This window comes from Chelonia mydas, chromosome 10 (genome assembly GCF_015237465.2).
Source record: "Chelonia mydas isolate rCheMyd1 chromosome 10, rCheMyd1.pri.v2, whole genome shotgun sequence".
In the NCBI taxonomy this organism is placed as follows: Eukaryota; Metazoa; Chordata; order Testudines; family Cheloniidae; genus Chelonia; species Chelonia mydas.
In genome coordinates this window covers 14,010,315-14,154,493 of record NC_051250.2, presented here as the reverse complement: position 1 = coordinate 14,154,493, position 144,179 = coordinate 14,010,315, and the positions used below count along the sequence as shown (strand labels likewise).

Below are 144,179 nucleotides of genomic sequence, written 5' to 3'. Positions count from 1 at the left end.
TGCCTGCCATACCCCTTTCACAGGTGCTGCAACAGTAGTTAGCTAATAAGGGAAGCTCTTATTGGACAATCCCACAGACTGTTTGCACTAAAATATGCCAACTCTAATAGTGGTGTAGGATATCTGAAAAATTTCCAAGTGTCACTGCTTGAGGGATTCTGGCAATATTTTGCGTGAGGGCTTCTGGTCATTTTATTGTGAGGCTCACTATATTTGGTATCTTTCTTAAAACCCTAGCTCCCAAAGGCAAGTGTTTTAAGACAATTTCATGATTTTGGGGGAGCCAGACATGATTTCTGAATGTGTGGGGTTGGCAACACAATACTGCAGTTGCATGCTGCCTTTGAGACGAAATATCATTTCATAAATATATCTCTGGACTGTAACACAATGTGAAAATGGTACAGACAAATGTGCTTTGCATAAGCATTCATTGCTGTCTCAAGTTCTACTTATTTAAGAACAACTTGTGAATGAAGTCAGAATAAATCCAGTCTAATTGGATAGGTCTACACCGCAAAGAAAAAGCCATGGTGCCAAGTCTCAGGGCCCAGGTCAATTGACTCAGGCATGCAAGGCTGAGTTGGCAGGGCTAAAAATAGCAGTGTAGACATTCCTCCCAGGCTCCAAGATCTTCACCACCACCCCGGCTGAGTTTCAGAGCCCCGGCTAGAGCCTGAGCAGGAATGTCTACACTGCTATTTTTAGCCCTGCAACATGAGCCCTTTGAGTTCGAGTCAATTGACCTAGGCTCTGAGACTTAGTCCTGCAGGTCTTTCTTTGCAGTGTAGACGCAGCAGCTATTAAAGCCTGCACATATGCTTAGCGGATAACAAATTCATTTCTCTGATGCTCTGAACCAGATCCTAAATTCCCATATAATAAACTCTAATGGATGGATTCTAATGCCATTATTCATGCAGAACAGTACCTTACTCCAAGGCAATAGGACTATTAGTGAAGTTACATACTACTCAAGGTAACTAAAGGTATCAGAATTCACCTCTAAATTCACCTCTAAATGCAATTGAAATCTGAGAGTCCTTTCTGCATGTTACTCAGGCAATGAAAATGAAGACTATCAGGAAATGAGGACTATTGGTGACCAATAGTATTTACACTTTACAAGGACAGATGTCTGTCTTCATGCACAGATGTGGATTTCTAGGTGTACTGAATATTGTGAGCCTTTGGAAATTAGGCCCTTTATAAGTGAAATCTTCAGGATTTGGTGTGTGGTACAGTGAGACCCGACTCAACAGTGGAAGAACTTCTCCCAGGACCACAAGACAAACTGTACTTTTTTACTCCTGTGAGCAACGAACAGTGGAATTTCCTCCAATCCGTAATAGAAAAGAATTTTAATTTCTTCCAGGCACACATTGTTATGAAGCTAGGGGGCGGGAATCTGACCTTGAAACATAGTCATACTGATAGTATTAAATTACCGAAATGTGTACATTTCAGTTTATCACCATGACTCACCGTAATAAGATTAGATATAATCATGTAACCTAATTTCCAAACATCTCGGCACTACTATTTTTGTGCGTGTAGCTGTGGCAGTCAAGCCTCAAGAGAATGGTGAAAGTGGTGTTTAAGGATTTATCTACATTTTCTTTAGACATCAGTGGTATTAAATCATGGATGTACATTTTAACCACCTCTCAAGTGCCCTATAGATAGTGCGCTGCTTACCCTGAAAACTTGAACACTGATTTATTTATTTAACAAAGTGGGGGCAGGTATTTCTGGTGTTCTTTTGGGGCCTGATTCAAAGTCTGTTACCGTCAGTGGAAAAACTCCCATGGACTTCAGTGGGCTTTGGACTAGGCCCCTTACATTTTGATAAGTACCTTCTCCAGTGTCAGCAGTCACGCTGGAGAAATGGAGCCCTTGTAGTTCCACCTTATAATCAGTGTCCACGTCTCATGATCATTAATTACATTTACATTTTTAAAACCCGTTTGCATAGGTAAAGGGGTTAAGCCAACCTCCCTTAAAAACAGACATTTATTCTTATAGTCATATCATGATAACAATACCCAGGTCTTTCGCAGTAGATTGCAAAGTATCATGATTCCCATTTTACCAATGGGTGCACCAATACCTGCTCAAAGTCACCCCACAGGCTAATAACCAAGCCAGGACTAAAACCCAGGTCTCCTGCAGCCCAGGCCAGCATGCTAACCACTCAACCACACTGCCTATTCTACAGCCAACTCTCCCACGAATTCGTGATTATGAAAAATTGACATTTCTAGTTGCCTCAACTAACAATCTGCTTTTCATTCAATGTATACTCCCCTTTACACGTTATCACAGTCAACTGCTAAGGAATTATGTGTTACCTTTTCCCCTAATAAGGACTATCAAGGCATCAGCTTCAACCTCTGAGTTTTTAATACTAAGGGCCTGATCCTGATTTCACTTACACTTCTGTACATCAGGAGGAACTCCACTGAACGCAACAGAAACACTGCAGTGCAAAACAGGCATAAGTGAGAGGAACACCGAGTCCCCATGAGCCCAGTCTGCCAAACTCCCACTGAACTCACTGGGAATCTACAAGGATTGCATGATCAGAACCTGAATTCCTGCCTCCAAGTGGAGAGAGAAAAATTAAAGACTTAGAACAAACAAGGTCATTCAGCAGCAGCTTCAATCCTCTCTTTATTTTAATTTTAAAAAACCAAGAAATAAGAACTGGAAAGACCTGTAAAGTCACTCTATTCATGGCTGCCAATGGAGGAACACACCTTTCAGTACATTCCTTTGTCCATTTTAAATATAAATGATTAAAGTAATGGGGATTCCACAATCCACCAGACCTCACTGTTCAAAAAAAATATCCTGACAGCCAGATTAAATTGCCTTTTGTTCACTTCCACGCCATATCTCCTTGCTGTGCCTCCTTGGACTGACCCAAGCAATTCTTCCTGCATTTTCAGTCCACATTCTCCATTCTGACCAACCTGCATTCAGCGCAGGACTGGCATGAGGGGATGTCAAAGAGGTGATAAGCCCTCCATTGTGACTCACACATCCTGGGGTCACCTGTGCGCTGGTGTAAATAGAAGAGTTCCCAGGGCTGCTCTGTTTTATGACAGCTGCCTATAGTCCATAACGGCAGCTGGGAATTGCTGGAGTATGGACACATGCCTTAACGGGAGCAAGTGGCATGAGAGCTGTTGTACTGGTTCTACACCCCAGGAGATCCTCCATGCCAAGGAATTCAGGGGTAATGGAACTAAGGGTGCTGGGGGTGCAGCAGCACCCCCTGACTTGAAATAGTTTCCATCATATACAAGATTTACAGTTTGGTTCAATGGCTTTCAGCACCCCCACTATACAAATTGTTCCAGCACCCCTGGAGGAACTCACCACTGACCAGTTAACCTGGCTTTAAAGCTGCTTTGCACTCCAGGAGAATCAACCAGCGGCCTTAATGGACCAGATAGCCTGGCCTCTCGTGTTTCTACCATTTAGTCATTGGCAGTTGATCTTCATATTCCTCCCTAGGTCTTTCATCCAAGCAAAGTGTATTTCTTTTACTCTTCCCTCCTAAATAAACCCCTGCTCAACTCTAAATCCCATCCTTCCAGTTTTTCCCATTGATTCTTTGTTTAGTTTGGCCCACTTGATCGTCTTTCAAGAGAAGCAAGTAATCGCTGGCAATTTGCAAGACCGCCTTCCAATTATATTCCTACAGTAAAGCTGGAGCATTAGTTTCACTTATCTTTGGTTAATATTTCAGCTCATATTCAAACATCCATTAACATAAAATCAACATAGCAATTTTGCATGAATCCTCTTATCATTAACCCATTTCAAGTGTATACACAGTTCACACTCTAAATTCACTTAATTATTGACTTAATAACATTAAAAGGCGGTGGTCTTTGACTCCTCTGAAGTAATCATTTTGTTTCATGTACCCCCAGGGTTTTACAGACTTTGTGTAGAAGTTAACCCCTCAGATCATGATCAGCGTCAATATTTTATTTCTCTGCAGCAGCAGAAGTGTCCATATGAGAGCATGGTATCTAGCGTGAGTCATTTTTATAGAGCACTAAACCTTTGTTTTTTGAATCTGTGCCTGTACCGTTTAATGTCACTATTTTGTTTTAGGGGTAAACAAACCCTTCAGCTTTGTACCATATAAACTGGACCCTGTCTGTTCACAGAGGCTGGCACTGGACTCTTTCCTGCATGTTTGTGTAGAGGGTGGGATCTCCCCATCTTCATCCTCCAGCTTCCCCGGATCCAATACTTACCTCTGCTGACTTCAGGTGGGGCCTGTAGAGTCAGCCTCCTTCTGCTACCTCTTGCAACCTTCCCACAGATTCTTCAGTGGATATCAGGTGGTCACGCTCATGTCAGGCTCTTCAGGAGAATCCACCAGGAATCAGCCTCTGTGCCATCTCCTTTCGGTTAGAGTCTGCAGGTGCAAGAAGTGCCTGCTTTCCCTCTCAGACCTCTATTAGTGCAGTGGGAGAAGAGAAACACTCCTTGTTCTGCAGCTACAGTGTCTAATGAGTTGACTGCAGCTATTATTATATAAATTCTGAATATGATAGATAGATAGATAGATAGATAGATAGATAGATAATCTATCTCTACCATACATAGTGTGCACATACATGTAATTTCTAGATGTTACATATGAAATTAATAGTCGCGTCAAAATTGTCTACAAAGGGGTCTGCTTTCCTCCATACATTGATTCTCCACCCCCTTCATCATATTCTCTCTTCTCCCCTTTTCTTCCTCTCCTTGTCTTCTAACCATGGGGAATGATACTGTTTGTGTTTCAAGATCTGTTATTGAGAAAAGGCAATTGACAAGCAGGGAGACTTGTGTTTTGCTTTGAAAATGATCAGGTTCGGACTCTTTCTGAGTCCACCTGCAATTTGTGACAGTCAGGGGCCTTTCACTGAGCATGAGCTTCCTCCCACTTGTTCAGGAGCAATCTGGAAGTCCTGCTGCAAGGACGCAGGGAGGAGAAGAGAAACATCATATAGCTATCGGGAAATGTGTGTGCAGCTGGCACAGAGGGACCTGCTCTTGCCCCTTCTCTGTGCTGAGATCTCCAAGGCTGCCATTTACAAACATGGCCTGGTTCTGCAAATTGCTCTGGTGATGTCAAAGTTAGATGACAGTGTTCAGCAGCACCTTTCAGGATCAGGATCTGTGGGTCGGATCCTGCTTCCACTGTAGCCAATGGCAAGATTCCTATTGATTTCAGTGAGGGGGGAATCAAGCATACAAGACCTGATCCTGAAAACACTTAGCACCCAACAAAGTGTTTACAATACTACTCTCAGCTGCCCTATTGATATCAATGAGATTATTCCGAGCAGAAAGCCTGATGCCTAATAGTGTTCTCAGGACACTAATTTGCAAAACTCAGTTTGGAGTCTCTTTTAGGCAGTAAGGGCTCGTCTACACTGGAAGGGCTACATTGGCGCAGCTGCACCGCCATAGCACATCTGGTGAAGATGCTCTATGCTGACAGGACAGAGCTCACCCATCAGCATAATAAATCTGCCTCTGTGAGTGGCTGCAGCTATCTCGGCGGGAGAAGCTCTCCCGCCGACATAGCGCTGTCCACACTGGTGCTTAGGTCGGTGTAACTTATGTCATTAAGGGGGTGGCTTATGCACACCCCTGAGCAACGTAAATTACGCTGAAGTAAGTCGTAATCTAGACCTGGCCTAAGTGCCAGACTCTCCTCTCTCAGATCTCAGGGCAAATCAGAAGTGACTCCACTGGGATCAAGGAAGTTGCACTGGTGTTCGTGACATGAGAATCAGACCCAAAACAGTTTCATTACTGTATTCTAATCAAACTGATGGGTGGGCTGTCCCATGACAAACCATAGCCTCAATTTTGGAAATATTAAAAAAATATTAAGCTCATTCAAAAACGTTTAAAGGGTGTTTTCCCCTCTCCTTTCCCATTCCATCATCCCCACTAGTTCAGCCATCCTGTAGTTTCCGCAGTGAGATGCTACAGAAGTATTATTCTCTTGTGGCTGTCATTGGTATGTACATGACAAATACTGGGCATGGCTTTGCACCCGCTTCTTGACTTGGCTGGGGTTATTGTTCTTTGTCTAACTCTTATTTTCCCCATTGTGATTCTAGGTTTATTTGTGGTTGTAAAATGGTCCTTTCTTGTTTACTGTCTACTGAGGCATCTGCTTATTTTATACAATGATATTGTAATTCTGTTCTTACTATGCAAAGGCAGTAAAAACAACAGGGAAGAAGTTATAGATGCATCCTTGAATTTCCTAGAGATATTTCACAGATATTAGCCAACGTCTCCCCATTCTGCCTAAATTTGCCACAGATTTTCTGTCACATTATGTTTAGAAAATGCAAATGCTCTACCTGAATGAAAGCTTTTATAAACACGGGTCCCAGTTCTGGCTTCACTCATGAATGCAGAATAACTCGTCCAAAGCAGATAAAAGCAGGAAGCCTGCATTCTCGTGGCCCCTGGTCCCATAGGCAGAAGACTCCTTCTAAAATTGTTGCGGAGGGGGAGACCAAGTAATTAAGTATTGCCTCTCTCAACCCACACACACAGTGGTTATTCCAACTATACCTTGCTAGTGGGAGGAGCATTCTATATGGGATGGGGGAAGCATGGGAATATATTGGGGGCACACTCTGTAAAACATATAGACCATGCCCCTGGCTTTTAAATTCCAGGTCAGAGTGTTCCTCTGAAAGTTTCTGGGATGCATATAATGTGCAACCCAAGCCGGAATTCAGATCAAAGATGGTAGCAATTACTGGATGTATGTATGGGACAAATCTAGTGAGGTTACATTGTGTAAGACAGGGGGAGACCACACAGAGGGCACAACCCCCCACTTCACCCCATGTGGCAGAGCTCTGTGCTGCCAATGTGGATCTACTACCCTGTGGTAGGAGCACATTACAAGCATGAAGGGCCACTTCAACCCTAGGCCAAAATAGTCTCCATGGAGAAGGTCAGCAGCCATCCTGCAGCACAACAGGGCATAATTCCCCGCTCCCCCACACCATGCAAATACTCAGCACCCATCTTAGCAATTTGGGCTGGGTACTTACAAGAGGTTTTGTCTATACATGCTCCAAAATCACTTTAGCCTTGGAGCAGGACTTGAATGCCTGCTATTTGATATGGGGAACTCTCCTTCATTTCTCTCCTTTCTTGTTATGTATTATACACGAGTTAATTTATGTTCACTTTTAGCACTGCCCTGCCTTTGGAGATTCATGTCATATTTCCTGTCGGGCCCCTAGCCATTCTCATAACTATCTACTAAAATGATAGCCATTGTCCCTAAAATAAATCACAGCATAATCAAATCTTTAGCAATATAATTAAATATTTTCTGTCTCTCACTGAGCTCTGCTATTAGCCATGCAGAAAAAAAACCCTGTTTTAAGGGACAATTTCAAAGCCCAAAATTTAACCCTAACAAAAATGACATTTAAAACAAACAAACAAAATTGACCAGCTGTGATATCCCCCATCAAGATATCATGCTGAGTGTGTATGTGATCAGGGGCACTCCCATGTCTTGTGCAGTCTCCTCCCACTCATGACTACTTGCTCCAATCTTATGAGTGGTGGGGGACACTGAGAAGTCCAAGAAAGTTGTTCTAGGGTCCAGATTCTGGTCCTGTTGAAGCCAACAGGCAAAACATCAGTGCGATCAAGATTTAGAATCTAATTTTAGGGCTACAAGTTGAGAAAAGGCCCTTTTTGAAGCAATGTACATCTGCATTTTTGAAAACAAATGACAAGATTTGTCATTATCACTGTAAAATGTAAATTATGCAAATATAGTCATATTTACCCTGATTGTATTTGCACATGGCAAGTATTACAGAAAAGGACATTACAGTACAATCTGTTTTGTCTTTTAAATCTGTCTTGTTTTGCAGAAACAAAATTAATATTGCCTTGGCTATGATTCTTCTATTACCATATTTGTCTGAACAGCCTAATCCTAATTATATCTTTCCTGTTTACATTTTTAAAATAAACAAGGAAGAGGAAAATGAGGGGAAATGTTTGTGCAGAACAACAAAATTAGTTCTCTATCTAGCATATGTTCATTATAGAGACATTGAATTTTTCCTCTCCTCAAATCTTTTGGATGTTATTACATTGACCCATAGACTCACAGACTTTAAGGTCAGAAGAGACCATCATGATCATCTAGTCTGACCTCCTGCACATTGCAGGTGACAGAACCTCACCCACCCACTCCTGTAATAGACCCCAAACTTCTGGCTGAGTGACTGAAATCCTCAAATCATGGTTTAAAGACTTCACATTACATTGATTCAGATCTAGCAATTTCGTAACTTTGGCCTTTTGCACTGAACCAAAAAAAAATCAAAATAAAATCTAAAGACCTCCAGACTTCCTTTCAAGGAGTACAGATTTGTTCCTAGTTCTAAATGTAGGAATCTTACATACTCATATGGCCCCCATTACCATGGCAATAGCTGGGCGCCTCACAATCTTTATGTATTTATCCTCACAGCACCCCCTGTCAGGCAGGCCACTCTTGTCCTCATTTTACAGATGGGAAACTGAGGCACAGAGAAACTAAGTGACTTGCCCAAGGTCACAGAGGAAGTCAATGGCAGAGTAGGGACTTGAATCCAAGGTTGCCAGAGATATGATCCAAACCAGTGGTCACTATCTGAATTATGCTCTTCACATCCATTTCTAAGGCACTGAGAACTGAGAAACACACTGTACAGTTGATCTTTTCAGTGGAAAAGATGTGTCTCTCCTGTCTTGCTCTCAACATTGCATAACAGCCAGTGGCATCCAGGAAGTAAATTCCCTATAAAATCTCACATAGGTTCTATGTGTTGCTTATGGTACATATTAGACTTGTTTTTATTGACTTGCAATGTTAACTGTCATCTCAGATCCATGCAAAGAAGCCAAGTGAGTAAGTCAGACAGGCTTCTCTTTGCCCACTTTGTTTAAAGAAGGGAGTACACTGTCTAACGCCAACAGACCCGGTTGTCAGTGGGCAGGATCGAACCAGGGGCCTCTGGAGCGTAAAGCATAAGCCTCTACTGCCTGAGCTAAAAATCAACGGGCTGTTAGCAGACTCGTTTTTTCTCGCTTTCCAAGTGGTCTCAGTGCCATGCGACGGGACGCAACACCACACCCAGAAGGTGTACGGGTTACATACTTCCCCTAGCTGAGGAAGCTGGTCCTGAGCTTCAGAGACTTCCCAGTTGAAATCCTGGACAATCCCCCACTTGTAATGCCGACAGACCCCAGTCGTCGGCACATGGGATCAAACCTGGGACATCAGTGCATGAGCCTCGACCACATGAGCTAAAAGCCAACAGGCTGTTAGCTAAGGCTGTAGAGTAGACTCATTTTATCTCTCTCTTTAAGTGGTCTCAGTGCCACCAGAAGGTGTGTGGGTTACAACTGCACAGATGCAACACCACTTTGCCATTGGCTCCCTTCTCAAGCCCCCCGCCTCCTTTTTCTTTCGCTTTCTCTACATAAACACAACATTTTCTATTGCAGAGTGGAATAGAGAGTCTGAGTGAGTCAATGTGCAGTTCCAAAATAAGAGTTATACTGGAATGTGAGTGGGATTCTGAGTACATGAACATGGATTTAAAATCTGGTGATGTTTACTCTAAACATGAAAGCAATAAGTCTCTGAGTCTATGAGATGAGTTTGGAGTAGACACAGTATGTGTTGACTCTTTTGGAGCAAAGCAGGAACGCCAGCTGCTCGCAGGAAGGTAAACACGGGTTGCCAAAGTTATTACATCAGCTCTCTGTTTATACAATGGGGTTTCACAGTGGGAATGGGTTACCTCGGTTTTATTCAATATGTCAGTTTGGTATTACTGTTCATTTGGATTTTGTAACAGGCTGCCACATATTTACTATGTTTCTTCCTTTCCTCAAAGTCACAGAGAGTTCTTCTGCTTTGTGCTGTATTGGCAAATCTTTTACTCTTTCTGATAGTTTGAGGGATCAACTTGATTTTACTTCTTTGCATTCATGTAGACTGGTAGAAAACATTTATCTTCAAAACCCACAGTCTCAGGTTGAAATCTTGCAAAAACTGTTCTTGTTCATGTGAGATTTCAGCTACATCCTACCCGGAACCAGAATATAGGCCCCTTCTGTTTTGGGATCTGATTAGAACTGATGTCACATGAGTGGGATAAGATACAGAAATCCCAATCTGAATGCTCTGGAAATTCAATAGAAAAAGCAGTTCCAGTTTTGGCCCAGCTCTGATCTGTGGTTGACGCTTATCTCAATAATTACCCTTGCTGTGCGTCTCACTGCATGACAATTAAAGCTCAGGTTCAGATGACGTAATTCAGAAGTCAAAGAAATGATGCTGATTTGTATCAGCTGAGCATCAGCTTGGGGAAAGGAGCAGAGAAGGGGCAAGAGAAAATATCTCCTGGAAAAATAAAAGCCAGACCGTGGGTTAAAGTAAAGAGAATCATGTGGATCCCACCCCTTCCCCTTAGCTGGTGTAATGCGCTCTCCCTTCTATTTCAGTGTTTTAATTATTAATGCGGACCATGGCCCCACCTGGATATATCACATGTCAGGAATCCATTGTACCAGCCTTTTGGAGTGATTCTTCTGACCACCAAAATCAGCTAGAAAAACATACCAGGCCAGACCCCAGCTGGTGTAAATCTGCACACATTCCTGGAAGTCAATGGAGCTCCATTGAATTACACCAGCTGAGAATTTGGCTCCAGAATGATCTGTCTCTTTAAAAGATGCTTTGGGGATTAAATTAAAGGAGTGGAAGGGGCGTTGGAGGGTTTCACAAACTCCAAAGATAAACCTTTGCTCTCCACAAAAGCTTTAAGAGCTTCATAAAACGTCATACCCTCCTGGTGTCGCAAGTGGTTGTCACTATTACTACACAGACAGTCCAGCGTGCATGGAAGTAATTGCACCACTTGTTTACATGACAGAAGAGAAAGGGGAATAATTCCAGATGGTGAATAAGTATTTTGAGCCAACACAGGCACAGAAAAGAAAAAAGCTGTTTGACCAGTCCAGAGCTGGGAATAAACAATAATCAGACAAAGGAGCATTATGTTTTCAGAGCTCAGAAGACAAAGGTGTTTCTAAAAATGTTTGTATATAAAGCAAGAAAGAATTATTATTTTTTAGAAAATGTTCATTAGAACAGACAGGGTAAAAGAAAAACAAGTCAACGTCCTACTGAAAGGTTTCAGAGTAGCAGCCGTGTTAGTCTGTATTCGCAAAAAGAAAAGGAGGACTTGTGGCACCTTAGAGTAACAAATTTATTTGAGCATAAGCTTTTGTGAGCTACAGTCCTATTGAAAGGTCAGTCATTCAATTTTAGTTTCACTGAGTTCAGTTCAGTACATTTGCTTTAAAATAAGTACCAAGAGGGACTGGGTAGGGTCCAGGTTAACAAGCCAAAATCCATTTGATACCTCATCTCTCTCTGTAAGCCACATTCTTAGCTTTACATTTTCTGGCAAAGAAAAGGGGCCTTAAAGTGGATGTAAAAAACACACCCATGTAAGCCATCCTATACACAAAAGTTGTATGGCTTTAATTATACGAGTACAGTTAAAGCAGTGTAAACCTCCTAGTCTGAGTGCAGTTACAGCAGTATAAAGGTTCTTATACCAGTACAGCTTATTCCCCTAAATTTAGGGCCTACTCTAAACTAGAAAACACCGTCAAACCCCTCCAGTGAAGCTGCAGCTTATATCAACAAAAGAGATATTTTACTGTTATAGCTTATACCAGTTCCCCAAATGAAAAACTCTATACTGGCAAAAGGACTTTTTTGTCAGTGTTCATAGATTCTAAGGCCAGAAGGGACCATTGTGATCATCTAATCTGACTTCCTGTATTACACGGGCCACAGAACTTCCCCAAAATAATACCTAGAATATCATTTTTAAAAAATCCAATCTTGATTTCAAAATTGTCAGCAATGGAAAAAAAAAACAGGATCCTTGGTAAATTGTTCCAGTGGTTAACTACTCTCACTATTAAAAATTTACGCCTTATTTCCAGTTTGAATTTGTCTAGCTTCAACTTCCCACCACTGGATCGTGCTATACCTTTCTCTGCTAGATTGAAGAGCCCATTATTAAATGCGTGTTCCCAAGTCAGTATTTGTAGAGTGTAATCAAGTCACCCCTTAATTTTTTCTTTGTTAAAATAAATAAATTGAGCTCCTTGAATCTATCACTAGGCATGTATAACTCCAGCTATACGAGGGCTTCTTGCTGGTATAAAAATGTCATAAAGTCTTCCACCCCTAACTGACTTTACTAGTTTCTAGTGTAGACCTGACCTTAGGGAATGAGCTAAACCAGTATATGGCACCTTTATACTGGTGTAACTGCATCCACACTAGGGGTTGTACCAGTATAACTATACCGATAAAAAGTTACATCCTTAAGCAAAATAATCATAATGGTACATAAACTGAGTATAGACTAGGCCTTAGTGTAAATGAGAATCAGGCCCTCTGTCTCCCTTTATTCTCTATATAATCCAGAAGACATTAGATTGAGTATGTGCTTTATTCTACTATGGAGAAGTAAGGTCAAGATCTGTGTTTGATCATAGTGTTTAGAAGGAAGTACATCAAATCCAAACCATCTTTCTCTTGAAAGAAAAAATACATAAATATTTAGCGGTTATCAAACCTATTTTAAGAAACTTCACCAGGAACCAATGAACACTGCCTATTTAATGAAGGTGGTAAGACTCCTAATAAAAGTTGTACCCAACAAAATTGTACCCAAGCAAGAAATAAAGAAATCTAATAAATATTAAATTACACTTACTTAATGCCATATTTTATTATTTATACATTTTAATACAGACAAAGGACACAGGCTCAGACAATTTTCATACACAGATACCTCAGCTAAAATTTTCATTACTAAATATACAAATGTGTTAAATGCTGCATTAGGTACAATATAGGTGATTTTGGGGTGTTTTTAATTCTAAGAGCATTTTCACTATGCTCTCACATGAACTCACACAGGAAAATGATAAAAAAACACCCTATCACCTGTGGAGGGTGATCACTCTGTATCTGCCTTATCATCCTTCTCCTCAAAGGAAATCTGAACAACACTTTCAAAAGACCAGCCCGGAGCTTAAATTCATTAATCTGCTAGACACTAAACATCACTGACTGAATAGAGACACTGGATTTATGGCTTATTACAATGATCCGTAATTCACTAACAACCATCCTCCCCCTTGCCGCCCCCCCAGCTGCTTTCTCCCTCCACACCTTTCCTCCCTAAGACTGGAGGGGTGTCACCTGGAATGGTTCCTTGAAATATGTGTTAACTACTTATACTAAACAATCTGTTCCACCTTCATTTAGCAGAGATTCTCTCTCTAGTTTCTGAAATTTGAAGATCTGACTCTCTCACCAGCAGAAGTTGTTACCTGACCCACCTTGTCTCTTTAATTCTAAGAGCATTTTAGCCACAGTGTGTTTAATTTCACTAATAGATTAAAGGAATGAATAAATTTCCAGATTTTGTTGCCTGCATTATTACAGTGTCTAAATATTCCATCACTTCTCAGAATGATACTTTATGGTATGTATCTGATGATCATTCTTACTTTCATCCTCTGATCTGTTATCTGTTTTCAGCTAACCTGCAGCATTTCTATCCCAACTCTAGTGAGAAGTCTGCTTCACGGGCAGTCAGCCAATTGCTGATAACAGATCACTGTTATGTCAGCGACTGTCACTGACTGTAAAGTCTAAAATAGACTACATCAAATCCAACCCAAAGCAAACATCTCTTTGCTACATTAGGTCTTGGTTATGGTAGAGGGCTCATTACAAGTCATCACTGAATTCTGGTAGCTTACTGCTACATAATCTTTGGGTATCGTTTAGTGTGGTCTCTATATATGGCCACTTAATAAGGGTGGTCTGTAGTACACATTACACTGTCTATTTCTATTTATACCAAGTTAAAAACTTTGACATGAAAGTGAGAAAAAAGGGCCAAATTTTGTTCTTGCTTAAATGGGTAAAACTTCCACTGAAGACAGTAGGAATTACAAACCTGGATTTGTGCTGGAAATGGCCCAACTTGATTATCATACACATTGTAAAGAGAGTGGTCACTTTGGATGGGCTATTACCAGCAGGAGAGTGAGTTTGAGGGGGGCGGGGCAGAGGGTGAGAAAACCTGGATTTGTGCTGGAAATGGCCCAACTTGATTATCATACACATTGTAAGGAGAGTGATCACTTTAGATAAGCTATTACCAGCAGGAGAGTGGGGTGGGAGGAGGTATTGTTTCATGGTCTCTGTGTATATAATGTCTTCTGCAGTTTCCACAGTATGCATCCGATGAAGTGAGCTGTAGCTCACGAAAGCTTATGCTCAAATAAATTGGTTAGTCTCTAAGGTGCCACAAGTACTCCTTTTCTTTTTGCAACCTATGTATGTAAAGTAAAATAAATAGTTGACCTAAAGTACTTTAGCACCAATGTGAAAACTGTACAACTGCAAATTTCAAATAACATCCAAAATAATGATATCACATTTTTTAAAAAAATCCCACAAAATCCTAAAATCCACACTTACACTTTACACACCATTCAGTCATAAGTATATAGGTCCGAGACACTCTGGGAAGAAATATGGTATACAACCCCAGATGACAGACATACACAACCCTGTTTGAGTTATAGTCCCATTTGGGAGATTAATCAAAGCTCAGAGTGTAAAATGAGTGTGGAATATGCCCATAGTTTCTATTGGTATGTTACGCATGAAAAAGACTGGATTTATTGGAGTAAGTAGAAGAATTGTGATAGTACAATCTACCGAATCTATGTCAACAAGGTGGAGTGAGGTACATACGACCTGGATGGTGATAGCTGAGGATAATTAACTGATGAAAAGCAGAGCTATTCTGTTGGGGAGCAACAATGGACCTCTCACTCTGTGGTTCAAAAGTCTAGAAGATGGAGCCTTCAAAGAAGAAAGGAATACCTTAAAACTTGCTTTTGAATAATCCTAACATCTTGAGGCACTGTCAGTAAGACAGCTGGAAGAACTAGGTTGTGTTGAAGAAGTAAAGCAGGTTGAATCTGAAGAAAGTCTTTTTGTACTTGGCATAATACAAATATTCAAGAAACCATTAGCCATTTAAAATATGAGTCTATCAGGCAGGCAAAGTCAGTGAGCTGTGTAATCATTGTCATGCACCTTAAAGCCGGCTGGGGGCTTTAACCAAACAACAAAATTTCTAAAGCTTCTGAAGAGGAGACTTATAAACTGTAGGAGTCTCCACCCTGCTCCAAAGGAAAGCTATACACTTGTAGTCAACAATTCACCCCTCATGGGGTCTGCTTTTATTGTCAAAAAGGTAATCCCTTAATAACAGACCATGAACCTCAGCCTAAAGCCTTCTCCTTAAGTTTGGCTGCTCCTCAGTTTCCTTTTCTAGCCTAAGACTTCTCCTAGCATAGCTATACCTAGGTTTCCTTATTCTGGGATTTGTCTGTCCCAGACAATAGCCCCATTTGCCAGGGGGCTATTTCATCTTCCTTTATACTTAGGAGAAAGGAAAATGAGTCAACTCTGCAGCAGCAAGTCAATAGTAATTTAAACTGCAGCTTCCTGCAGGGTTCCAATACCTGCTAATAGAGCAAACCTGTCATACAGTTACAAATTCACCCATTTGGATCAAACCACCTGCCTTTCCCCATAACTGTACACACACAAACACGTGCAGGTGTCATTTTAATTCATTTCTCTACTCCCTTTTGGACTTCAGGGCCTTACATTCTAGAAAAGATACTTGCTGTATTAGGATATTGAATTTGTTAATTTATTTGGGAGTATTAAAAAACAACTAAATCTAAGAGCATTACTAGGGAGTGTTTGCCTTGGTAGGTTAATTGCCAACTTCTCATGAAACCCTTTGGCATATACTGTGATTCTAGTGTCACACAACAAGACCAGTAGAATTAAAGCAATACAACCCCACCGGGTGGATGCAGTTACCAGCAAGGAAGTGGGAATAGGGGCAGGGAAATAGGTGATACCAACATAATGCACCTTTATACCAGCATAACTGCATCTGTAATATGGCTCGTACTGGTATAACTATTGCAGTAAAAAAAATCACACCCTAACTGAAACAGTTACATCAATACAAAATCTGCAGGTAGATCAGGCCACATTCCCTGCTGCTTTTATTTTCCTTTGCAAGGAATGGAGTTAAAACACTGACTTGAGTCTTTTTTTTCCATTACATCGAAATTATGAAAAAAAGCCATTTTCTTGCCATAAGTTCCTAGAGATCCCATGACATGAGCAGTAGAGCATGGCAGAAGTGCATAATAAATCAGTCCAAACTCTAGCTGTGTCTAAAGGGTTTACAGAAAGCTCCATATCCTTTTCACACTCCAAAGTCTGAATTATAATTAATTTTAGGAATCAGCCAACCTACCCTTACTTTCAAAATGTCAAGCTGAGGAGTGCTTTATATGAGATTACAATTACAATTCATCAGAAGTACAGGCACGCACTCACTCACATCTTTCCACTTAAATCCTTTGGCCAAAAAATATTACAGTACTGACAGATACTAAATGATGGTTTCAAATAATACTCACTGGTGATAATGCTACAGTTTGCAGCCTAGTGCTAACACGGAGCGGCAAATAGGCGTCATTTGACACTCCTGTGTTAACTCTTCTAACAACTCGCCTGCTGCTTGCCTTAACGTCTTTCTTTCTCTGAGTCTCTCGCTCTTTTGGAAAGAACTCCAGGGATGTGAGAGCTTAGGCTGTTAAACTATACAAAACATTCTAAACGTTCATTAAATATTAAATATAATTCTTCCTTGGAGCCACACTCTTATTTTCTCTTTCTTGCAAAGATAAAATGAGTCAGCCAGTAAGTGCTGCTCTCTTAGGCCCTGAAGGAATCTTGCAGTCACATAATACCCTACTGATGGCAAGGGGTCTCTGTCCTTGTGGATCTGATTGCAGGACTGGGGACTTAGCTTACATTGGTTCCGATAGTTATTGCATTATAACACTGTCAGGCTGGAACATTGGTGTGTTTTGTTTTTTTTAAATGTAAAAGAATAATGCTTCCAATCATCAAGAGGAGAGTAGGGGGTCTCCTTTGAGTTGCACTTAAGGATCTTAGGAATAGCCTGTTGATTCTCTTAGGCAAAAATGGGGTGTTTTGAGGGTAAATGCATTAATGATAGTGAAGCGCTGTGGTAATGGCGGCCATATAAGTACCTAAATGCCTTAGAAGGAAGATATATATTTTTAATATTTTTAGGCCTTGTTGGACCCCAATATTGACACTAACATCCTTTTGTTCTGTAAATATTATCAGGGTTTTCATTAAAATTTGGGACTGGAATACAGGCTGCTAAACTACAATCACAAAAAAACCTTCAAGACTAAGACATAAAATGTAAGGCTCTACTGTGTCTTTTAGGAAACAGGCCCATTGTGGGGGTCAATGTAAGGGGGCATGACCTCAAAGGCAGCAGTTGTGAAGGGACAGTGCACCCCACCATGAAAAGGGATGCAGGCACTTCTTCACCCCATAAGATGGTGCAACATCTGCTCTTATTCCCAGCTCAGGTAAACATACATGTGCTAGCTCTTCTCGAGTTAGTGTGCTAAAAATAGCAATGCAGTCACAGCAGTGGCTCAGGCTAGCCACCTAAGTACAATCCCATCCAAGGTCCTAGGTATGTACTTGGACAGTTAGCCCGATGTACCATCTGTGCTGCTGTGGCCACACCACTATTGTTAGAGCCCTAACTTAAGCAGAGCTAGCATGTCTACACCTGCCCAAGCTTGGAATTACACCTACTAGCTGCAGTGTAGACGTATCCTTGGTGACTAGCCAGCTCTGCTAGCAAGTAAGGAGAGGGTAGGGGCCATGATTCCCATCAGTGGTTAATGGAAATCAAAACAGGACAGGAAGCTCTCACCACACCAGCTAAGAAAGAGGAACCCCTGTTTACCAAGCCAGGGGAGGAAGGGGAGCTCTATTCCTTCCCACTCGTCCCTTATTTTAACTCCTAGTTCCCACCACTAATCTGGCCTCTAGCCCATGAAGTCTTTATGCTCAAGGATAGTGATTATCACCAGCCCCTGAGCAGAAAGGCACATTTTATCCTTTCTGTGGGATTGGGGCATGTGCCTTTAGGGGTAGATGGAGTCAGAGCAGGGCATTGTGAAGATCTTAAGGTTATGCACAGAACAAAGAAGAGCTCTTGCAAGCAAAGCTGAGTGATCTCTGAACACCATGCTCTCCACCCTGAGAACTAACACAAAGGTGGGGCATTCTCTGGTCCTTCAGAAGGCACAGCAGCTAGAAATATCCTTTTACTACACTGTCATCGGGGGAGGGGGGGAAAGAACAAGAGTAACTGCTCCCTAATTTAATTTGAAGTTCAAATGAAAGAGCCTGTTCCTCTTCCATTCATCTATACTGTGAGCTATTTTTATCCAGGACACTGGGATAATTGTTAACGTTCTTGATGGGCCTAAAATATTTCCAGTAATATGGTCTCTTTTTAATCCCTGCACACTGCCCAGACCTGCAAAATGAACTAGCAGACAAGAGAAATATATAATGCTCATCAGCCAAGAATCAAATTCTTCTCTCATCAATTATTAGAGACACTGTTGTTTCTAGCCACTCCTCTTAATAGAGCTGATCACAGCTGAACATTCAGCTGCTTCTGTAGGAAGTGCCAAGACTTACATTATTTTATTATCCACATTTTCTTCTTTTTTGAGTATTCTGTGAATCCTGTATAAGTGATTGCCTAATGGCTAGCGTACAACTTAGGAGCCAGGAGCCAGGAGTTCTATGCTCATCCGTGCCACTGAGTTCTTATGTGACCTTGGTCAAGTCATGTAATCTCTCTTGACACTCCCTACCTATAAAAATTGATAATAATATTTACCCTGAGAGGCATTGCGAGGTTTCATTCATGAACTCCTTCAGAAGATTTTGAGATCCTCGGTGCAGAAATGCAAAGCAGTGTTTGTTTGTTTTTTAATAATTCACACGTACATCTTTGTTCACAAGGACAGGAGTTTTGAAAGTGCATAGAAAACATTATAAATTGGAGTAGTGGCAAAATGGTCTATGCATCTGGTCCAAAAGACAATGCCATCCGACAATGAGGGGCTAATGGGGCAACAAGAGTTTCATTGTGCCTGACTCTGTTTGGGAAGCTCAGCCCTTAAAGGCACAGACCTGCTATGCCGTAGACAGGGTAAAATGTGCCTCTCTACTCAGGGGTTTGGGATAATTTCACTTACAGGCAATGTTTTCTTCCTTTTTTTCTTTCTATGAATGAAATTGATGTTTTTCTTTTCTTTCTCTTTCCAGCAGCAGAGAGAGGGTTTGAATCAGGAAGGGAAGACAGGGCTGGCAGATTCTAGCCCTTCCGTGGCAGCACCATGAAGTGAAGTCAGAGGAGAGGAGGGACTGGCAGTGTCCAGTGTCGTCAGGACAGCAGCTCCTTAGAGTGCAGGGAAGGTAGCTGAAGGTCTAGCGGCTAAGAAAGTTCCTCCCTCCATTGAAAGTATAGCACAGGAGCAAGAGCTGCACAGACTCAAAAGCTACCTTTCATTCCCCTTGGGGGCACAGTTACGATAGCGTCCCCAGAGTCTGAGCAGCCTCAGTGCAGAGCTCCATCCCCACTTCAGGAACAGCTGTATGGGCTCGTGTCACTGAGGCGGAGAGAATGAGGAGTCAGTTAGCCTGTGATTTCAAGGAGGCAGCAGGGAGGGGCCTGTGGCCAAGGAGAAAAGGGTGAGCAATGGGAGCCTGTGATTTAGTGGGGATGAGGGGCCTGAGAGAGCAAAATGGAGGGAAGCTGCCTGTTCTTTACCCAGAAGGGTAGGGGAGCAGGGTGAGAGTTACAGCAGAGCTGCTTTTCTGTTGTGGGACCTTGTGTGAATTAAGGATTTTGAGACCCTCAAGCGGACTCCTTCAGGCAGTGTAGCATCTTTGGCACCAGCAGGAGAGGGGCTTTGTCCTCTGGAAGCAAGATGGGTGAGCTTCTCCCCGGAGAGGAGTCTGGCAGCTGGTAGAAGGTAGGGTTGGCGGGAGCAGAGTACTTGTCACTGGAGAACCGGGGGGGAGGAGGAGGTTCAAGATGGAGGGGTCATCCTGGCAGGCTAACAGAAGCAGAAAATCACAGTTGTGTGCTGGAAGGGGAGCTAGCAGACCACGGTCCCATGTAGCTACATATTTGGCACATGTGTAAAGCCAGACGGGAGACGGTGCCTCTGGGCCAGGCATATATCTGTACAGCTCTTTCATAACATGGCACTGCCACAATGAACAGGAGCTTGGTATGCCATAAAAGAAATGCTGGCAGCTCTACAGAGCCTCAATACCCGGCTCCCGTCGAAAGTAGTGCTCCACAGGAAGGCTGGTTCCTGTCCACAATTGGAGGGATCTGGTATGGAGGCAGGTCTCATGCAGGGAGAGAGGGACGGGGCACTCCTGTTTGAAGGCTACTGGTGTGCCCAAATTCCCACAAATGATCATCCATGGGACGGTTCTGACAGAATAGAAAAACACCTTGTCTTCAGGCTGCTCAGTTACTCGGATCTGAAGTTTCCTGAGCCTTCGCTTCTGACCACAGTTTAGTTGACCTGAAAAGGCTTTGTTGGATGTGTTTGGGGATTGGCAAGCAACAAGATGAAGTAAGGCAGCAAGTGGGAAGCCCTGACACTATCAGAAGGGCTTTCCTTATACAAAACCAACCTAAAATATTTATCTAACAGGAATTGTCTCAAGGACATTTAAAAATCTTAAAGGAAACACATCTCATAATGCACTGGCCTGAATTTTTCCTCATCTATCTTCACCGGAGTTAAACTCAACAGAACTAAAGTCCAGGATGAATACATCCCACTGCGTAGAAAAGATCACATTGCTGAACAGCAGCTTCATCCGCTAACATCTTTTCGGGCCTTTTCACAGCTTTTATGATAACCAGCAATGGAGAGAGTTGAGAAACAGTAACAACTGAGAACTAGGTGCTACAGCTGGGAAACATATCTGTCTCCTGCGTTTGACAGGCTTATCAAACAAGCAACCAGGAAGGGTGACTTCCACTGCCAGAGCCAAAGAAGGAAAGGTGCTGAAGGCGATTACCTGACATCAGCTGGAAGTCAGTGCTGAATGATCGCGGCGCTCACATGCTGTATAATGTTGCTGTCACGCCAATGTCTATAAACATCTAATAAAAACTGGGATTTAATACCTAGAAGCTACAAAATCTCTAGCATTGTTATTGAATATCATTTTGGAAGGAAGGGCGACTGAGCACAAAAAGACAAATTTTGGTGCCATTTTTGTTGCACAAGAGCATATACAGCTAGAAATGGAAACCAGCTAGTGTCAGTGCAAATATAAGTAATCTTATAAATGTAATGGCTATAAAGTGATGTATTCAGTCTACTCATAAAATTGCATGTGTATTTGCTTGCCTGGCAAAATCTGTTCTTTATCCCGGGTGCATTAATTTTAGTGTCCAAGCTTCATACACAATAAGCACTGTTCTCTGGTGTTATTTTGAGGGTTTTCTTTTTGAAATGTGGCTCCAGGGTTGTAATTTTTAATTGCCTTGTGCCATGAGTATTTTTACAGTTAGTGTGCTCAATGTGCAGCAGCAGTCAAAAAAGCGAATGGAATGTTAGAAATTGTTGGCAAAGGGCATTGGCAGTGCATATAAGAGGCTGGGGGAGGCTAAGCCTCCCCAAAAAAGGCTGACCATGCAGGAGGGCAAATGCCGGTGTGGATCACATCCCTGTGGAGGTGCACCGGCCCATCACCTTTGTAGTGCCAGAAGCGAAGCTCCCTAGAAGTGAGGGGGCCACCAGTGCCCAGACCGTAGCCCTACCCACACACCACCATGAGGCCCCGCCCACACTTGGCCTCTTGTTCCGAGGCCCCGCCCTTGCTCCGCCTCTTCCCCCGAGCTCCCCTCCCCCGCCCACCACTTGCTTCTCTTCCCCACAGAGAGGAGCGAGCAGCAGGCAGGCGAGGGGTGGGGAGTGGAGGCGGGCAGGTTGGGGGAAGAGGCAGAGAGGAGCTCTACTGAGAATTCCAGGCTCTAGTGAGAATGCAGCACTTTATCCAGAATATGAAGACGTTGTTTTGAATATACTTATACTTTGATTTAGAAGATGGATGAAAATTAGATAGTGTAATTCCAAAGGTTAACGAACTTGAGGGGTCATTAGACAAACTGCAAAAAGATTATCAGCTTTTAAAAAGAGCTGAATCAAAGATAAATTTAATTTAAACAGTTTCAACTCATTATCCAGTAGTTCTTACTTGAGAAAAGATAATTCAATGGCAAGCAGCAATGTTAGAGGATAATAGTTTTGCAGTTTATCTTTGAGTATTAGGTTTAAAGGAGGGTTTACAAGGTAAAGATGTTGTCACTACTTTATCTGTTTTGATAGAGTGAATTGTACACGTTTAACACAATCCACCTCTAATTGCTGACTTGGTCTTATGTTTTACTTAACGTTAATGGAAGAGCTGGAAAAGATACATGGAGTATACTTTAACTAGCAAGAGTAATATGTGATATATCAAGAAAAAGAAAATATCAAATTTCATGGGAGAGAAACGCACTCTTGAAGAATGAGATTTAGAGTAAACATTTCCAAAACGGCCTACATGAGTTAAGAGCCTAAGTCCCATTTACAAAAGTGACTTACGTTACGTCTACACAGCAAACAAAAGATCCACAGCAGCGAGTCTCAGAGCCCAGGTCAACCAACTCAGGCTTGCAATGCAGGGCTCAAAATAGCAGCTTAGCTATACAGGCTCAGGCTAGAGCCTGGGCTCTGAAACTTGGCAAGCGGGGAGGGCCTTGGAGCCTCGGCTCCAGCCCGAGCATCTACACTGCATGACCCGGGCTCCTAGACTTGCCACCATGGGGTTTTGGGGTTTTGTTTTGCTGTGTAGATGTACTCTTACACACGTAGGCTTGGCTCCTCATAGGTAGTTAGGTGATTAACTAGGTGCCTAACTACCTTTGAGGATCTGGGCCTTAGGAGCCCAAGCCTTATTGAAAGTCTTTTTCTGACAAAATTATGAGTAAAACTAGATGACAAGAGGTCTGTATTTTCTGGTTTTGATGATACCAAAAATGAATGACATAAAAAAAAATTCACTTGTAGTTCATAGTTTAGCAGCTCAAGCTCCTAGTTCTGATGGAGACCTTCAGTTGACAAAGAATTAAAATCTAGGTTTTAAATCATTTGCTCACTCCTCTCCTCCCCACTTCACCTCACAGCTCCTATTTAACAACTGATTGAAATATAGATAATTGGAGTGAGCCTGCTTGTTTTATGTCCCACAGAGTTGGTAAAAAAAAAAAATGGAAAACAGTTTTGCAGAAGTTTTTTAAGTTGTTTCTGTTTCATAGGATTCAAACTGGAATACTTTTTCTCCCCCCCCCCCCCCCCATTTTTTCCCAAAACACTTTTGGAAAAAGTTTGCACTGTTAAAATATCAACATTTTGAATATTTGTTTTTCTCCTCTTGTCTCCTCCCCCCAACCCCCCCCCCCCCTTCTGCCACTGATTGCAAAACAATGAATAACGTCCAACGTTGTTGGGCTTTGTCATTTTCCTCCCCGCACCCCACTGCCACTTTGCAACTTTTCAAATCTTCTCCCACTTTGCAAAAGTAATCATGAAACTCTGCAGTTCTGCTGCCTTCTAAGTGTTCTAAAATTGGAGAGCATTTGAAAAGTTGCAGAGTGGAAGAAAGAAAGGAAATTATACCATCTACACAATTCATTTTATTGTAGGCGACAGCGAAAAAGAAAGAGAGAGAGAGAAAGGAAAGATTAAATTACCATTATTACTTATGGGTAATATGATTGCCATTATTAATGATAAAGGAAGTAGCTGCTTTTGTGTATTTGATTACTGCACAACAGTCACAAACGGTCTGTTTCACTGTAAATGTGCCAGGCACTGTATCAGCAACGTATCATTACACAGACTGTGAACCGTTCAGATCACTGACTGTTGACAAGTTGTGACAACTGCACCAAACCTTCTGAGAGTGTAAATATAGCTAGCTTGCTACCCCTCTGAGTTTGCTCTGTTGACACAGAGGTGTTATCAAAACTGCAACAGAGGTCAGTCCACTTATCATGAAAGTTGCCCACTCTGCTTCTAAAACAAGAAAGGGGAGCAGTACACACACACTGCTCATTAATATAAACAGAGTCCATATTCTGAGATTTTGAAATGTGGTTTGGTCGCCAGTTGGGCTGAAAAGTCGAAGTCTCAGTATTTTTCACAAAATGAAATATTCCAAAAATATTTTGCTTCACCCGTATTGAAACATTTTGTTTCAACTTTATTGTTTTGACATTTTTATACAATACAATATTAAAGATGATCAAAGGGAAACTAATTTCTTGCCAAACTTATTTAAACTAATTTCTTGCCAAATTTTTGATGAAATCCCTGTTCCTGTAAAATATTTCTATTTAGTCAAATCAGCATTTTCCGACAGAAAACCATTTAAAAGTTTTCAGCCAGCTCTAAATATGAGTAATGGGCTTAGAATCTGGCAGATTAGTTTTAATTCTATTTGGTGCATCCATCATTTCTGGGTTTGTAACCTGGCCTTCATAATTTGCTCTGTGCTGACACTGGGCTTACTGGGTCTTATGCTGGAAAAAAACAAAAACAAAAGAAAAAAACTAGTACAGAGTTTTCTTAGGGGCAGCTTCCCAGATTCCCCACATTTTCCTTACCCATCCTCATTGGTGTCATGATGGGATTTCCAGCCCACAAGCAGTAGGAATCTGGACACAGCTACCCACAGAGCCCACCAGGGTAGAGCTTTCATCCTCAACAACAGTATGTTGAGTTTTTTGTAAGTTAGAAAAACTGAAGCCAAACTGGGTGGACTGAGACGGTTGTATGATGAGTGGGACGGGAGAAAGGAGGTCAGGTTTCAGGAGAAACCAAATTTGGTTTGAGACAGGCATGCAAGCGGGTGGCCAGGCAGCCAATTCTGCCTGCCTTATCACTTATCGCTAACAAAACGGAGGTGGTTGTGATCTCTCAAAAATTAAACAACTTTTATTTTTTTAGATGAAATCTAAATAAAACAACACGTGCAGGCCCTTAGTCTGTAGGGAGAGCCATCTATGGATAGCCTAGGTTTGCAGAGGTAGGCCAAAGAATTCCATCTCCCTTGGAATTCCAATCACATAATCCCTGTTCCTTCCTTGCACCCCGCATGGGTCCTACGTAGAGCTGACTGGAAAATGTTCTGCAGGCAATTCCGACATTTCAAAATTGGTTTTGTGTTGAATTGGAAGAAGTCAAAATATTCCAGAATCCGAAATTCCAGACATTTTTTATTCCAAAACAGCAAACATTTCATTTCACTAACGTTGAAATGTTATCATAGTATATAAAATATTACTCTAAACAAAATGATAAAGTCAAAATGAAACATTTTTTACCACAGGCACCAGCTTCCTCTGGGCCCTGGGGGTGCTCAACCCCCCACTCCGCTCCAGGCCCCTTCCCCCAAGCCCCACCCCTGCCCTGCCTCTTTCCGCCCCAGGTCCAGCCCCCACCCCACCCATTCGCCCAAGCTCCCACCCCCACCCCGCCTCTTCCCACCCAATTCCATCCCTTCCCCTGAGTGCGCCCCGTCCCCACACATCCCCCACCCCTCCAGCGCCTCCTGCACACCGCTGAACAGATATATAAAACATATAAAAGATATACAAAATATGTAAGATATATAAAATAAACCATGTTACAAAAAATAGCAATTATGCAGAGGTAGTAACATTATATGGACCAACAACCCCATTAGGGTTCTCACTGCATGGCCTTAGTAACTCATGCGCGTCAGCCACTTTGAAGTGATATACTTCTCCCACTCCCTAGAAGCATTCTCATATCATGCACTGTCAATAATCTCCATGTTTAACTGTCACCAAGGCTTCATGGCTGCATGCTGCAATAACTCTTTTTCAGAGTTATTGTTATCGATGAATGGGGTCAATGGGTCAACTTCTCTCCACTTTTTCTGTGGAGGATTTATTGTTTCCATTTTTATGCATTATCTGTGTGCATTCATCTGAAATCACAACACAAAGAACACATGCAAAGAGATAATGAAACAAAAGCATACGGTATACAGGGTACAAAGCAAAACTCCAACGACTACTAAGGATCCAGTCCTGTAAGGTGGTGAGCACTCACAGCCCAATCCAGCAAAGCTCTTCAATACTTGCTTACTTTTAAACACGAGTAGTTCCACTGAAACTAACAGGACCTTTTGCATATGTAAGTGCTTGCTGGATTGGGGCTGTCATATCTTACTGACAAACAAACCAGTTTTAGGATCAACCCTTTATCAAGAATGGAAACCATGTGCAAAAATAAGGGAACAACACTTCCTGCTGCTCTCTGGCTGCAGCCTCGCACTGTCCTGTTTTGGGTTCTTTTGTTTCTGCCCCAGCAGGAAGTGTGGTATCTCGCCATGCTATAGCACAGGGGCCAATTCTCAACACCTTGCAAGATCGAGTCCTCAGAGTATAAGGGTCCCATGTAATTGCATTTGACATTAATCGACCAACTGTAAATAGTGCAGCATTTAGATTGTTCTTCCAGCCATAAGGCAACCATTATAATTACAGTGAGCATGGCTACCACCCACCACTATTTCCCCTTTAAGGGGCCCTTTACAAACTCACAAAGTTTCCAGTTGCCTTCTCAGCCCACAACGCTTTAATTCAGTCTTTACTAGGCCGGCAACAGAGGTTCAAAAACGGAACTTAAGAGTCCTGAACAAACACGAAGTCTTTCATCAGCTCCAGCTCCACATGGTCTCCTGGGCTTCCCTAGCTTATTGCCAGGCCTTCTGCCTCTGCAGTCCCAGCTGCTTCGCTCAACCACCCACCCCTAGCTGCAACTTCCTGCTACCTTTAATACTGGAATCGCTGACTCCTCTCAGGTAGGTCTCATCTTGTAATCAGGGTTGGGCTGGAGAACCCAGGTTCTCCAGCCCAAGGGCAAGCCTTAGTTGGGGATTGGTCCTGCTTTGAGCAGGGGGTTGGACTAGATGACCTCCTGAGGTCCCTCCCAACCCTGATAATCTATGATTCTATGATAAGCCATCCTGTTCAGTGGCCCTAGGTCTGAATAATCCTGCCTGACCCAATCCACCATGCCTCAGCAAGTTCGTCTAAGTCCCTTCTCAAAGCCTCCTCTTTAAGCTTTCACACAAGCTTCGGCTGCAACCAAAACAAACTTATCCCCCGCTCCCAAAAAAAGGAAGTTGGAATCACCAAGATGAATACAGTAGCCTCCCACAGGACTCTGTTTTCACATTGCCCTCTCTGTCATCCTACCCCTTCCTTGTCCTCTACGTGTGTCCATCTCCTCCTGCTATACCAGCATCTGGATAGTAGACTCTTGGACAGGGAAACTGTTTTTACTTGTGCTTTGAAACTCCATACACATCTATGGAGTTATACCAAAAAATAATAGGGGCCTCTGAGAAGTTGTATTCCTGCCTCCGTATATAGAGATTACGTTAGGGACAGAAATTTTAGCTGCAACATCTCCACGACCTGAGGAAAAATACTCTTGATATATTGAACTTTTGACTCAACCTCTGAGCAAAGGGAGAGCGCTGACACAGGATAACAGAGCCATTATTGGAGATAATGTTGCATCTCAGCATTAGCTGCTGCAATCACCACTCCTACAATTGCTCCTAAAACACAGTCCTTTTGGAGATGTTGACAGAAATCGACACATGTTGACACATTGCAGAGTGAATGTGAAATTAACAAGTCTCCATTGTATATTCCCTAAATCACAGCTTTGGAAGGTACAAAAATGGCACTCCTCTGGGAATGTGTCAGACAATTCAGATTGGTGAATTCAGTTACGTAGATGAATCAGTGGCCTTTCAAGGTGTGTGAGTAATGTAACTGGAATATAGGAACGGTGGGACTAAAAGTGTCCCATTCTGCACAGGCATGAAATTACTCACATTAGTAAATCCATTGTCTTGAATGGGCAAAACAATATTCATATAAGTAGTGCAGAAGTGTTAGTTGAACTGGGCTCTAAGCCAAATCATGGTATACTATTTTCCTCATTAAAACTTTCCTAACTGAAATAGGGTGATAGAATCATTGAATGGAAAAGAGAAGAAGGGATATTTCCGGAAATACAGAGCACGTACATAATGTGATGTGTCTTATACTACAATATTATTTACGACTGCCAACCTCTATCTGGAGACAGGAATTCAAATATATAATGCCCCAGCTGTTAGCGAGTGGTCCTCAGATATCCTACTTGCAATAATTGTGAATATTCCCGAATTAAGAGACTATAATCTTTTTTGCCATCATTAATAGCATGCCACCATGAAACTTGTTTCTTGCAAATGATCCTCAAATACGATTGGTGGCCAAATACTTTATTTTTTATATTTTGCCCCTTTTTCTGTACTGTCCAGACACAAACTGAAAAAAATAATAAATGCTTTTAAAACTTTTCACAAATGTTTTCCACAAATAATTGCTGTTCCACAGAGAGTCTGCAAACATTTAATTGTAATTTGCATTGTCGTTGATTAGTTACACAAATCAAATGGTATTGTTTCTGTTCCCTCATATACATCATTTGAAATCCACATTGGTTTGGGTTATGTATATAAGTCATGCAGTGCTGTTTCTGTCCCCCAGTTGGATGATTTATTTAACTAACAATAATATGAATTTGATGAATTTGAATCAATATGAATTTGAAATGAGATCTTTGAGTGTAAAATTCACAGTTTGCAATTTGTACTGTGGTTAGTTAGCTGTATGATTGAAGATACATGTATATGGCTTGCTTCTGCCAAGGGAAATTAATGGGATTACTCTTGTGCTTAAAGTTAAGCACATTTTTAAGCACTTTGCTGGATTGGTTGTTCAATGAATACATGAGCACATGAGTTTAAAACTAGTTTGTCATGTGCATTCACCTAAGTAAAGCTTGTTTTCTAGAATATGTGTGGAAAGAAAACATATGAGTACAAAATCTATCCAAACAAAATGCATTGGAACATTCAAATGCATATGAAAAGAAATGTTCTTGTACCACTTACTCAGATCTGTCAAATCAATTGCCTTGACTTTGCAGTGGTAAGCTATACCAGGTTGTATTACTAAACTACAGATACCAGCTGGATAAAAGTTTTCTATACGGAAGTGCCTGTGGGAAGGCTTCTCTATAAGGCAGTTCCTATGCGAAGGAGGTTTTGCTCATTTAGTTTTAGTCATAATGTATTTTTGAATCACGTCTTCTTTGAACAGTGTTGTATCAGTGATGCAATCATAGCTTTTCTGCAAGGCATATGTTCTTTGAAAAGAAAGTAGAAGGAAAGAGAACAGACAGGAAAAGGTTTAGACTGCTGCAGCCTTGGTTTTGCAGTGTGTGGTAATTACATTGAAGAATGCATGACTCACTTTACTGCACTGCCGTGTGTTGCTAAAGTAGAGGTTTAGCATACTAGACAAATGATGAAAGATATAATATTGGTTTCTCCAACATGGCCCATCACTGCGAACTTGTGGTGTTTCAAGGGTCTTTTTTTAGCACTCTACCCTAAGGAAAAATGTGGGGGTTTTGTTTGTGTATTTTTGTTAAGCCAGAGTAACCGACTGAATCAAAATATACTATATTGAAATTATAGCATACAGATAAATGGACTCCTCTAAAAACAGTATTTTGGTTTATTTGGTAAAAGCCCTGTTTCCTAAGAATTGTTTTGGAATGTGTGTGCAATATTTTTACATGGAAACAAGATCAGATTAACACTGTGTTGAACCCTACAACAGAAATGTGACATGGAAAAGAAAGCCTTAGCTTTGTATTAGGAGATGGGCAAGCTGAGAAAATGTTTTTATTGCAACAACTTACAAATACCAATTGTCAGGATGGCCTACACAAAAGACACACAGCTGCTGCACAAAGGACAAACACATTGGAAGATATACAATTTAGGATAACACTTTAATTAACCTCTTAGGCCCAAATCCTTCTCTTGGTTGCACTGCTGTTAATCTGGAGTTATGCAGCACAGTGGAATTACTCTGAATTTATTCTGGTGTTAACTGAGAATAGAATTTAATGTATTGCTGAATTGCTGTATCGTAGTGATTTATAAGTGAGAAAGAGTGTGAACTAATGATTAGAGCAGGGGACTAGCAATCAGGAGCTTGAGTTTGCCACTGACTTGCTGTGTAACCCTGACCAAGTGACTTAACTTCTTTGTGTCTCAATTTGCCCACATGTGAAATAGGTATAGAAATACTTACCTCCCTGATAGGGTTAGGGTGAGAATTAGTAGTATTACACATTTTCAGATTCACTGAAGAAAGACTATATTATAGAAGTGGCTATAAAAGGGATTTTTACCGATCACTGCAGTAAGAGTGACTGAACACGAAGAGGGTGCTTAAAGTGCTATTGGAATTTCTGTTTGTGAAACTTACTGTTCAGTTCGCAGCTCCACTAAACAAGCCTGTGAATTTCCAGCAGTAGTAGAGACATGTTTTAATCTGCATATAGTAACCAAACATTACTTTGTATCTGCTGTTTACTCTGTTTAAAGGCTAGCATGGTGCTTGCAAACAGACGGTTACTTTTTAACTCTTTTCTACATACAGTACAGCTGTTGTGTTTCTGATTTCCATGCAAAAGCAAAGTAGTCAGTTATTTACTGGTCTGGCTATTGTCCAGAATTGTACATGAAACATATGGACTGAGCATTGAGTAACACTGCTCTGTGTGTATGTACACATACATTTGTGTAGATAAGCAGATGGTATGATTAAATATGCTATTTAAAAAATGTTCAAGGGCATTTGAAGGGTCAGTCTATTATTTATTTTCATTTATTTTATTTATTTGGATTTATAAACGCATGGGGCAAGGCTGTGAAACCCTTATCTATACCGAAGTGCAGCTACGCACACAAGAAGTCCCGTTGGCTTCACTGATTTGAGTAAGGGTTTCTTAATCTGGCTCTAAAAAGGGCATGTGTCCATATACTCTAGGGGTGCTAGACATAGCTTTAAAGTACACATATCAAGAAAACACTGACTTAAATGAACTGCAGAAATACTAGGGCAATATGGCCTCTCTTATTTGTAATTTATTCTCTCAGCTCTCCTGTATTTGCTACATATTGTACTAATTTTACAGACAGAAGCACAGAGAAAGTAAGTGACACTGAAATGGTCACAAAGGCATGGCAGAGCTGGAATTGAACCCAGGAATTCCAGATGTCTAGCCGCAGACTTTGACTGCTGGTACACCCTCTTTCCCGTATTTTACTACTGCTAGTCAGTAGAATAGGCCTTCCAGACCTACAGCATATTCCTAACCTATTGCAATACCTATATTCTGATTTATCTCCAATGTCATTTAGAGCTTTAACTTTCATGGGAGATTATTGCTGCAGAAATATGATTTGCATATGTTCATGCTGGAAAGCTGTTTCTCTCAACATCAGGGACCGAGTGTGTGTGTGTGAGAGAGAGAGAGAGAGAAAGAGAATCAAGAAGACTTAGGAAACATACAACTTGGGGCCCATATATACTACTAAGGTGCATATTCAACATATTGGGCAAATTCCCTGATTTCTACCATTGCTCCAAATGGAGTTACAGCAGCAGGAGAATTGGGTTTATAGCAGTCAATATATTTACCTGCCCCTTGAGTGCTAGGGTCTGAAGAGAAAAGTAGTGGATAAAATAATTTTCCAGAGATCATTCTATTAATTAGAATGAGGAACATTTTGCCATCCCTCCTGCTTTTCTAAGCTGCACTCTTTTCTCCTCTCTTACTCCTTCTTCCTTCTGTTTCTCAGCCCTTCTGGTTATCAGGTTCCAGCAAGTGAAGGACTAAATTACTTTAGACAGTGCCTGCCCTGTGGTACTAACAGAAGTGTGGTAACAATCCTAGCCAGCTTCCCACTGTTGCTATGAATGAGTGGAGGACAAAATGCTGCTGCATATGAACATGATGTCAGTAAATCTCATATAGGAAAAGAAGCTACAACTACACCAGGAAATGCAAAGTGCCAGTGTTTTCCCCTTGGGTGTAGCCATTTGCACTTCAGTACCTTATAATGCTCTTACCCCCTCACAGCTGTTTTAAAAACTGCTCGTCCCCAGGAATAAACCAAAATGTTTGGTCGTGCACAGAGGGTCTTTTGCTCTTTTCCTTGCAGCTCTTTAAGATAAAAGAGTTCTGGGACTCAGAAGATCTGTTGACCACTATATTCCCATTTTGTCACAGGTTTATAATAAGAAAGCAGGTGGGCAATAGTATAAGTTCTGTGATATTTGTGCTGATGCCATAATGTGTCTACCCTGAGCTACCTCTGGGCATCTGTCATACCCCTGATACACCTGTTGTATGTAGTTTCCAAAGCCAATGCTAGACTCTGTGCACTGAGCTGCAGTGGGAATTGCACATTTAAAGCAGTTGCAGAATCGGCTTTAATTCTCATGCCAATGCCCAACTGCTTTTCCTGGGTCCACAGAGTCAAGGAAGCTATTGGCGGGAAAGTTGCTACAGCCTTCACACAACTCCACGTGGCTAGGGGACTGGAGGATCTGTACACTGATGGAACCATTGCCGCTAGCCCTACTCCTTCCCTCTCTTGAACTGCCTCCAACCAACCTTCACCCAGTCCTTAAATACTACTGCAGTGAGAACCTCCCAAATCCTATCCTAATACCAAAGAAACACTTTTCATTGTGCTGTATGGTTTCACTCCCCACAGGGAGCTCCCAGCTGCAGCTCCTGAGGGCATAATCCAAGGGCAGCGGGGGCTGGAGACAAGCCGCCCTCTCTCTGCTGCCCCGGGGCAGGCTGCACTAACTGGAGTAGGCAGGGCGAGATCCTCTGCAGGCAATGTCCGGCCCAGCCCCTCCAGCTCGCCCAGGGCGGCTCAGCAGCCCTTGTACCAGCCCTTTCCCACAGGCAAACAGGGGAGACCAGCACCCCAAGTTCAACTGTACCACCCAAGGTGCAGAGCCTGGCACCTGCAGGCTCCAGGCCCGGGGGCGCGGCCCGCACTGCCCTGGGTAACCAGCATGCGGAACTGCACCCAGAGCAGCTGCAGGGAATGCGGGAGCTGCCCCCACCCAAAGCCACATTCCAGCTCAGATAACATGGGCTAAATCCTCAAGTACATGCCCAGGGTCCCATGCTGCTGCAGCTTCACTGCAAGCTGGATCATTAACGAAAACTAGCTCAGGTATGTCTACACTTGCTGTAGTCACACGTCTGATTGCAGTGTAGACTTAGACATGGTCTACACCTAAAACTTAGGTCAACTTAGCTATGTCACTTGGGGCTGTGAACAATTTTGCACCCTGAGCATTGTAGTTAGCTTGATTGAGCCCACACTTAAACACAGCCAGGTTGACAGGAGAATCCTTCTGTCAAACTAGCTATTGCCTCTCTGAGGGGTGGATTAAGACTTAGATGGAAAAAACCCTTCTGTTACTGTACGAAGTGTCTACACTACAGCATTGTTGCACTGCCATAGCTGTTAGAGTGACCAGACAGCAAGTGTGAACAATTGGGATGGGGGGTAATAGGAGCCTATATAAGAAAAAGACCCAAAAATTGGGACTATCCCTATAAAATCGGGACATCTGGTCACCCTAATAGCTGGACTGCTGTAGTATAGACATATTTTTACCCTAAGGCATGTCTACATTTACCTCCAGAGCGATCAATCCACTGGGGGTCGATTTATCGCGTCTAGTGAAGACACAATAAATCGACCGCCAAGCGCTCTCCCGTCGACTCTGGTATTCCACCAGAGCGAGAAGCGTAGGCGGAGTCGATGGGGGAACGGCAGCAGTCGACCTACCGCAGTGAAGACACTGCAGTAAGTAGCTCTAAGTATGTCGGACTTCAGCTACGCTATTTTCGTAGCTGAAGTTGCGTAACTTAGACCGACTTAGCTCTCCAAACCCACCCCCCTCCAGTGTAGACCAGGCCTAAGATACCAGAGGTGCAAGGCACAGTATGGCACCTTTAATTCTCTCCTTCCGTTTTAAGGTGTCATAAATATAAAGGGAAGGGTAAAGCCCTTTAAAATCCCTCCTGGCCAGAGGAAAAATCCTCTCACCTGTAAAGGGTTAAGAAGCTAAAGGTAACCTCGCTGGCACCTGACCAAAATGACCAATGAGGAGACAAGATACTTTCAAAAGCTGGGAGGAGGGAGAGAAACAAAGGGTCTGTGTCTGTCTGTATGCTGCTTTTGCCGGGGATAGACCAGGAATGGAGTCTTAGAACTTTTAGTAAGTAATCTAGCTAGGTATGTGTTAGATTATGATTTCTTTAAATGGCTGAGAAAAGAACTGTGCTGAATAGAATGACTATTCCTGTCTGTGTGTCTTTTTTGTAACTTAAGGTTTTGCCTAGAGGGATTCTCTATGTTTTGAATCTAATTACCCTGTAAGGTATCTACCATCCTGATTTTACATAGGGGATTTCTTTACTTCTATTAAAAGTCTTCTTGTAAGAAAACTGAATGCTTTTTCATTGTTCTCAGATCCAAGGGTTTGGGTCTGTGGTCACCTATGCAAATTGGTGAGGATTTTTACCAAACCTTTCCCAGGAAGTGGGGTGCAAGGGTTGGGAGGATTTTGGGGGGAAAGACGTGTCCAAACTACATTTCCCAGTAAACCCAGTTAGAGTTTGGTGGTGGCAGTGGAGATCCAGGGACAAAGGATAAAATTAATTTGTACCTTGGGGAAGTTTTAACCTAAGCTGGTGAAAGTAAGCTTAGGAGGTTTTCATGCAGGTCCCCACATCTGTACCCTAGAGTTCAGAGTGGGGGAGGAACCTTGACATAAGGAATCACAAGCAATATGAGAAAATAGAATAGGAAATTCAAAGCCAGTGTTTGCTGTTGACCATGTGCACTTATGCAAATGATACTCAAAGCAGGCATCTCATATTCTTTGTTCTTCCCTGTGTCATTAATTCATCATGTTCTTTATTTTCATTATTTCATTATAAAACGTTTTGTACTTTTAATTTATTTCTCTCCATGTCCTTCTGTTCCTTCTTTGATGTTTATCCTTTTAATGCTTCTTTCCATATGCTTTCTTTTTAACCTTCCCAGGTTTGATTTGCTGTCTTTGAAGCATTTTAGGATTTGCTACCTCTTTCCTCCACGTGTTATTATTTTGACTGATGATTTATTTATTATGTGTAATGAGGTAGCAATGAGGGCCCCACTGATTTAGTATACACCTATTACAAAATAGATGATTTTAAAAATTATAATAATTTCCGCTTCATTTTCTACAGTACTTGTATTCACGAGAGTGTTTCTTTATGATGGACGGAATGTAACACTGGTCCTTATGGGTTCAAGCCAATAGAAAATATTTGTGGCCTCACATAGTGTGAAGGTTACAGAAGCTCTGAAGAACATTGATCTTTGCTTTTAAGGCTCGATTCTGCAAGCAACTGCGTCCTCATGTGAAGTGTAGAACGCCCTCAACTTCCACGACCTGCAGTGGGGATGAGGGAACCCAGCAATCTCACAGTTATGCTCTGTACTTTGCAATATCAATCCCTACAAGCAAAGGCCCATTATTATTAATTATCATGATCATTGAATTGTATTATCACAGTGCCTAGGAGCCCAGGACATGGACCAGGACCCCACTACGCCAGGTGCTGAACAAAAAGACACTTCCTGCCCCAGAGAGCTTACGATCCAGGTAAAAGAGAAGAGAGAACAGATGGATACAGACAGAACAGCAAGGGAGTACAAGGAACCAGTGAGATGATATTGGTCAGCATGATAGGCAGTGGCTTCAGCATATCAGCAGCCTAACCGTTGTCAGGTTTTTTGTAGGCATCACTTCAAGGGCGAGTTTTAAGGAGGGGTGTACTCACTTCAGGGTTTCTCATTAACTTCAATGAGCTTTGGATCAGGCCCTTGTTACTCAGTAGACATGTCCAGCCAGCAGAAACCAATTTTCTTCTGCACCAGGGTCCATTGCAGGGCCAGAATATGGTGGTATACAGAAAGAAAACTTCTGTTACTAAATGACCCAGGCCATTTGGATCTATATGCCCCAGACAGTAGCCAGTTTTAATGGAGCATTAGTTGGTGCCTTGAATTTTCTTAACCAAGCCATTTACTCCTGCTTAATAATTCAAGGCTTTGAAAAGAACAAAATTAAACAACAATACACTTGGCAGGTGGCTTTCCTCTCCTTCAGACCTACATGCACCTGACTGTTAAGATTGATTGCTTTTTGTTTTTTAGCTTGGTTAAAATATTGAATTATTCAGCACATAGGCCCTGACTCTGTGGGTGTTCCAGGGCTGGAGCACCCATGAAAAAAAATTAGTGGGTGCTTAGTACCCAGTGGCAGCCAGCTGTCCCCTCTCCTCCCTCCAGCGCCTCTTGCCCGCCGGTGTCCCCGCCGATGAACTCCTCCTCCTCCTTCTGCCTGCCACGATCAGCAGTTCCACGGCATGCAGGAGGCGCTGGTAGGGAGGGAGAGGAGGAGGGATGGGGCGCACTCGAGGGAGGGGGCAGAACTGGGTGGGAAGAGGTGGGGTGGGAAGAGATTAGGTGGTGGGGGGGTTGAGCACCCCCGGGGAAAGGAAGCAGCCGGGCCTGTGATTCAGCATTAATCCTTTTAGTAATATTTTATGCTGTCGGTCAAGGAAAACTATATACTGCATAGCCAACATTTACCTCTCCCTTCCTGTCAGTGTGAAGGGAGACAAGGCAAATAATCGGCACATGCAGCTCTCCTCCCTGAGTCATTCAGACATCCATAACTGGGGGTATGGCTACACTACAGAGCTTACAGCGGTACAGCTCTGCTATTGTAGCACGGCTAGTGCTCTAAGCCAATGAGAGAGAGCTCTCTCGGCAACTTAATCACTCCAGCCCCCATGAGCAGCAGTAGCTGTATCAGCGGGAGAGCTGGCCACACGGGCGCTTTGGTCCGTGTAACTCACATCGCTCCGGGGGATGGCTGATTCGCACCCCTGAGCAACATGACCCGCGTAAGCTGTAGTGTGTACATAGCCTTGGTCACCTCCCCACGCTGGGAAATGGCCTCAGAATGCTCAGCATGCTGCTCCGCTCTCACTGGCATAGAAAGCATTGTGGCTCGGTGGCATCCAGGTCTCCGCTTTAAAGGAGTAGCGTGGCCCCAAAAGGGAGAGGATTAGTGCCCATGGCTGAAGAGGAGTCTGAATATTCAACCAAATGGGGAAGAGATTGGAAACAGGGAATTAAAAAAGCAAACAGGCTGGCTGTTATTTAGCATTGATCAGTACTGCCTGTGTTTTGCAAGGAAGGAAAGCACCCATGTGCCAAAGGGCCCACGAAGACCTAGCCCCAAGGGGTGGTAATTGTTGCAGGAGTACTCTGTGTCTGTATATAGGTAAACAGTTAACAGATAAGGTGCCAATAGGTGGTATTCAAGAACATGTAGCATAGCTCCTGGGTTCTGCCGGGCCAGTAAAACTTATTATGCACCGCAAATGGCTTCCTCTAGCACCTCTTTACACCAGCGCTTAACACTGATTCGCAAAAGGGCAATGTGACGTGACGGTGCCCCCCATAAGACTTTATGTAAATATGCTTATGAATATATAGGACATTACTGGAATATGTTCTATGCTACATATGCCATGTAACATAGCTCTGTAAAGGTTATGATCTACTGAATCTATTCATCCTATTTATATGCATGTATCATTTCTGAATTCGAAGTTATGAATATTGGCCGCATACTGGCTTGATTTCTAAATAACCCTAGTAGAGCATTCGGTCAGGTCCTGGAGAAAGGAATTTGCAAAGTTAAGTGCCCAGTCAAGATGTACTTAAGAACAATACATCTTGGAAGGCTCCAATCCACATAAGAAGTCTTCCTGGAGACATTCAAGATACCATGTGGGCAATGGCTGCTGCCTGTAAAAACTGTGAGTCATGCATGGACATGTGACTTGCCCAGGTGACTCCAGAACTCCATCTTGGAGCTGGACTTTGCATAGGAGAGAAGAGGGGGTCTCCACCCACAAGAGAAAGTCTATTTAAGCCCATGGAAGACCCCTCCATTTGGTCTTCAGCTGGCTAAAGAGAGAGTTGCTTCTCCCCCAAGAAAAAAACTGGAACAAAGGACAGTAACTACAGGGGGTATGAGTGCTTGCTGGACCCAGACTAGAAGGAGGCTAGTCTATAAAAGAGAGCTTACTGGAACTGGTGAGGTTTTGTCTGTATTCAATTTTATTAGACATAGACTTGCGGGTTTTATTTTATTTTGCTTGGTAATTCACTTTGTTCTGTCTGTTACTACTTGGAACCACTTAAATCCTACTTTCTGTATTTAATAAAATCACTTTTTACTTATTAATTAACCCGAGTATGTATTAATACTTGGGGGGGGCAAACAGCTGTGCATATCTCTCTATCAGTGTTATAGAGGGTGAACAATTTGAGTTTACCCTCTATACGCTTTATACAGGATAAATGGATTTATTTGGGGTTTGGACCCCACTGGGAGTTGGGCATCTGAGTGTTAAAGACTGGCACACTCCTGTAAGCTGCTTTCAATTGAGCTTACAGCTGTTAGGGGACATGGTTCAGACCTGAGTCTGGGTTTGCAGCAGGCTAATGGGTCTGGCTCAAACCAGGCAGGGCACTGAAGTTCTAAGCTGACTGGCCCGAAAGCAGGAGCAGAAGTAGTCTTGGCACATCAGGTGGCAGCTCCCAGGGGGTTTCTGTGATCCAACCCATCACAGGCAATGTGAAGTGAAACTGGTTCGTTCTTCTTCTGAAGGGCTCCACTCCTAAGCAAAAACTAGGCCCGTGCAGAAAAAGATCAACCAAACATACAGTGCTAGATTCTGCCAGCCCTTGTGCAGGTGCGTAGTGGGTAGGAAGGGGAAAAGGAGCATCCAGCCCACACTGGCTATACAAGAGCCACACAGAAGTCTAGTCACTGTGCTCTACTCATCAGCAGAGCAGACCGAGCATTCGGGGAAAAGCATACTGCACCCCATTAAGATGGATAGCAGTATGTGCATGTCTACTAAGCAATGGAGAGGTGAAGATGCATTTTGTGGGGCTCCGCACTGCAGGCTTTGTGCATAACCCACTCTGTGAAGAGAGAGAGAAAGAAGACAGATGGACACACACGTCCATAGGACAAATATTCTGGTGACTCAATACTGCAGTCTTATTATTGCACAATAATAAGCGTATTGTGCTCAGGAAATATATTAGCAGTAGAAGAAAGAGCATCAGTGCTGTATTGTATTTATACATGTTGCAACCACGCTCAAGAGGTCCCAGCTGAGATCAGGGTTGCAAAATGGTAGGCACTTATCTAGTTAATTTTACTTGAACTGCCTAAATATTTTCAAACACATGAGCTGAGCTGGTCTGTGCCTGTTCTACATGGTTTCCAGTGAGAAAGGACAGAAATCAGAAGAGACAGCCGTATACAGAGCATTAATTCAAACGAGAATAGGAAAAACTTTACAGGGAGAGAATTCAATTCATCTTAATAACAAGAAAGACTGTATTTCTCATGACGGCACTTCAAATGGACAATACTTGACTCCTGTGGGCTTGGCTTCCTTGTGCAAAGGCCACGACATTTTGTCAGGAAATGAAAAGAACAAAGGAATTGAGGGGGACTAAAACTCGATAAACTACTTAGCTGCATTACACAGAAATATTTGTACCCTGTCCCTGTGCCCCTGACTCATAATATTGCAGTAAAGTCAGTGAATCGTTGCAGTGATTGCAGTCTTAGTGGGGATGGGTGAGAATCCAACTTGTTTTTTTCTTTTTTTTTTTGTCAAAGGTCATCCACCACACAGGTCTATTTACCCTGAAGCGTACATTACACATGGAGGACCCAGAACAAAGCACAGTTGACATTATCTTCTTTGGTTTCAAAATAACCGTGGAAACCCTTTAAAAAAAAGTTACCTAGATAATCAAACACCTGGGGAGGGGGGAAAGCATGCACTTGAAACCACTTTCACTTTGCGTTTTTAATGTTCATGTTTGCTGCCCACCCCGGAGTTATATCTCTGCACATTTCTTGGCAACTGTTCAACATTTTTATTTTCTGACAGAGAAGGTAAGGAAAGACCTGTTTTCACCATGGACCCAAAGCACTCATGGTAAGGTACATAGATTAATAATTATTATTATAGCAAGTGCCAAGAAGCCCAACTTAGACCAAGTCCCATTGTGCTTAGTCATTGTACAAACATAGTAAGAGACAGTCCCTGCCACAAACAGCTTGCAGTCAGAAGAGACAGGGTAGACAACAAAAGTATTATTATCCTCATTTTATAGATGGAGAACCGAGGTGCAGAGAGATTAAGTGACTTGACCAAGGTCCCACACAAAATCTCATAAATTCCGATCTAGTGACTTAACCATCAGGCCACCCCTCCTTCATCACAGCACATCTTCCACAGTGAAAACCATATACAGTGTCTCCTCGCAACAAAGCATGCACCGTGTACAGACGTAACAAGGAAAAGATGCAAGAACTTTATGCAATAAAAGCTCATGTAAAACATCATATCAACTCAAGAAATAAAATACTATTAGGCCCTGGAATATGATGACACCCCCCCTCACAAAACCAAACCAAACCAAACCAATACAAAGCTGAACACGCTGACAATAAAATGAATACGCTTTCTAAAAATCACATCCCATTCACAGTGAGGTAGAGCCTAAGATTTGGGCCTTGTACCTACTCCCATTAAAATTCAATGGCAACACTCCCATTGAATCAATAAGAGCAGGTCCAGGCCACTAATGGGCACATATTAACATGGGCCATAATGGTTTAATTCAGAGCGCAAAGGAGAATTCTTTTTACAAAAAATATTGTGCAGGCAGGGATTAGAATTTGTGCCTTTACCAACTGTGTCTGGATTACAATGGTATGAGGATATGCCCACCGGAACAACAGAAAGGACCAGGCTGAAGCAAAGGGAGGGAGGGAATCCATCAGAAAGGAAACTCACACCAAGTTAATTATTTAACACAGGTTTGGGTTTTGCTCTTATAATTATTTACTTTGAGGGAGTTGGAGAGCGGGCATTGCGAATTGTTGCACTGTATTAAAAAACAGTCTTTTTAGTGGCATCCCTTGTTTAGAGTCATTGTTTGTGGGGAAAAAAATCATTGTGAGTTCAAATGTCCTTTGCAGGCGGCTCCTTTCAAAATCCCTTTTTCCAGATGGACAGTGGATGCAGTGGAATTGCCTGCCCATAAAGATGATCAGAAAACTGAAAATAATAAACCATGTCATCATTTTGTTCTGATTAAAATTGCCCACCCCATTCTATCAGTCAGTAACAATAGCTCTCCAATAGGAGTGGTTCTATATGGACCCAATTCAGCAAAGCACTTAAGCACACGCTCAACTTTAAGCATGTGAGTAATGCCTCTGAAGTCAACATTAAGTACTGCTTCTGTATTTTCCTGAATCACTATCCATGTGTTCACTCTAAGACCCCAATCATTCAAACTTTTATGAACATAAATAGTCTCACTGAATTTATTTGGGACTACTACTCTGGTTAAAATTATATGAATACGTATTTGCATGATTGGGAATAAAGATAGGAGAAGGGTTCTAGGACCGTACCACTCATTTTATATTCCAGGTTGTGGTACTCTTTATGTGATACTGTGCATTTCTTTCAATGTGATAAAATATTTTTGACTTCTTCAGATTTTACAAGTTGCCTCAGAAATTCAGTCAACAAGATGAGAAAGACTCGAGATAAGGAGTCAAAACATCTATAAGAAAACAAAACTGCACAGCAACAAAAGGGAAAAAAAGCTTGCAGAAATATAGAGTGTCAGGGTTCCTTCCCCACTCTGAACTCTAGGGTACAGATGTGGGGACCCACATGAAAGACCCCCTAAACTTATTCTTACCAGCTTAGGTTAAAAACTTCCCCAAGGTACAAACTTTGCCTTGGCCTTGAACAGCATGCTGCCACCACCAAGCATTTTAAACAAAGAACAGGGAAAGAGACCACTTGGAGACGTCTTTCCCCAAAATATCTCCCCAAGTCCTACACCCCCTTTCCTGGGGAAGGCTTGGTAATAATCCTCACCAATTTGTACAGGTGAACACAGACCCAAACCCTTGGATCTTAAGAACAATGAAAAATCAATCAGGTTCTTAAAAGAAAAATTTTAATTAAGGAAAAGGTAAAAGAATGACCTCTGTAAAATCAGGATGGAAAATACTTTACAGGGTATTCAGATTCAAAACACAGAGGATCCCCCTCTGGGCAAAACCTTAAAGTTACAGAAAACAGGAATAAACCTCCCTCTTAACACAGGGAAAATTCACATAAAACAAAAGATAAACTAATCCGCCTTGCCTGGCTTACCTCTACCTGTTGCAATATTGGAGACTTGGATTAGGATGGGTTGGAGAAGATGGATTTCTGTCTGGCCTCTCTCAGTCCCAAGAGAGAACAAACACGTAAACAAAGAGCACAAACAAAAGCCTTCCCCCCCCCATCCCCGAAGATTTGAAAGTATCTTGTTCCCTTATTGGTCCTTTGGGTCAGGTGCCAGCCAGGTTAGCTGAGCTTCTTAACCCTTTACAGGTAACAGGATGTTGCCTCTGGCCAGGAGGGATTTTATAGCACTGTATACAGAAAGGTGGTTACCCTTCCCTTTATATTTATGACATAGAGAATACTCAGTGAACAAATAAACTACCCTTCCGTGAGTAGTGTGTGTGTATATGTGTATATATATATACACACACACACTACTCACAGAAGGGTAGTTTATTTGTTCACTGAGTAATCTCTATGTGTTAAATCAGAATATATATATATTCTGATTTAACATAAGGATACATTCTCTCCAGGTATAAATTGACATTGCTCCATTGACGTCAATCAATCTGCAAAAATGATTGTCTGCGTAATTTACTGAGCTACATTTTGTAATTTATATACATACACACATATGCTATTGTTTGAGTTTAGAATGTTTCAAGAAAGTCCACGAGGAATGCAATAGATATGATTTCACACCTTTTTATAGGAATCAATTTTAATATAGCAGGATGTAATTGTGATCATTCAAATTGTGTACGCTGTTATGTCAGACATGTCAAGATAATTTGTTTTGACTTAGTTTAAAATAATCTTTTTTTAGATAATAACACATTTTCCTAAAGGATAATCTTCTATATGACATCCTATTACTTAAGACGTGAAGTTTTCAGACCTACTATTTTATAACAATATATAAGATTATGCTACACTGGAATGAATCGAGGAAATGTGCATACCTGCATAGCCCAAATCAAATTGCTTTAGAAATGACAATAACAGGTCTTGTTTTTATACAGCCTGCCAATTCTTTGTTCTGCTCAAGAAAAGACTGAAACATTCTCGGCCAGATCCTCAGCTGGTGTAATTAGACCATTGAAATCACTGCCAATTCACAGCAGCTGGAGATCTAACCCTATCTCTGCAATTGTGACAGCTGTTCAGTAATAAATAAACAGGCAAAAGGGTTCTGTTTCATTGACCCAGTCAAGCAAATGGATTTTCTGGGTCCCATTTTCCAACAGTTTCTAAATTTGCACATACAGTTTAGGTCATACAAAACATTTGCACACATACATAAAAGAAAGTGTACATTTGAAATGAGAATGCGCCGTAGTTTGAAGATTTTGGCCCTCTGAAATCAATCAAAGTCAGTGATGTGTTCCCATAATGGGCTAAACTTTGCCTGGCATTGTGACATTGAGACAGGGCAGCCCTGTTTCACTTATAACAATGAAAACCTATCATATGTCACTCCTTTCATTACTATTTAGCTCAGGCTCCTAGCTCAATGCACCTGCAATCAACCTTAGCAAAACCATTAGGGGAAAGGGATGCCTAGCCAGGCAGTGTATTTGATTTTCTGGGAGATTTGGACACGATGGCAGAAAATATAGAGCATCTAACTAGGTCCTATGCTGAAAGCAATGAAAGTGATGCTGTGGGTACGTTTGCTTTACTGTTAAGCATACAAGAACTGCAAACTTTTGAAGCTCGTCTTCCATAAACAAGCCAGCAATCAGAATTATTATAAGAGTGCGTGTTTGGGATCTTATTTTTGAAAACCAGCAGACCGATGGTTCAAACATGAACCTTAAAAATGCTTAGTTTATAGTGTAGCAGTCCAATATGCAATCCCCATTTTATGCTTGTGGGGTGTGTGTTAATAAAAATAAACACAGGACATAGCAATGTATCTTCACAAAAGAGTGAGCAGCCTGGTCCTTGTTTGGGGAGGGAGGGCATCTGTTCATCTGCACCCTAGTTGTGTACAATTACACTACCTGCAGAAGAGACTGTGCAGGCAACACCAGATCACCAGAGCTTTCAGCACCAGAAGGTACTTTCTGCAACAATGTTCATGTTGCCGTAAACCTTATTTTCCAGTAAAACAAAAAGTCTTGATGGAAAATTTTCAGCCAGGCTTAGTTTACAATCTGCCCCACTTTGTCTGAACTTTATAGGACAAGCTTGTAAAGAAGCCAGCAGAAAACAAAACAGACCTGATCCTCAAATGTATTTAGGCACCTAACTCCTATTGAAACCAATGGGCACTAGGAGCCTAAATACTTTTGAGGATCTGGGCCTTAGTGACTCAGTATGTGTACTCACAAAAACTTGTGCTTAATTAACTTACCAAAATAAACTGTCATGTAGCGCAGCCATTCTCATAGCTCAGTAATGCAAGCAGATAAATGAGAGAGATCAAGATTCCACTTAGACTTTATCAGCAACTGTTAATTCATGCTCAAAAGCAAGGAGGAAGAAATGCTATGATTTATGAAGATAATAGCCCCCTGAATTTCCATGTGCTTACAGGGCACAGTGAAATGAAAGCCAGTGTATATTTTTTTTTAAAAGATGCTCTATGTTAATTCATGACATGATCATAGAATATCAGGGTTGGAAGGGACCTCAGGAGGTCATCTTGTCCAACCCCCTGCTCAAAGCAGGGCCAAGCCCCAATTTTTGCCCCAGATCCCTAAATGGCCCCCTCAAGGATTGAACTCACAACCCTGGGTTTAGCAGGCCAATGCTCAAACCACTGAGCTATCCCCCCTCTCCATATATGCAAATCAATGGCACATTGCTAGGACAGCTATTTCATGTGAAATTTCAAAACAAATCAAACAATACTTCAGAGAAAGCGGAGGACTTGCATTTATTGCAATAGCCAAAAAAAAAAAAATCAAATGAAGATAATGGAAGGATGGAAGGGACTTCAGTTCATTGAAACGATCTGCATGCAATAATGTATTAATGTCATAATATTCCATTAAGGGCTAATTATTTCCTTGTTTACATAATGCTAGGAATTATCAAGGGTAATGTTCATCCAACAAGCAACACAGCAGAAATGAAGAGCTGCTGGCCCTGTACTAAAGTTCAATCTGCAGTCTTGGAGTTTAGATAAGGGGAAACATTTACATTTTCTTTACTGAGCTCTATGCCTCCAAAATAAAAACAAAAACCAGAAAACCAAGCAACCCCACAACAACCGATCTAAGCTTGGTAGTATTATACTGGCCCTGTGGCTGTACATAGGTCTGCTTGTTGAGCAAAGCCTGTTTGATGCACCAGTTTGAATGAGAGAAAATAGTAAATGCAATCCTTTGTTTTCTGTCAGCCCCGTAGGTACAGGTACGGCAAATGCTTGGAATGCAGACATAAACTAAGATCATCCCTAGCCCTACCCACCCACACATGGCAGTGAGAGAGTGTAAGCAGCCCCTTAATCCCCTGCATGTTTATTTAGTGGATCACCATTTTGGTGGATATAGCAATCAGCAGCAGCCATCCATCTTGAAAGACGAAGGTGTAAGCACCAAAGCAGTTCAGTTACTGTGTGCCATGCTGCAGCATTGTGAGTGGCTAAAAAGACCAATTCACAGGCAAGAGTCCTTACCGCAGATAATGCGGGCATAAGGTGCAAAGCCAGAGGATAAAGCTGGCTCACGACATGTGCTTGAGACCTGCTGTGCTTTCCTCTTTGCTTGCCTCTCTCTCAGCCACATCTCTTCAGCTCTTTAACTCCCTGGGGCAGCACAGCCCTTCCTTGTGGCCTGTTGGTAGCTGCGTCTTCCCAGCTTGTGATATCCAGCTTTTCAAGTCCCTACTGCAAATGTTCTTGAATCTGAGCCTAGGTTGGCCCATTGGCCTGGGAACATCCTGAAATTCTCCATACAAGAGATCCTTTGGAATGCATCTATCATCCATCCAGTGCAGTGACCAAGGCAATGGAGAGGTCTGTGTTTAAGAATAGTCGTTAGAGTTGGCAATTTTGCTTTCTCAAGTACTTTGGTGTAAGTTTCCCTCTTGATATTTAGAATATGGTGAAGAAAGTGGGTGTGGAAGGTGCTTAGACTTCTCTTGTGCATGCCGTAGGTAGTCCAAGTCTGGCTACCATACTGCAGCATGCTCAAAATACATCGTCTGGTAGACCCATATCTTTGTATTCAGTGTTAGTTTGCTGTTATTTCACACTTTTGTTCAGTTGTCCAAATGCGGTGGCTGCCTTTCTTATCCAAGAATTAAGCTCATCATCTAGAAATAAGTTATCTGACACAGATGATCCCAAATAGCATAATTTGTGCACAACTTTTAGGGAGTTAAAACGTGTGGTACTGTCCACACAACTTGTGCCATAATGGTCTTCTTTGAACTGACGGTTAGTCCAAAATCATCATATGTGTAAAGCTATTACAAAGTTGCTGGAGTTCCTCTGCACTTTGTGTAACAAGCACTGCACTGATGGTAACAAGAAGTTATCTTAGAATCAGGTGTTTAACTTTGCTTTTTTGCTCTTAGATGTACAATATTTAATCTGATCTCATATGGAGATGTACACCCTCAGCACAAATGAAAAAGTATGACAAAGCAGCAGAGAGAAGAATATACAGAAGACTGTTGGTGCCAAAATACATCCCTGTTTGATAACACTGTGGATTTCAAAGCTGTCACCTAGATCACCATCATACTGTATTGTTGGCCTCATGTCATCATGGAAGGATTGAATCAGATTGAGAAGGATGTGGGGGCAACCAGCTCTCTCTAGCAACTGGGAGAAGCCCTTTTTGCTGGCCAAGTCTGATCTATGAAGACCATGAAGAGAGGTTTATTTATTCTTGATACTTTTCTTGCAGTTGCCTTAGTGCAAAGACTATCTCAGTAGTTGATCTACCAGCATGGAAGCCACACTGAGTCTCTGGATATACACATTCAGCAATAACTTTCTGTCTTTTGAGAATGACATGGGCAAATGCCTTGTGAGTAACACAAAGGAGGTGGGTTCCTCTATGGATATATAGGGTTCCAAATATCAAAGTTGGGAAACACGGAGAATTCCTTGACTTTTTTATATATTTTATTACATGGAATAAAGACACTAATTAAAGATCTCTTTTGGACGGCACTGCCCAGTCATCCCAAATATAAAAGACCTGATCATGAGAGGCACAGAGCAGTTCAAAGGGGAAATGAGTGTGCTCAGAGCCTATAGACTGCAAAAGGTGAAGGTGAAGGAGACCAGAAAGAATGGGGCCATGAACCAAGAGGAAGTAGTAGGTTCCCTAAAGGTCAGATGAGGCTGAGAAGGGTATGATGTCAGGTGGTGTGGATATCCTCCTTCCCACACAAGAATAGCCCAGGACATATAGGAGAAGTGAGTGAGATAAACAGTAGCAATCAGCATTTCCTTGTTTTCGAGGGCAGGATTCCCTGGTGTCCTTTACCCTACATCAGCGCTAGCAGAAGCAGAGGATAAGCTACAACCATAAGGGAACTCATTCATAGTGTGTTTAAAGAATCCCACATCTCTGTTCTTATTCAGAGCCATTAAAAGCACACACATTTAATTGGGAGTCTACGAAGAAGAGACTGTTGTCCCTTATGGGAAATCTCTTAAAGCAATTAGCAATTGACGTAGTGAACTACAATCCTGTTGCAAGTTCCAACAAAAGCTTTAAAGTAGAGGATGCTTATGTTGATGACAATATTGATATCTCTATGGATCTGATCCAACAAACACTTATACATGGGTGTAATTTCAGGCATGTGGAATCTCACAAAAATCAGTACAGAAATGGGATCTGTAACTGAGTGACTCAGCAAAGAAAGAAAAGGAGTACTTGTGGCACCTTAGAGACTAACCAATTTATTTGAGCATAAGCTTTCGTGAGCTACAGCTCACTTCATCGGATGCATACTGTGGAAAGTATAGAAGATCTTTTTATACACACAAAGCATGAAAAAATGGGTGTTTACCACTACAAAAGGTTTTCTCTCCACCCACGCCACTCTCCTGCTGGTAATAGCTTATCTAAAGTGATCATTCTCCTTACAATGTGTGTGATAAGCTATTACCAGCAGGAGGGTGGGGTGGGGGGAGAGAAAACCTTTTGTAGTGGTAAACACCCATTTTTTCATGCTTTGTGTGTATAAAAAGATCTTCTATACTTTCCACAGTATGCATCCAATGAAGTGAGCTGTAGCTCACGAAAGCTTATGCTCAGATAAATTGGTTAGTCTCTAAGGTGCCACAAGTACTCCTTTTTTTTTTCGAATACAGACTAACACGGCTGTTAGTCTGAAACCTGTCAGCAAAGAAAGGTGATGAAAAAATTAAAGCATCTCTTTTTTATTAATGACTCCAAGGAACTTTGGCTCTGGCAAGATTAGACTGAAATCAAAGGAGTGCTGGAGACCTCAGTGTTCATTTTAAAAACTGAGTCTAGCCCTTTTCCCTGTGGATTAAACCTCAAAATGGCAGTGAATCACTTGAAAAGCTTGTCCACTGAAAAGCAAGATACCCATGAAGGGGGATGATGAGCCTTCTAAGGCTTATGCAAAAGGGGAGCCAATGGGGTGTCTATGGCTTATGGGGCACTGGTGCCTTGATGAGCATTCTAATGCCTGTGGACTGCAGAGGCTGGAGATGTCAGGGTGCTGAAGAATCTGTTACAGCTCATGGTGGAGCGAAAGGAGGAAGGGACTCTTCACTCCCCACGACCCTCTGCATGGTTACGCTTACAAGAAACACAACCCTTTGAAAGTATGGACATTCATATTCAGAGGTCGAGACAGCTCCGTTACACTAACTCTCCTGCCATCTTCCCCCGAACCACTTTAGTTATGCCATGGGCTACAAATCACCAGTTGCCCATTTCGAAACATGATTTTCCATGATGATCTCAGAGTGGTAGATTCCACAGCCATGTTTAAAAATATCATGGAAGGATTGTGAGCCAGCTGTGCTTGGGGGGCAGTCTAAGGGGAGGTGTGGGGCACAGGGCCAGTGGAACTATGACTAAGCAGATCTAAAAGCAAATTCCTGGAGGTATCCTCTGGTAGCTAAATACTATTTCTCAAATTTGATGAATGGCTAAATGAAGCATTTAGAGGTGTAAATGCTTTGCCCAACATCTCTAACAAATCAGTGGCAGAGTTCAGGAAATCCAGTTCTCAGTGGGAATTTTGCCTAAATAAGGACAGCAGGATGTGCCCCAGAATATATATCCTGTTCATATTGTGCTTGCAGTGTCAAAAAAAAAAACATTCTTTAGGTATTCTTTACAAACTGATAATGCCCAATTCCCAGCAGGAGTTCAATAAGCTTTACTTCAATAAGATTTACTGTAAGACTTATCTACCCTTGCTCGTATTTGATAGAAATGTGGTGGACTGTCTACCAAAGATTATGCTCCACACTCCACCCACAGAGTGAGAACTTGTCAAGGTACAGATTGCTATATGGCAGCATGGCATTCAAAATGTTCTATGCAAACGATGGTTCCAATTCTACAAGGCGGTCCATGTGGATGGACCACTGCACCCACACCAAGCTCCACTGAAGTCAATAAGGTTTTGCAGGAGCACAAAGGCACACCTGCATTGAACAGCTTGCAGGATTGGGACTTATATAGCCTTGCACTTTTCAGAGTCATTCACCACCTTTGAAAACAAAGTTTTCCAGTGTGGCGATGTTATAAGAGCAGAGGTATATGTTTAATGCAAGCACAAGGCACTGTAGTATATCTTGATGGCTTAACAGTCTTATAATGAGGGTTCAGAGTGTGGGGATGCATTTGTAGTACACATTACATTTCAAAATAAGTAAATAGATACAGCTTTTATGTGCTCCTGTGCAAAGATAGCAAGTGGTGGATATAAGTGTTTTAGCTTATTACTATTTTTCATTACTTTTCAGTATGACAAGGAGCCTTCAGCCAATATCAAGGCCCTGTTGTGCAACACCAGTAAGAGACAGCCCCTGCCCCAAAGACAAGACAAATGGAGTATCATTAGTCTCACTTTGAATGCATCCGATGAAGTGAGCTGTAGTTCACGAAAGCTTATGCGCAAATAAATTTGTTAGTCTCTAAGGTGCCACAAGTACCCCTTTTCACTTTACAGATGGAGAACTGAGGCAAAGAGAGATTAAAGACCCAGATCCGCCAAGGCGTTTAAACTAACTCCTAATTTGAATGGGATCTAGGTGCCTAAATGCCTTAGGGGAATCTGGGCCAAAGTGGCTTGTCCAAGGACACGCTTGAAATCTGTGGCAGAGCCATGAGCTGAACCCAAATCTTCCGAGTCTCAATCCTATGCTTCCTCTCTAATTTATCTTATTAGAAACTCTTGGTCAGTTTTCAGAATCTCTCCTGGATGGAGGACAATATTGGTAACCTAATCTCCTTTTCCATTAAGCTTTGTTGTAAGCATGTGCAGCATCCAGAGGGATAGATTATTATGCTGCAGCACCTTTAAAGATTGTTACAGACCAGAGGATCCAGATTCAAAAGAAAGATTATTCATCCGTTCCTTCGGAGAAACAGAAGCGGAGCTTTCCATTTTGACCTTGTTATAGGGGGTGAGGTGGGGAGGGGAGAGAAAGAAGCAGATTTGCTTTAGAAAATGCTCTTTCCCCTCCAGACAATGACATAGCAGAATTCATGTTCCTGAGTCTAGGCAGCCAGACTGTACTAATACTTTGCAATGCTATTAGCATAGATTCCCCCTCCTTCCCCCCCAAAAAACCTTTGACGCCCTCTCCTTGCCCCAGTTGGAGCTGCAGTAGAAGGGGGGTGAGAGGGGAGGGAAGAAAGAAAAGCTTGTGGTTGAGGTTTTCCTGTTACTATCATTGTAACGTTTATTTAGCCAATCTCTTAACTATGACGTCTGGATTCATGGCTTGCTCATAATATTTAACACACCCACTGAAGGCTGGAGCTGCAGCGCTCCTAGTCCAACCAGTCTAAAGCAGTCAGTGTAGCTGGAAGGGGTTTTCACTCTGCACCTGCCAAAGAGCTCTCTCTCTCTCTCTATTTTCTCTCTGTCCCTCTCTTTCTCTGCCTCTCCCTTTCTCCCTCTTTCTCTCTCAAGGCAGATCTGTATGACCCAGCAGAGATCAAAGACGGCACCTCCCTCGCCAAGAAGAACCGCTGCCGATTTGTGCTAGTTTCTGTCCTCTAATCTCTCTCCTTTTTCGTGCCATATTTAAGCTTTACGGTGCAGTCGTGCCATCAGACCGTTTTGCAACCAAAAACCAAAACCAAAAACAAACAAAAAAAAAAACCCGGAACCCCAGCTTGGATCCAGCAACCACACTGACTTGATCCTAGTTGAATATTTCTCTCTCCCAAGCACTGGATGCGATGGATGAAGAATCTGGAAACAGTCTAAGAAAATCATTTTCCAGCCAATGTTTTTAAACAGTCTCGCGGAGGAGAGAGAGTGTGTGTCTCACTACTGCATCACTGGTCAATTTCAAAGGATGGGAGGCAGCGTTTCCAGCACATCTAAATATTATGGATCATCTTTGCTTCCCCTGAAAGCCTTTTATTTGTAATAGGTTTTATTATTATTATTATTATTATTATCCCCTCCCCCTTCCTGTCTTTTTTTCTTACCCAATCAGAGCTTCAGATGTTGGTGTCTCTTCAATAATCCCTATTCTTTACCGTTGTGATCCCTGTCATAAAAAGAAAAGAAAAGAAAAAATGGACAGCTGGGTTTATGAATTGAACTGCTGTTGGCGTTTGTATTCCTACTGATTTTTAAAGACTTGCTTTGGGGCGTTTTTTTTTTTTTTGGTTTTCGGTTGTTTTTTTTGTTTTTTTTTTTTGCTCTGTACTTGATGAGACTCAGACGCCAGGACCGACTGCTTTTTGAATATTTATTTCGAACAGCCGATGGAGATAACTTTATCCACTTGATTGCTTTTATTTGTTCTCGCTCCGCTCAAAACAAAACAAAACAAAACAAAAAAGACCCACACGCTTTTTCTGTGAAAGAGCTCCCTTAAATATTTAAATTGCCCCTCCCCTTATAATTTATTAGGAGGACCCTGGACCATGAAGATGATTTTAGTCCGGAAATTCAGGGTGCTGATCCTGATGGTGTTTCTGATCGCTTGCACGATGCATATCATGATTGATCTGTTACCAAAGCTGGAGAAGCGAGCGGCCAGGACGGAGGGCAAGACGGGCTGCTCGTGTTCCGACCCCCCGGGCGAGGAGGCTCAGGGCTGGGGGAAGCAGAGGACTAAGGGCGGCTCGGAACCGGGCTGGCCTAACAAGCACACGCTGCGGATCCTGCAGGATTTCAGCAGCGACCCCAGCTCCAACCTCACCTCCCACTCGCTGGAGAAGCTCCCCGGGACCTCGGAGAAAGCCGAAGCTTTTAAGAGACTGGAACAAAATGGCATAAGCCGGGAGCTGGGGCATAAGCCGCTCATCCAAGATGGGAGTATAAACGCCCAGCCCGTGGGGCAGGGGTACTCCAAACTCGCGGCTCTCTTCGAGCAGCCCCTCTACAAAATCGCCACCCCGGGGCTGGCGGAGGAGGATGTCTTGTTTAACGTCAATAGCGATATCCGATTTAACCCGAAAGCGGCCGAGAACCAGGACTGGTGAGTAGAGCGGGGCTGGGGCTGTGGGGACTCGAACCTGTGGGTCCCCAGCGGGCTGTCACTGAAAGCAAAGGGGGACGTACCGCCACCGGCTTCACTGGCCGCAGGATCAGGCCCCGAGGCTAGCAACGGCGAGGCCTGATTCCTCCCCGGCAGCAGAGTATTTGGGTCAGGTTCATGTGGCATTATCCTGAGACTGGGGACGTTCTGATCCTGCCTTGGGGGGGTGGGAAGTGACTTCCCACTTTGCTCAGAGTAAAGCTACTCATGCAACAGCCCCTGGTGTGGCAAGTGGATCTGGGCTCTTCCTTTCAATTACAATACCTTAAAATATCCTGCTTGCTTGAAGGAAAGAGAGCCACTGCTTCTTCACCCAGGGTTTGAGATGACAATGCAGTTCACTTACATTCCAGTGTCAAAAAGCTTTGCCGGGATGCAAAATTATAAGTGACAAAAGCAGCTGCTGTACAGTAGCTGATGTGTGTGTTCAGACTACTGAGTACTTTAAAAAAACAACACAATAGACCACATTTATTACATATGATTTAAGAAGCACTACTGTTTCTTATTAAAACCCTGAAGGTAGAAATAGCATTATGAGTAGAAAACGGAGACTATTTGCCGTGTTATGATGTAGGTTTCAAAATATGTCAAAGCCAGTAGCTGGAAATAAAATTAATATTTGTTTTGTGCCTGTAAAGAAATATAGGTTCTAACAGGTCATTTACAAGACTGGAGTAACAGCTATTTCAGATTAAATGAAAGCTTCAGTGATATAATTCAGGTATCACAAATGGGATAAGAAAATAACATGTTTAAACTAAAAAAAAAACCAGGAGGACTTGTGGCACCTTAGAGACTAACAAATTTATTAGAGCATAAGCTTTCGTGGTTATTCCCCCCTCTCCCCCAAACTAACAAAATAAAGAACACAAGACAGAGCAATAAAATATTAACTTCTCTCAGAAGCAGGGAGATTGACTTCAAAGGTCAGACAACTGTCCATAATATACAGATATCAATGGGATTTCAACCTTCAGGATCTGACTTTTGATACATTTTCTGCTCTGAATTATTTTTTGACATTCTAAAGCCCAGTGCTTCTGTCTTTAACTTTTAATGCATTTGGTTTCATCTATAAATTCTCTGCCCCACTGATGTATAAGAAATGCTTAGAAACTTGAAAGGCTGAAAAATCAAAAGGCATGTCTCTGATACAACAGCACCCTCTTTCAAACACAGTGACTCTGTAATGTTTAAACAGCTTTATTGTGCCATGCAAAAGCTCTGACAAGCAGTGGAGCAACCAGCCTGGATTTGAATCTTTAACAATATAGTGTAAATGTTTTCATTTTCAACCTCAAGTTTATATGAATCACAAAGACCCTCAATGTATCATAATTAAAATCAAATTTAAAGCGCACTAGCTTAGAAAACTTCCAATTTCACTGGAAAACCTCTGTCACCAGCATATGACAATAATGTATGGAATGTACTCTAGAGATGGCTAAAGGTACAATTGACCCCTTCAGTCAAGACATGTGATAGCAATGGGATCACCAATATAACTGCTGCTCCGCTTGTTATTGCTCCCAAGGTTTAAATAATTAAAATCAAATTTAGCAGTTAACATTAATTCATAACATTCTTTGCTATGACAATAGCTTAAAGCTAAGCAAGCTTTCTTGCAGACATGGGAAATAGAATTTGCATTTAGGAAGTAGTCAAAAGTTATTTCACTGCCTTTCGTCCCCTTGGAATGATAAAATCAAAAAAGGAATATGAAGTATAAGTCCTGAATGTAACATCGCAATTATCAAATAACTTCAGGACATGTTCATTGTTAAATAAAGATTTGGGATAACGTTTATATTTTTGTCTTAAACTTGTTCAAGTTGTTTTCAACAACTCTACAATAAATAAAAACAACACTGGTTTGTTTTTTTAACATTGTACCCTGGATTAAAAAATAAAATATACTACAGCTACCTCGAATTCAACCAACACTCTTCTGGAGTTTTAGGACAGTGCTATGCAGTATAACACAGAGTTCAACGTTTTTATTATTTCATAAGGGTCTGATCCAATGTCTATTGGAGTCAATGGGAGCTTTGCCACTGACTTTAATGGTCTTTGGATCAAGCACTAATAGTTTAGGTCACAACTCTGCTCTCATTGAGGTCAATGGCAAAGCTCCCAATGGCTTCACTGGAAGTGGAAGCAGGCCTTTAATCCATGTCTGGGATAAATTGAAACCCTTCTCTCACTTCTACATTGTTTGCTTTTCACATCATTGCATTCTGAAGCCCTCTTTTAAGTTGCTTTGAGGAGAAACGGCAGATAAAAAATAATAATACTTCTCTCTCTCTCTACTTTTTTTTGTGGTAGGCAAAATGAAGGTAATGAAGATGAAGAATTTTTACCCACCGCAGAAACATCTGTAGATTCCTACCCAAACTGGTTAAAATTCCACATTGGTATTAATCGATATGAGTTGTATTCCAGACACAATCCTGCAATTGAGGCTTTGCTGCAAGACCTGGTCTCCCAGAAGATAACCAGTGTTGGTAGGTTCAGATACATATATTTTTATGACTATTTACTTATTCAAGACCTTGTTGCTGTTTTAATATTAATGAGTATTTTCCATTACTTATACTTGATGTTCCTAAAACATTGCTTCCTGGCTACATTAGTCTGCACTTATTTTCCTTGTTAAATATAAAAGGGGCTTCATAAAGATATCTTGCCAGTTCTGTGTTGCATGAATATTTGAGAAGCCGTTTGTATTGCTGTGGATGCTAGCAAGATTCTAGCTGCAAAGCATATTAGACCAGATTCATCCCTGAGGTAACCTATTGACTTCTGAGTTACAGTTACAACATGGTTGACTAGTGCTCATTAAACTGTAAAAAAAACAAGTTGATTTTTTCCATAGTCTGATTTTTTTATTTTATTTGAATTTTCTGAACAAAGAGTTTGGTGTTAAAAAAAAATCCTGAGGGGGTGGGTGGGTGAGATGAAGAGCAACATCTTCACCTGCAGAAGGTGTTTAAAGAATGAAACAACACAGTGCAGCGTCTCTATAGCTCTTGCCGATCTGCATTGTGTTCCAGTACTGCTGTAGCTTTAAGGCCCGGAGCTGCAGTGTTTGTACATCCAGATCTACACTGATTTCAAAAGACAGTGGAACAAGCATCAGGATAGCAGGATGGGGTCCGTAGTTCAACGCTGTTTGTTCCGTTTAGAAACCCATGATTGAGATGTTACTATGTTGACCATTCAGTACATTTAATGGTCTGGAACACATGGAAATATTTGCTGTGGGGTCAGTTAATGATAGGTTTAAGTGCTCTTGAATATGGCTTTACAGTTACCAACAAAAGAAAAGAAAACCATGGTCCTGACATTCTAAACTAGCTAATATAATTTATTTCTGGTGGTTGATAATTGTCCAGTTGGTTTAGGCACATAAAAAATTAGGCAATTTCTATTAAACACCAACTTCCTAAGTACTCTTCAACTTTTCACAATGATGAAATAGTAGAAGCTCTACAAAACTGCTGATAATCTATATTTCCACTACTGGATTAGATCACCGGGCTTTGCCCCTGCAATCTTATTCAGTAAAAACTTCCATTGGCTTCAATGGGAATTTTGCCCCACTAAATCAGCATCACTGGGCCTAATGGTTACATTTTCCATCCCGTGAACCATAGTTTTCTCTGAACAGTATTAGGATTAAGTGGGATTCTTGATCAGAAAGGAGGGATTGATTTAGTTAGTCAAGACAGCAGGAGCCATGATTTGGAGAATGCTATGTGATGAAATTCAACTTTATGCAGAGAGACACACCAAAGCTTTAAGTGGAACTTAAATAGTGCTTCGGCCTTGTGCTCTGCTTAGAGGGGAATTTCACCCAAAGAAAGCAAGTTTCAAACCATGTTGCCTTAACAGGATGTCCAGACCAATGTACTGAATGATCAAATTGACAGTAAGGTACATAAATAAATGCCATTTGTATGAACCTGTGTGCTGGTTTTCTGCCCCGCCTCTGGATTGAGATGCTTTATTAAGGAGCCCAGGTTTGAGAATTGTGCCGTATATATGCCCCCTTTAGATAACACCTAACGTAATAGAAATAGCAGTCACCTGTCTTAGATAATACCGAATGCTTTTCATCTTCCTGCAGTCTAGGCCTCAGGATAATAAGGATAATTTGCAGTGGAACAAGTTCTAGGTGATTTTTACTGCCTTGTCTTTGTGGGCGGGGAACGATAATCCCCTTTCCTGACCCACTCACTCAGTCAAGAATGATGTACAGAATATTCATCTTGCAATTGGATTAGGGAGTGGGCACAACTCCTTACTATGCTGATTTTAAAGGCACTCCTCACTTATCGATCAGGAGATGGAAGAGAAAGAGATGTAAACTGGGTTCCCTCCTACCCCTCCTACACCCTGGAGAGTGGTGGTATCACTTCCCTGATCTATCACCTTGCACAGCTTCAGGGCAACAATTTTGCTTAACCCCAGGACCTTTAAGACTTTGCATCTGAAATGTTTGTACAGCCGTGTTTTGATTTGCTGTAAGAGGACCATGCATCTCTCAAAATGCATTTGGACTAAAGTGGCCACTGCTGAATATACTGCACCGCTGAATAGCATAGCTTCACAATTTACTGAACTATATATTTTTCTCCAAGATCTAAATATAGTGTATGTTGGTTATGCAGAGGAAAACCATGGCTTGCAGCATGCTCAGACGTGAACATAAATGTAATGCTTATCAAATGGACAATGTCATAGAGAGTATGTTGGCTAGTGATTGAAGGAGGGGAATGAGAATCAGAAATACTAGAGTTTACTTCTGTTCCAGCCACTGACTTGCTCTGTACTCTTGGGCATGTTGCTTAATCTCTCTCTGCCTCAGTTTACCTATCAGGAAAATGATTATAAAAATTATAAGTGAAAAATCCCAGCCCCAATGAAGCCCAATAGAAATTTTGCCATTGACTTCACTGTGGCCTTGATTTCACTTTATATGTCTTACAGATGTTGTGTAAGGCTTTAATTAATTAAAGATTTGCTAGGGCTTTGAGATCCTCTGAGGAAAAGTGCTACAGATGCACAAAACCATATTTATTATATTACGTATTGCATATGGGATATTCTGTTATATGCTTGTATGGTGTTTTGCACAATGGGTTTGGAGCCTCAAGGTGTTGCTGCAATAAAATTCTAAATAAGAGTAATTTACACCAACGATGCCTTGCAATTTGGATATACAAAAATACTAAACACTGCATCTCATTAGACAATGTTCCTTAACCAAAGAAGTGCAAATTCTGTCCGAAAAAATAGGTAAAGATCAGTTCCTAGATATGAACTCAAGCTAGCCCTTTAAAGTGAGCTTATAAAAATCAGGGGGCCCAATCCTGGGTACAGTGGGAGGGTTGCCTGCATCGAGATGGTAGGATCCGGCCCAAACCACTGGCAACCAAGCCATGTTTGTTCCTCTGGGAACAAGATTATAGCAAGGTTTGAAGAAAGAAAGAACCTTATTTTATATTATTGATATTTGTGGAGTGTAGTATGTTTTGTCTTACACTGCAAATTCTTAGGGCTTTTTTTTTTAATTATATTAACACCTGCCCACTTTTCACTTTTTGTACATAGAAGCAATAAGGACTCCAAAGCTTTTGAACGGATGAATAAAGTCTGACATGTATTATCAAAGGACACATGAATGATCACTACATTGTTTCACATGATTCTGCACATTTGCCAAGTTAATTTGCATGGTTCCTTTCGTGGTTTGGTTTTGAACGGCAGCTATTAAGATGACTACCAGGTTAAAAGTGTAAAACAAATTGAAATCTGCATACTGCCTGAGAATCATCATTTTCTTTTGACATTCAGTGCAATTAAATATGTAGAATCCTAGAAGTTAGCTGGAAAAGACCTATTAGCTTATCCAGTCCTTTTAGTGCAAGGAATCATGCCTACAGCCAGTTTTGTAATATTTTGATATGTTATGTATAGGTTTTAATAGGCTTATGTGGTTTTGATATGCAGGTTTTGATACTGTTTGCAACCTGAACTGTAGCTCAACTGCCTTCTTAGCCAAGTCAGCTGTATCTGCTTAATGTTATTAATTGGAAAGCGTCACGTCCAAATAGACAGCTCTGGATCAATCAAAACTGCTTGCAAGATTCTGTAACCCATACAGTTACCTTAAAATGAAAATGGTGAGAGACGCAATTACTGCTTAGTTCACAAGAGCAGAGAGCATCAAGGTGACATTTCCTTGAGGTTAAAGTTTAAATGGAACAAATCCACTGATGATGCCACTATGGAAAATGGAATCTGAACATTACATCTAGTTCCCACAGTGACACCCAGAGGTGGCCTTGAAAAAGGACAGGGTTAAGAATAGCTTTAAGCCAAGTATATATTCAAAGCCCTACCTATCAGTACGTGTTTGCTATTTATTCTGTTCAGTGCAAAGGGCCTGATCCTGTTCTCATGTAATTCAATACAAAACTTCTGATGACTTAAAAGGGAGCAGGACTGGAGCCTAAACATTAATATTTTCAATTGAATATTGAAACCCAGTTTTCAGAAAAGGGTGCATCCACATATGCATGCACAACGGCACACCTGCTTTGCACTGAGAATTACCATTACGTCCTGCACAAATTACCGTAATTAGCCATTCCCCTGCACATTTATGCATGTGCATAATCACAGCAGCAGCAAGAGCAGTGTAACCAGGAGCACTGTATGGCATAGAGCAGTTAGATGCATCGGTTCAGTAACCGTGGGCCTGATCCTGCTCCCATTAAAGTCAACAGGAGTTTCGCCATTGGCTTGCATGTGAGCAAAACAGGCTTCTGTGTGTTTTTTCTTTTCTTTTTTAATTCCCTGGTTGAAAGGCCTTGGGAACATTACCTGATTCAGATCATTTCTAAAGCCTAGGATGCATTCAATTTGTGCAGGCAATAATTAGAACGCTGGAGCACAAAATTACTGATGTGGTAGATAAATGGCACAATTAACGAAGGTAGACATTGGCTAAACAGCAAAATAAAAGACAGTGCTATGAATACTGAACCCAGATCCTGGCTCTCAATAAAATGATAAATATCTTGTCAAAAGGCAAGGAAAGAATGTGTGAAAAACATGATGAAATGTAGCGCCACTGATTTACTTTATAAGAAAACAATGAATCTGCCAAGAATCAGCAGATTGATTCAATTTACAGGCCTGAATGGGGTGGGGGGAAGACCTTAAAAATGTACAACAAAGACTTTGGATGATCTCTCTGCCTTGTAAAACTGCTTTTATCATCTTGAAAGCCTTTACAAATGAGTCAGCAGCAGTGGCTGAGCAAGAACAAGTTAAGAAGTGATTGGGACTTGAATTTGTTTTGAAATTTGTTCCTTATTACAATTTGTGTGGAAACAAGCATCTAGGCTGTGCAGACTATTATCTGCTAGCAAGGTTGAGGTGTTTATGTTAGACTTAGGTCTGATTTACAAAGGTAAATATATACCTCTAAATGGATTGGGAGGATGAGGACTGGGTTGCAACAATATCCAGGAAATGACATACGAGGTCACACCAGTGGTTCATCCAGTCCAATGTCCTGTCTCGGACAGCAGTCCGTACAAGATGCCTTAGAGGATGGTGCAGGAAACCGTGTACGGACAGCTACAAAAACATGACTGAGTGATCATGGTGACATACATCTCATAAGTTCCATAGAGGGTTTTACTATTTTAACACTTCACAGAGGTGAAGTGTAGGCTTTTCAGAAAACATGGACATGTGTTTTCAGGAGGGACCAGATGGGGGAGAAGTTGGAGTTATGACTGACTAGGAACCCCTGGGGCACATGGGAGAAGGATGACAGGTGAGCACGGGAGAAGATCATTATACATTTAATCCAAAGCCCAGAAGAATCAATAGAAAGATGCTCATGGACTCCAGTGGCCTTTGGACCAGGCCCTCTATCCCCAAATGTCCCCAGTAAAGTCAACCCGAGGATTTGTTCCAAAGCCTCTTGAAATTTTGAAATCAGGCCATAAAATTCTTGCAATACCTTAGATGAAAGAGGATGTTAAGTCTGGAGTATATTAACCTTTAGCTTTCAATTTCTTTCTTTGACAAGCGGAATTGCCTAAAGATTAAACGTCATCTTTGTACTGGAATTTACTTTTACCATTATATAAATATGTCCAAGACTTGTTGGATGAAAGTTGACTCAAGATGTACTATATGGTGTCAGCGAGTTTTTAAGAATTTTTCCAGAGCTGCTCATCTTCTGTAACATAAAGGCGTATTCAGACATTTTTTAAAATGTGGATTATGACCCTGACTGGAGGACATTTTTGGAGTCAGAACAGCCTTATATTTTAAGGCCTTCTTAGAAATGTCTTAGTATGCTGATCATAGACGTGACAGGCTGTAATGGCTTAGTGTCATTATGTGTTCTTCTCTGAATACTGTATGTTCTAATCCTGTGTATTATAAATCCTTATGAAATTTTTATTTGGGTAGCAGCTGAATTCTCAAGGGCATCTCCAAACAAGCAAACAAGGCTTTAGAACATGATTGGACTCTTATTCCTTGGCATAATATAAAGGGAAACATGTTTGAACTGAGAAACAAAAGTGGAAAGTGGAATGTTCCTTGTCTGATTCATATATGTCAGAAAATGAAAAGAAGCCAAGCAAGCAGGCTTGATATTAAAGGGAAGAGAAAAATCTTTAGGCCTAATGTTCAGATAAAGTCTCCATGAATGTGAGCCGTGCTTTAGACATGCACTACCACATAGACCCATGGAAATCAAGGTTTTTGCATGCACCCAATCCCAGAGCTAAGCACACATGTCATTGTCTGCAGGCTCAAGACCGTAGATTGAAAGCACATTGGATTCAGACCATGCCTCTTTCTCATCTGCGACGAGTCATGCACAACGACGGCACTGTATAATTAATGTTAACAATCCTCCCTTTTGCATATGTAGGTAGGCACCTGTATGTATAGCCTTTGGGTTAAAATTGTTGGGAGCCGTAGTAAGGGACAGTGTGGAGCTGCATCGCTCCTGCTGGAGTGCCTGGGCAGATTGTTCCCTGGCCAGGCACAATGCCCCTAGAAGCAAAAGGGGAGTGCGGTTGCTGTGCCACCCTCAATCAGTGTGTAACATGTGTCCATCCACCCTGCGTTGCAGGGGGCCGTGGGAGGCATGAAGTCCTACATCTAAACTCAACAGTGGCACAAAACTCCAGCAGTCCTTGTGCTCCAGAGTGCTCTGCGACCAATTCAGCATGTACAGGCTATAATCTGTGGGTGAATATGACAAGGCCAGAGGGAACCTTTAATCTTCTCACCTTGCACCCTCACACAAAGGATGGACCAGTTCTTTCTGTCTGGAAATCAGGCCTCGCATGTGTAACAAATCAGAGCCATTTTTTTCATGAGCCTTTCATAAAGGTTTCCCCTTTCTTGTTGCCAAAGTCATTGTCCGCTGAGGTTGCTAGCCAGATAACAATCTGTTGTGCTGCTTTACCGTGCTGGGCATCCTAGTAAACTTAGAGTATTCCAAGCTGTGTGTTTAGAAACTGGTGTGAGGGAATCTCCTCTTTTCCCTCCATCTCTGCACCCTTTTGGTCTTGAACAATCTCCCAATCAATATAGGCTTTCCTGATCATGTGACTGCACAACTCTTCATGATTGTACCAGGTCCAGGTCACACCAGGTGTGGAACCCTGAATTTTTGTAAAATAGGAATATTCTGTTGAAATGGTGCAAAATCGGCTTTATGTGAAGGCATATGAAACTAGACACTGCTTTTCAAACACTGATTCTGCTTTGGGCATATCATTCCCATGTTGTAGTTGATGCCTTTTCCACAGGCTCTTTTGGCTGGGGACTTTTTATATGCATTACATTCAGTCAATTAAATATTTTTTAAAATAAAGTTTGGAACAAATGTTGTTTATTTGCGAATACATAGCTATATTGTGCCATCGATTTATAAACAGAAATCATCATGAAAGTCAACAGGGAGTTTTGCTTAACAATTGATGGCTCAACACTGCTCCTTGAATAAAAGTCTAAATCCTACAAGAATGACTTGGACAAAACTCTCATTCATTGTAATGGAAGTGGAGAGTGAACAGGACTGCAGGACTTGGCCCCATATTTGTATGTTTAGCAACTGAATGGAAAAAAAGACCAATTTTGAAAACTTAAGCGACAAGGGGCCAGCGCTTCAGCTGGTGTAAATCAGTGCAACTTCACCATTGGCAAGGGAGCCACACCGAGCTACAGCAGCTGAGGATCTAAGTTTAAGGATGCAATTCTGATCTCTGTTACTCAAAGCAACGCTATGGGTGTCAATGGAGAATTCTGGATTTAAACCGATGTACGTGACAATAGAACTTGGCCAATGAGAGTCACAACAACGTTGGCACCATTCTATGTCCTTTACACTATTCTGGCAGTGAAATGTGATGGAAGGCTAGCTTAAACTGCCAGCTGGGGACTCCTGGGTGGTATATAGGTGGAGTAGTTAATTATACACCACATGCTCTTGACCACTCAGTATAGAAGACAATGTAGGTATGTAGCAGAGCTGTTACCAGAGTAAGCTGTCTACAATGATCCTGAGATGTTACTGACAGCACATACTACAGCAGCCTGAGGTTGCTCGAATTTATTCTTGGGACTGAACTGGCTCTAGTTGCCCCCAGGATTCAGGTGTTTGTGGATGGAAAACCATCTATACCTCCCCCCTTCCCTTCTGGTGTACATGAGGATCTAACCTACTCTGCACAGCAGAGTGAGCCTAATATATGAAAACCACATGTTTCTGGTATACCTGTTCGGTGTGAGTTGTTTAATGCCCCTTAATTTCTAATTATTTATTTGTTCCATTGGGATAGCCGAGTAATGCAATAGAAGGCAGGGGTCAGCAAAATAGCAATGCAGGAGGGATTTTCTTCCAGAAGAAGAGTAATTAAACTGACCAGATTTGCATAGCATTTTGTTGCAAAAATATATGGATTACAAGCACTGAAAGAGAGCTGGTGACCCATCAGTAATAAGGCACAGAGAGGAGTAATTAATAGGACGTGTAGCAAATGGTATTGGTTAGGGAAAGCAAATGTAGACATTAGACATGCCAAATAAGGCCAGCTTTAAGGCAAAATTTATGAAAAAGATAACATGACATTTTACGAAGTTCTTAAATTTATACCTTTTTTGTCTGATTTCTAAAGAAGGGGATTATCTGATCATTCAGAGGAAGCTTTAAAAAGGACTAAATTGCATACACTGAGATGACTGACATGGCCATCATTGCACAATGCAGAAGTGAATTAAAGAGCTTGGCTGTAGGTCATTTCATTTATTCAAAGTGTTTTTGGCTGGTGGGAGAGCAGATGGTCTGCTGAAGTGTATATTTACCTCCCTTGACTAACCATATCATCAGATAAGATGCACTTTTTGAGAACTCTTTTATTCATGTACTGTGTGTCTTTTTAAGTGACATGTTTTTTCCCACTTATACAAAAAAAGTATCAGTCCAGGATTAAAAACAACATCGTCCGATTGTTCAAGTGATATTGTCCAAATGGTGCCGTTTGCTAACAATAAATGTCAGTGTTACCGTAATTCACCATCAGCTGGTGTTTGAGAGTCAAGCAAAAATGGTCTACAATGTGCAGCATGAGCCGAATTGCAGTCACTATTCAGTCCTTACTCAAAACTTCTATTGAAGTCACCTCTCGCTTATGTACAGATCACCTAATGCAGGGCCTGATCCAAAGCCCACTGAAGTCAATGCATAGTTATCCATTGACTTCAATGGCTTTGGATCATGCCCATGGAGAATATAAAATATATATATTGCTCAGGAATAATAAATACTTAAACTAATCACAGCATAGTATAGGAGTTGCAATTGTATCTGTTCATGCCTTTAATTAAAGGCTGGCTGCTCCTCACCCATTTGTACAGCCAAGGTTCTGGTGTTCTCCAAGACACACCCAATCTCTTCTTCCATCATGCACCCTTTTCATGGTAGCAAGTCGAAAGAACTTAGGGAGTGCGGGAAGTGAGAATTTAGAAACCTGTACCTACACACGCTTGGCATTCAGAACTCCCACTGAAGCCAGTGGTGTTTCTGCTCTTGTAGGATCGGTCCAATAACGGAAAAGCTGATGCAGGATGCAGGATTCCCTTTCCACTCCAGTTCAGTCAGTTTGAGCAGTTACACTAGACTGCATTTCCCCTACTCATCCTCTAATTCTAATTCTTTATGTTTCGGAGTGCCCTATAAACATATATGTGGGTGTTCAGACACCACAATGATGAGTGCAATATAAAAGCTTAGATGGAGACAGAGAGAGAGATATGCTATTTCAGTGTACTGTACTGCTGACTGTACGTAGAAATGTACACTGTGATTTTTAATTGTTTTACTTTTCTCCCACAGCAATGAAATCAGGAGGCACCCAACTAAAACTGATCATGACATTCCAAAATTATGGACAAGCATTGTTTAAACCAATGAAGTAAGTAAGAAATGATTTGCTCCATTTTAAAGCTGCTTTACACAGCTGTGGCATGTTACCGTCTTGACAGCTGTTATAAGATCACTCAGAATGTCTTCTAAGTTTGTGGTGCTTAATTATCTAAGCTTCCCACTGAATGTAAATTGTAGGCATGTTAAGAAGAGGAGGCATGTTAAGGCATGAGGAGTTTCAGCATTCTTAGAGCCTGATCCACATGAAGTCAATAGGAGTCTTTGCATTGACTACTGTGGGGTTTGGATTAGATCCTTAGATGACAGCAGGTATATTGTGGTTTTATATGTCATGTCATGCACACTGTTCTCTGTGAATTCTTCCACCCACAAAAATACAGGATGTGCTCAAAGTCCCTTTCTTATGTGGAGCTTTATTCAAAACAAGCTTGCTCCGATATTTTGCAGTTTGTATTACATCACTCATTTTAGAAATGTTACCGCAAGAGTGCAAGTTCCGGCCAGGTTTTCAGAATCGATTTATTAGAGAGGGAGACATTAATAGTGTTTGATGAATTATAATTTCATCCTTTGATTTATTGCTGTTGGTTTTAGAGGTGCACTCTACTGTTTGCTAAGGCTGTATTGTAGCTGTGAAAATGAGTTTCTTTGAGAAGCGCAAGTGAGGAGAAAAGACTTGGCTGGAACAGGAATGATTTTACTCTCACTTACACCTGTGTAAAGCAGGAGTAATGCCACTGAGGTCAGTGGAGTTGCACAGGTTTAAAATTGATGTAAGTGAGCTCTGAATCAGGCCCTATATGTTTGTATTGTAATAATGAAAATCATCGTGTGCTTAGTGTACAGGGTTTAGTAAAATCACTTGAGGCTGCAGAATGTTTAATGAAGCTATTCACTCTCTGTGTCAGTGGGTATCACTGGAATAATAAACTCATTTCCTTTCTTTGTTCCCCCTATAAGGAAGTTCACTTAATTTCCTTTAAGGTGGTCTGTAAAGGAATAACACAGCACAGAATACATCGTTTTCAGTATGTATTTGTTTTGTATTGTACATGTAGACAGCAAGGATGGTCCAATGGGCAGGGGTTTAGCTTGACACCTGAGTTCAATTTCCTGCTTTGCTACAGACTTCCTATGTGACCTTGGGCACTTCAGTTAATATCTCTGTGCCTCTATTCCCCATTTGTAACATGGTGATAATAAAGGGAGGTACCTTACCTCACAGGGATATTGTGAGAATAAATGCATTAGAGACTGTGAAATGCACATATAAGTGCCTAAGGTAGATCAGGCCTTATATGGACTTCAGAAGGAACAAGTAACTGAGTTTCCTTCACATCAACCTCCTTTTCACATGTGTCCTGAGATCTATGAAGAAATCCCCTGGATCTCAGATCATCCACAGAACCCCAAGGTGTTTGTGTAAAGGCCCAGTGGTCCCACATTATTCCCAAATTCCTCCCATTCAGGCTGGCTTCCTCTGGAATCACATTCTTCTTTGTTCCTCTTGTGGGGCTGGGAGGCTCAGATCTCTGAGAGGGAATCTACGTAAGATGATGTAGAAAAGTCTGAAGGGAGATGTTGCCAAAGCATGTCCTAATTGGACCATCCCCAAACCACTGGAACTATAAAAGCAATGCTCAGAGCATCGGTTTGGATGATACCACTGAGGTTCAACTCCTGCCCCCATTCCCTTCCTTGCACATTTTACCTGACACATTTTATCACTATTCCAAATCATTTCTGACCCTCCCTGGGAAATTTCTGAGAACATGACAGGGCCTAGCTGTCTTTAATTATTAGGTAAAAGAGTGATGGCCTTGGTGGCTTTCCACATGGTACAAGATTCTTCTTGTCTCCATTTACTTAGATGCAGATATTTTAAATCATTATCATTGCTGTGACATTGTAGCTCTGGGAATGCTAATGAGGTTAAATCAAAAGTTTACTATGTGTACTGCTTTATATACACCACTGGCAAGATGATGAATGACAATGGATGTATAACCAATTTCCTATACAGAAGCAATTATTGCCATCCACAGGGACAATAGCAGAAAATGACTATGTTTTAATCACCCCTTCAGCTTGATTTCGAGGGTGTTAAAATGTTATTTTTCTAACTGATTTTGCATTAAATACATGTTTATAAAAGGAACCACTGCAGCATTCCACAACGGTGTTCCCAAACACTCCATCTTACAGTGGCAACACGACTGTAGTTCACATGATGGCTGTAGAATGCTTTAGTATTTTTATTAAGGACATTTGCGAGTATTTGTTTTCATTATGAACAGGGAGCCAGATCCTAAGCTGGTGCAAATCAATATACAGTAAAAGCTGTTTTATCCGGCATATTGGGGGAATGGGGGTGCTGGTATGTGAAAAATGCCCATTAACTAAGAGGGAGGGAGTTTGGGTGTGGGAGGGGGCTCGGGGCAGTGCAGGATGGAGTGTGGGGTGTCTGATCCAGGGGCTGCTCACCTTGGGTGGCTCCCCACAAGCGGCGACCTGTCCTGGCTGCTCCTAAGCGGAGGCACGGCAGGCAGCTCTGCATACTGCCTGAGCCTTTGCCTACAGGCGCTGCCCCCCGAAACACCCATTGGCCGCAGTTCCTAACCAATGGGAGCTGCGTTGCTAGTGCCTGGGGCAGGGCTGGGGCAGCATGCAGAGCTGCCTGCCGCACCACCGCCTAGGAGCAACTGGGACAGGTCACCGCTTGTGGGGACCCACTCGAGGTGAGTGACCCCCTGATCCGGCACCCCGCAGCCCGTCCGGTGCCCCATGCCCCTGCCTGCACCCAAACTCCCTCCCAGAGCCCGCGCTCGACACCCCCTGCTGGCCCCGTGCCAACTATAAACCAGAATTTCATTGAAAATCAGAAATGCTGGTTTATACAGCTTTTCGGTTGGTGAAGTGTTGGATAAAACAGCTTTTACTGTAGCTCTATTGAGTTCAATGGGACTATATCAATTTCCCGCAGTTTATGATCTATTTCCTGTGAATTGTTTGGTGAGCTATGCAGAGTGATTTCCTTCCATGGAACTGAACATCCGAAAACGTTAAAAATACAAGCTGTTAAATCTACAGGACTTCCCACGGAAGGGCCTTATCCAGCAGAAAGGAGCCTTCTCCCAATTTAAGCTGTTCCCTCTTTTGAGGGGATATCGCTTTTGGTCCAGGCTTTATGTAGCCACCCAAGCCTGACTCCTTCCCAGGCAAGGTGCCATATATAGGGCCCTACCAAATTCACGGTCCATTTTGGTCAATTTCAGGGTCATAGGATTTTAAAAAGAGTAAATTTCATGACTTCAGCTATTTAAATCTGAAATTTCGTGGTGTTGTAATTGTAGGGGTCCGGACCCAAAGAGGAGATGTTGGGCGGTTACAAGGTTATTGCAGGGGGGCGGGGGTTGCTGTACTGCCACCCTTACTTCTGCAGTGTTGCTGGCGAGTGCGCTGCCTTCAGAGCTGAGCAGCTGGAGAGCGGCAGCTGCTGGTCGGGAGCCCAGCTCTGAAGGCATTATGGTGTTGCCGCCCTTACTTGTGCGCTGCTGCTGGTGGGGTGTTGTCCTCAGAGATGGGCGCCCGGCCAACAGCCACCACTAGCCTCCCCCCAGCTGCGAAGGCAGTGCAGAAGTATGGGTGGCAATACTGTGACCCCCTTAAAATAGCTTGTGACCCCCCCCTGCAACTCCCTTTTGGGTCAGGACCCCCAGTATGAGAAACACCGGTCTCCCCCATGAAATCTGTATAGTATATGATAAAAGCCCACAAAAGACCAGATTTCACGATCCGTGATGTGTTTTTCATGGCCGGTGATTTGGTGGAGCCCGAGTCATATGGCAATGATACTCATGTGGATAATGTCAAAGGATGTCCTACATGTTCTTAGGGCATCATCAGTGCTAATACAATGGTCGGGTTCCTCCCTACCTTAGCCACAGCCAAGGAAGACCTTTAAAGGAGTCTTATGGACCTCCCTGACTCTCAGCTCTGGGATCAGCAAGTTGAAGAGGCTTTCGCTTTGACAGTCAGGAAAGTCACCTGCATAATGGACGCCTGCATTCTTCCTCCATAATTGTGTTACAAGCCCCACGACTGCATTCCATTGATCAACATGTAAGGGGGAGTATGCACAACACAAGAAGTCCCATAGGTCATCCAGGACCATTTCCTCTTCTGTTTCTGGAGATGTGCACAGTAGTTATTCTAGCCTTTAGAAAATCCTGTGGGATGCATATTCCCAGCGGCAGAGATGGAACGTGGGGAGGACTAGTGATGTGTTTGTCTCTGTCTGAGTGGATGTGCCTTTCCCTGTGAACAACCATGCTTCTAGCCCAGTCTGAATAGCAGTTAAATAATATAGCATTTCTTGCCTGTGAATAAATACTATGGCCTCAATTCAGCTGTCAAATAAAGGGATGAAGACTATGAGAGTTGCAACTCTGTCTCTGAAGTTTGAACTGAGCTATTCTTTAACATACCAGAGGGGGCTGGAGCCAGCAGGATATTGAGCTTGATTCCCAAAGAAAATTCATGATCAAAAGTGTCCCAATCTGTCCATTATTCTAGTCAGTTTAAAGCTAAATCCCTTATTTCTGCAGGGCTCAGATTCAGGTAGTGTGTGAGGGGACAGCCCCCTGTCTGCACTTGATTCCATTTGTAATATCAGTGAACCCTTCTTGACCCATCTAGACCTGCTCAGTATTCTTCAGAGTTGCAATTATATTGGATCAAATGGGGTGGAATGAGAAGAACATGCTAACTCTTTACTAAGGCAGGCAGGTATCTATTAACTAAATGGATATTCCATTGCACTTCAGAGATGGTTTCTGCAGCAGCGTTGCAGTGAAATGTAACTGGCAAGTTGTTCTAACTCCTGGAGAACTCATGAGCAGGCCTTGGTTAGTTTGCATTTCACAGCTGCTGAATTCTTTGTTGATTACATCTATAAAGTGAGCCAGCTCATGAAAGAATCCTTCAGCACAGCCAGTATTTGGAAATGGAGAAACCAGAATCTCTTCTTGGCATCCCCTGTGCTAAATGTTTGACGTTGCCTCACAAATCTTGTACCATCAGGTCATTTATTCAGGCAAACAAAGCAAAATCAGGAAAAGAGGAGTTTAATTGCCAAGAGACTGTTACTGTGATAAATAAAGCTTAAGGGAAGTTTGAATATACTTGCAATGTGTCGAACAGTTAATATGTAACTTTGTTCAGCCTGTTACAACTGTATTGTTCTGTATTACTGTCATCATCACAAAACCCCAAAACCGCACCAACCCCAATGTTCCTTCCTGTTACCGTATTAGCTTTGTAAACAAAATTTATTGAGATGCCCAGCAATATCTCAAGTCAAGATTCCTTATGTCACTTATTCAGAGAGAGAGAGAACAGTCATAAATTTATAAGGCTTTTGGCTTATCTGGCTAAAAACTACCCTATTTTTTATATTTTTATTTATTTTCTCTTTGTTGTTGTTAACTGGGGGAGTGAAACAGCTGGCTTAGCAACAAAAGAGATGAGGTTTTTTTCTCTTGGAGGCTTTTTTTTTTTGAAGGGTGAAATCCTGCTTCATCAAAGTCAATGGGAAAATTCCCAGGTAGAACTGAACATAAAATATCATTTCTAGAGGTTTCTTTGGAGCCATCCTATAGAATTTCATAGAGAATTATATCTCTCCTGTACAATTTGACAGGCTGTTTCTAAAATACCTATACAAAGGGCACTATTCACTGTGAAATCTGTGAATTTTAGAATAATGTCAGTAGACCCCTATTTGTTTCATCCAGAGAAGTGCCCTGGAAATCAGTGATGTCACTCTGGATTTAAACTGGGATGATACCAGAATCTTATTCCAGATTTCCAGTGGTGTAAGGAAGTTAAAATTAAGCCTTACATGTTTTTTGTACATATTTTTCTTATAAGTCCATTATTTTGGTAAGTACCAGTACAGGATAGATTGATCATTATAGTCCTCTATAAAAGATTGTAGCTAATCAGTGTCCATTACTCCCTTTTTTTTTTCAGGTGCAAGAATTGTATTATTTTTAATTATTTACTTATTCCAATGTAATCTTAAAAATAGGAGTCTTGGCGGCTAAGGATTTGTCTTTACTAGAAAGATGTGTCGTGTGAGAGACCTGTCAAGTAACATATTTTAACTAGCACTTGAGTTAACACTATGCACTTTCTCATCTTTGACAAGCTCTAAGTATCCTTGCAGATACTATCTGTAACAACAGATGAAATAAAATGATGGCAGTTCCCACGAAATGAAAAAATAGCCAGGCAGAAAAAATAAAATAAAATAAAATACATCCGCATCTCATATTCCCTAAAAAGGCTATCTTCTCAGACCTCCTCTAATTCCTTTCAAAGAGAGGGGCTTTGCACCATAGTCTGAAGGTCACTAAAGTTGGGCTATTTCAGACCAAGGTAGTAGGGAAATTAATACAGTTGTTTTAGTTGGCAAAGGACAGCTATTTTACTGGCTTTTAAATTGCACACTTTTACAAATAAACAATTAGTAGCATTCTTAAAATTTCTCTTTGATTTGCCCTTTGAGAGTGCTATACAAATACTTGCATTTTAGGATAGTGGCATTATATAGGACATAAAACCTCTCTAATAGAAACAACTGTTAATTGCTTTAATTTTCTACAATTATGTCCAGATTTTGAAGTTGCAGTTTGACTACTTACCTGTGAAATACAGCCTCTAGGCCTGATTATGATTTAATTTACGCTGGTGTTACTCTATTGACTTCATTGGCATGACTTCTGATTCACACAGGCCTATGTAAACTTCAGAATCAGGGGCAATTGTCTATACACGCTGCATGATTGGTTTGCCTTATTCCATTGCATCTACTGCTGTTTTGAGGAAATACATTTTGCAAACCTGTTGGATTTCAGCTGGCAGGGATCCAATATAAACATGCTGTTACAGGGCATGCACAAGGGTGGGCAAGCCCCACCCTAATCGTCGGGGGCACAGAACTCCTCCGGCCCTGGGGCCAAGGTGGTGGTGGGAGAGGAGGGGAACGAACTCCTCCCTGGGCCGGGGCTAAGGCGGGGGGGTGGGGTGGGGAGAGTGAGCTCCTCCCAGCCTGAGGCCATGGCAGGGGAACAGAACGTGCCCTTCCAAAAGGGGTCAAATTTAAATTCCTGCGGAGTCCTTGTATTGTTATAAGTCAACATAGCAATTAAATCAAATTGCAGCTACAGAAGTAAGATATGCATACAGTAGCTGCTATTCCATCTGCCTGTCAGGATTATCACTTTGGCACATTGGAATGCATTGCATAAAGACCTACTAAGCAATCCATGGTCTAGGCACAAACAAAACCACTCTGCTTGGTGAATCAGCTCAAAGCAATTTTTACTGTGATTCTCACTGCAGAAATCTAGCACCTTGTAAGGGGCTGTTATTTCGGACATATGGTGTGACAAACTGATATGAAGGGTTGAAACTGATAATCACAATATTCAGATCTTATCTGCCTGCTTAGAATATATAGGCATCACATCTCAAAAAATTATGAAAAGGAAACACCTCGTTTTGTGTATGCAAGTATCAGTCAATATACAGACATTCCAAGGGCCCCATACATGAGATTACTGGCTCTGTAGGGACAAATCCCACTGTTCTGACTTCTCCAATCCCTGTTGGGACTTTTGCCTGAGTATGGACTCACAGCCAGATTCTGATCTCCCTTGCAACAGTGTAAATCTGGAGGAAGCCGAGAGAGTTATGCTAAATTTACACTAGTACAAGTGGGATGTGACTATGACTTTGAATAAGGACAGCAGGATTTGGCCCCTAGCTTGTAAATTCTCCAGCGCATGTAGTAGCATAAAACAGAACTTCTACCTAAACATCCTACATACTGCGTGTTAAGTTACTTTCTCTCCTGATCATATCTTCATCAGACTGTACTTGTTCCATATAAAAATCATCTCAATACAAATTTTAAATGGATTTAGCAATCATGAGGGGGTCCAGTCCAAGGACCATTGAAGTCAACTGGAGAATTTCCAATATTTTCAATGGAACTGGAGAATTTCCAGTATTCTCAATGGGATTTTGAAGAGGGCCCAAGTCGATAGCCCTGTTCAGACTAAATTCCTCTATACCATTGCAAATAGGAATGCAATCTCCTCCATATTGCCCATTCTGTGTATTCCATCTTTGCCATGGAGATTCACCTCTGGAAATGAAAGTCTTGGCTGGTGTCTAGACCCATTCAGTCATAGTGCAATTTGTTCTAAGTTTTTTTAGAAATATCATTAGATATTGACTCCCATGTAAACATTTTCATACTCAAGGTAACTTAGAGGAGGATTATTCAGTGCAGTGAAATGAGTTTCAAGAAAACATCCCTGATGTTTATTATCATAGTATCATCAGGGTGTAATCCCAAGATTCATCCGTTCTTTTTGATCATCTTTAGAAAGGGTTTTCATTGAAATGTTCTCCTGTGGATGTCATTGAAATGATGTCACAGCACATATATTTTGTGTTATGAGTGGTAGTCACAGAACTGTAGCTCCTAGAGGTTCTAAGTGAAATCAGAGCCCCATTGGTTAAGATCCACTTGGCCAGATCAGAACTGGACCATTTCACTTTGCTGGTGGCCATGACAAGGAAAATAGGGTACACCTTTTCCTGTCTCTCCACACCTGCAATATTGTGCTCAACCCATGGTGGCGTTATTCAGGATTATCCTATGGGTCATTCCAGCTGACTGTTGTAACAATCACTCAAGATGTGTGTTTTCAGCAAATTGAATGTTTTCTATGGAAGCACTAGGAATTTCTTTCTCTTGCAACTTGCTTCCTTCCGGCAATGCTCTCTGTATAATGAGCACTTCTTGACAAAGGTGGGTGTTATGGCAGACGGCATGTGGTAGCAGTGAGAAGTTGGGGACTTAGGCAACTTGGGCAGGTGGCAGAATTAATAGCATCTGCAGAGTCAAGGCTGGAATGTGCCTGTGTGAAAGGTGTGCCTGCATGCAAGCCTTTTACGTCTTATTATTATTATTAATAATAATAATAACAATAATTGATTATTCTTTGTATTATTGTAGCACCTAGGAACCCTAGTCTTGGACTGGGATCCCTTGCATTTGAGTGGGATGTTCTGGGGGTACAAATGTTTATGTCCCCCTGATAAGCACTTCCTTTTCTAACTCTCTGCTGCCCAATTTCACAAGGATTTATAGGACGTAGGATTAGAATGTATATGTGTCCCCAAACCGATGGTCTTGTCCCCCCACCCCCATGGATATCAATGTCTTCCCAAAATGATCCGTCCTGAAATGGGCCTCCAGTGGCTACAACAAAACTGAGGTTCTCCCTAGCCTCTCCAGCAGGCTTGGAAAGATCTGTTAATGGTCCAGGAACAGTACAACATCTATTTTGTACTCTTGTCCAACTAAGGCATTTATATCGCACCAGTCACCACAGTATGTAGGCACTGACAGTACCTGTTTGCCTTCTGGGTTGTAACTAAATAGGTGGCCTTGTTTTACACTGGTAGCATGCCTTTGGCTTTTTTAGGACTCTATTGATTAGCTCTCTCCATCGTAGGTGTTTATACTCTAATTAATTAGTCTTTGGGAGTGAAGAGGTAATGGTGGGTTTGCAACTTGCTTTGCTTGCTGCTTTGAATGACAGTTTACTGTCAGAGATTAGATCCTGATTCACTAATTAGTGCCATGTTGTCATGAGGGTTGCCAACCCTCCAGGATTGGCCTGGAATCTCCAGGAATAAAGATGATGTCATGTGATTAAATCTCCAGGAATACGTCCAACCAAAACTGGCAACCCTAGTCATTACTCCACGAAAGAAGAGCTGTCAGTATTTCATTTCAAGTAAGCAAGTTCTGCATATTAGTAATACCTATTTCTTAGTATTGCTATCACATTTTACAAAGGAGATAAGCATTCTTAACCCCATTTTACCTATGGGGTGAAATGACTTGCCCAAGGTTACCCAGCAGGCCAGTGGTAGTGCTGGGAATAGAGCTCCCATCTCCTGTCTTGTGTTCTATCTACTAGGCCACACTGCGTCCACAATTCATACCGATGTGCAGGCAATCCTCATGAGCAGAGCTTGCTGGTGCAGGCACCCTTGCTTGGAGTCTACAAATCCACTATGCCCATCTCCCTCCTGTCCCTTCATGTAATAGAACTGTATTGATTTTGCTGCATCTGGGACCTTCCACTGCTGTGGAGGAGGGGAATAGGGCAGGCGGGGAGAGGGTTGGGGATCTGGCTTTTTAAACTGTTTATTTTATCCTCATGTTTGTTCCTTGAACTTCCATCTTCCATAACTCATTTCCCATTTCTGCATATTTATTTAGTAATGGTCAGCATCCTGCATGTGGCTTTTCAAAAGAGGAAAAGGGAATAAATAGCAGTTGGTGAAGCAGGGGTGACAAGGCAGCATCTATAGGTTCTGGAGACCTGGGTCCAAATCTGCCAAAGGTCAGGAGCCAGATGAGTTTACTTGACACAGTCCCACACTGGTTAGTGACACAAAAACCAACTTGCAATTGTAGCATGAGTGGTAGCTTCAACTCAGGAGAGACCCAGATCTGAAATAAGAGGGTGATGCAGGTCAAGACAGAAGGGCTTTGGCAGAGCTGAGAAGCTTAGGAGAGCTTGCACAGTGCCTGCCCAAATTATGCTGCCAGTAACTCACATAACAAAAAAAAGTTCATTTAATAACCCTACTAAGTAATGTGTTAAAATATATCTTTAAGACTTTCTGGACATTCCTGTCATGTCAAGTGTCTATCACAATAATGATAGTACAATTTTGCTTACAATTTTACAGCCTATGATAATGTTTTTCATGTGGGTGTGTAAAATTGGGAAGGCCTGAAAAACTAATTTGCATGCAAGAATAAAAAAGAAGCCCTAAATAAATTTTCTATGTGTGCATATGAACAGTTGTAAATAAATGCATTCATTCGTGCGGTATGAATGATAAAATATTTCACACACGTAAGCCAGGTAGTACTCACAGAAGTAGAATCAAGATGATCCTCTGTCAGCATTATAAAACCTCTTTGTAAATCTTGCTAATCTGTGGTCCAGCTTCCAGCTGCAGTGATAGTTACCTGGCCAGTGAAATACTAAGGAGATGAGTGAGAGAGGACGTATATAAAAGTTGGCAGAAATACTGACTTCAGAAATAAGTGAATTTGTCAATATATCTATCGCTTGTATTTTGGACCTATTCGAAATGCTACCACCAAAACAAAAAGGAGATGAAAATGCTATATTAATTCTCTCATTTAGGGGCAAATCTAATCATTATTATATTTTCTTTAGTTTGTAGTTGTTTGATTTTGTTGTAATCCTGTGATGTGATGCAAGGTAATAAAATTTCACATCCAGCTTATTATTATTGTCATATTATCCAATCATTACCCTCCCACATCCAAAAGGAAACATATTATATTGTCATTTACATTACTGTGTATGGAAGATCATATGATTTGGCTAAGCCTTTTTGATAAGGATTCTTTTTCATCTGATTCTTTAGAGCTTTATTCAGCAGAAAATCTGATTCCTGTCATTTAAGCCACAGAGTTTACATAGACTATCAGACTTCAGTTATGTTTAGGAGCTAAGTGTTTCTCAGTACAACTCTCATTAAGCTGAACATTTAAATTTGGGCAGCTCCACCAAAAAAGAGCCACGTTTTCTCCCATACCCAGATATAGGAGGAAGATCCATGTGATGCCACGATGGCATTTCAACAGAGCATGCTCAGAGAGAGAACCGTGCTGTCAGTCTTCTCTGTTCTGACATTTAGCTGTGCCTCCCACTATCAGGGATCTTTCTTCTCTAAAATAAAGGGGCCTGATTTTCTGTTATAATAAGGCCCTTTTATGGGACCCTGTCAATGTAAATCAGAGGGCAGAAGCAGCCTCTGCAAAGAATGCCCCTAGCACAAAGGGATGCAGATGGCACAGAGATGACTAGCGTTGTCAGGTGTCCAATTTTCAACCAGAACGCCCAGTCGAAAAGGGACCCTGGTGGCTCCGGTCAACACTGCTGACCGGGCTGTTAAAAGTGTGGTTGGCAGTGCAGAGGAGCTAAGGCAGGCTCCCTGCCTGCCTTGGCTCTGCGCAGCTCCCGGAAGCAGCATGTCCCCCCTCCAGCTCCTAGGCATAGGGGCGGCCAAGGGGCTCCGAGCATGACCCCTGCCCCAAGTGCCACCTCCGCCGCTCCCATTGGCCAGGAACCGTGGCCAACGGGAGATGTGGGGGCAATGCCTGCGGGCGGGGCAGTTTGCAGAGCCGCCTGGCTGTGCCTCCGCATAGAAGCTGGAGGTGGGACATGCTGCTGTTTCCAGGAGCTGCCTGAGGTAAGCACTGCCTGGAGCCTGCACCCCTCCCGTGCCCCAACCCCCTGCCCCAACCCCTTGGTCCCAGCCCCACCCCAAAGCCCGCACCACTAACTGGAGCCCTTCCCGCCCACCCCACCCCCCGCACACCAACCCCTACCCCAACCCAGAGCCACCTCCTGTACCCCAAATCCCTTATTCCTAGTCCCCACCCTGGAGCCCACACCCCCATCTGGAGCCCTCACTCCCTCCCGCACCCCAACCCCCTGAGCCAGCCCGCTGAAAATGAGTGAGTGAGTGAGGGTTGGGAGAGTGAGTGACAGAGAGAGGGGGGATGGAGTGAGCAGGGGCGGGGCCTTGGAGAAGAGGCGGGGCTTCAGAGAAGGAGCGGGGCTTCGGAGAAGGAGTGGGGCAGGGGGCGGAGCAAGGGTGTTCGGTTTTGTGCAAGTATAAAGTTGGCAACCCTAGAACTGGCATAAGGCATCCCTGTTCCCAGTCCAAGATGTAGGGGGAGAAATAGGGATGTGCTGTGTGCAAGTTGAAGGTGTGGCAAGAGTGCACTGCATTATAGCTATTCTCTATTTCTCAGGGCTCACAGAGGGACCTAGTAAGCAGAGCAGCATTTAGAGCAGTCCTGAGGCTGCTCTAACATGCATGGCGGGGTGCTGAGCAGGGCCCTGTACAGCCCCAGAATTCAGGGAGCAGAAAGATGTCTTAAAACCATTTTTACTCCTACTTTTTCCACCGTCCCTGCCCCAAGCACAGAAATGCAGTAACTGAGAATCTGGCCCAAAATGTGCCCTAGTTGCTCTGCCTGACATAGCCTGCACTGACTAAGTAATTCTCAGTAATTTTGCTTGTCTTGTGTCTTAGCCTCAGAGAGTCAGTCCTTTGGGTTTCAGATTATACCACGATGAGTTGGCGTTATCCCACCATGTGTTTTAACACTTAGCCGCTCCTTATGTATTACTGTGGTACTCTTCACATTAGAGCCTTGCTTTGTTTGCAGGCAGAAGAAGGTGCAAAGCCTATGCATTTACTGGTACAGTACTATGGGCCTGGTTCTCCTCTCATACTAGCGTAAACAGGAGTAACTCCATAAGCATAAGGAGGCATGTTTACAGCCAGTGTTTCTGTGCTGTTAGAGATGCAGGGCTCAGTGCAGAAGAGATGGCTCTTGCAACATATTCTGGCTACCGATTCAAATCCATGCTCTTCTGGCACCCATTAAAGTGTCTGACAACTTGTGAGCGGGCACAGTGCCATCCAAACAGATGGGCATGAATGTACTGGCTGCCAAGAGACCATTCATGTTCATCTGGTGTGGGTAATGAGGGCAGAACTTCTAGCTGTGACTGTCCAAATGGCTGTCCATCTTGAGGTTATATCTCTTTAGTTACACAGGGAGAGGCGCGGAAGGAAATAAGGACACCTTAAATCCAGTTTGGACACAGAGTACATTAGGGTTATTTATGTTGGTTTTCCCTTTGGCAGTATAGATGGCACTGTAGTGCCAAGTGTATAATTTCAGGCTCAGGCACACTAACATTTCACAAACATCAGTTAAACATGTCCGGTACCCAATCTGAATGATTTGTAAACTAAATATAAGAGAGGTTCAGGTGTTGTCTTTCATCCATCAGCTCTTTATTCAGGGAGAACATTTTAGCATTCATGGTCACAAAATGTTTGTCTCCCGCAGTTGATTCACTGCTCTGGACAGAAGTAATAAGTCATGGGGCTTTCTAGCTAATCCAACCAGAGAGAGAGTACAGGACTTTCCCTTTAAGGGACTGGGTGATTGCCCACACTAGGAAGTGCAGCTGGCTGGACCCAGGTGTAGCACATGCAATTGCAGAGCGATCTGTGAGTAAGCAATGGAAAGGAACCTCCTGGGTTATGGTCTGTGCTAGCTGTATCCAAGTCTAATATCACACCAGAGACATTACAGAGAGAGCGCCTCTCCCTCCATCCCTACCGTCCTGTGGGCATGCTTTTTAAACTGTCCACCACACCCTCCCCGCTATCTGTCTCCCTCTCCACTGAGGAAAGCTGACTTTTCCTCTTCCACACCCTATGGGGAGGAGCCTTTTAGGAGGGATTCCTTCCCTCATGGAAATGCGTTTCCCTTTATTTTCCCCAGGTATTTTGCACTGAAAAAGGGTTAGTGCTTGGGGCTGCTTCCTTCAGAATTAGATGCTTCTCCCAGGGTGCACTAATCCAGAGAAGCTCCTCACTCGCTTTCAGTCAGAGGCATAGCTGCCTTCCATTTTGATGGAGACCATCCAGGGGGCTCAGCAACACAGCGAACAGCAGACACCAGCCTGCCTCCCCCTCAGGATCTCCTTGAGAACAGCGGCCCAGCAGTGTTGGAACTAGCACCGCCAGGCAGCTCCCTACCACAACCTGCTTCGCTGCCTCAGTGCCTGCAAGTAAGTTAGGGAAAGTGAGGAAAACGCTCTGAGTGGGACCTGTCAAAGACTCCTTAGGCTCAGTTACTCTCACACATTGTGTGCTCTCCATGCTGACTCACAGCTCACTAATTGGCTTTCATCCAGTCAGGAAGGGCTGGGGGAGGAAGGAACTTCTTGTGGTTGTGGGCCTGGACTTTATGGTTCCTTTGAGTCTATGTTTGCACTACACCACAGGTCCCTCTCAGACAGGCATGTCCTTTGGACCAAAGAAGCTCATAAAGAGGGCAGAGCTAATAAGCAAATCTTTTATAGCCCCTCACTTCTGCCACATTCATTTCCAGGCAATCTCTATACAAACATGATTTCGTGCCCATGCAAATTATACATATCTATTACGCTGAGGTTGGTGAAAAACTCTTTTTTCATTGTCTTTTCATCTCATCTTATCCCCTGAGATACAGGGTTTAGATGTGTGAGCAATAAGGGTTCCAGCTACAGTATAAAATTGTCTCTGTATAAGCATGGTTCCTCAACACAATTAGTAATAACAATACCTAGCTCTTCTATAGTGTTCTGGCTCAGCAGCTTTCAATGTGCTTGACATAGGAGCTAAGTACTATTGTCCCCGTTTTACACATGGGGCACAGAGAGGTCATCCAGCAAACCAGGTCACCTGAATCTCAATCTAGTGCTCTGTCATCTCAGTTTTAACATGGTATGGTCCTGCCTCCGGACAGGAAAAGCCCACCTAAAGTATTTTTTCCCCAAAAGTTGTTTATAAAATGGTTTGCTTCTGTCCACCCAGATTGGACCAAATTCCATAAAACATTGTCTAAACTTGCACCGTAACATAGTGTAGGACTGAAACGAAAGGGCCAAATTCTACTTTCATCTACACCCGTGTGAATCCGGAGTGACTCTGTGGACCTCAGTCAAGTTTTATACAAATTTAGCTGGGAAACGAACTTGTCCCTAATTGTTTAGAGCTTGCACATGTAATCTCATACCTCTGCCTAGTAGCCTTGAATGGTCTCATAAGTCAGAGAACACCACAGTTGTAGCTCTACTTATTTCCCTTCCCTGCCTTTGCTTTTCAAGGATATACAATACAGTCATTCAGTGGCTGTATATGGGGTTGCCTTCAGGGTTTGAAAACAGAACCTGTGCTAACTGCTTGTCCACAAATATCATAGCCTCCTGAAAGGCTTTCCCAGTTGAGAGGTCTCCAATACTGTTAATACAGTGGCATCAATTAGCTGATATAGCCAGGTTTCAGAGTAGCAGCCGTGTTAGTCTGTATTCGCAAAAAGAAAAGGAGTACATGTGGCACCTTAGAGACTAACACATTTATTTGAGCATAAGCTTTCGTGAGCTACAGCTCACTTCATCGGATGCACCTATCAGTTGTTAGCTAGTGCTTTATCATGATTTGCATCATCCATTGTTGTCCCAATGCTTCATCTATTGCCACATTGCAGCATCTGTCAGGGGAAGAGCCCTGCCCAGTGTACAAGATGGCATTAGTATGACAGGCAGTTCTGAGCAGCAAGAATATTTGGCATGCCTTGTTCCTTTTATTCAGCTCACATTACTTCATCCACAATGCACCATGTACCACATTCCCCCTGCCCCTGTGGTTTCAGATTGAATAGATTAACCCTGTCACTTTACACCTTCCCGGTGTCCTACACTGCTGGCAGTTGCCTGAATTAACTTTTAAAAATAAAATGAAATAATTGTTTGTTAGGTAAGGAGGGGGCCAAAACGAGCACTAGTATTCCAGGCACGTTTGGCTTGAGGCTCTCAGCCCTAGATGAGTCTAACTTACTCACCACCACTGGATGCAGGGACTCTTTGTCTTGGCAGCAGCCCGGAGCTCCTTTAAATGTCCCCACTGCATTTGGGTTAGGAAGGAGGAGAATTGGGGGACAGACTTAACTGTGCAGATCCAAGTGGGAAAGAGGAAGGGGCTGGACAAGGTGGGACCACTGATTCACCATGTGCACCAAGGGGTGAGGGAGGGTACTTATACGCTGAAGGGACTCTCTCTGGCTATCTCATATTTGGTACCTGTGTTATCCAGGGACAATGGGGTATACCTCTCCAGCTGGGGAGTGGATATATTTTTGTCTGATATTAGGGAGGCAACTGTTAACTATCTGAAAACCCAGTGAGGGGGGAAGCAGACAAGCTAATTGCTGGCACTTTCTTTTGATAGGTGTCCAGTGCAGGTACTCGTTATAGTAGCAGGTACTTATTGTTTCCTGATAAACAGGAGCTGGAAGTGGATTTAAGGGGAGGCATCTCCTAAGAATCCTGGTCTCCCAACCTCTGGTCACAGCTGAGAGACAACCCTCTACTTTTTGTCCAGTCCCCCTTAACCCTCATATGAGGGGATGGTAGTGGGGTCCCAGCAATGGGCTGGCTGGGACCACATTGGGAAGGAAGAGGGGCTGATGGCAGTATTCCCACATAGGTGGAAACGATTAAGGAAAGAATGATGGCCTGCTCTGTAGGATTTATTGCTGGGTATTCCTGGTTATGTTAAGTGTATAAAGTTGCAGCCTGTGTGTAAAGTGTGTAAATTAGAGCACATTGATTGCCACTTGTCTTTCATCCTGCATGGCCATGACAAAGGTTGTGTCTGGATGCTGCCTTTAAATTGGTTTTCTTTATATCTATATCTAACCCTACTAAACTTTATATATAAAAGCAAATCTAAAGGCATATATAGAGAGAATATCAGGCTTGGAAGAGACCTCAGTAGGTCCTCTAGTTCAATCCCCTGCTCAAAGCAGGACCAATCCCCAATTTTGCCCCAGATTCCTAAATGGCCCTTTCAAGGATTGAACTCACAACCCTGGGTTTAAGCAGACAAATGCTCAAACCACTGAGCTATCCCTCCCACTGCTTATTACATTCATTACTCTGAGTTTAGTAGGATGGACACATGGAACCCTCTTACCTAAGTGTATTGCTGCTGTATTTATTAGCTTCTCTATCCCCAGAAAAAGAATCATTCATTTAAAAAAAGGAAATTATGTTACATTGGTTCTTCATAGCAATGGGTCATTATATCTGAATACCTGCTGGCCTGCAAGGTATTTTGGTGTTATCAAATCCATTTTAATATCTGTGAATGTGTGGTAGGAATTTTCTCGCACTCTGAGCTCTAAGGAATCAAATACAACAGCCCTGAATTTCAAAAACTGCTCTCACTGAGAGGAATATGAATCCAACAACAGGAGCAGGATTTTAATTAGCTTGCCTTTGAAAGCCTCTATAGAAATCTAAAATTACTTTGTAGGGTGAAAAAAAAGCCCCTAGTTTTCTCTGCAAAGAGGTTTTAATTCTGGTGAATAAAGTAAGTGGTGGCTGTAATGATGTAAGATTTTTTCCCCCCTAACTGTGTGGCTGTTCCTTCAGCCATAGCCTGCTGGGAGTTGATCCTGTAGCAGCGAGATGTTTCAGTTCATCAGCCATTATACGTGGCAATTGATGAACCAGGTAGTGACTAGAATTTGTGCTTCTGTTAGGTTAGCTGTTAAAAATGAGACCACCTGAATTCCTTTTCAATGTGACCTTCTCTAGCAGGTCAGACGCTGTGTTTTCTTTGTGATCTGATCTGATTTTAAGGTCAACCAAAAGGCTAACAGTGCTTTAAAACACAATAATACCTATTCCCTTGCTCTGCCGCTTTTTTATGAAGAGAATCAAAAGCTTTGCAGGCGTTTCTACATCTAGTTGTTGGTTAAATGTATCCTCAGGGAGGAATGGAAAATATTACTTCTCTTGTTTAGAAGAGAAGTAAATGAGTCACTTTTTCTGAAATTGTTTTCAAGGAAAGGGATATCAGAAGTTGTTTGTATTGTGCAGTTGATATTACAATAGATCTCATGTGTATTTTAAAATTTTACAGCATTACAAAAGGGAGTCAGATTAAGCAGAGCAACAAGGAAGACTCTAAACATTATCATTGCTCTGGTGAGGGAATGAAAATTTAGAGCTACGTAATATCTTTAGTCTGCCCTGAGTAGGGGGCAAGGCATAAATGCACCAATACAGGGCCAGAGATGGGTGCAGACTATGACTGGGAGAGTGACATTTCCGCCCCAGCTCCCTGCTTTAATTTGCCGAGGGAGTAGATTACTTCAGATACTTCTGATAAACATTTTTTCCCCGCTGTATACTCAGGCACGTGAGCTAAAGGAGGAGGAGGGCAGTGGAAGCAGGGCATCTCCCTCTCCTTGCACCTGTCTACCCCTTCCCTGTCTACATGCTCATAGGAGGCAGGAGGAATTGGAGGAGCAGCCCCTTTCTCCCCATCATGGCCAAACTTGTGATCTGAGCAGGGACCTTATTCGCCTTTCAGTCGCCTACACGGCTGAATATAAAGGCTGTGACATCTAGCCGTTAGGGATTTAGGAGCTGACCCAGTTCCCTTTGAAAATGATGGAAGGATTTCAACAGGAGCTATATGGAAAGCCAAGTTAAAAAACATCTGTTACATTCACTCACAAACAACCTTGTAAGATTGGGCCCAATCCAGCAAAAAAATATGCAACTGTAATCCACTCCACCTGCCTAAAGCCCAAGTTTTTGGACTCCATGTGGATGGAGTGCAGAAGAGGAGAAATCTATCCACTCAAACCCAGGACCAGGATGTGGGTCTATTGTATAGCTCCTCTTCCCTCTCCTGACGCATCCCCAATGTGGCCTGCCATGCTGATCTACAAATGGCCAGTGGAAAGACCTATTCTTCAGTATGTAAAGGGTGTGGAGGATTATCTGTCTGATCATTTAGTGAATGGAGCCATGAACAGGCCCTGTGCAGCGTTTAAGTACTGTAGAGGGTCAGCTGTCCCCACCCATGTAAATGTGACCATAGGCAAACTCTGAACGATTTAACCAGCAGTAATATAAGCAAGGAGCAAGTGTAACTCAGAATTCCAAATGGTGCTCTCCTGGAACCAAATAGCTTCTTTGTAGCTAATCAATGCAAACACATCTTTAGCCACGTGTTAACACTTTCATCTTGCCATGTCACTAGAGAGAAGGAAAAGTGGTTGCTGGTATTTTTTAAAGATCTAACTGCATAGTAAAACTAAATAAAAGGTGATTAAAAATTACACCTGAAATTCAACACTCATGTTTCTGAATGTCTTCTTTCGTCCATAAAAATATTTCAGGCATGCCCTTATCTATTCAGGAGTTAATACTGAAATATTTAAAATACCAGAGGCTTTATGCTAAGAAAAAATAGATTTTAAAAATATTTGCATGGGTAAGCCTGAAAATTAAAGTTTTTTAAAATGATGATTATTCTGTTCCTTCTTGCATAACCACAAATTTTAAATACATTTTAAATAAGTATTTTAAATTGATTTTCTTCAAATTGACCATAACAAGCTCTTCAGAAATAATTTTCCACCTAGCTGAAGAAATTAGCTATTCCCTTCTCCCTCCCACCTAGAAGCAGCATTAGAATGGTTACCTAGATACCCTGCTTGTAAAGGATGTGTATGCTGAAGCAATTTAAATAGTGTGATTTGTCATCTAAATGCAGACATCATTAGCAAAGCGCTATTTAGCTGGAACCTTGTCAGCTGAACACTGATAACTTTTCTCAGCGTTGAAGAGAGAGATTTATTTTAACCAACTTATGGGAAAATGTTGCTTGCCTTGGGTGAAATCTTACAGAGACGGCTGGCACAAGGACCGTGCATTCCTTATGTCCTCATTTATGACCTACTGTGAGGACTTTTGTGGGATTTTAAGGCTTGCATAGGTCTTCTGTTGGCTGTCTGTACAGTGGTGAATTTCACCCAGTATTGCCAACCGTCAGCATGCAAAAATCATGGGTCAGCCCCACCAAAATTCATGAGATTGTGTTACAAACCATGATTTTTTTTAAAATACATTTTTGATTCTTTTTGTTTGTTCTTTCTGGTTCTGAGCCTTTAGAGTGCACTAGCTTTATGTTTTCAAGCTTTTCTCTGCAGCCATGAGGGCTAGAATCGTACTTTTTAGAAAAAAAAGAAAGGAAGTGGTGATTCTCATGCAGTCTCTTCATTCCAGCCAGTGGGGCTATAAGTAACTCATCAAATATCACAAGACTCATGATGGATTTGCAACAGTTGGCAGTACTGACGTTTCCCCTTATGGTTGGTCCCAATAAGTCAATGGCATTATTTGTGTGAATAAGGCAAGTATGATTTTACCCTTAAATTTTGGGTGGGAGGGGTCTATTTTTTTATTTTTATTTTTATTTTATTTTTGTAACTTACAGTGCTTTTTCTTCCTGCTTTCAGTTTATCTTTTGGCCTCTGAATTTTTAAAATGACAGGCACTTCGGAACAGATTACTAATGAGAACTCCTAAGAGTAGGGATGTAAACTAGGCTGATGAAATTACAGAAATTCACTGTAGTTTATGTTTTACTGTGAAAAATAGAAAATGGCCACTTCCTCTGATGAATGCTGTAGAATGTAATCTGTTAGGTAAGAAGGCAGTATTACTGCTTAGCATGGGATCTGGCTGTTTGGCATTGTCAAGATGGCTGCTCTGCTCAGGGGTGGTAAGGGCTGGAAAGCAAGTGTATCTGAGGCTCAGGAAAAAGATATTCTCCCAATTATCAGATCCCTTTTTATGGCCAGATTGCATATAGCAGACTGGCTCAGGGCCTGATCCAGAGCCCACTGAAGTCGGTATAAATCTTTCCATTGGTTTCAGTGGACTTTGGCGAAGGCCCGATAAATCACCAGTCTCAGCCAGAGTAGGACCCAAATGGAGCTTGCACCCCAAATCCTAGCTAACCCCATGTATCCCCCAGATGCATTATGGGATCACCACCATCAAGTAACTGCCAATTATAAATTTGTGAGTGTCCTTCTCCGCAAATCTGCTCCCAGATCATATACGGGAGCCCTGCTTTTAAATCAAGCACAGTACCAAAATATTCTGCTGATCTGTGATAAAACTCTCTTTTCCCTTTAGTTTTAATTGGTGTTACAAAATAGTTTATGGTTCTTGTCATTAGTATTCCCAGTTGGCAAGACCAACAATTTATTTCAAGCTCAGATGTTTCTACTGATTAGCAACACCAGTGGGACATGCTGCTCAATCTATCAACATGGGTTATTTTTCTTTTGTTCTGGATGGGCAAGGATTCTTGTGCACTTGAATTAGAAAGTGTCGTATCACAACTTTTGTTGTTACAAATCTAGTGAAATGGAGATATTTTCTTGATAGTAATTAAATTCCTTCAGTGACATGCAGTATATTATATGAAAGACTCCAGTGTAATGAATATATTTATCTTCCAGGAAGTCTACAATATTTTCTAGCCATTTGTAGGACTCCGTCTATAAATAATGCAAGGCATGCTGTGCTGCTTTTCAGTGCTTCTTAGGATATTATGCTATTAAAAATCCCAGGGTTCTTTCCGCTATACACACACAGCAGGTAAAAAGAATGTTCGTGTGATGAACAGTGACAGAACCAGCATCAGCTAATACATAAAGCTTCAATTCAATGAAATACAATGAAATTGTTTGCAATAGTTATAGCAAGGAATGGGACTGGTATTTAACTTAATACATGGTGGTTCAAATCTAAATTGTGATCCATCAAAGAGGGCATTGAATTTATAAACCTAGTACTGGGATTTGGAGTGGTAAAATAAACAGAGATGTTTATTTCTATCCTAAACCAAACATGTCTCTGCTCCCCCTGCAACATCCCAAATACATACAATTGATAGGCATGTTAGCCAGTGCATCTAGGTTATATACACACCACATTAATAGGTATTATGCACATGATATTAATATATATATAGGGTAATCGTGCTAAATTGTACTATGTTTATTCTTGCTCACTTACGCTAAGGTATATATTCCAGAATGCCCCAGGATAAGTTTAGCTCAGCACTTGGCTTAAGCAAGTACAAAAACTGTCAAAAGCTAGATGGATGAGTGTTATGAAACAAAAGTACAATGTGGTACCAGGAAATAAGGTAAGATATATGAATGCTTTGTAGTAGGGAATATCATACCCCTTTAATGTTTGAAATTTAATATTCCAATGAAAGATGGGAGAGTACAGGGAGGCACCAAAGACAAAGCTGGCACAAGCTGGCTAGTTAAACGTAAACTTTAAGGGATGTGAATGCGGTCTGGTAACTTGTAGATGGCCATGCTATCAAAGATGGCTAGTTTAAGGGGGAAGTTGGGAAGCACATCTTCTGTGTAAGGTAAACTGAACATGCTGCATGACTCCACTTCTTGGGAAGGACAGGTGATGTATTAACTCTTTCTCTCCTGAACCATATTGCTTTCTCTTTAGACAATACATTTGGCTGAGCTTTATACTTGGTCTCTTGACCATTTTTAATATTGTCCTGCAAGCATAGTCGGTTAGTTGGCTATACCTTTTAGTCAATAGCCATGATAAGAACGAAACTTTGATTGCACCATTTTCAAATTAAATGGTTGTGATGAATTAATTACAGATATATCTGTTTAGGAACACAACTTGCAGTTGAAATCCCCCTCCCCTCGTTAACTACATACAATATTTTTTTCAGAACAGAATTGCTAATTCTTGCAGTGTGAAGAAGACAAAGACCATCCAACACATAAAGACAAAGTTGAGTCCTGAATATCTTATTTGTTAGCTAGGAGTGCAGGGAACGTTAGAAAGGAACTGAGTGTATCATATATGAGCATTACTTACACATGAGCAGAGTTTAAATGCATGTGGCAAATAGAAAGCAAATGACTTATGTACCTAGAAGAGGAAAAAAATTATCTGCTTTTTTATGGGATGATCAATTTTGCATTAGAATTGACAGTTATTTTTAGTTCAATAACGTTACAGTAGCTGCATTTATAAAGAAGCAACACTCTTCTTCTATGGCACCATAGGCGCTGGCTCTGAGGGTGCTCCGGAGCTGGAGCACCCACAGGAAAAAAATAGCGGGTGCTCAGCACCCACCAGCAGCCCCGCAGATCAGCTTCTCCCCATACCCTCAACTTCCTGGCCCGCCGGCAGGCCCCACTTATCAGCTCCTCCCCGCTCTCTCCCAGCACCTCCCACCCGCTGTGATCAGCTGTTCAGCGGTGTGCTGGAGGTGAGGAGGAGGAGCAGGGATAGGAAGCGTCAGGAGAGGGGGCAGGGAGGGGGTGGGGGTTTGAGGGAAGGGGTGAAGTGGAAGCAGGACCTGGGGCAGAGTGGGGGTCCAGCACCTCCCAAAAAACTCAGGAAGTCGGTGCCTCTGTTTGGCACCCTCATACAAACAATTCCCTGAGATTTCTTGGTGTCACTATTTTCAAAATCCAGGGTAACATTCTGTCTATTTCCTGTGAGCACATGAATTCTGATCATCATTTGGCTGCATAGTTATTCTTGTGCAAGGGAGTTGTGGATCAGTGATCCACTTAAAACCCTCACAAGGCAGATAAATATATCGATGTGCCTTACTTATTCCATCACCAAGGTAGAGTGATTTACTTGGATGCTGCGTGAAAAGCACTTTGACCAGTTTTGCCAACCTGTATGCACTTATTCTGGTTGTTAGTGGACACAACCACTGTTTGGAAGTTTGTCTCTTTTTCTTATCTGTCAATCCTATATGTGTATTTTTGTAACAGACCCGTTTTGGTAGCTTGAGTGGAACTTAACTAGTGCACAAGCCCTGTGTCTATCCTTTGCTCAGGGGTGACAAAATGAGATTTGGACTACCTCCTGAAATTTCACTGTTGCTTCAAAGAGTTTCTGCTGGATCTCGCAGAATGACTCAAGAAGCCCTAACGACTTGTTGCTTTAAAGAAAAGGTCTCTATCTGATTTTTCATCTTAACTTTTATGACTAAAATCAATTACTTCAGTCACTGGCTCTTTGATGCCTTTTGCAGAACGAGGTATCAAAAACAATACAAACGCAGATGTAACACGTAGTCATTATCATTAATGATGCATTGTAGCTAACTTCCGCTTCCAAATGGAAAAGCACAAGGGCAAGGAAAACAATCAGAAGCATAAAATTAAAAGGCAAAAGTAAATAATTTAGTATGACCAAGTCTTTGGAAATGCATAATGTGCAGCAATAATCATTTGTTTCAGCAGGGAGTCTCCATCCCTCTAGCAAGTAACTTGTTTTGCAAGCACCGTCTGCCTTTTCAATGATTTGAAACAATGTCTAAATTAAACTGGATGAAACTATATCACATTAACCATTAGAAAAAACTCGGCTCTGATTTGTCGAGGCAACTCCCATTTTAGTCAATAGGAGCTGTGTGCGCATATCTAAGGGCAGAATTTAGCCTCTCGGCCTACATTAAAAATAGATGCATTATTTGCCCAGTGTCTGGAAATGTTACCTTAAAGATCTTCACAGCAGATAAAAATGAATGGAAATCAATAGGGAGTGTTTTGTTCAGATACACCAATTCACACTGGACTGCACGGTTTAAGAAATAACTTTATTGAAAGGGAGTTTCTAAAGATTGACCCTTTGGTACCATTACTCTGGAGCTCTTGCTGTCGAACTATAAAGGGGTTTGAATTAGTGCATAACAGCCGGGAGTCTTGGCTCCCACCACTGCACCATGCAACACTATTCTTTTCTGTTCTATATTGGTTCTTATACTGCCCTCATCACTGTCGTATCAGAGCGCCTTCCAGTAGGACATTGAGCAACGTGACTAACATCTATCACATGAGCTTCATTCTCTCTTTCTCATCCTCTCTACAGAAGAAGAATTGTAAATGCATCTTACTGGTTTGTTTTGGTAGGATTGTGTTTTGTGAGTTTGTTTTTTTTAAATACATACACGGCTCTGTGTTTATTTTAGAGAAAGGAGGTTGAAGAAGTGCATCTTGCCCTTGGAGCAGAAGGTGACGAAGTCCTTAATGCCACACTCCCAGACCAAGCTTTGGGATTGACAGTGGCAACTTAGATTAAATACCACTATTGCTTTCTGGGGGGTTTACTGTTGGCTCAGCAGGTCTCTCATTCCATTGGAGGAGTCTGGGTCAGGCATTAAAATGAAGTGATCTTGGACTTTCCCATTAGTTATGTCCCTAGAATGCACTGGGTGGTCATCCTTCAGCCAGGATCAACAGCTTTAATGGAGAGGGAAGGATCTGGCAGGCAATGCAATAAGGAGAAATTGATAGAGAAATGTGTGTGAATTGATCAGTGGGGCCCAACCTAGGGCCTGGGAGAGGGACCAAAGACTTGCAAGGCCCCAGGGTGTAGGTAGCAGGTGAAGAAGAGGTCAAGACCTTCAGGTCAAGACCTGAAATGGTGGATGATAATATGCAGTGGATAATTTGCTCAATGAGTTTAGCCTCTTTTTCTATTTGCAATTTGTCAGCAAGCAGATTACAGCTTTGTCGAGTTTGTTATTGAAAAATTATCTCCCATATAATTTTCCTGAAAAAACCTTGGTCTGTTAGAGTGGACATGAGCAATTTGTTGTGAAAGCTTGGTATTCAGAATTTGAAATGTGTTGGTTAGTTCTGACTGGAATGGGCCACATAGTATCGTTCCAGTCTCCTGACTGGATGAGCATAATCCCTAGAACCAGGTGTCCAATGCAAATATTCAGTATTACTAGCTTATAATTCACTTTCCAAGAAAGTTTTCTAATATTTGCTGAAATTTCATTGCTTCCTTGTATATCCCTGCCAGCAAATTCATTGGCAAGAATGTGCCTGGAAAGCAAAGCATCCAGAGCCAATTCAATGTTTTATTAAAACAAATATTTATGCTAAAATTCAGATATTCACCCAGCTCAATTGGAATTAGCCTGGTCAGCTGGTAGTTCCCTCCTATTGGAGGTCACTGAAGGAGGGTATTGGAGTGACTTGTTAGAAGTCATACAAATATCATTTGTGGATTATATTTTGTTCACAGATCTCAATCTTAAAAATGCTAAGGGCCTGATGGGTTGTGAGGGCTGAGGTTCCAGTTTTAATTATTATATGAGAATCAATTCACCCCTTCTTGTTCATATTTCACTTTAAGGGCATCCAGCCTGATGGTTACTAGGTCTAATAATTATTTATGCAATGACTAAATTTAGATATGCCATGGTCCCTGCCTTATCATAGTGTCTGATCAAAGGCACAGGGCCAGATCTGAATGGTATTTATATAGTGTTTAATATCATGTGTAGTTTTGCTGACTTAAGCAAATGCCTGATCCAAAGCCTACTGATATCAATGGGCAACTTCCCATTGACTTCAATTGGCATTAGATCAGGTGCTCTGTTAGTCTGTAAAGGATTGGATCCTACTATAAGACATGGCTCTAAAAGAGCCTGATCCAGCGCTCCTTGAACTCAGAGGGAGACATTCAACTGACTTCAAGAGGTGTTGGATCAGACCCAGAGAAATAATAATAAATATTAGAGGAGAGGAACAAGGATGGATTGGAATTACAGTATTAAAATAAGATGATCATTCAATTTTGTTATGTGTATATTTTGGTAGGTCCATTAAATGTACTATAAAAATATGAGGATAACTCACTAGATGTGGATGTCATTGATCAAGAACTCATGTGGGTTTCACATGTATATGACACTGTACTGTAGATAAGCTGCATATTTTAGAGACATTTTAATAAAACTTAAATATTTTAAGAATGGCCACACATATGCAGCTCCTGAAAAGCAGTGTGTATCATAAATCAGCTTAATAAAGAATTGCTGGCAACAATGGTATTTCACTTAAACGTGTTTTACTGCACAACTTTCATAACCTTTTTCTTTTCTTTTCTTTTGTATCCTACTTTTGTTAGCTACCTCAGTTGGCCTTAACATGTACTTATCCTCATTTTACAAAACAATCTACATGATAGCACTTTAATTTAAAATTGGCCTAAACTGATTTTTAACTCGCATTAAAACCACAGTGTAAGTATTTCGACTCCCTCCCCCACCCTTCTTTGCTTGAGGTCTAGGAGTAGACATTTTGTGATCCATGGAGCATGAACAAATATACTACTGTGCACTTTGAGAACAGTAGTTCACTGAACATGTTCTCACTTGATGGCAGATATTTATATAAAATAGCAATTGCCTCAAGAGTTTCTGCTGAAATAAAGAAAGAAAGAGATTATTTCCTTCTACCTAGTGTTGCTCAGCATAGTTATTCTGGCATCCTACTGCGCTTTATTCTTGGTAGGGTGAGATTTTAAAGGGCTTCAATAGTTTTATGACTGACTTCAATGGGGGTAAAGTTAGGCCAACACTGAGCACTTTTTGAATATCCAATCCCGAGGGTCCGTCTAATAAGGAAAGTATTGTAGCTCCTTAAATTCTTCTCCACCTCCATAGTTGGCTAATGAAGGCAATGTCCACTGACTAGGATTAAACGTAGAGAGCCATCCTATTCATAGATTCCAAGGCCAGAAGGGCCCATTGTGATCATGTAGTCTGGCCTCCTGTTTGATACGGGCCACAGAACTTCCCCAAAATAATTCCTAGACCAGATCTTTTAGTAAAACATTTAAAAATTCTCCAGTGACTCTTGGGAAATTGTTCTGTTTGGTGAGCTAGGAAAACGCTAACTGCAGCCTTCAGAGAAGTCAGAGTACCCCTTCCGCAGTGGAAATACAAAGGAGGGCAGTGTTGCCAATACTGCTTGAATTTCTCTGGGGATGAATAATGCTTCCCCGTAAGGCAAGGGCCCTTGCGGGTACAGGGCGTTGGGGAGGCTAGCAGAGGGCGATCCAGCCATTTATCCAGAGAATAGAAACTGAACGGATCTATATGTACACTTTCCAGTCTAATTTGTGAGTAATGTGGTGCTCCTGATTTAGTACAGGCTAGCAGTGGCATTTGTGATAGCCTGGAACAGATAGGATGTGGGGCGAGATTTTCAACAGCACTTTATACCCGGATCCTTAGAGGTATCTAGGCACCTAAATACCTCTGAGGATCTGGACTGAAATGATTTAGGAGCGCAAGACCATTGGAAGTCAATCAGATTTGTGCTCCTAAATAAATAATGTTCAGAATGACAAATTAGTGATGTCATGATACTCCTAACCATGTAACACTTTGAACAGACTGGCTTAGCCATGGTAGATGATGTGTGTTCCCATCCATTAAACAAAACCCAGCAGATTAACAGATCAATAGTGCTTTCTTTTCAATAGCAGTAGATGACCCATGCACGTACAAGTACTTAAAGCTCTATGGATGTTTCATCTTTCTGCTGAGATACAGCCTGAGTTAGAGGCAGCCCACACAAAGACAGGAGACGCAATGAAGTAAATGGGGGTATGAATCTACATTCCTCATTTAGGCAAAACTCCCAGTGGAAGAAATGGAAGTTTGCCCTGAGTCACAGCGTGAGTCAAAAGCACAGAAAAGGTTAGATACCCTTCGCAGAGATCACATCTGCTGCCAGGCAGAAGAGCGGCAATGGTACAGCAGACCTAAAATAACAATAAAAAGAGGGCGGTGGAACAGTTTGTTTTATTAGAGTAATGAAATATCATACCATATCAAAGCAATTCTCATTTCTTTTGTAACCACCAGGGAGTCTGAAACAGGCAATTACATCTTCTTTCCAGCTCAGAGAGGCATATCACCCTTTGCCACACATTAAAGCATGTTAATAAAGCAAGTTCAAGGGTGTGTGTACTTTATTGGGCAATCACACCTCTGAAGGATTAGAAACGCTTAGCCCTAGGGAGCAATTATCTTGCAGTAACCACAGGCCTGCTCTCATCTATGGCATAATTATTGAAGATTTTTCTGGATTTTGTACAAAGACAATCTTGAAAGAAAACTTGCAGTTCTGTAAGGCTGAAATTCTCCTCTGGGCAGATGACCAGAACAAGAACTGTGAGCTACTCAAGACCCAGTTAAGCCCTATTTGAGTATTTAAAGAGGACTTAAGGAAGCTCCAGCGTGGCTTAGTGGATGGAATACTGGAGTGAGACTTAAAAGATCTGGTTTCTATTTCTTGCTGTGGCCTATTGGGTAACTTTGGGTGAGCCACTCTCACGCCTCAGTTTCCCCATCTAAAATGGGGAATAACAGTGGGGATCACAATACTGAGCTCCTCTGTAAAGCACTTTGAAATCTATATCTAAAAAGCACCACACAAGAGGTAGGTATTACTAGTAAGTGTTGAATAAACCTTGGGGAGGCATTCTGCAGAAAGGAGAATTGTTATTGTGTATCAGTAGATTCCACTCTATATTCAGTGTGTGTGTGTGTGTGTATATATACACACATGTAGTTCCATACTTGATAATGATTCATAACAGATATATTGGCAAAATCTTAGGCACTTGGCTTTTGTCAGAATAAATATCATAGCTCAGTACAACCCAGTTATGAGCTATCCCTGCGATGGGAAACTGTAAATACAGAGCACTGCACTCACCTAGAGGCACACCGTATTCTGTTTTTAATAATATTCAGCTGTTTGGAACTCACTGGGAATGGGAACATTCCAGGCACAGCTGTGGCTATATGGTGGACCGATGATGGAGGTACCATGTAGTAGGAGAGATGGATATTGTGCTACTAAACCATTTCATAACCAGGATCTAAGGGTCTTTTTATTATTTATTGATTGATTTTGCAATGCTACCATAAAATGTAACTGTGAGATTCTTATTGCATGTTACAGCTAATAAAGATGGAAATCTGTTCTTATTAGATCTTAGAATTACAAGCACTTCATTTAATATATATATAGAGAGAGACAGAGTGAGGAAGAAATTCTGACTTTGAGCTACATTTTGAAATACACCCCAAAAGCGATGGCGAATCGGAGAAGTACAGAGTGTAAATACTGTGCCCCACTTCTACTTCCTCCAACACTTGTTTAATGGAACTTCTATGTGTCAGGCTGCAGATGAGTTTGCTTGACCTTATCGGTTAGGGCAAGTGTCTATGTCCTTGTGCTCCATCCTATTCATCCGTGGTGTCTCTGGCAGGCAGAAGGCAGTGTAGAGATTTTATGGGCTGTAGTAGAGGTAATGTGTATCCCTCATGGGAAAACATGAGAGCCAGGATTTGACACTTCTTTATAGCCAAATTCTCCTCACCTTACTTACACAAGCAGTCATAGTACATAGCATTGCAAAAGAGAAGTTTCGTGTGCACTTAATTATTCTGAAGTTGCTGAGTGTTTTGGTACATGTTGTGCTGTGTCGACTCAAGGCACAAAAACCTGAATGAAATCTAAATGGTGAAATCCTGGCAAAAATATCACTGACTTTCATGGGTTTGCAGGATTTCACCCAAAATATTTGGTACCATGAATAAGAGAAGAAAGCATGATGATCTTGAAGTCCAGGCACTGGACCAGGTGTCAGGAGCTCTAGGTTATGGCTCTGCCAAAATCTGCTTGTGTGACGTTAGTCAAGTCACCTATGGCTTGATTTTGCAAAGTACTGGGTGTTGTAGCGAGATCCAACAAAACACTGAAGCATGTGCTTCATTGTAAGGAATGTGGTTAGACCCATTGACTACTCAGGTGCTTAAAGTTAAGTATGATCTTAAGTGCTGTGCTAGATTAGGTTACTCATGGCAGAACTGAGCCCTCAATATCTCTGTGTTTCAGTTCTTCACCTGTAAAATAAGAATAACACTTTCCTGTCACACAGAGGCATTTTGAGGATACATTAATATTTGTGATGCTGTAAGATACCACAGTGATGGGGGCTACATTAGGAGCTTGATGAATAGGTTGAGAGACTTTATATATCTGATTTTCAGTTCATCATGTTCATAATATATTCAAAAGATCTTTTTATTTTTGGCAATATATGTAGAAATAGAAGAAGTAGTTCTTTTTAAATCTGGAGTATCTGTGGCACATGCATTGTACTGCAAAAATCAAAATATCTCCCCCTTTTTGTCAAACGAAACTTGAGCTATTTGGTGTTTCTAATTCATTTAATGTTATTGTTCCTTTAAATCTTTACCCCTGAGTGACCCCAGACACAGTACATATTACACAACATTCTCTGTGCTGAAGGACAGTTTAAACCTCTGATTTTGTAAGTGTTTTTCTTCCATCCATGCCAGAGCACTACAAATGTGTAATTTGTACAAAATATTCTATATTTCCTTCTCTGAAGGAAGTCTGAGACTGCATGAGCACAAACTAAGCTTATGTTTGCACTGGCAATTTTTTTGCAAAGCACTTTTTTTGCAGCTGTATCATTTTTCATGTTTGCTGTTTATGGTGAGCTGACAATATATAACCAGGGCCTCCAAGGAGATGGGGGGGGAGAGAAATGACAGATTTCATGGGCTAGTCATGGTAAAAATGCACATATCACCCTCTTCATAAAATGAAAGCATCTAAAAGAGAGAGTCAATTATATAGGCAAAAAGATTTGCATCTGTTATAATTTCCTAATGCAGATGCATTAAATAGATACGCAAAATATCATTGCAGCCCCTCATTAATGATCTCTTCCGCTTATTTAATTGCTATGAGACTCTTTTCTCCCTGCTGTGGCAACAACATTGACCATATTAATGTGGTTACAGAGAACTGTTTTGTAGTGCTGTCAAGTGCCTCTTAATCTTCCTACTCCTGTATGTGAAGCCAGGTTTCTATCTCCAAGATTCATCAAATGTTATTTCTGGATTAAGATTTTTCTTATTCACAAAATAAATTAGTGACAGGAGCTTCCCAGCACTTGTCTTTCTTTTCATACCATGAGTCCTTCATTTTGCATACAAGCACTGCGGTTTATGGCTGATGACTAAGAATCCTTTATATCTAACGTGCATAGCCAGTTAGCCTGTGTGGCTTTGATACCCACTTCATCCTCTTCTCCCCACCCATCTAAAAAAGGAAGGTGAAAGAGAATTTGCAGTAAATCGCTATATATACACCCTTTTGTCTGTAATAACACACACAATTTAAGTGTGTACATGTAACCTGCTGGTAAGTGTGTTATGCACCGCCCTCTGTGCCTGATGCAAGGGGGATTTGTTTCAGCTCTCATCCTGAAAGTTTAGCTCAAGCCTTAGAATCTCGTGCTTCTCGCACTGTAGGTCCCAAGTATTGACCAAGAAGTGGCCATTGCATATATTAATAATAATTCATTAATTACTTAACCAATTCATGTGTAGGGGTGTGTGAGTGTGTGAATTGTTAATAGCAGCTATTAAGAACATAAAAATGGCCATACTGGGTCAGATCAATGGTCCATCTAGCCCAGTATCCCATCTTCCAACAGTGGCCAGTGCCAGATGCTTCAAAAGGAAAAACAGAGCAATTATCAAATGATCCATCCCCTGTTGTCCAGTCCCAGCTTATTGTAGTCAGAGGCTTAGGAAAACCCAGAGCATGGGGTTGCATCCCGGATCATATTGCTAATAGCCACTGATGTACCTGTCCTCCATGAATGTACCTAATTCTTTTTTGAATCCAGTAAAACTTTAGGCCCTCATAACATCCCCTGGCAATGAGTTCCACAGGTTGATTGTGCATTGTGTGAAGAAGTACTTCCTTTTGTTTGTTTTAAACCTGCTGCCTAATAACTTCATTGAGTGACCCCGGTTCATGTATTTTGTGAAGGGATAAATAACACTGCTTTATTCACTTTCTGCACACCAGTCATGATTTTATAGACCTCTATAGTATCCCCCTTGGTTGCCTCTTTTCCAAGCTGAACAGTACCAGTCTATTCAATTTCTCCTCATATTGAAGCTGCTCCATACCTTTAATCATTTTTCTTGCCCTTTTCTGCACATTTTCCATTTCTAATATATCTTTTTTTAGAACTTCACTCAGTATTCAAGATGTGGGCATATCATGGATTTATATAGTGGCATTATGATGTTTACTGTCTTATTATCTATCCCTTTCCTAATGGTTCATAACATTCTATTAGCTTTTATGACTGCCGCTGCTCATTGAGCAGATGTTTTCAGAAAACTATCCACAATGACTCCAAGATCTCTTTCTTGAGTGGTAACAGCTAATTTAGACCCTATCATTTTATATATTTGGATTATATTTTCCATTATGCATTACTTTACATTTATCAACACTGAATTTCATCTGCCATTCTGATGCCCAATCACCCAGTTTTGTGGGATCCCTTTGTAACTCTTTGCAGTCTGCTTTGGATTTAACTATCTTGAGTAATTTTGTATTGTCTGCAAACTTTGCCACCTCACTGTTTACCCCTTTTTCCAGATTATATATGAATATGTTGAACATCACTGGTCCCAGGACAGATCCCTGGGGGACACTGCTATTTACCTGTCTCCATTCTGTTAACTGACCATTTGTTCCTACCCTTTGTTTCCTATCTTTTAACCAATTACTGATCCATGAGAGGACCTCCCCTCTTATTCCAGGACTGCTTACTTTGCTTAAGAGCCTTTGGTGAGGGACCTCCTCAAAGGCTTTCTGAAAGTCAAGTACACCATATACACTGGATCTCCCTTATCCATGTGTTTGTTGACTCCCTCAAATAATTGTAATAGATTGGTGAGGCATGATTCCCTTTACAAACGTTGTGTTGACTCTTCACCAACAAATCATGTTAATCTATGTGTCTGATAATTCTGTTCTTTACTATAATTTCAACCAATTTTCCTAGTACTAAATTTGGGCTTACCAGCCTGTAATTGCCAGGATTACCTCTGAAGCCTTTTTTTTTTAAATTTGGCATCACATTAGCTATCCGCTGGTCATTTGGTACAGAAGCTGATTTAAGCAATAGGTTACATACCACTGTTACTAGTTCTGCAATTTCATATTTGAGTTCCCGCAGCACTCTTGGGTGAATACCATCTGGGACAGTTTTTGTCAGATTTATCACTTAAAAAGAATAGCTCAGGTGTGGGAATCTCCCTCACATCCTCTGCAGTGAAGACTGATGCAAAGAATTCATTTAGCTTCTCCTCAATGGCCTTATCTTCCTGGAATGCTCCTTTAGTACCTCAATCATCCAGTGGCCCCAATGGTTGTTTGGCAGGCTTCCTGCTTCTAATGTACTTCCCCCCTTTTTTTTCCCCCATTAGTTTTTGAGTCTTTTACTAGTTGCTCTTCCAATTATTTTTTTGGTCTGACTAATTATTCTTTTACACTTGGCTTGCCAGAGTTTATACTCCTTTCTATTTTCTTGAGTATGAGTTGACTTCCAATTTTTAGAGGATGCCATTTTACCTCTAATTGCCTCTTTTACTCTGTTGTTTAGGCCTGGCGGCATACTTTTGCTCCTCTTACTATTTATTTAAAATTTGGGGTATACATTTAATTCGAGCCTCTACTATGGTGTCTGTATATAATGATGCCTAATTCTAAGCAGATGTATGCGTGTACATTTGCCATATATGTTACATGTACAACAAGATCAAATACTCTGTATTCTTTGGTAGTTCCAACCATATATGTGTGGAACACAGAGAGCAATATGGGAGGGAGGGTAGAGTAGATAGATGTGAAGATAGAGATGCACGAAGCGGGGAAAGTCACGGGGACCTTTACAAGTGAGGAAAACCACCTCTATTATGGTACTTTATATATGTTTAAATAATTACAGAATAGTAATTTAAAAAAGCGTAGGACCAAATATTGCTCTTAGTCATACCAGTACTCCACAGAGTTGCACTGGTGTAATAATAACCCAGAGCAGAATCTAGCCCATGACATTGGAAAAACTCACCTCACCTCAACGGTTTAAACTTGCATGCATGGCTAAACACTGTAGGCCTGACTGTTAGATCTGAAATATTTGCTGCAGAAAAGAAGGGTGGTATAGACAAATAGTCTTAAGAAATTATCCTACTTGTCTGATATCATTATGTCAGAAGCTACCAGAGAATGCAGAGTATTTGGTCTTGTGACACATGTACTATACACAGCAAATGTACACATATACATCTGCTTAGAGTTAGGTATCAATATATTCCATTCCTTTTTCTGTAATTGTTTAGTGTGTCTTACATGGTTTGTATCTAATTTTGTTTTGTATTCTTTTTAGTTGGTTTCTCAATAATAAAAAAAAAAGCTCTGAATTTAAAATCTCACCTTCCTGTCAATATATTTTCCATCAGGCTAACTTTTTGTTTTAGCTTTGAAATCTTGCAGGTGTGACATTGGTGTATCAGGTGGGTTCCAGAAAGAATGGGAATGAAATAATGCCCTGCTCATGCCAAAAAGTATGATGGATCTGTTAGACATCTTCACTAATGCGCTTACACCAATACTAATATTTTGCCATTGCTTTTCTCATGAGGAAGTGCAGCTACTTGTTTGGCAGGTCTTGAAATAGAATTGCATTTTCCAAACTGGTCAAACTTCATGCTTCTTATTCTGATCAAAAATTCCCTTCCTGTTCTGTGCAGCTGAAAGCAACACAGAATGACTGGAAAAACTGCCCTGTCTCACAGAATTGTCTTCTGCTTTAGTGACCCTTTCTTTGATAAACTATATAGGGTGTTAGACTAGAGATGGTATGCCAAATTGGGTCCCTGACTTTATACCCAGCACAATCCCAATAAAGTCAATGGAATGGACAGGGTATATAAATCAGGGAAGGATTGGGCCCCAAATCCAGAATATTACAAGAGAAAGTAAAAATCTCATGGCTGGAAAAATGTACATCTGTAAAGACCCTCTTAATTTTTTTCTGTTGTTTTGTTGGAGACCCTTAAATAACATTACATAGCTTTTTCTGACACTGAAACATGTTAGTAACCCTGACAGTACATCCAGTTATATTTTATAGGGTTTTACAGTCAGGGTTAGTAACTCGTGTTCTATTCAGCATGATATTTGTATTTTTTCTCTTTTTTCACCCCTTTTGGGTAGGATTTGAGTAACATTTTATTATCATTGGCCTGAGGAGGTATGGGTATTGCAAAACCTCCTGAGATGAGTTTTGGTTTTGCATACCCAAATCAGGGTTTGTTTGCATCTGGATTCCATATTATCCAAACCACTAAAGTTTGGAGAGAAGGAGGTGTTAAAATAAATGGTCCTGGCTTTGTCCCATTTCTAATATTTTTGTAATGTTGTTCTAATGAACAAAACAAAAAACCCCAATGGATTAATATGTATACAGGCCAGCCAGTATGCACAGCTCTGCAAAATAGCTGAACTGTTGCTAAAGAATCAGTGGAGCCCCTAGTCTGAAACGTTTGCAGCCTGCAAGGTGTTGAGCACACCTAATCTCACTTTGGCAATAGGAGCTGATGGTGTTCAACACCTTGAAAGACCAAGTCCAAAGATTGTGGAGCACAGAACTCAAGCAGAGAACCACATGGGCCCTAGCTAGAACACTTCAGAGAACAGATTGTGTGTAGACCTTCTTTTGAAAGTTTGGCAAGCATCTGTTGAGATGTTCTGCCCTGAGTACAAGACAGTATGAAAGGTGGCACAACACCTGAAAAGGAGACAAGGGGCACAATCAAGAAGGGAGCATTGGTGGAATAAGGAGAGCAACATGGGAGGGCGAATGGGGCAGGCAGACGTGAAGATAGAGATTACCAAGGTCAAAAGTCATGGAGACCTTTGAAAATGAGGAAAAGCTTTGAACTTAACATGGTAGGAGAGTGGAGCCAGCATGTACATTCAAGAAGGAAGATGTATTGGGTAAGGCAGTGGGAAAGGAAAAATAATCACAGCAACTGCATTTTAGATGGTTCAGTGGACCATTCATGGTTTGTTTGTTTTTCTTCTGTATATAACAATAGGATTTCTATATACAATTTTCTCTCTCTCCTTAGCTGGACACCATTCATCTGATTGCAATTCTGCTATTCATGTTAAGTTAGCTAGTCTTTGGGCATTTTGTAAAGCTTTCCTTTTCTGTACACCGTAAAAAGAAAAAAAAGAGGCCCACATGCAGCAGCATGGTCTTGGTATTTATCCTTTTAGCAGTTTATTGTTTATTCCTACACTGTTGCCGCCCTGTGTGAATTTCTGCCTTTCAGCCCAGGTAAATATTCTTCCATTTTTCTAATCATAAAACTGTAGTGAAATGAGAGAAATCTAAACATCTTGCAAAAGTCCGTATTGTCATTTGGATGAGAGCAATTGAGCGGGCCAAACATCCGTTCTGTAGCACGTTAAATTGCACGTCTTTGCATTCCGGGATTGGCCACTCATTTTCTGGACCATATTCTGTTCTTGTAAACAGCTCAGATCGTCCCTAGGAGTGCTCTTTGTAACAGAATGCTTTGATAAAGCCAAAGCTATCAGCTGCCAAGATTCCATAAGGAGCTGGAAATAGGCGCCAGATATCTTTGCTACTGTAGATGTCAATGCATTAGCAACATCATTTATCTTCCTAAAGACATACTAAGCCCCTAAAATGTATTATAAAATTAAGTGGCATTTTTTCCACCTGCTCTAGCTGATGCCAAATGCTGATAGAAAGCTCTCTCTAGTGATATGACTCTGCATGCAAAATTTAAGTGCCCTACTAAGGACTGCAGCTGCTCCGAGACCTTCTTTTTTCTATCGCCTGCCTCCTTCACTTAGAATAATAAGCTTTAAATTATCTTGGGGCACTTTAGATTCCAGTGCTGCACCATCCAATTTGACATAACAACAAGAAAAAGAAAAAGAAAAAAACAAAGAAAAGAAAAAATTGCAAGTCGTCACTGGCCTTCCATTCTGTTTCTTCAGCTAGTCAGAAGAATAAAGAACAGGAGGACTTGTGGCACCTTAGAGACTAACAAATTTATTTGAGCATAAGCTTTCATGAGCTACAGCTCACTTCATCGGATGCATTCATAAATAAATTTGTTAGTCTCTAAGGTGCCACAAGTCCTCCTGTTCTTTTTGCAAATACAGACTAACACGGCTGCTACTCTGAAACCTGTCAGAAGAATAAGTTCATGAAAAATGGTTAGTCAAACTGCAAGCTAGTACTGAGTGACACATTTTAGTGCTATATTAATTGTATTTTATCATTGTATTTATTTATTGTATTTGTGTTATGCCAAAGTGTCTTCAGTCAAGAGGAAACAAGATTTAAGCATCTTGAATATTTCACAGGGAATGGGAATAGACATATCAAAGGAACATAACAAGTGATACCTGTGGGTACACCCTGATAATCTCCAATTATCTGTTAGAAAGCCCAAACTACTTTCTTATCAATGTTCATTGGCCTGTTAAGTCTCTTACTGGTCCTGCTGCTGTAGAATTAACACTGCTCCTCCCCAAACAATCCCATTCTCTGCTGCCAAAATACTTATTGTTGTTATGTGTATTGTGATAATGTCCAATTAGGATGAGGGCCCCATTGTGCTAAAGGGTCTACAACAGCTAGACATAGTCGCTGCCCTTAGAGAGCTCAGATTCTCATCTGAAACCAGAGTGTGACACACAAAAGGAGATAGACACCTGTTTGTTGTACTCATCCAGTCAAACGTACTGATACCTTGTGCATGTATGCTGTTGTAATCCACTGGTCCTCTGTAATCCTTTTAGTTGATTCTGCTGATTCCTCTTGGGTGTTCCTTTAAAAAAAAAAGTAGGAAGCATGGCCTATTTAAAAAGAAATGGCCTCTGAATCCATAATAATAAACCAACAACAAGGCCTTTGATTAGTTAAAATACAGTTGTTTGGATACAAAGATGCTTCTGGAATGTCTCCGGATTGCCAGCAAACTGTGTATGTCCTTATATATATCAGTAATGTCTAACTTGCTTTTTGACTGCTAATGCATATGATTTGAAACTTACCGCAGTCTGTTGAAGAAGAAAAGGAGTACGTGTGGCACCTTAGAGACTAACCAATTTATTTGAGCATAAGCTTTCGTGAGCTACAGCTCACTTCATTGGATGCATAAAGTGGAAAATACAGTGAGGAGATTTATATACACACAGACCATGAAAAAATGGGTGTTTATCATACACATTGTAAGGAGAGTGATCACTTAAGATGAGCTATTACCAGCAGGAGAGTGGGGTGGGGGGAGAGAAAACCTTTTGAAGTGATAATCAAGGTGGGCCATTTCCAGCACATTTCCAGGAGTTAACAAGAACTCACGAAAGCTTATGCTCAAATAAATTGGTTAGTCTCTAAGGTGCCACAAGTCCTCCTGTTCTTTTTGCGAATACAGACTAACACGGCTGCTACTCTGAAACCTGTGCTGAAGAAGTATGACATCTAGATGGAATTCTATTGAGTGGTGAGGAGGAACCCACGGGCATGCTACATTTTAGTACTACTGATAACAGGCAGGCGTTGGAGAGAGGTCCTGGAAACTAGCCTTAGATTACCTGGCTAGAGACTTAGTTTCTGTAGCAGCTTTCTCTGAAAAATGCCAAAGAGTCAGAGACCGCTTTATGATCTTAATGTGTGGATGAGATTCATGACTTGCCAGTAATGAACAGGAAACAATGAATATTACAGTTAAGGTGTAAAATTATGGACCGACAAAAGAGTATGCTAACGTTTTTGAAATCTGGGGGGGATCTGCAAATATTTTCACACGTAAATCGTCGTGTCAAATGTCAAAATGTTCTTGAACAACAAATCATGTGGGAATAATAATGAAAATGGAGTCAGCTCTCCATGATTATCCCAGAAAGCATTCATTAATTTGAATGGGTTTAGTTATTCCCTTCTTTAGCATGAATTGCTAGGTCAGACCACGGATAAAGCTCATCTTAGGTAGAACCATATGTGTTCCCATTCATTTAAAATTCCACTTTTTGCTTTGTTCTTATTTTTCTCCCAGTTATGTTCAGGATTTTCAGTGGCTTTGGTTTTTCATGATAGTTCTTGTTTCTCCTCTACAAAGGTTGCTAGTTCTGATTTGCCTTCTACTAGTGTTGTAATTCATTTGGTCTTGTGCCATTGAACAAATTTTAACTGCATGCAGTATGAGCAGAACTCCAGCTGTCTCTCCTCCAGAACTTCCCATTTTGTCATTATAGAAATCTGTCAAATCTTCCCCCAAGGAGAGGAGTACTGGATTCCAACTGTTTGCAAAATAGGAAGACCAGCCAGAAATTCTCTCCCACCCTCTGCAACCAGTAGATCCTGAAATAGTGGATGGTGTGCGATTTTAATGCTGGCACCGACCATTGTCCTTAATTTATTATCAGGAAGAGGTCTAAACTTCAGCAGCGGTCTTACCTTCTTGGTCTGTTTGCTCAAATATCTAATTGCTTTTGTCATTTTATGAGCTAGTCTTTGTTCAATAGCCATCACTTAATAAACCAGAAACAATAGGCTTTATTTCTCTTCTTTTAAAATGCAATTCTGCTTTAAAACATGCTACAGGAGGGATTAAGTGGTTTCATGCACTCTTGTAATCGACCTGGAATGGATTCAAAAATCAGGACTCCTTTCCCAACACTTTAGTTAGAGATTGGGTGATAAATTAAGATCTCATCTACAATTATCTAAAACCAGAGTAAATCCATAGGACTAAATGGGGTCTCATCAGTGTAACTGAGAGCTGAATTTGATCCTTTGACTCTACACTTGTACAAATCCAAATAGAATTTGGCCCAGAGAATTCTCTTCTAACCACACTGCCAAGCACTTTGACTGCACACACCAGATAATAGTCAGACTGGTTTTGGTTTTCAATTTTTGGTAAAATAAATTCAAATATAAATCATACAAACTTGAATAAGGAGAATATTTAAATTGTGGGTGCCTGTTGTTGTTTTGTGCCTTCATAACACAGATAAATACAGTCCCTGGGAACTGACCGTTGGTTCTTAAGAAAGCATTGTCAAAAAATGGTGTTAGCTCCAGATGGCCTTTTAAATTCTGTAGCGTACCTAGTGCCACGCACATCGCACCTCTTACACCTTGCTCTAGATACACAGAGTGGCATCCAGCTCATTGGTGGCTGAGGAGTTGTCAACAAATCTTTCAGTTTCCAGTGTGTACTCCAATTAGCTGTAAACATGCATTTAAATAACATTGTGGGATATCAAAGTCAACCCAAGAGACTGTTTACAATATAAATTGTAGTCATTTCCTTCTTAAGTATCAGTAGTCAGTTCCTACCATGGGACATTACAATAGGTCACCAGAGATGAAGGCTTCAGGATGCCAGGTGGGTTCTAGCTTGGGATCAGGCCCCAAAGGATGCTTGGGTTTTCTAATTGCTTTCAAGCTAGGGTCAATAAAGTGCTAGTAGATCACTAGAGAATGCTAGGATCTTGGGGGAACTCTGATGCTAGGGAGGACACTGAGGTCATTTGAAGACCCTGCTGAGGTTGTTTGGGAGAGGAGTTTCATTCTCAGGCCCCTGAGTGGGGTCTTCTATGCCTGCCCCAACTTGACTTTGCATAACTTTGCAGAAATTCTGGGACTTGAAAAAACTTCCTTCTGATTTATATTGAATCAGGACCCAATTCAAAAGGCACCCAATGATTATTTCTGTGAAAATACAGGGAAAGAATATGCATGCTGGTCACTTCTGCTGATCAGGTGTTTTTCTGTATCTATATAGAGCACGTGAGCTGGACTATCAACAGGACTTTAAATAATTAGCGTCTGTAGTTTATTTTTGCCATCAAGTCAAGATTTAAAAGGTATGGGTAACTCTTGTGTCCAGACTTAGCTATGAGTTCAGTGTCCTGTCCATTGTTTGGGCATTTCCATGAGTGTCTTGCTCAATGGTGGGCAACCTGCGGCCTGTGGGCTGCCACTTCCCGCAGCTCCCATTGGCCAGGAACGGTGAACCTTGGCCACTGGGAGCTGCAGGCGTCCGTGCCTGCGAATGGTCAATGTAAACAAACTGTCTCGCGGCCCACCAGCAGATTACTCTGATGGGCTGCAGGTTGCTCACCACTGGTCTTGCTCCTCTACATAGCCAAGATCATGGCCTTGAGGATGGTGCATTGTCATTTGAAAATGTATAACAATAGTACAGAAACCCATATAAACAAGGTTAAGCCTGCAGGGAAAAAAGTACTGATTCTACAATTAATAATATCCATTACCTTTGCCTGGAGCTTCAAGGAGCTAATAGAAAAGTGAAATTTGTGGGAATATACTATTCCTGCAGCTATGTAATGAGTTGACTGCCCCATATGTCAGATATGCAGCAGTAAGGAACTATGATGGTTTTCTGTGGATAGTTGCACTTTCAGGATTAAGATCTACCCTTTATTTGGGACTTATTTTCTCAATCAAGATTTTTTTTTTAAAGAAACAACCATGATATGTTTAAACTCTCTAGAAGATAAAAAGCAGATGGTACTGATTAGCTAATTAGTAATATTTTCTGAAGCGTATCAGCTGCATAGAGTGAATGGTGTAAGCTTTGCAAAATACTGGATTTGTATCTTTTTCTCTTTCAATTAGTTGCCGAAATTTATTAAAATCAGAAAAAAATAAGCACTCGAAATCCTTTTCTGCCCAGTAGAAATATGTTAATTTCCTTCTCCCAAAATGTACAGTCAAAGCTCATTTCTCTAGTACTGAGGTTACAACATACAGTTGATATGGAACTGTACAATGAGGCTGCAGCTAACCTAGCAGTTTTGTATTTATTATATACCGTACCATAAGCCAACTCAACTTTATTCATCCCTGTGGCTATTTCACCTTTTCCCTTGTTCCTATCTGGAAAACATTAGTTTTATTTTGTCCTGGTCTCACTTCTAGCTTCTATCCTTTACTGCCTTTTTGCAACAACAGGAGCAAATGGAGAGCAGTGATTGCTTATTTGATTGCCACACTGCAGCACTTCTGCTGAGCAGGGGACCACATGTGTGAAAATTACGATTGCAGTGCTAAGTATTGTACCCTCAGTAGGCATGCTTATGGCCCACACGTAGCCACAATTTGAATGACACGTGACAAGAAAATAAATATGTTGATGGTCTCTATGTGTTTGCAGTTATGCTTCATTTAAGGCATGGACTACTTTGTACTGTACAAAGTCTGTAGAAAGAAAAACAATACCTATACATAGGGCAGTTTTCTTGGGATGAAATTCACCCCAAGCAGATGGCCTACAGAAGATCTATGTAACACTTCAGTCACATTTAAGTCCTCAAAATAGGATATAAGTGGAATTTAAAGGAGTCGTAGGTCTTGTGATGGTCAGCTGCACAGGGTGAATTTCATCCCATGGCCAATTCCTGGACCCATTGAAGTTAATGCAAAACTCCCATTGGCTTCACAGGGCTCAGAGATTGCCCCTTTGTTACATGTAAAGATCTTTCCATTTTTAACAGAGTTTGATGTTTGAGCTTTATCTTTCTATTTAAAAAAACAGTTTTTATTTGTGCTTCAAATGTAGGAACAACAAATTCTTGACACTTCTCTGGAGTACAATCTTGTTAATGTTCTTTGAAATGTGACGTATGTCATTGCAGTCAAACTGGAATGGTTCCATTTCTTCTGAAATGAAGAAAACATGTCATTGTTGGATCCAAGTAATACAAAAGAAGAGTCATATTTTAGATAGCAGCTCCACAACTGCCAAAGATGAAAGCGAAATTTTATTACTTTTGGAAATTTTATAATTACAGTTTATGATAATTTAATGAAATGACATTCTTTTCACTGCTACCACAAATGAAATGTTTGAGTGATAAAACAGATCTTGTTAAATAGAGCGAGCATCTTGAGTGGAACAGCACTTGTGACAGCAGCCTTCATGCAGGAGGATAGGCTCAGAACTTTGTTACAGAAGTAAGAAAGATAAAATTACTGTATGGTGAATAATTCGCACATGAAGTATTTTTAGGGGCCTTCGATTAAGCAACCAATACTGAACTCTTGAACAAAGGGCTTGATTTTTGAGCATTGCTCATTATAAATACTAACCCTTATTTGTCATGCCTGTTTTTCTTTGCAGGCAAACCAGAGAACAGGAAACCCCACCTGACTTCTTTTATTTCTCAGACTATGAAAGGCATAATGCTGAAATAGCAGCATTTCATTTGGACAGGTAAGTAAAACGAAATAATATTTAAAAGAAAAATTAAATGTGATGTGCATTTTATTCCAAACCCTCCTGCCTGGAAAAAAAATTTAGTTACTTTAAAAATAGAAAATAACATAAAAAGGGTGAGCAATCTACATGAAGAAATGAATGGAACAGAATGAAAATGAGGAATAATAATTAGAAACAAAGGTTTACTTTGGAAGGAAGATATCTGAAAAGAAGTAAAGGTCAAAATGAATTAGAGGCGATATTAAAGAGAAGAGTCTAATGCTACACATGACAATGTGATCTTGAGTTGCATATGGAGAGGTCTCATGTCATGGGGGATACATGGCATTGGTATAACTGAACCTGTCCTACTTCAATTAGTTCTAGGCATGTGAATATGAGATAGATATTGATAAGCAGGAGAGCACTCAGAGAAGAGTAAAATAAATGATGAACAGAGAGGGGAGAAGAGATGGTGGTTTCATAAGGTTGAAGTTGGGACTGGCTGCTGAGGGCCATTGTGCACAAAGTTTAGAGTTAGGGTCATAGTTAGGCGCACAGTTACAATGAGGAATGGGGCCCATTGGTTGGTCTAGGACAGGATTAGGGCTGGACCCTGATGGAGCCATCTGTGTGTCCAAGATAGCCTTTGGACTGGAGCCCATTTAGCCTCCAGTGCAGAGATTATGGGTGGGGTTTACTGGGAATCTAGGATTACAGTTAGAGACCATGGCATTTTCTGGATTAGGATTAGGGTTGCAGTTTCTTGCACATCCTGGGTAAGGGCCAGAGTTGGAGGCCATAAAACATTCTTGGCTAGGGGTAGAGTGGAAGTCTCTTGGACAATTCATAATAGAGTTAGGGTAGGGACTGTAGGGAATCCTGGGAAAGGGTTACAGTTGGATCCCATGAGACACATCAGGCCCCGAGTTCAGGTATGTGTGGCAATCAGAGGTAGGATGATGATTTGAGACCATTTGGATACCATGGTTTACGCTAGGATTGAGACTGGAGGACTGTCCTGGGCTAGAGTCATTGTTGGAACCCATCGGACATTTCAGATTAGGGTAATGATTGGAGCCAGTTGGGCTTCCAGATCAAGGTTTGGGGTTGGAACCTCTTGGACTTCCAGGCCTCAGATAAAGGTTGGGGCCAATAGAATTTCCACATATAGGGTTGGGTTTGTGCCAATAGGGATTCTGGAGTTATGGCTAGGGTTGGGAGCCATAGGGCTGCCCACCCAAGGGTCAGGGTCAGGGCCTTTAGGGCTTCCGGGCCTGGGGTTTGAGTCAGGGAAGGTAGAGCGTTGGTTTTGGGGCTGGTAGTGCTATCCATCCTAGGGTTAGGATTGCAATATATAGGATTTCTTGGCCTAAGATTATGGTAGTGGATGGTAGGGATTAGGGACAGGTTGAGGGCCATAAGGCTTCCAGGCCTAATGTTAGGGTTGGGGGCAGTAAGGCTTCTCCAACGAGGTAGAGGATTGGGACTCATAGGGCTCCCAGACCTAGGTCTAGGGTTGGATCTGCTGGGCTACCCAGCCTAGGGTAAGATTGGGCCTGATACAGCTCCCTGACCTAGTGAAAGGATTGAGTCTCATTTCGCTTCCCAACCTAGGGTTTGCATTGGGTCCCCAGGGCTTCCCAGCCTAGAATTATGGTTGGGGTCCCTAGAACTGCCTACCCTAAGGATAGGGTTGAGATCCATAGGGCACCCTAGTCTAAGGTTAGGTTTGGGGCTCTGAGGCATATGTCTACACTGCATCTGGAAGCAAGCCTCCCAGCTTACTAGACAAATTTGCATTAGTGGTGTTCACAGTAGCAAGCTAAAAGTAGCAGTGGGGATGTTGCAGCTCCAATGGAGGCTTGAATTGGCCACCCAGGCTCAAGCCCCCCCTACACCCTGGATCTGAGCTTGGGTGGCTAGCCTGAGCCTCCACCAGTGTCGCAATGTCCATGTAGCTATTTTAATGCACTAGCAAGAGCCCTGCTAGCACAAGTCTGTCTACCAGGTCAGGAAGCTTGCTCCAAGCTGTAATGTAGACATACCCTAAAACTAGTTAACCTAGGGTTAGGGTTGGTGCCCATAGAACCCTTCTTTTAGGGATCCCCAGCCTAGTGTAAAACATGGGGTCTGTAGAGCTCCCCAGTTTAGAGTTAGGGCCTGTAGGGCTTTCCAGGTTAGGGTTGAGGCCCACAGTGCTTCCCTTTCTTGGGTTAGAATTGATGCCCGTAGGGCTCTCCACTTAGGGTTAGGTTTGGGGCCTTTAGGGCTACCCAGACAAGGGTTAGATTGGGGCCTTTTGGGCCTCTCTGGATATCCTGGAATGAGGGTAATAGGTTACCAATGCAAGACATTGGAACCCCGTGTCTAGCTTCTCTCAAAACAGGAGTGAAAAAGCAATGGATAACGTCCTTTAGAGAACAATCCTGCATTGGTGAGGAGTTGGACTGGACTAACAAACAGGTCTCTTGTATCTTAGATTTCTAGGATATTACATTGCTTAATTTTTTAATGAAACATTGTATCCTCTTGCTTTTAATCATATAGTGATTCTGCTTGGATCACTTTATGATTATCAGTTCTGTTTATTCCCTCTGAAGCACCTGGCATTGGCCACTGTCAGAAGACAGGATACTGGGCTAGATGGACCTTTGGTCTGACCCAGTATGGCCGTTCTTATCCTTTATAGAATAAGGCTAAATCGGGACTCATAACAATGAACGTTTAACATTACATCTTGAGCATGTATACTATGCACCATGGATGATCTGGTTTAAACTTGATGAGGGTCTTTGAAATATGAAGGCCAAAGAAAAATTTAGATGGTGCCTTCTGGGTATAATGTACCTCTTTAATTTGCATCACAATTACGTTTTTAGAGGCAGGAATTATCAGAGGTTTTGTTGTTGTTGTATAAAGAATCTTAAAAGTAAACTGCCCCTTTTATTTCACTTCCAGGATCCTAGATTTTCGTCGCGTTCCACCTGTTGCAGGTAGATTGGTTAATATGACCAGAGAAATTAGGGATGTTACTCGTGACAAGAAACTGTGGAGGACATTTTTCATTTCACCAGGTAGTTTTATGCATTACATTGCCCTCTTCCTATGTCACAAGGGAGACACCTATTGTTTAATTGTAATATAAGGTCTCTTTTTATATACCTTTAAATAAAAACAAATATGGTTTGTCAGGGGAGCTGTTGGATCAGGTCATGCTCTATTGACAGCAAACAATATACTGTATTGAACTGAGTCCCTTTTTTCAGTATTGTTGTAGCCGAGCTGATCCCAGAATATGAAAGACACAGGGTGGGTGATGTAATATCTGTTATTGGACCAACTTCTGTTGGTGGAAGGTACAACCTTGCAAGCTATACAGAGCTCTTCTTCAGGTCTCTGCTTCCTTCCCCTTCGCCAAGAGAAGTTAGTCCAGTAAAAGATATGACCTCATCCACATTCTCCCTTTTGCCATTCACAAATAATCCAATGAGTTCGATTTGTGTGTCTTTGTTTGTTAATGAAAATTATTCAACAAGTGTTTTATGTAAAGCATTTTCATCAGTTACTTGCAAATTATTCAAAACAACTAACACTTAGCACATTTACTATTTATGCTATATGACTGATCATCGCAATAGGTTACATACTATTATTTCTGCTCCCTGATTGGATGGCTGAAACTTTTATATATGGGAGGGGAACTGAATAAATCATCTCAGTCCCAAACGTTCTCATGGACACATATTTACATCGGTATCAATAACAAGGCAGTGTGACACTTGAGCAATATGTATGAAGGATACTCCTTCCAGGTGTCAGAGTAACAGCCGTGTTAGTCTGTATTCGCAAAAAGAAAAGGAGTACGTATGGCACCTTAGAGACTAACCAATTTATTTGAGCATAAGCTTTCGTGAGCTACAGCTCACTTCATCGGATGCATACTGTGGAAACTGCAGAAGACATTATATACACAGAGACCATGAAACAATACCTCCTCCCACCCCACTCTCCTGCTGGTAATAGCTTATCTAAAGTGATCACTCTCCTTACAATTTGTGCTGGATTTGTGCTGGAAATGGCCCAACTTGATTATCATACACATTGTAAGGAGAGTGATCACTTTAGATAAGCTATTACCAGCAGGAGAGTGGGGTGGGAGGAGGTATTGTTTCATGGTCTCTGTGTATATAATGTCTTCTGCAGTTTCCACAGTATGCATCCGATGAAGTGAGCTGTAGCTCACGAAAGCTTATGGTCAAATAAATTGGTTAGTCTCTAAGGTGCCACACGTACTCCTTTTCTCCTTCCAGGTGGAAATCAGCTGTGTTCCAAAGGCTACCACAAGGCCTATGCAGCATGTAAGTCCCATTTATATCCTCAGAATAGGGTTTAACTGTGACCTAACTGGTGCATAGCCCTTGTTCTGGCCCTCTGCACCAGGGAGAATATTAACCTCCGTAAACATTCTTGTAAATAATAAAATTGTACATTGAGGATAGCCAATAAAAGGGGTTGTGAACATCATACCAGCGAATCTGTGGGTGTTATTCACAGTATGATCCTGAATGATTTCTTCTGTATTTGCCCAGCTCTAGTAGCCTCATAAAATGCAACATCTGAATTTTCAAAGGCTCATTCTTAAGAGTTCAATAATCCACACACCCCAGAGGCTACTCCCTAATGCAAACACAGAGTAAAAAGGATGTGCTTAATTCCCATTGACTTTACTATTAAATGATGTTACATGATATGCAGTGTGCTTAAGTGTTTTCCTGAATTGGGTCTATGTGATTTGAATTTGGGTCTATGTGATTGGGTCATTCAGGAAATCTCTGACAGAGCTGAGAATTGACCCCAGATTCCTTGAGTCCCAGTCCCAAGTCTTAATCACAAGAGAATCCTTCCCCTCAGTTTCCATGAACATAATCGTTACATGCCTGCATCAGATGAAAACCATAACCCTCCATTTTAGGTTTTCATTACAAAAATAGCTATTTATTGTGTGTGTCACACTTGTGCACATAAAATCACCTATGGAGTCATTAGTGATGTCTACATTTTTGAGATCATGATATATTTTCAGCATTGTTATATGCACATTTTTAACATGCTGTAATTTATAGCAGTAACTTCACTTGGAAAATAAATTGCATAACTGCAAAAAGTTAAATCTACCCTCAAGTTTTGAGTGCCCATTTTTACATATACAACTAATTGACCATGCTCACAAAACAAGGTATGCACCCACTTTGTGTACACACACAGGAATGTGGGTAATCCAGTCAAGCACTTGAGTGACAAATGTGAATTTTCATGCACAAAATATGATCACTGCAATCAATTATGGATGCAATACTGTGAGCAAAATTTAGAGATAAAATTTGGGCTGAAAATCTGGTGGGTAATGTTAAATTAATGTAGTTTGTTTTGCTCACTTGAAATGTTAACCACTGTATTCCCATGCTTGTGAGCAAGATTTGGAAGGGTATGGTCCTTTGTTTTTTCCAATTTACATATCAAGGTTTTAAGGGAAACCTAGTGTGATTTCTGAAAGCAGAATCATAAAACAATGCTAAAATATCTGAACAGTTTAAAGCAACTGAAGCAACGAATTCCAGAGAAAAGACTGCGAGTTAAGATAAAGTTCTTTATCTCATCATGATACAATTTTAGACATTCAAAGGAAGGTCCAAGCATAATCCTTTATCCACCTCTATTTATGTGATTCAGATAAACGCAATTAAAATATTTGATTAACCATGACTCAGGCTTTGCTGGAGAATAAAATGCTTAACTTGTGTGTTTTTGCATTATAGATTTTCTAAATCAATATACCTTCCTTATAGCATGTTAGTGAATTGCAAAGCCATTCTCTGCAAATCCTTAGTTTAATTAGCCAGACTCACATTTCTGTAAGAACAGCCTGCATCTTGTATCTCATACTGACCTTAAATGGCATTAATTAATTAATGTGGGGTCCAGAAGTAATAAAGGTCCTAAATTAAGCACTATTGGACAAATCCAGGGACCTAACACCAAGCCCAAATAGCAGATTAAATAGCGCATTTGAAAGGATCCCACTGATTTCAGTGCTGGCTTCACAAGTGGGAAGCCTCAGATATCAGCCAGGGCTACCTCAGCCCAGTAGTTGAAGGAGTCTCTATAGCTCTGATATTCCCCTGCTGCAGGATTTATGATGTGGTGAAACATCTGATCATATCAAAGACAGCTCTCAGCTTGCCCAGTTAGAAATTCCCCTATTCTCAGGGCACAGGTTGATTTGCCTCTGGAAGTTTCTCCTCTGCCACATTTTGTGCTAAACTGACTAGATTTAGTACATGCAATACGAACATAATAAGAAACCACGGAATACTTCACATCTCTGTGTCACATTGAGCTCTCAAGATCTCCATGGGATTCCCCCTGTAGCTGAATGTATGTTGTCTCTGCAGCTCTATCCCAGTGCATGCGGAGAGTTAAGGGCTGTGGAGACACAGTGTCTCCTCCATAAACATAACTCCCCCACACACACACCCCTTAAAGTCAATGCAGCAGTAAGTGGCATTCATTTTGCACAGAGTCCCCACCAGACTAGGAAACTACCCCTTAAAGGGGAGTCCCTGGCTGCATGGATCCAATGGACTCACACTTCCAGCAAGCTGTAGGGGTGTGGAGAGAGGCACAGAGCTTCAAATGGTCTTGTGCATCTAATGATCACTCCAAGAGGTGTTAGGGCCAAATCCTCAGCTTGTCCTATGATGTGTGGAGTGTGCAAACCTCATCCCGGCAATGGAACAGAGTTTCCGTGCCCGAGGCCACCTCCGAGTGTTGTCCCATGGGACAGGGCTATCTGGCCCTTCTGTGCCAATAACTTCCAGACAGCTCTTGTTTGGAACTACACATCAGGGAAGCATTCATTCTTATGCGGAGAAATGTAAAACCCTGAAACTGGACAGCAATAGGGTCAGTCAATACTGCATTCCAAGAGAAAGCACATTGCAGAAAAAGTGCACTTGCAAGCAGTTTGGTCTAATCATGAGACATGGAAATAGATGAGTAATCATTTAAATTAATTTTACATCCTTTGCAGCAGGGGAAGCTATGGAAACTCTAGTACTCTTAGAAAGGAATAGTAACTTACTAGCAAAAGGGAGAAGGTGGATGAGGTAATAGCTTTGACTGGACCCGGTTCTGTTGGTGAGAGAGACATGCTTTCAAGCTTACAGAGAACTCTTCTTCAGGTAGCAAAAAGAGACATATTAATGTCAGCCATCGTTTTCGTTCTAGTAAGCATTAGCGCTTTCATTCAGAGTAACCAATTCCAGGGGATTGTGGATGGGTTTTTTTTTCCAGCCAACAATAGCAAATCTGAGTCTGTTATTATTCTGAGCAGGTAGATTAAAGATCTTTTCATGTACTGCTGTAGTAAACATTCAGGATTATATCCTCTTTCTAGACTTTTGATTGCAAGGGTATTGCTAAATGCACAGTATTAAAAGTAACACTACTTTCAGTGAAATAATGGTACTGCCAAGTCATTTGATTGTAAAGCATTTTTAAATGTTCCTTTTCTACCTAAGCAGAATTATTGTTCTGCTAACGTTATGAAAGCCACAAGATGGATGGATAGATGCACAGACACATTTTGAATTTTAATTATAATAATCAGGCTGAGCCTTGATACTCCTATTTTTCGATCACTTGATTATGATTACAAGGCATTTTGTCAAAACCCACAAATCTTGTCAATTCATATTCAAATGCCTTAAGTATAGGACAAAGGTATTGCAATATCACTTTGGGCCCCTCAAAATGTTCCTGCTCATGTTCTTTATTTAATGAAATGGAAGTTAACACATTGATACAAGACACAGCAGAAATATTTCAGTGCAACCACCCATCTGAAACATCCCCTCCCTTTCCGGGGTGCCAATGCTGTGGATAGTGCTGATGCACCCCGCCACCCTTTGCACTAGGTTGCATCCTTTGCAGATGTGTTGTGCTCCCCCTTTGGCTGCATCCCCACACAATATATTAAACAACCAAATACTGCCCTTGGTCCTCACACGGGGCTCCTGTTAAAGTCCTATATATATATGAATTAATCTTAATGGGAGTTGTGGATTATTACAAATATTCAGCATCTGTGTTTTTGAATTTTTTTTTTAAGAAATCCTTTTGAAGAATGCTATTCAGAGAGATATACCCCCATAATATTACAACCCTACCTTGTCGCAATCCCTGCATGCAGGAAGGGGTAGAAATATTTTTAATGGCAAAATGCCCATTCATAAGAGATTTGCACAACGCATTTCTATCATTCCAATGATGCTAAAATGTGAGCTACGGTGCCAGAATCCTGCAGTCCCCTGCGCAAGACTATTGAAGCCAATGGGACTCTGGGCCACAAGTCTGGGCCAACAGAGCATGCCATTGGGGGCAGAAAAGGCCTTGTTATTGACTGTAGCTTATCATCAAGAAATACTCTTGTGGGTTTTGCTTCAGATCCGTTGTCCTAACAACAGGACATATCCGGCCATCCTTCAATGTGTGGGATGACCATTGAAGTCACTGGGAGTTCTGTGTAAAAAATCAATAGCTGGATATGCCCCAATAAGAACAATGATTGATTGGAAAGCACAGTGCAGCCAGCATGTATCATGTTAGTTCTGTCATCCCATGCAGCGGCTGATGTGACTGTGGTGATATGCCATAAACTTTGCTGTGGCTTTATTTAGCTACAACTACATGATGAATGCCAAATTATTATTCCCGGTTGTTTGTACTAAAAATATGGAAAGCTGCTGACTGCATTCAGTTGATTCCAAGTCATTCATCCTGCAGTACAAAGCGCGGTATTTCATGTCATTCCTTTCTAAAAAAAAGGTCAAATGTACAGCGGATATGACAGCAGATGAGTGTCATTCTTGTGTCTTTTGCTCTTTACAAAACAGTTATGGTTCAGGATAGCGGATGGTAAGTTTCCTCCCTCCGGGGTGTAAGCAGATTCATGTAGACTTTATAGAGAAAGTATCTTAAACTATCAAGACAAATATCAGTGGATTATCCACATCAGGAAATGAACAGGCAATGCTGACACTCGACTAAATTAAAACATGTGGGCTAGATGGCAATCTTACAGTCTGCCCCACGTATGGGGCAACACACAGTTGTGCTGACCCAGGAGCAGACACAGAGGTGGTGCTAGGCCATTGGGGTCCCTAAGCAGGAGTCTTTCTGGGGGGCCCTTACTCCTCCCCCTAAAACACTAATTGTATTATTTCCTCAAACGAATAAATATACCAACACAACACACATGAATACACTTGTTTAAAAGTCCCCATTAAATAAGATGAAGGGTATTTGGGGGGTAGTACTTCAGCAGGGCCCACTTAATCTGCTTGGGACCCTAAGCAATTGCTTAGCCCTGGTCTACACTGGGGGGGGGGGGCAGAATCTATGTAAGTTATGCAACTTCAGCTAAGTGAATAACGTAGCTGAAGTTGAAGTACTTAGATCAACTTACCACGGTGTCTTCACTGCGGTGAGTCGACTGCTGCCGCTCCCCCATCGACTCCGCCTGGTGGAGTACAGGAGTCGACGGGAGAGCACTCGGGGTCGATTTATCATGTCTAGACTAGACACGATAAATCGATCCCCACTGGATTGATCGCTGCCCATCGATCCAGCGGGTAGTGTAGACATACCCTTAGTCTGCTTATGCCTAGCACTGCCCCTGAGAGCATGGACCCAATTTTGACTTTCCATGGGGGAAATAAGCTGTGCCAAGGCTCTGCCCATTCCCTGCTCCTGCCCTCCCCACTCCATGCGCACCAGTACAGGATGGGGAGTAGTAGCTAGAGGTTGGCTGTTCTTCCCACTGCACTGCCCCCTTCAGGAAGTAGGAGGCTTGGAGGAATGCAGGCAGTCTCTTTACGTCCCCTCACTCCCCTATTTTATCCTGCAGCAAGGATCACAATCTGATCCTGTGTGTGCTTTTGTGCAAATCATCTTTTGTGTTTAGCATTGCAATAGTTTGTCTAGATTAATTTCTTTCAAAGGCATAATCTCAAATGTTTTTTCCTCTGGAGTTATTAGCTAATAGTACCACTGCCTAGTACAATGCGATAATCCAGTTTCCTAGTAAACTGCAGCTTACCATAGCATTCAGCCAATGTTCAGACCACATCCCCCTTTCATTATGTATTATGAAAAACGTTCAGATGGAGGCATGAAACCCTCCTGATTTAACAGTCGTGATCAAAGGCAAAGCTAAAAAGCTTCAGTGCATGTGTAGCTTTGTGGAAAACTGCAGCCAGACTAGCGCTACAGTGGCTGTTTGGAGGAGAGCCTTAAGAGAGGAAATAAAACCCCCTTCACATTTTAGAAGGTGGAGTCCTATAGTAGTTTATTTTAAGCTAAATTGTAGATTAGATAGATAGATAGATAGATAGATAGATAAAGCTGTATTCCTATGCAATGTGAAAGATATTTTCCAAAGATGCCAGTGTTTCGATAGGAATTACAGGACTGTTTCAAGTTATTTAAAGGATAAATTGAGAGTTATTCCTGTTTGAAACCTATTAATCATATCCTTTGTTGAACACGCAACAAGACTGAAGGCTGAGGTGATTATAGGAAATAATCAACCCAAGGGGTTTATCAGCCAAGGATGTGGTTATTTCTGAGTTACGGGAAATCTCCTGAAGTTATTATTCTTATCCTGAAATTGTTAAGGCAATGCTCACATTTTAAATGAAAGGAAAAACGTTTTTTTTTTAAAGGGAGGGTGCTCAAATTGCCATAAGATTTTTATTATTATTATTTCAAGTTCAAAAATATCTTTTTGGCTCTTCTTTTCCCCCTGTTATCATTTCACCTCTTCATTTTTTCTTTTACTGTTTTTTTGTCTCTCTCTCTCTCTTTCTACTTATCAAAAAGGCTCTTGCCCTCAAGATAAATGTAATATATATTTGTTTACATTGTGTTTCGGAACAAAATCAGAAGGGACTTAGCCAATGTAAGTAAACATTGAGGACATGATATAATTGTTCTTATACCCTCATTGACTAATAATAACTGCCAGCCTATCAGAGTACAGGGATTTGCATGATATGTGACCACTGAGTTATAACCATATAATGCACAATTCAGATGCCCACAACCAAAATGTATGGAAATGAATAACTAGGAAAAACTGTTAAGTAAAAATCCATCAACCCTGTACTCTGATTGTATGAGACAATTTCATGGTAATCAGTCTGTCTTCTAAATAATAGACCTGAGCAATTCCAATCAGTGATGGCATCATCACGAGTTTTACTGCACTTTCATAGTCTCCTGAATTTAAAAGTATGTTCAGCCTTACTTTGCAAAAGGACACAACAGCATTACTGAAGCTTCTACATCTGTCTGAGGGAGTGTCCTCTTTAAACATGCAATATGCTAGCACTGTACTGTCAAGGACCATTCTTCCTCCCTACTCTTTCTCCTGTATCACCTACCTTATGTACACACACTATGTACCTTATGTACACACACTATTCTGTTTCCACTTTGGATGCTTTATTTTGCTACAGGGTTAGATCATGCCATTAGCATGAAGCTCCAATGAAATGGTTATGCAGAGCTGCACCACCCCAAAGCAAGCTCCAGGAGGAATTTGGCCTCAGAGACCTTGAACTGTCCTATTGCATTAGGGGGAAAGTCACTAGCCACACTTCTTTACGGTGTAGCATGGAGCTGCCTGTGCAGACAGCAGGTTCTGCAGGCCAGCCTGTGAAGGGATGCGTGTTGAGCCCTGGCTTCACCCATCCCTGCCCCATTTTCAGTGAGTTGCTCCCCAGGAGCAGCAACCCTGTAAGCAGCACTCAAGCACAGCAGTGCTATGCTGCGTGGCCTTGCAGTGAGCTGGACTATGAGTGGAGATTCTTACTCCTTATCCCTGTGGCACAGTAGCGTAAGGAGAGGACACAATCTTGCACAACTTATATTTTACGCATTTGAGCAAAGTACATTTTTTAAGCCCTGTAGTAAAACGGCAATAATAGGAACATCACTCTGCTTTTCTTGCTAATAATCTGGTTTCTTTCATGGAATAAAGTACTCATCTTTCAGCCTTCTAGTGTATTCACTTGGGAAGTGGATTATGGCATTCCTAGTACCATTCAAATATATGATGGTAGTTGTGAGATTTTAAAGTACTAGGCCCTGTAAAATATGATAAGTTGCTGTTGAGGCATTCTGTTTGTTGGCTAATGGAATAATGCAGCATGCAGAGAGGAAATTTAAGATATCTATTGCCAAAGCTAGCTCTGTGATTCCCTGGAAAATTGAGTATGTATCGCAAACAATTCTCCCTTGTAAAATGAAAACATCTTCTACCAAAAAATGCTGTCAGTGTTCGAAGAAATGAGACAGAATTTTAAAAAGTTACTATTGATTTTGGATACATTAATTTCTAGGTTCCCAACTTGAGACATTTCAAAGGGACCTGATTTCCAGAAAGCGCTGAGCAAACTCTTAGCAATATTGGTTATTATCTAATGTTCAGGTACTGTATTTGGGGGAACTATGTTAAGTCTAGAGCTTACCGTCCGTGTCTGTAGGGACTCATATTGCTCAAAAGGCATATTGAAGTTGGAAAAGTGTAGAGGAAACTATTTTTTATTTTATTAGAATATACATAAATTGGAAATATTCACAGAGGGCCTGATCCAAGCCCCACTTCAAACCCACTGAAATCAATAGCAATCTCTCCATTGACTTCAGTGGACACTGGATCAGGCCCCTACTGCTCATTGAAGGCCATGGAAAGACTACCACAGTCATCAGTGGGCTTTGAGTCAGAATCATATATTTTTTTGTGGTTGTTTGTGTATTTTATGTGTTTTCCATACTCTAAACACTAATAAAAGAGAAAGTTTTCTGATGTTTCCTTTCCTTTGTCAGCAAACAACATCTGTTTCTATGGTGAGTGCTCATACTACTGCTCAACCGAGCATGCTCTTTGTGGAAAACCAGATCAGATCGAAGGTTCTCTCGCTGCTTTCCTACCTGACCTGTCTTTAGCTAAAAGGAAAACCTGGAGAAATCCATGGCGGCGCTCCTACCATAAACGCAAGAAAGCAGAGTGAGTAGTGGAGACCAAAGGGCTTTCCAGCAGCAGAGCTAATGTATTGCTGGGTAGAATATAAGCAGTGGTGAATTAAAAAATAAACACAAATTCTGCAGAGGTCTAATCCAAAACCCACTGAAGTCAGTGGGAGCTTTTTCATTGCCTTCAGTGGGCATTAAATCAGGCCCCCTAGACAATGATGTACTTGGAAAAAAAATATTTGGAATCTGGAAGAAGCACCTGATCCTTGAATGGGCTTCAGTGGGACTATGCCCATGCCTAAAGACAAGCACTTGGGTAAGTCTTTTCAGGATCAAGGCCTGTATCGGTGTCCAGTACTGAAGCAGTCAGTCCTAAACAAGTGTTGAGTAGTTTAGATATCTGACTTTGTAATTATTAGAAGGCACACCTGATCTCCTAATTTTTGGATCTGGGAACCAGATATTTTCCTCAAACTCATGATTCTTCTAGAAATTCTAGAAAATTTACCTTCATTCATCAGACACAATCTTTATCAGAATTTGATTTGCTTAAAACAGCCTGTAGAACTGGTTGTACATGTGCTAGTCCTAACCCACTGCAGTACAACTAAATCTTGGAAAGGTTTTGTGATTCAGAGTGACTTCTAGATCGAATATAAACGATCAACAATATCTCTTTTCCAGATGGGAAGTTGATCCGGATTATTGTGAAGAAGTTAAACAAACACCACCCTATGACAGTGGGACCAGAATTTTGGATATAATGGATATGACAATTTTTGATTTTCTAATGGGTATGTTTCAGATCTTTTAAAATTAAATGCAATGTTTAATTATAGTAAGAACCAGTTCTCCATACAGTGTTTTGTATAGTTCAGCAATTTTCTAATGCACACCTAATATTGCAAATACTTGTATGTGCAATCTGGGTAATTGTGAAATATTGCACATTTATTTGGACATATTTGCATCAGTGCAGATTAAAAGAACAAAGATTTCTAGAACTATATTGTAAATAAGCACAATGATTAATGTCCTTTTTGACAGTCACATGAAATGTTCTTCATGGAAATTCAGAGCCTCTGCAATACAGTTTACAGTGAATTTCACTCCGTTGTAATGGATGCTTTCTACAGGTACATGTCCAGGCTGTACATTATTGGTAGATCTTTGTACACCTGTGTGCCAGTGCATAAGGTGTGGTAGATAAAAAGGGGACTATTGATTCTCAAGCAGGAAAGATGCAGAACACACACAAACAGTATTTTTTTTTATGCGCAACCCATTCAGAAATAAAATAATTACTTACAAACACTAGACAAGAGTAACATATCCTAGGCCTACTGTAATGTACTGAACATGGGGTTACAGCTTGAGACCACTTGGAAACTGAAGCCAGTACAGACTGCAGCTACCCACTGCAAGCAAGATGTTAGAAAACATGCTAAGTAACATAACTAAGAACATAAGAACGGCCATACTGGGTCAGACCAAAGGTCCATCTAGCCCAGGATCTTGTCTTCTGACAGTAGACAATGCCAGGTGCCCCAGAGGGAATGAACAAAACAGGTAATCATCCAGTGATCCATCCCTTGTTGCCCTTTCCCAGCTTCTGGCAAACAGAGGCTAGGGACACCATCCCTGCCCATCCTGGCTAATAGCTGTTGATGGACCTATCCTCCTTGAACTTATCTAGTTCTTTTTTGAACCTTGTTATAATCTTGGCCTTCACAACATCTTCTGGTTGTGCGTTGTGTGAAAAAATATTTCCTTTTGTTTGTTTTAAACCTGCTGCCTGTTTAATTTCAGCCCTAGTTCTTGTGTTATACTTCCTTATTTACTTTCTCCCACACCAGTCATGATTTTATAGACCGCTATCATATCCCCCTAGTTGTCTCTTTTCCAAGCTGAAAAGTCACTGTCTTATTAATCGCTCCTCATATGGCAGCCGTTCCATACGCCTAATAGTTTTTGTTGCCCTTTTCTGAACCTTTTCCAATCGCAATATACCTTTTTTGAGATGGGGCAACCATATCTGCATGCAGTATTCAAGATGTGGGTGTACCATGGAGTTATATAGAGGCAATAAGATATTTTCTGTCTTATTATCTATCCCTTTCTTAATGATTCCCAGTATTCTGTTCTTTTTTGTTTTTTTGACTGCCGCTGCACATTGAGTGGATGTTTTCAGAGAACTATCCACAATGACTTCAAGATCTCTTTCTTGAGTGGTAACGGCTAATTTAGACCCCATCATTTTATGTGTATAGTTGGGATTATGTTATCCAGTGTGGATTACTTCGCATTTATCAACATTGAATTTCATCTGCCATTTTGTTGCCCAGTCACCCAGTTTTGGGAGATCCTTTTGGAGATCTTCACAGTCTGCTTGGGACTTAACTATCTTGAGTAGTTTGGTATCATCTGCAAATTTTGCCACCTCACTGTTTACCCCTTTTTCCAGGTCATTTATTAATATGTTGAATAAAACTGGTTCCTGTACAGACCCCTGGGGGACACCACTATTTACCTCTCTCCATTCTGAAAACTGATCATTTATTCCTACCCTTTGTGTCCTATTTTTTAACCAGTTACCAGACCATGAAAGGACTTTCCCTTTTATTCTATGACAACTTACTTTGCTTAAGAGCCTTTGGTGAGGGACCTTTTCAAAGGATTTTTGAAAATCTAAGTACACTATATCCACTGGATCTCCCTTGTCCACCTGCTTGTTGACCCCCTAAAAGAACTGTATGTAGTACATTGGTGAGGCATGATTTCCCTTTACAAAAACCATGTTGACTCTTCCCCAACAAATTATGTTCATCTCTGTGTCTGACAATTTTGTTCTTTACTATAGTTTCAACCAGTTTGCCTGGTACTGAAGTCATGCTTACCGGCCTGTAATTGCCGGGATTACCTCTGGAACCCTTTTAAAAAATTGGCGTCATATTAACTATCATCCAGTCATTTGGTACAGAAGCTGATTTAAATGATAGGTTACAGACTACAGTTAGTAGTTCTGCAATTTCACATTTGAGTTCCTTCAGAACTCTTGGGTGAATGCCATCTGGTCCTGGTGACTTATTACTATTTAGTTTATCAATTTGTTCCAAAACCTCCTCTAATGACACCTCAATCTGTGACAGTTCCTCAGATTTGTCACCTAAAAAGAATGGCTCAGGTTTGGGAATTTCCCTCACATCCTCAGCCGTGAAGACCAATGCAAAGAATTCATTTGGTTTCTCCGCAATGGCCTTATCATCCTTGAGTGCTCCTTTAGCATCTCGATCGTCCAGTGGCCCCACTGGTTGTTTAGAAGGCTTCCTGCTTCTGATGTACATAAAAAAAAATTTGAGTCTTTAGATAACTGTTCTTCAAATTCTTTTTGGCCTTCCTAATTATATTTTTATACTTCATTTGCCAGAGTTTATGCTCCTTTCTATTTTTCTCATTAGGATTAAACTTCCACTTTTTAAAGGATGCCTTTTTGTCTCTCACCGCTTCCTTTACTTTCTTGTTTAGCCACAGTGGCACTTTTTTGGTTCACTTACTATGTTTTTTAATTTGGGGTATACATTTAAGCTGAGCCTCAATTATGGTGTCTTTAAAAAGTTTCCATGCAGCTTGCAGGGATTTCACTTTTGGCACTGTACCTTTTAATTTCTGTTTAAATAACTTCCTCATTTTTGTGTAGTTCCCCTTTCTGAAATTAAATGCTACAGTGTTGGGCTGCTGTAATATTTTCCCCACCACAGGGATGTTAAAGTTAATTATATTATGGTTACTATTACCAAGCCGTCCAGCTATATTCACTTTTTGGAACAGATCCTGTGCTGCACTTAGGACTAAATCAAGAATTGCCTCTCCTCTTTTGGGTTCCAGGACCAGCTGCTCCAAGAAGCAGTCATTTAAGGTGTCAAGAAACTATTTCTGCATCCCGTCCTGAGGTGACATGTACTTAGACAATATGGGGATAGTTGAAATCCCCCATTATTATTGAGTTTTTTATTTTTATAGCTTCTCTAATCTCCCTGAGCATTTCACAGTCACTATCACCATCCTAGTCAGGTGGTCTGTAATATATCCCTACTGCTATATTCTTATTATTCGAACATGGAATTACTATCCATAGAGATTCCATGGTACAGTTTGGTTCATTTAAGCTTTTTACTTCATTTGATTCTACACTTTCTTTCACATATAGTGCCACTCCCCCACCAGCATGACCTGTTCTGTCCTTCTGATATATTTTGTACCCTGGTGTTACTATGGCCCATTGATTATCCTCATTCTACCAAGTTTCTGTGATGCCTATTATATCAATATCCTCATTTAATACGAGGCACTCTAGTTCACCCATATTATTATTTACACTTCTAGCATTTGTATATAAGCACTTCAAAAACTTGTCGCTTTTTAGCTGTCTGCCATTACATACTGTAACTGAATGGGACTCTTTTTCATTTGACTGTTTCTCATCAGATCCTACCTGTATTTTATCATCATCCATCCTCTCCTCTTTACTAGGACATAGAGAATCTTCATTAATAGATCTTCCCCTAAGGGATGCCTCTGTCCGAACCACATGCTCCTCTGCACCAGTCAGCTTTCCCCCCAGCCCTTAGTTTAAAAACTGCTCTATGACCTTTTTAATTTTAAGTGCCAGCAATCTGGTTCCATCCTTCCTGGATAGGCTCTCCCTTTCCCAAAAGTTTCCCCAGTTCCTAATAAATCTAAACCCCTCCTCCCTACACCATTGTCTCAGACCCTGCAGTTCTGCCTGTCTAACTGGCCCTGTGCGTGGAACTGGAACAGAGAATGCTCCCATGGAGGTCCTGGACTTCAATCTCTTACCTACCAGCCTGAATTTGGCTAGCGCGACATTAAATATGATTTCCTCTTAGCATAGATAAGGACACTGGGTTTAGCTGGTCATGGTTAATCCTGGACACTAAGTCATGTTTAACATCACGTGAGTTAAGTCATGTTAGTTAATGCCTTTTCTAACAGGATACATTTTGCCCAGTGTAAACACAGGCTCCTTGAGTAGAGAGTCACACCACGAGAATACAATATTGGTGCTTTGTGAGCTCACTGGCTGCCTGGGAGGTGGAGTGTCAGTGTTGGTTTTACCTGTAAAAGGTCTTACTGGTTTAGGATTTGGTTATTGCAGAGATTGTCTCCCTATGAAGTTGAGGTCAGCTGAGGTGCTTGAGCAGGACCCCTCATTATAACAGAGACAGGATAGCTGGCAGGGCATTCTCAGTGAGGGAATTCACTTCCTCTCACTTGGTCCTCCAGAGTTTGGATATGTTCATCACAAACGGGTTGAAAAGCTCATCTTTTCTCCAAGCCTTTTGAAGATGAAGAATTCTGAGGAGGATGCTGGAGATTTCACAGGGTTTGCCGGGAGGTTAATTATTTAGGGCAAGATTGTAGCTTGCCGTATACACCTGCACAGGGGAATAAGGGAGCACAAAAATCTCCTATCCCCTTGGGCTGCATGCGTGGTGGGTTCCAGCATGTGGGGGAGAGTGGGCTCTGTAGAGCTGCTACTTCCACATGTGAGTGGAGAACGGGCAGGCAAGGGTGGGAGTGGGCGGAGACAAGCCTCGTTCTCATAAATGTGCCAGCCAACCAGAATACTAGAAGTAGCCTGCACTAGAGATAGGACTGTCAGGAGAGAGGGACCTCGAAACCAGATCATGATTCTTACAGCAACTATGCGTTGTGACTTACACAGGGCAAACCATAATTTAGCCCTTAAAATGGTATGAGAAATTTATCATCTGTTGTTATATGAGAATGTATATTGTAAATAATATAAGAGCTCCCAAATGAAAGGATAGTGATATTTTTAATAAATCAAAAGAAATAAATATTAAAGAGTTCCCAATTAATCTGCTAAGTCCTCAGTTGGAAGATAATATAGAATCAAGCTAAAAAGTATTGAACAAAAATATCTTCTGTAATTTGCCACATCTTTTAGCATTTTTCATAGCTAATAATGACTAACTACAATAATTTTTCACAGGTAACTAAGAAAGTCAGAAATATTCAGATCATGGCTGAAATAAGCAGCTTCTGGACTATCTGCCAATTTGCATTCCCAGCAACAAAACTTTAGGAATAACAGTGTAGAGTTGTCATTTTGTTTTGTTCTATCATTATTATCACTATTGTTATTATTATTATTATTTATTCTCTAGGAAATATGGATCGACATCACTATGAAACCTTTGAAAAGTTTGGAAATGAAACATTTATTATCCACTTAGATAATGGAAGAGGGTAAATATGTTAATAATTTTATTGATCAGTGGAATAATTTTGGCCAGACTAACTTCATGACAACACAGCTATGGAGATAATTTATATATTTCAATGTATACATTATTAATTATTCTTATTTATTAGTATTATAGCAGTGTCTAGAGGCCCTAACTGAAATCAGCGATCTGTAGGATTAGATGCTGTACAAACACAGATATGAGACAGCCCCGGCTTGAAGAGCTTTTGATATAAATAGATAAGACAGACAAAGAGTGTGAGAAAGGAAGTATTATTATCCCCATTTCACAGATGGGGAACTGAGACCAAGAGAGATTATATGAATTACCTGAGCTGATAGGGGAAGGCTGTGGTACGGGTGGGATTGAACCCAGATATCCTGAGCCTCGGTCTTGTTCATTAATCACAAGACCATTCTTCTGCTCTTGTAATATAATTACCTGCATTCAATTTCCACCCAGAATAGTAAATCCCCATCAATTTAAGACACAATCTTTGTTCTGTTCTTTGGCTTGAAAAGGCCGGTTGAGAGAAATTTGAGGCCTGGGTACATCATTTTCGCTGAGGCCCCACCCGCTCCCACTTCACCCAGATTTGACCCGAATTACAGATGTTTGGGGGGGGGGCTAAGCTCAGGAACTTGGTACCATTGTCTCCCCTTTTCCCCATCTTGTCAGTGCTTGATCATGCACCCGTGGCAAAACTCCCATTGCCTTCACTGATCAGGCCCTATATTCCTAAAGATTGTTTTTAATTTTCTGGAATGAAAAGACGCAGTTGTGGGTTAGACATTGAGATACCCTTTGTCATTTCATCCTTTATTTTTCAATAGGTTTGGAAAATATTCCCATGATGAGCTCTCCATATTGGTGCCTTTAACCCAGTGCTGCAGGTATGTCTTATTTTGGTATCTGTAATGAGCCCTGTTTTTCAGCTGGCAGGACTGAAATGCTCAGGAGTGAGCCATGTGCTGCATAAACCACTCATTTAAGGTGCTCTGGGTATTGTTGGACATCTAGTGTTGACCAACGCGATCTGTTTGTTGAATTGGTGCTTACAAAGCTGAGGCAGTGACAGCAGTCAAATGTGATGAAAACAGGTGCCACAAGTACTCCTTTTCTAGATGCAAAAGAGGTTTTCTGTCGATGGATTTCCCATCTAGATGTGCACCATGCTGAGCTTGACCTAGAAGAGGAGATTTCAGATAGAGATTGTACACCACTGCCTATGTACTGTAGTTGCCTGAGAAGTTTATATGCATGTTTTTCCAGCTTAATTGTTTTCTGGGGTTTTTTTTAAATGCTTGCTTATTAGGCACAGAAATTGTCTCTAAATGTTGGGTTTAGTCTTCCATGCAATTTCATTTAAAAGCTATGGGCAGTATGTTCTTGTTAAAAAGTTCTGCACTGATGCTCTTTGGGCACTTAGGAGCCTAAATCCCACTGATTTTAGAGACAGTTAGGCACTTAAGTCCCTTTTGAAAATGAGACTTGGGCTCTTAAGTCATGTAAGCACTTTGAAAGGTTACTCAAAGTCTTTTTTTAAATGTACATACCTCATTTGCATCAGTAGAAAGAGATTTTCAGCAAAACTATTTCAGTTACGTCCAGCGCAAACTTCCGATTTCTTCAACTTTTTGTGATTGTCGAGTCTCTTTGGCCTAAGTAAATTTTGAAAAACAGGAATTTGGTTCCTAACTCACTTAGAGAGTTTTGAAAAATTTTATCCTTAATGTCACTGGCCAAGAATTTCAGATGTGACTAATGATACTGGGTGCCTTAATTTTGGGGTGCCCAACCTGAGAAACTTCAAAGGGGAGTCCGATTTCAGATGGTGGGTGATCAGCACTGTCTCAAAATCAGGCCTTTTTAATACATCTCAAGAGGGCATTTAAAAATTGAGCCACCTGAAACCACTAAAGAATTTTGAAAATGTTGGCCACTCGTTAAGAATATGTGCCTGACATATTACGTATGTACCATGTTTTCTTATGTCAGTGTCTTCCACGTTATCATGAGAAGGGTTATTTCAATTCTGTCTTTTATGCCACATGTAATAAAGCGAAACTCAAATATTGACTTATCCTTTTCCCTTCATTCCTAGAATAAGGAAGTCTACCTATCTACGATTACAGTTATTAGCCAAGGAGGAATACAAACTAAGTCACTTGATGGAGGAATCTTTACTAAAAGATAAGGTTGCACCCATCCTTTATCAGCTACACCTAGAGGCAATGGACAGGAGGCTACGGATTGTTCTGAAAGCTGTTAGTGACTGTATAGAAAAAGATGGTTATGTTAATGTGGTTGAAAATGACTTTGACACTGATGTTAACACTATTACAACCAAAAGGTAGTGAAATCATATGACTGCATTTTTACTAGCTAAGTAAAGAAGATAAAAAAAAGTCTTGCAAAAGACTGTGTATGCAACTTTGTGAATTCAATGAATTCAAAAATGAGATATAATTGTTCCCAAAGTAGGTAAAGTGTAGACTCTGTGAAGGATTAGTTAATTAACAAAAATAAGTCTAATGTGATGCTTTTAAATAGTTCCTAAATCAGAATATGAAAAGGTTTGGAAAATATTGAAGTCACTGACAGGTGACTCTAGTCTGGTGGCAAAACACCTCCTGCTCTTTTTGTATAGAAAGGAGGCCTTTATTTAATATTTTGTATTTATATATGGTATATCTATGAAAACCACAGATACCTACTACCAAATTTAACAAAAGAGGGACAGCATAGTTTTGTGATTCGCAATTTATTCTTGGTGACAGGCCACTTAGTATTTTGTGTTAACCCTTTAAGTGCTCTCATTCACTGTACCTACTTTAAATTGAATGCTTTGTTTTTCAACTACTCAGCATTTAAAGGGTTAAGACACGTGAACTTTTAAAAGCAAAAATAACAGCCACAACAATAATAAGTACAGTGATTAGCTGGAAGGGGATTTCGATAACTGTGCATTGACAAGAATACTTGAATGTTGGTTTTACAGAGTGATGTAAAATGACAAGTTGTACTATTTATCCATCAGACAGTAGCAGCTCTGATCTTTCTAGACTATCGTAGTAGGGCTGTTACTTTTCCAACTTTGCTTTTGATAGTTTTGTGTAAATATATACATATATGAGTAAAAGCTGCTTTCGGCAGCTTCTAGGCTTACTTTTGCAGCATTTTTGTGGAATTGTTTGCAATGTGGTAAAAGTGCAATAAAGATATGGCAACTGTGTAGCCAGAGTGTCTGCATGGATTCATTTAAATTGCAAATATATTTCAAAGGAAAAATATACACTAACTAAATATTTGGAAAATACATGTTTAATTTGTAATCACATTTTGCAGTTCTAGACAGAGCTGGTTGTGCCAGAGCAGACAACAGATAGGTAATATACATTGAAATTCTGCAGCAGCTTTGCTACTGTGTACGCAATTGTGGTATTTAGCAATAGCCCTGAATACAGGGGCATGCAGCTGGTTACTGGCCCAGGAAGAGCTCTGGGAGGTAACATGACTCCTAGAACCACTGTGCTTCCTTGAAAAAAGAACAGGAGTACTTGTGGCACCTTGATTTCCCAAGTCCCCTTTGACACAGTGCAGCTGCTTTCCCTTGTGTGCTGGGCTAGGTCTATAGACTGGTACAGAAGTTTTAACAGAGCCATATCCCCACCTCTTCCCCCTGCCTGCCCTTTGCAGCCAGCCTAGGAGTGCATCGAGGAAGCAGTCCTTGTTCTTCCCAAGCACAAAATGCCAATATTCCCACAATGGGCAAGGTGCAGAAGGCTCTATATCCTCTCCCCTTGAACCTGTGTGTATTCAAATCTTTTAATGAGTGCTAAGGAGAGCAAACACAGGGAGTAGTCTACAGGGTTTATTACTACTGTTATTTTATTACTTTCCTTCTCTTAATTATCTTTATTCTGAAGTAACAGAGAGGTAGACAGTGCATTGGTAGGATTTTCCTAGGAGCAGGAGAAGCTGCAGTGTTTGTTGTTAGCGGTGAGACTTCATTTTGAGTCAGGTGGAGGAATCCAATTGGCTAGAACCTGGGACTAACAGACTATAAAGCCCGCTCCACAGGGAAGGAGCTGATTTCAGTTACAGAGCCCTGTCTGGTTACACCTCTGCCCCAGCTCAGATAGGTTTCTCCAACATGAGCTCAGTTGTGTTAGAAGTCTGCCCCCGGTCCTGAAAAAACTCATTCCAGCTTGTGAGTTTAGTACACCTCAAGAGTTAAGTTTAGCCTTGGGGAATAGCTAAACTGAGTAGGTCTCTTCTTCCTGAAAGTGTGGAGTAGCTCAGTAGCCCACTCCAGTTAAGGGCTTCCATTAAAAGATTTCTTAGTCATAATAGGGGGAATCTATAGAGGGATGTTTATTTTTTATGAAGCCGCTGCTGGTCTGTAAGTTAAATTAACAGCCTTCCTATGGGATCTTAGACTAAAATTCATTCATTATTCCTATATTTCAATAGACTCCTGACTCTTTGCTCTCTGTTTCCTGCCCTGCACTTTGACCATATGGCACGACCATAGTGTAACAATGCTGCAGCTCTGTAATTAACCCAATAAATGCATTCCTGTGTTTGAAATAAAAAAACCCAAAAAGGGGGTGGGGATGAAGGGGCTTCATTTCCAAACCTATTACATTTATAAAAACCAGAAGTGCTTCCCTTCTGCTTTAACCTTCAGAATAGCATTACCTTTTTAAGATACATACATCAATAGCCTAGATGAAAGAAAGGCTAGCCCATGGTCAGGTGGCTAGCCTGCGAGTTGGGAGACCAGGTTTCAATTCCCTGCTACCTGACAGGCTTCCTTCTTTTTCAGCCGGTCATTTAGTGTCTATTAGTTCCTTATCAGTCAAATGGAGGTAACAGCACTACCCTACCTCCTAAGGGTATTGTGAGGATAAGTACATTACTGTGATACTCAAATCAAATGGTCTGGTAACAGAGGGCATACAAATACCTCAGCTAGAATCCATCAAGTTGCTGAGCACCCTCGGCTTTGTTTCAGTGGGAATTGAGGGGACTCCTGACGTGAGCTAAAGCACCTTGAAATCAATGAAAAGACTCTTATTAATTAATTTTAATGGGCTTTGGATGACTTCCTTAGTCCATGTCTTGCAAGAAGCTCACACCAATGTATAGGAGCTGAAGCTAGGAACTAGAATTTTGGCCTGTGTTAATTTTCATTTTGCTGCTTCTAGGTATCTGTGAGGGAAACTCATCAAATTATTGTCTTGTCTTGTTTTGACTTTTTGATTTATTTATTTTTTGCACATGCACATGGGGGAGGGGTGTGACTCAAAGCCACCTTTCTGATGCTCTGGCCCAAAGCAGTTCCCCCAGTAGCTCAGAGCAGCCTAAGGAGGACTCAGTGCCCTGCTAGGACAGTTCTCTGCCTCTTTACGGGTGGTGCAATATGGACAGAAGTCTGGGTTCAGGATCTGTCCCTATCTTTCAACAGTGAAAATATGTACGGTTTTTTTTTTCCTCATTCAAACAAAGGTATTTGCTATGTTGTGGTGAAATCCACCCACATGCAAAGAGCCAGCCCAAGGTCTGTGAACCACTTAACTCCTGTTTAAAGTCTATTTTGGGGACTTAACTGGCACCTAGGCTTTGTGCTGTCCCTTTGCACAGGGTGGGTTTCACCGGGGTGGTCTTGTGTACCTGCTGTTAAGGTTGATGAAGTATATATGCTCATTGTGTAGAGGCTGTTCACCTTATCAGGCATGTGTGACAGCCAGATTAGTGCAATGAGATGCAATGGCTCTGAAGGGGCTGTCGTTGATTAGGTCAATAATCCATGAACAAAGGAGGATTAATATGATAGAGGGGAATGTCTCTTTAGGAGTCCTGCACATCTATCAGGCCAAATATTCACTATAGAAAAAAGTACCTGAATGCAGTTTTATTCAAAATACCATACATTAGAATGTGTAACACAAGATATGTGAAGAATACACCCAAAGAAGCTTCTACAGTCTCTCAGGGACATAACATATTCAGCAAAGTGCATGTGGTATTCACAGTAAATATTTGAACAGATACATCATGTGGCTTTTAAAATGCCTAATTGCAAATTTACCTGACAGCCTGGAATAGTGATGCTGTTTTCCTGAGTAATCAAGATGTGAGAGAGACTTGTTTGTTTGTTTGTTTGTTTGTTTGTTGGTTATTTAACCGCCTAAGAAAATTCACAAATAAACTGTTCTAGTGTGAAGTATTTGTTGCATGCTGCCAACCTGGTCAGCACCGGTCGGAGCATGGGGTAGCTAAGATCCCAACCTTAAGAAGTTTGCAGTGTAATAACAGCACAAGGTGTTTCTTGTGTGGGAAATAAACAATGGCTGGAAATGAGAGGTAACTCAGTAGACTGTCTCCCAGTCTCCTGGATGAGCAGGCAACGGCTGAGCTCAAGTGAGACTTGATACAAGAGGTGGAGGACTGTCAAATAAGCACCATGAGCATTCTCGCTGTTGTGACTGGAGCCCTTCATGTGTGTTGAGGCCTTCAACTGAAGTCAGTGGGATGCCTCACTTGTTCAAAGCTAGACCCATGCTTAAGTACCTTGCTGAATTGGGGCCTGAATAAGCGTAATTCTTAGCATCAGATTTCTAGGGCTAACACATTTGCAGATTAAAAATTTACTTCCCATAAATTTTTTTCCAATGTTGCCTTAAAATGTAGTGTCCATGAACACTCCTGCTGGTGCACTTGTTTGCTAGGCAGACACAAACATAGTCTAAACAAATTCATTTTAAAATGTAAAATGGATATATAAACACTTTAGCAGCACCAGGCAAGTTAGCATCAGGGTCTTTGATTTTTTTTTGCCTATTAGATGATTCTGGATCTACTTGCAAGTATTTTTGACATACAGAAATGTGCCTGTAAGAATGGCACATTGGTAGCCTACAGCTATGCCACCTCAGGCTGTGGACTTGTCAGATTGGATTAACTATTTGCTTCTGTATTTATATCGCTAAAACACCCATCCAGTGCTCAGGGGACTGTGTGGAAAAAATATAAGCAATTCAGTTTGATAGGTCAAGAGACCTAAAGAACTAAGCTGGGTCAGACCTGGTCAGGGCTTGGTTAGAGGGCCTCCAGGGGGAAACCTACGTGCAAGTTGGCAATGGTGGCACTGATTTAGTAATTGTGACTCTTTCCTCCATTACTGAACTGGTCTGCTAGCCTGGTCCTAGGACAGAGGTTGCCAAACTATAGTCTGGGGGCCTTTTGACCACCCAGCTCTCTGAAGGTGTGTTTTATTGGTTCTGCCTTATTTCCAACTGCTAAATTGCATTTAAAATATGTTAAATATTTTCCTGGGTTTTTTTTTTCCCCATTCATGCAGCTGATGTAGTCACCCCATGGATGTTAGGGAATGGTGAATGGTAGGGGAGTTAGGCCCACTAGACAGTGTCTGTATTCACATGTATTCCACATTATAAAAACGGTTGAAAACACTTGTGCTAAAGGACGAGCAGGCTGCTAGAGGTGCTGTCTTTCAGCCAAGCCTTATTACTGAAACCTTGAATAGCTGTAGTCAGTAAAATGACATTTAACACAATTTACATTTAACACAAGAACAGGATTGTTAGCCAGTGGGGTCTCAGCTAGAGATAGACCCAAACTCAAAATCTCAGCTCTGGATCCAGGTTCAGATTGGAGTTGGTAGCTTAGGCTGAATCAGAACACCCCAAAATTTGGAAAGCATCAGATCTGGATTTGAAATCTCCAAGTGTATGACTGTTGTGATCTGGGAGGTTTACTTATATTTGTGTCTTTGCCACACTCCAGCTAGAACAGGCATATTCTGCTTGCTTAAATTCCCCTTCCAGTTTAGCTAGGTAAGATATTTATTGATTGATTTATTACATTTATTGAAATGCTAAAAAGGATGCCTAACCATACAGGTAACCTTAACGTAGCTTTAAAATACATAGTAAAAGCAGAGCAATTCAAGGTAACCCACTAGCAGTAAGCCAGGTCATTTAAAAGCTCAGAACCCCCAGACTGGTGCTGTTCTAATGGTTGCTGCATCTCACTCGAGATGTGGCTGCACGTTGAAGTGGAGAAAGCTCTCTATATATGTACAGTTCTGTGAAGCACCTGGATGTTTGCAAAAGGCTCTATATATCACTTAATACCTATACTCTGTGTGCATCTTCTCAGCCCTATGTGCATAGATCAAAGGCTGAATAGTGCACAGTGGACAAAAGATTAATGTTAAAGCTGTCAACACCACAGAAGATATACAGCTGTGGAAGATCCGAACAGAAATAAAAACTAGCATGGCAAACTCATTCTAGGATTTTTATCACAGGCTGATGTGTGAGCCAGGAACACAGCTTGATGCCCTGATCTCAGACTGAGCCCTGGCAGTTAGAAACAAATCTTGTTTTGACTTGAAAATTGAGCAAATTTGATATGCAAGTCATTGATGGAGAAAAAATATGTAATACCAAGATGTCAAGTTTCTCGGTGTTATTTCTCTAACCTTAGACACACTGCACAGAAGCTGAAAAAATGTATATTTTTTGGTCAGAGATTGGCTTTATGAAACATACTCTCCAGTGGTATTTTCTTTAGAGCCTCCCTGAATGCTGATGGTAGGATGGTTTAAGTCTTATCCTTGCACACAGAGTCTCTGCTATTGGGAGAATTTTACAAATAACGAAAATAAAAGTCTCTTGCAGTCAGTCCATAGAGTGAAGTTTGTACCATTCTCCATATAAATGGCCCTTTCTGCTGATTTTAAATAATTCCTTCTTAATCAGTAAAGTCAATGGGAGTTTTATGGAAGCAGGATTAGGCCCAGTTTCCTCCTTGACTGCCTATTCACAGATGAATGATCTCACTGACCTTTCTCATGGGCTTCTTAGTTATATGCTTAAAGATTTTATGATTATTTGTCTTCTCTCTATATATCTTTGATATTTATTCTCCTGTTTGCTTCACTGCATTGCCGTTTTTAAAGGATGCTTTTTTGGCCTGAATAAGCTTTCCGAAATTCATTTTTATAAATCGAGGCATCCCTGGCAGAGTCCCTGCATTGTAATTGCAGCTTCATTTAAAGGATGACAATAGCATTTAGAAGAAATTAGTCACAACAAGTTTCTGTGTCTTGATCCCGTATGGAAAGGAAGTCACTTTTGGACAAGTTGATTAGATCTCCCTTACAGGAGAAAAAGTCTATATATAATAATAAATTGTGCCCCTGTAGCACCTACCAGTTAAGAATCTCAAAGAAATTTCCAGACATTAATGAAGTGAGCCTCTCAAAATCTCTGAGGTAGATAAGTCTTATTAGAACTGGGTGTATCAAAAAAAAGTATCTGATCAACAAATCACTGTATTCCATAAAAAGAACAGGAGGACTTGTGGCACCTTAGAGACTAAACAATTTATTTGAGCATAAGCTTTCATGAGCTGTAGCTGTAGCTGTAGCTCACGAAAGCTTATGCTCAAATAAATTGGTTAGTCTCTAAGGTGCCACTAGTACTCCTTTTCTTTTTGCGAATACAGACTAACACGGCTTCTACTCTGAAACCTGTATTCCATAAATGATTCATCTAGGTCAGAATTTACGGTAACACTGCACAGGACAGGCTAAAGACCCAGGGAGAACTACAGGGTCCGTGTGTGTCTGACAGCCCCAGTGAAGAATGTCCATTGGCATTAAGGATGGTGCAGGCCTGTCTTCTCCACCATGACAGAGGCTGTGAGCACTATTAGAATGGACTTCTCCCTACGCCCTGGCAATACTAGCAGACCACAAGAAACCACTGCACAGCTTTGGGCTGCTCCGCTAGGGCAAAGATGGCCTGAAACTGCTGTGAACCTCTGGGATTATTCCAGTGTCAGAAGATCACTGGGTGATGTGACGCTGCCAGAGAGAGTCATATGCCATGTTCCTTCCTCTGGCTAGCACTGAGGGGACAGCCATGGGAAAGGAGTTGAGGATGGTGTGTCCCTGAGCTCCAAGGATTCCTGGCTGCCTTAATGGCCTTGTAGGGTTGTTGGCAGGCAGCACAAGTTAGTGCAGCCTGTGGGCTTCCTATTGATTTAAGAGGAAAAAATCCACCTCCCTCAGGCTTTAGAGATGACCTACAGCAGCCTAAACTCATTCTGAAATGGGTGGAAACAGGACTATGGGATCTCCAAGTTCTCACCTGGCCCACTCTTAAAGTGCGCACTTCTCCCTGATGCACAGGCTACTTCCATGGAAGACAGGATGTGAACTCCCCCTCCATGGCCCTTCCAAATCCTGCCACATCCCTTGTGAATCAGAACTGTCCCAGAGAAGAACAGTAGGATTTTCTCATTTTACGACCTGGTTCAATGCACACTGAGGTTAATTGAAAACCTCCCATTGACTTCAGAGGCCTTTGGATCAGGCCCTCAGTGACTGTGAGGATCAGTGAAACTGAGGTTCTTGCGTGAGTCTTCAGAAAACACATTTCAAATTATCATATTGAAAATTAAAAGAGTCGATGGTTGTGACCAATGTTGCCTCTAATTTTTGACAGGCCACGTGCGCAAAAAATTTCTTCTGTGCAAATTGTTGTGCGCACGGTGTTTCGCCGTGTGCGCGGGGTTTAGGATCTGTGTGCACGCGCACAGCTTAGAGGGAACAGTGGTTGTGACAGCATTTTATTTGCTCTCATGTTTCTCTCTGTAGTTACAAGTGAAGAAATAACCCTTTAGCTAGTTGTATGGGGTTCAGAGTGTTGCAACAGGTGAGAATAAATAAAATAGGCATCAAGCAATGAGGCCAAGAAGTCAGAGGCAAAATAAATAAGGCATCTAGTCTTGTGTAGTCTGGAGAGAGAACACAAACCAACTAACAGGCTACTGAATATTTATTAGAGCATTGCACATGTCCTCTCTCTTCTTATTACAGAACCCTAACTCTGACCTGTCATGTTTGATTAGCATTTTAAAAGCTTCAGACCTTTATTTATCCGGTCTCCACCCTTTGCGCCACAAAATGGGTAATTCAGACATTCAGTGCAGAGGACTCATGGGTATGTTTCCTGTCTAACAACATCCCACGCCAGCATGACAGCCTAGGCATTATGCATTCATCTATTTTGCTATAAATTGTGGTGAATTGACTGATTAGACACCATTACTTCCAGACAACACACTTCTTGTTTATCTATCAGTTGTTCAGCGGACAAACTCCTCTGCAGTGGACCCTGGAGTGGTCTAAGTCAATGTGAAACAGCCTGGTGTATGCCGTGCTGGGGTATTGTTCGCATCTCTTGGGTCCACTGTTCAGTCCTCAGCCTTCTACTCTAAGCTGCAGCCACCCAAGAAGTAATGAGCTTCCAGCATAACAAGGGATATAACTGTGACTCTCTACAAAGCTTGATTCAAATAATTTTAAGCAATGACACCATCGGTAATAAAACTAGAATATATATATATTTAAATAGCAACATCCTTTAAATTAAGCAAAATAGAGTTAATTTTTTAAAAAACAAAACCTAGAGATATCTGCTATTTTAAAAAGGAAGATCTTTAGTGTCACTGTATTGAAACCTTTCCCTCCATGTCACTCTCTCACACACACCCACACATACACACGCACGCACGCACCCCATCACTGCAGCAATGATAGGACTCATTAATTTAATATTCATTATGCATTTTGCCAGCCTGGAGGATGGACCAGAAGAGGCTTATCACACCAGAGCATGCAATAGTTCTCCATGCTCTTCACTGCCTCTCATCACTTCTGAGTGATGTCTGGCCTCATCTTCACAGCCCTGAATATGCAAGGGTGGAATGGTCTCAAAGGCAATTCTTTCCTCCATGGCCACACTCGATATTATACATAGGGGAGAGGAGACTGACTGGAACAGACACTTTGGGAACAGACACGTGGTGCTCTTGACTGACGTCCCTAAGGGGTGACATTCACTATCACCAGAGACCACTGTGTGCCCAGGTCTCGTTAAGCCATTAAAAAGCCAATATTTGCCACCCATTGCTGCGCACTTGCCACTGATATCTCCAATTATAGGGGGAAATTCTGGTTAGCTTAGATACCATCATGTCTGTCAGCGAATGCTGATTTTATAACTGTAGAATCAGGCATAAGAACCTCTTGCCTCCCCCAATAACAGAACTAAAACATGGGTTGTTATTATTTTCCTGGAAGTGTGCCACAAAACAGACACCACTGAGCGGAGTAGCTAACATGAGATCTGAGACCTCACTGGAGGTTGATGATAGGAGCTATGCTGAGCGGCACTAGCTGAGGAGCTGGCTTATCTTTGGAAAGAATGCATGTGGTCTTTTCCTCAGGTATATGGCGCTCTCGGGATGGGCCCACTAGAAGTACAGAGAGGGATGAGAAGGACTGAATGAGGAGTTCCTGACTTGGGGTATGTTGGTCAGAAGCACAGGGCACTGAACGTGAATGGGCACAGCTGTGTGACACGCTCTCCAACACCAACTGGAAAAGTGGATTTGCAGCCCCCCAAACCTGAGAGGTTTAAAAAAGGTAAAATCCATGTTGTGTGTGGTTTGGGGCAGAGAGGACTGTGCTTGACACAGCTGTTCAGTGGCGCTGGAACACTTCTAATAGTAGGGGTGCTGAAAGCCTTTTACCTCATGCCCCCTCCTTGCCCCGGTCCAAGCCCCCTCACCCCCATCCCTCAAAGTTGGGGCCGGGAGCAGCGCCATGTCTCTGGGAGGGGGAACCCATACAGGGGCAAGGGGGTCCAGCACAGGGTCAGGAACGGAGCCCCGGGCACAGGGCCAGTGGCCAGGACCCCAGCAGTGGAGCCCCAGGAGCGGGGGGCTGGGCGCAGGGCCTCAGGAGCGGAACCCCAGGAGTGGGGCATGGGGCCAGAAGCGGGGCTCCGGGGCCAGGGCCAGGGCCCCAGGTGCAGAGCTGGGAGTGGAGGGCCAGGCGTGGAGCCCGAGGCACGGGGCCAGCGGCCAGGGAGCAGGGTGCAGAGCTGGCAACCGGGACCCCACATAAAACCTGAGGGTGCTGCAGCACCCCTAATTCCTTCATCTATGCAGCTGCTGGGCCTGGCACTGGCAGGTCATGCTTCCCACCTGCACAGCTCAGTCAAGAGGGACAGAAAGCCCCCCAATGCAACTTTTCAAAGCCTAGGATTAAAGTAATGACCCCTATTGCTGTGGTGGTGAGGGGGATCACAGAACAAGGTGGGAGGAGCAGCGAGCATGGAGCTTGGGCCTATGTGCTAATATTTCAGGCAATAAACAAACAAACAAACGTGGATGCAACATGGGGGGGAGCGGCGGCTCTGTACCAAGATGTCACCAGGGCTGTTACACTCAACCTATCAGAATGCAGGATCTCCTAATGGAATTTTATCATTTGAATTACATTTGAAAATAACATCTTTTGGGACCGTTCTGTGCTAGCTAGAAAAAGCAAAGATGATGACTTAGATCTCTCAAGAGCAAACCAAATTCTTGTCCTTACATGCTAGGATCGTGTTTGTGTCCCAGATATTAGTGCCAATGTTGAGCTATGTCAAGCGTGCTTATTGCTGCCATGCTGATCTCAGCTTGATGTAACAAATCATGACATGGCAAAATGTGTTTGGAACTGCCCCTAGCAGCATCTCATCTTGATGTAGCAATGATAGAGGGGATCTTCCCTAAATTTCTCCTATTGTGTTTCACAAAGCTGCCATCCTTAAGTGTTTTTGTTCTCTCTCTTGCAGAATTTATAACCCTTAAGAAATTGGGAGTTTCATTTTCTCCTGGCTTTGAAAATATGTTCTAATTTATGGGATAAGATGTGTGGTAATTGAGTTCACAACTGAATGCCAAGTCTTTTCTGATCCCCTGGGGTTTTCCTGGGAACTAGATATATATTCCAGTATGTTTCAAGTAAAAATAATGAATGAATGAATAAATAAATACATGAATAACAGCATGCTTCATTTTGCCTATCTCATGGAGAGAGAGAGAGAGAGAGAGAGAGAGAGAGCGAGAGAGAGCTACTTTTTAAATATCAGGAATGTGCTCATTATGCAAAAACAACAAAGCAGATGCAAATATTCATAATAAATATATTAGAAATCTTGTTTTAGCTCCTAGAGGACAAATGCAACAGCAAAACTGGGTATGATTATAATTTTTCTTCCTCCCCCGATGGTATCTTCTTATTTGAATATGTATCTGCTTAATCTGGCTGTATCTAGAAGTATGGAGTCTATTGTGATTGGAAAAGCAAGCTATTAAAGCTACATTCTTTGACATTTCAAATGTGGAGACTGAGCCAAAACCCACTGAAGTCACTGGAAAGACTCCATTG

The 144,179-nt window shown here is 41.5% G+C and overlaps 1 protein-coding gene across 1 annotated transcript; it reads left to right on the top strand.

Moving 5' to 3' along the window:
• The first annotated feature begins 51,456 nt into the window (after positions 1–51,456).
• On the top strand, positions 51,457–133,087 carry FAM20C (FAM20C golgi associated secretory pathway kinase). Its single transcript, XM_007065367.4, has 10 exons — positions 51,457–53,224; positions 55,613–55,791; positions 65,733–65,811; positions 110,379–110,471; positions 113,418–113,533; positions 123,411–123,591; positions 124,242–124,351; positions 129,770–129,851; positions 130,684–130,743; positions 131,955–133,087. The coding sequence occupies exons 1-10, from the start codon at positions 52,668–52,670 to the stop codon at positions 132,205–132,207; spliced, it is 1,710 nt and encodes a 569-aa protein (XP_007065429.1). The 5' UTR covers positions 51,457–52,667; the 3' UTR covers positions 132,208–133,087.
• Positions 133,088–144,179: the final 11,092 nt, after the last annotated feature.

Bases quoted from the DNA above. Each gene is read 5' to 3' on its own strand.
- FAM20C (XM_007065367.4), top strand. From the start codon at position 52,668: ATGAAGATGATTTTAGTCCGGAAATTCAGGGTGCTGATCCTGATGGTG. The intron at 110,472-113,417 runs GTAAGTAAAACG...TTTCACTTCCAG, and splicing joins GCAGCATTTCATTTGGACAG to GATCCTAGATTTTCGTCGCG. The intron at 113,534-123,410 runs GTAGTTTTATGC...TTCCTTTGTCAG, and splicing joins GACATTTTTCATTTCACCAG to CAAACAACATCTGTTTCTAT.